The following is a 142,760-nucleotide window of genomic DNA, read 5'->3' as shown; positions in this document are numbered from 1 at the left end:
TGCAGCTTTTCAAAAGAACAGAAGGAATTAAAGACTGGAATTTGAACGAGTGCTGTATTATAGGCAGTAAAGCCCAGCAGCATGCAAGCCACATGCTTTTGTACCTGGTGGTTTTGGGCCTGCCCAAAATGCACAGAAATGCAGCAAAGCTCAGTGAGCAGAGCTGGTGCTGCCAGGGCAAAACACCTGTGTGAAAGGATGGGCTGCAGGACAAGACCCACAGTGCTCAGGAACCACCTCAGGGCTCAGACCCCAATTCAACATAACTTCTAAAGAGATGTTTTGCTCTCTAAGCGTGCATTCACATCTCAGTACTTTTCCAAAAGTGGGTGGACATTTGTGCCAGGTCCTAATGCAGATGGAATAAATGCTGTATTTACATATTTCTTCAGTCTGATTAGGCAAATAATGTTTGGATGATTTAACCCAGGAAAGATTGTTGTTGATGTAATATATTTCTTAGGCCTTTTAAAATAAGCCAATCAATAGTCCTTCCATTTCTTCTCTGTCCCACTGGACTGCAGTAGCAAGATGTTTTTTCCCTAACATTCATCCTCATTTTCCATTAGCTTAACATTCACCCTTAGACTAATACTTGAAATAATCTACTCTCCTCTTCAGTGCTAGGATCCTCTAAAATGATTATATGATAAAACACACTCTATATATTGTTTGTGTATTTGTTTCAAAGATAAACCCAAGCTAAAGCCACTGCAGAGGGAAGGGTTAGATGGACAGAGCTCAAAAAACCCCTAATTCTTATCCCTCTTTCTGGTCTCAGATGAGCTTCCAATTAATGTATCAGGACCCTCCACTGGCCCAAAATAGAGCAGAACTGGGACAGCTGTTCTTTGAAATGCTATAAAGGGGTGGAGGTGCTAACACAAAGCAGTGCTTGTAAAAGCTACATTCACTTCACTGATTACAGAGAGGGAAGGATTTTGTGAAATGATAAATGTCCAGATAACAATCTTCCATCCAACCATAAAATGCAGCTTATGCCCAGATGCAGCACGATCAATAAAGATAAAGAACATCAGCAAAGGCCTGAGAGGACAGCATCGTGAATGCTGCTAAGAAAATGCTTTGGGCATTTTCAGATAAAACATCTGCAGCAGGTGTATAAATGGAAAACACAATTGAAGCTTGAATGGCTATTCCAGAACAAAGGTTTGCTCTTCCAAACTCTTTCTGGGAGAAGTTTCTGTGTGCATACAATACATATGCTAATACATAACCCAAGAAGTTGTGCAAAAATAAATATTGCCCTCCCTGGCTGACAAGTTTATTCAAGCACAGTCCTTGTCACAAATCCTACAAGTCATCACATTCAGTGTTCTCTTCTAGACATCCCAGACAGCTTCAGACACCAGTTCTGAGTAGTCAATATTTCATTAAAAAAAGAAAAAATGTTGAATGTAAAGTTTAAAATTGCAAATCATGTCTCGGCTGAATATTGTACTGAGAACGTCAGCTGGAATGGTCAAACCCAATCCCAAATCATCATGAACAAGTGCCAAAAATCACAAATGTGTCCCATTCAGCTGCCAACAGCTTCAGCTGGCACTGCACATCTTGGTCACAATACAAAAATCTGTGGTATGGCAAGTGCTGACAGTGCAGCACAGCCAAAATAATAACATCTATCAGTATCACAGGTCCAGCAATCTGCAGAGTAAGTGCTGTGTCTGTTCAAAACCTTGTGCCAACCTCAGATCCCAGTCATTAGAACCCAGGCTGGAAGAAGATTAGGAAAAATATTTCTCACTACAGAAATGCCTCCAGCTGATTTGGAGCTGGGAGGAGCATCATGGATGTGTCATAATTTCCTGTAAAGCACCCTGCACTCAGAAACACTGAGCCCAGGTTAGACTGGGCTATCCAGCTGCTGTATCCTTGTGTTCTGCTCAGGTTTAAGGTCCCAGTCCTGCAGGATTGACTCCCATGTTTTTCCTTATCTCTGCTCAGTCCAGACAAGTTCAAAGGACCTGTTGGCATCTGAACACCAGAACACACAGGAATCTCTGCAGGACCAAGAATGCACTGTTATTGCTAGCCCATGTGGTTTTTTAAACTGATCCTGGCCCAAAGATAGAGAAAAGTGGAAGAAGTTTGAATAATGTTTTCAGTGTCTCACATCTGTCACTGCTCAGTGCATAACAAAAAGTCATGCTGGGAATGCATGGAGATTGAGACACATACAGTTTGGCAGCACCACCATCAATTCCTGTTACCACATTAAGCTAATTGACTCTGAAAAAGGAAAAATAACTAGGAGACAGAGAATTCTCACAGTAGAAGAACACATAGCATTAATGAGCATTGCTATTCATTGCTCATATTCCTGCCTGTCTATTTTTGATACAGAAAAGCTCTATTGCACACTAGCTGGAACTGCTACATAAAAATATAAGAATGAAAAGCCATTTTCTTTAACTTCTACCAGGTTATTCAGAATAGAAGTAGATAAGGTGACAGCTACACAGATCTGACAAAGAAGGTGACAGCAAGACAGATCAGAAACAAAGAGGAAATTGCAGGATACGATGAGGAGCAAAATAGGAACAAAGAAGACCGAGGTTCTGGCAGCTGCCTCTGGATGTTTCAGAGGTTGTGCAAAAGCCAGAAGAGAAAGCTGGACTCGGGACCAAGCCTGCATGTGAGAAAGAAGTGCAATGTCTCTGCCTGTCTGCTGACAGGGCAGGTAGAGAAAGTAGCAGATAAGCACCTTTGGTGGTGCTTGGTCATGTTGTCCTGTTCTCAGAACCCTGGAGCAAACAGGACAACCCTACTGAGCCACTTTGGTGCCACTGAGGCCTCTCCCCTCAGGTGACTGTGGTCAGGAACAGCTTCAGTGAAGTTAATGGAAACTCTGCAGCATGGCAGAGTGGTGAGCTCAGAGCAGTGAGATCAGAGCAGTGAGATCAGAGCAGTGAGCTCAGAGCAGTGAGCTCAGAGCAGGGAGATCAGAGCAGTGAGCTCGGAGCAGTGAGATCAGAGCAGTGAGATCAGAGCAGAGAGATCAGAGCAGTGAGATCAGAGCAGTGAGCTCAGAGCAGTGAGTTCAGAGCAGTGAGTTCAGAGCAGTGAGATCAGAGCAGGGAGATCTGAGCAGTGAGCTCAGAGCAGTGAGATCAGAGCAGTGAGCTCAGAGCAGTGAGATCAGAGCAGTGAGCTCTGAGCAGTGAGTTCAGAGCAGTGAACTCAGAGCAGTGAGCTCAGAGCAGTGAGATCAGAGCAGTGAGCTCAGAGCAGTGAGATCAGAGCAGTGAGTTCAGAGCAGTGAGATCAGAGCAGCGAGATCAGAGCAGTGAGCTCAGAGCAGTGAGCTCAGAGCAGTGAGTTCAGAGCAGTGAGCTCAGAGCAGTGAGATCAGAGCAGTGAGCTCAGAGCAGGGAGATCAGAGCAGTGAGCTCAGAGCAGCGAGATCAGAGCAGTGAGCTCAGAGCTGTGAGCTCAGAGCAGTGAGTTCAGAGCAGTGAGCTCTGAGCAGTGAGCTCAGAGCAGTGAGCTCAGAGCAGTGAGATCAGAGCAGTGAGCTCAGAGCTGTGAGTTCAGAGCAGTGAGCTCAGAGCAGTGAGTTCAGAGCAGTGAGCTCAGAGCAGTGAGTTCAGAGCAGTGAGCTCAGAGCAGTGAGATCAGAGCAGTGAGCTCAGAGCAGTGAGATCAGAGCAGTGAGATCAGAGCAGTGAGCTCAGAGCTGTGAGTTCAGAGCAGTGAGCTCAGAGCAGTGAGTTCAGAGCAGTGAGCTCAGAGCAGTGAGCTCAGAGCAGTGAGATCAGAGCAGTGAGCTCAGAGCAGCGAGATCAGAGCAGTGAGCTCAGAGCAGTGAGATCAGAGCAGTGAGTTCAGAGCAGTGAGCTCAGAGCAGTGAGATCAGAGCAGTGAGCTCAGAGCAGTGAGATCAGAGCAGTGAGTTCAGAGCAGTGAGCTCAGAGCAGTGAGCTCAGAGCAGTGAGCTCAGAGCAGTGAGCTCGGAGCAGTGAGATCAGAGCAGTGAGCTCAGAGCAGGGAGATCAGAGCAGTGAGCTCAGAGCAGGGAGATCAGAGCAGTGAGATCAGAGCAGGGAGATCAGAGCAGTGAGATCAGAGCAGGGAGATCAGAGCAGGGAGATCAGAGCAGTGAGATCAGAGCAGTGAGATCAGAGCAGTGAGCTCAGAGCTGTGAGATCAGAGCTGTGAGATCAGAGCAGTGAGATTGGAGCAGTGAGCTCAGAGCAGTGAGCTCAGAGCAGTGAGATCAGAGCAGTGAGATCAGAGCAGTGAGCTCAGAGCTGTGAGATCAGAGCAGCGAGATCAGAGCAGTGAGCTTGGAGCAGTGAGCTCAGAGCAGTGAGTTCAGAGCAGTGAGCTCAGAGCAGTGAGATCAGAGCAGTGAGCTCAGAGCAGTGAGATCAGAGCAGTGAGATCAGAGCAGTGAGCTCAGAGCTGTGAGTTCAGAGCAGTGAGCTCAGAGCAGTGAGTTCAGAGCAGTGAGCTCAGAGCAGTGAGCTCAGAGCAGTGAGATCAGAGCAGTGAGCTCAGAGCAGCGAGATCAGAGCAGTGAGCTCAGAGCAGTGAGATCAGAGCAGTGAGTTCAGAGCAGTGAGCTCAGAGCAGTGAGATCAGAGCAGTGAGCTCAGAGCAGTGAGATCAGAGCAGTGAGTTCAGAGCAGTGAGCTCAGAGCAGTGAGCTCAGAGCAGTGAGCTCAGAGCAGTGAGCTCGGAGCAGTGAGATCAGAGCAGTGAGCTCGGAGCAGTGAGATCAGAGCAGTGAGCTCAGAGCAGGGAGATCAGAGCAGTGAGATCAGAGCAGGGAGATCAGAGCAGTGAGATCAGAGCAGGGAGATCAGAGCAGGGAGATCAGAGCAGTGAGATCAGAGCAGTGAGATCAGAGCAGTGAGCTCAGAGCTGTGAGATCAGAGCTGTGAGATCAGAGCAGTGAGATTGGAGCAGTGAGCTCAGAGCAGTGAGCTCAGAGCAGTGAGATCAGAGCAGTGAGATCAGAGCAGTGAGCTCAGAGCTGTGAGATCAGAGCAGCGAGATCAGAGCAGTGAGCTTGGAGCAGTGAGCTCAGAGCAGTGAGATCAGAGCAGTGAGCTCAGAGCAGCGAGATCAGAGCAGTGAGCTCAGAGCAGTGAGTTCAGAGCAGTGAGATCAGAGCAGTGAGCTCAGAGCAGTGAGCTCAGAGCAGTGAGATCAGAGCAGTGAGATCAGAGCAGTGAGCTCAGAGCAGCGAGATCAGAGCAGTGAGCTCAGAGCAGTGAGTTCAGAGCAGTGAGTTCAGAGCAGTGAGCTCAGAGCAGTGAGCTCTGAGCAGTGAGTTCAGATCAATGAGTTCAGAGCAGTGAGCTCAGAGCAGCATGGCAGAGTGGTGAGATCAGAGCACACCAAACGTATGGTCAGGAATGGACAATTTGAGGGAAGCATCACAGAAGGCTGGTCCAAACCAAAGAGAAACTTCATCCTTCACTTCATGCACCACAGGGCCCTCAGCTCCTGCCTGGGACACGTGCACAGGCAGTCAGAGGAGCTGGGAACAAGGATTGCTCCCCTAAGGAGGCAGAGGCCTTTCCCTGCAAAGCAGAGCTGGCAGTGTCCCCTTCCCCCACTGCCAGCACTGCCCCAGGGCTCCACACCTCAGCTGAGTTCACACAGCCAAGGTGTCCCAGCAAACTCCTCTCCCCCACACAGGACTCTCTGCTCTTGCACAAAGGGATCCTAAAAAACTTGACCATATTCTCGGCCCACCAGAGGACAGTTCAAGTGCTTTGAAGTCTCCCATTCTGAAGTGAAAAAGGGAGGGAAAGACAGACAAGGAGGAAAGAGTTGTAGGAGTCACTGGGGCCATGGAGAAGCTTCTCAGGACATATTCATCTGATGTGGCCACAGATCACCCATCCAGAATGCTGCTAGTGCTATTTTCCCTGATGCTTATGGCCAAGGGGGGATCTTGACACAACAGAACAAAACTCTTTCTTCTTTGTGGAGAAGACCATCACTACCCTGTGACCACAGACCATTCCTACCCTGTGTGCACAGAGAGGCCAACTGCAGCATTTTTCTTGACTTTGGCAGAAGTGAGATCATCAGTCACATTACAATTCAGATAAAGAAAAGAGGGGGATAGGGTGGGAGGGAGAACATGAACACATAAATAATTTCCACTCAAGCACAAGACTTGTCCATGCCTCTTTTTCTACCCCTTATAGAGTTTGTGCAGTGAAATAGGACAGACCAGATTAGATGAAACTGATAGGCTAATAAAAGATGTAATAATTACTAGAATTAACAAAAGCACTTTCCTATCTAGGCAGGCAAAATGGAATTTGGGATTTTCTTTGTGTAATTGAATGCAATTTTTAAGTTAAGTCTCACTCCAGGCATGCAAACCCAAACATTTTCTGCTTACATTATATCTGCAGCAAAAATAGCAAACCAGAAATTTATTTTTGCAATACAAAAGCTCCGTAAAGGGAGGCACTGCTAATCTGAGCTACTGTGGGAACACAAGGCAGATTCAGAAGCACTGGAGATGGAAATGATGACAGTTAAGGGAATGGCCTCCATGAAGTGATAGACTCTTCCCTTCCTGCCCCAGTGACACAAGAACAGCAGAAACTATTTCCCAGGAGTCAGGGATCCAGCTGCTTGCCCCTCTGAAGTTTTTGAGAGGCAGAATCCCCTGGGATGATTTCATTTTTGAATGACAAAAGTGCAGCGGGGTGCCAGGTCACTGCAGCTGCTCCCCAAGGCCTGCTGGGCTAAAGGAGCTGCAGGCAGTGCCCAGGGCTTGCTCAGAGACAGACTTGGGCACAGTTCACTGAGCCTAGAGGCAGGAGCTGCATGGTGTGAGACAAGAGCAGGAGTGCCACCAGGGAGTGCTCCTGCAGCAGATGTGCTGCACCCAGGATCTGGCAGGACCAGGAGCCCCACTGTAGCCAAGGCAGCCACTGTGCCTTGAGCTTCACAATGCTGCCAGAAAAAGTAGAGAGTGGGTGCAGGGTAAATCCATGAGGCCTCATTTTCAGCTCACCCGCTCTCCTTCCATTTGAGTGAAGTTCTGGACTCAAATTAGGGGCAGAAAGAGCAAAACCTGCCTGAGAACAACTATTTCCATTGGATGAGCCAAGGGGAAGCATTCCAGTCACTTCTGGCCCATCTGGGACCTTCAGTGCTTTTTGGTCTCCAACAGTTTCTTTTCTAAATGTGCTAGGAAAGCTTCCTAGGACCTGTCTACTGAGCTGAAACCTTCCAGCATTCCCTGAGGCTCAGTTAAACTGGGTACTGAAGTGGACACAGATTTTTAGATGGCTCATAAACTCTTTAGATCTTTAGTACTATTATTCCTAGTGGATGGTTTTATTACATGATTCAGGACCTCATGAGGAATTGCTCAAAACCATACAAGATATTATTAGCATGTGTCATGACTGGAAAATTCCTTTTACTGTGCTATTTTCTAAATGTGAAATTCTTCACTGATGCTCTATTTTCAGGAGAGCAGAGTTTTTCAGGGCTCTTAGAAAATCTCATATTTGACAAGAAGCAGATTTGTCCATATTATTTTTTTGACCAAAGAAGTAAAGCACAAAAATTCCCTTCTTACATAACTCTTCTTTCACTTCAGAAAAATGTCAAGATTCTTATAAAAATCCCCACACAGGTATACGGACAGATAGCAACTCAAAGCACAGGTCATCACCATAAATCAGATACCAAGAAATCACTTTGTCAGCTTTAAAAGCAAATAAATTTTTCTTGGTAGAAGTAACCTTCATTGCCAAGGTGAATTGTTTTTCTACAAGTCTTTGGAGATATTTAATAAGCAGTATGCACCCTTCAAAGTTCTCTTACACTATTAACATATATTTCATAAGGCCAAGGAAGCAAAAAGAAAGTAATGAAATGTCATTTGGGTATTTCCAGGAGCTCTGCAGATACAAAATTTGCAAGACTTGCATGTCCAGACATAATGCAACCATCAGCAGCAAAGTTAGAACACTGTACTCAGATCACTGCTTCCCCCTCCACAAGGAAATGGAAGGCAAACACAGTTATCACTTCCTTCCTTTGTTGACTGAAAAAAATGTAAACTCCATTGGTTTCTGGATTCTAAGAGTCCAAGGAAGTCAAAATCCACAACACCAAATAAAACCCCATCCATTTTCCAGGGACAGAAATGGTTCAGAAATCGAAATGCGATGCATTTCAAGACTGGTGCAGTGGTTAGACACACTGGTTAAATACCTACTTTTCTGTTAGGGGCTTCCTTATGTGTCTCTGAAAGAAGGTTCCTCAGACAGACTCCCTTGGCAGTGAAATTAGTCCTTAAGGACAGCATAAATTAAATTCAAAAGAAACCTGGAGCAGTGGAAGGAAACACTGTCCAACTGTCAGTTGGGTTTGCAGTGCTCAGGGAGAATCCACAGAGCAGCTCCAGCCCTGCCTGCAGCTCAGCACGTGGGTGAGGGGCTGTGCCACCCCTGGCATCACCAGCTCTGCTGTGTGCCAGCTGCTGTGACATCTCTGCTGCACTGCAGGCACAGCTGGGGCTGATGGGCACCTGCACCCCCCTCAGGTCTGGTCCACAGAAGAAATGTCAGTGTCAGACTATCTCTGAACCTCTCATGCTTGGCTTGGACAAGCAGCTATGGCTTTGAGTGGATACCTTGCTTCAGTGTAGAAGGATTGCTCATTTTTTTCCTTCCAAAGTTAGGTTTGCCTACATGAATTTTCCTCCCCTTCAAATGCAGTTGTGAAAAATCAGTGTATAAAGGGAATGCATCACCCCCCTCAGCCTGCACAGCTGTGGTAGGCCTTCTTCCTTTGAGCTGTGCCTCTGAGACCTGTTCAGCTCGATGCACATGTCTGCAGACAGCAAACACACACTATGTGCCCCCCTGGAGAATTAGCTTTTCTTCCCTCTTTATTGTTAACCAGGCTAAAAGCTCACTCTTTTGCTCTGTAAAAGGAAACCATATAAACCTCATTTTGCCCTGAAACGATATAAACTTCTACATGCAGCCCCTTTAGCCTAACAAAAAACATTAATTAGCTCAGTTTCAGCATCTGTTTTTGATTCTCTGCCTTACAGCTGATCCATTTTTTCTAAACCCATCCTTTTCTGCCTCTCCATAAATGAAAAGAACAGGGTTCCTGTGAGTGCTGTGCATGGTAAAAGATGACATTTGCTGACTTATTACTACTCCAGCAGATGAGGTTGTTTGTTTGTATGAACCTCAGTGCATTTAGATAACAAATGCAAGAGGAAAAGAAGAGCTCTGGGGATCTACACAAGAACTGCCTGACTGGCTGCACTGCCACTAAAACAAGGAGGACTTTCAAAATGGAGTGTGAGCCTTTTCCTCACACAGAATCTTTGGCACTTTAGCTATCTTGTTTATGTACAGGCAACTGTCCCCAGAGTGTATGCACAGGATTAAATCAGAAAAGCTTATTCCTGCATGGGAAACCAATCTGATAAAAGGCAATCTGATTCTAATTTGACTAATTATGAACTTCACAACTATCAATTTGTCATACATATGTATTTGTAAAAATAGAAACCAACATATTTTTGCCTACAGACTTTGTTCCCAGTATGAAAACCCATAGAGAGTCTGAAAGTGCTGTTCTGAGAGGAATGATCTACTCAGTTCTAAAACTATCCCCTACCACTATCTATCACTCTTAGAAGTTCTGCTTATCTACATATTCAAACTGCACCTGTCATCCTCATGATCACTTTCCTTCTTACATGTGAGGATACACAATTTCAGAAGCTTGCACTCCCTCTGGGATTGGCATGTGGAGTTACACAAATAGATGGACCTGGAAACAGCTCTGCTCCTGTGGGAAATCTCACACATGCTGCTGTCTGGGAATTGCACATGTTTCAGCATAGGGATCACACATAACTGTTTTCATAAAATCAGAAGGAAAGAATTAGAGCAGCCTTGCTGATATAAAAGCTGATGGCAACATGTCCTGCAGGTGCAGAAAGGAAAGGAAAGCTAACTTGAGAGAACACTTGCCTTGACAGTAAAGGCTGAGAAAGAAATAATCCATCTTCTCTCCCCCCCATCAAAAATCCAGCTGCCGAGTGGTTTTGTGAGGAAAAGAAGGCAGTGGTTATTCTTCCTTGGTTTATTCCCAACAGAAGACAAGAAGATGCTGCTTTCCTTGCCCAAATCTCTCCCTTTGAACCACCCAGCAGAGCCACATCCCCCGTGGGCTGTGAGCAATTTTGTCTTTCAGCTTTACTCATTGGCCTCAGTGCCAGGGTTACCAAAAGGACACGAACACCCAAGAGTTTGCCACAGGGAGGTTTGATGTGGACGGTGTACCACATCCCAATTACTGTCAGCAATACTGAGCCCTGCAATCACTTCAAAGAAGTTTATAACCCAAGCAAAGAAAACCAAACCAACACCAATTCAGCAGCTGAAGACCAGATTCTGAAGAAATTCTTGCCTTGCAAGAGAACTACAGTACAGAGAGTTAGAAAAAGAAAACAGAAATATTTGAATAGTCTGAGTACTTAAAATATTAGGAAGAACCTTATGGAAGACAAATATAACAGGAGGCACTATCACTCTGTTCAAACCTGCAGGAGCAGTTATTTTGTGGTTTCTTCAATTTACAACCACTTCATAGATACCCTCCTTGGAGACCACCTCCCCACTTCTTACCTTCTTCAGGCTCCCAACAGATGAACCAGGTAGAGAGCTCCAGTAACCATATAGTACCCAAGCCTGTTTTTACAGGTAGGGAAAAAAAGAAATGGGACACTGAGAGAAGGAGGAGCTGAAGGGAAGTTCAATAATTAGGCTTCTTTTCAAACCCAGGTAGAAGACATGTGAGCCTTCTCTGCTTCTCAGTTTTCCTCAGTATCCAGTAAAAAAACTGATGCAAACTACAATTGTCAATCAGAAGAGAAAAGCAATGGGAAACATACCTGCCCTTTACACAGCTTTTAAATTTGTTAATCTAAAGGCAAAAGAACACAGCATGAAGAGTGCTCTAGACTGCTGTGTAGTCTAAAACGTGGCCTATGTCCCAGTAAATCCTTATCTTTCATTGTGCTTCCAAGTAAGCCAGCAAATGGGCTGTCTCACAGGAGCAGCCATGCTCAGTTTGCCTCCCAGTGCTGTCTGCATGGTGCAGGACCCCCGAGATGCTGTGCAGAGCAGGCTGAGCACTCAGGTGGGCACTGCCAGCTCTCCCTGCAGGCGGGCGCTCAGCCCAGGGTGCCACTGCTGCCAGGGCACAGCTCGGGCACAGCTCGGGCCCACACTGGCTCTGCAGTTTGGATGTGCCCTGCTGACAGCCCTGAGCCACCACTGTCATTGCAGCTTCATTTAATTTATAGCACCTTCACCAGGCTCTGCTGTAGAGCTGTCAATCAAAATGACAGCCGGTCCATTAAGGCTGCCACCAGTCAAATGCAATTTTGGATAACTCAGAGGAGGTGAACTCACCCACTGTATGAATCCTGACAAATTGGCTATCACCTCTCTCCTTCCTTTTGCACTTTTTTTAAAGTCACCATGTGAGCTGTTTCTTGCATTTCTAGCAATCCTTTTAACTTCCAAAGGGATGCAGCATGGGAGCCCAGTCAATCAGGCAGGCAGTGAGAATTAATGGCCAGTGGAAAGGCTGCCTGTGATAGATTGAGCTTTCATGAAAGAAAATTGGAAATGCAAGTGAAAGAGTCAATGGAGTAAGCTGCAGTAGCCTGGGGCCCTGCCAACAACAGAGTGAAAAATAGCTACAAAACACACTGTACAGCTCTCTGCAAGAGCCTGATCCTCAGACCACGGACCAGGCAGATTGCTCAGGCCACAGAAGAATAAGGTCTGATGTCAACACATTGTTACCAACCTCAGGTAGAGCTGCTAACTCATTAGTGGAAGTAGGCTGAGGGAAGAAGAAGATGAGGCCCTGTGTTTTGGAGAGCGTCCAAACCATCTCCAAGCCTTTTATGTAGGGGTGGGGAGGCTTATGACAGGTCACAGAACACAGAGTCCTTCAGGACAACCCGCTTTGTGCCTGCTCACTTCTGTGTCAGTTAATGGAAACTGATGGCAGCTTTTCTAGCAGAACACACCAGAGATAAATGCAACGTTTCCCTTCGTTTGGCAGCAAACCACTGTTTCATCATCCAGGATCTGAGATGGAACTTCAAGGCCTTGGTCAAACTGAAGGGCTAAGGTGGTTTGATTGCAACTCTCTAGTCCTCTGCATATGAAGCAAAAATCTAGTTTTGGCTGTTTGAATGCATTCTGCATTCTGCACTGATACATTCAAATAGAAAAGCACAAATCTCCAAGTCTGACAGGAGGTTCTGGAAGATAATCCTCCTTCCAACAGAGCAATGGGAGCAAACCTAACCAGTGCAGATGTACAAGCCCACAGAGGAATGCTTGAAAGCCAGGATTTGATTGTCTGCAACAGCAGAGGATAAGGTGTGTTGGTTTCCTAGGGTCACTTGTAGGCAGACCACAGTGATACAAGAGCTTTTATTGTCACACAAAAGCAACCAGAAACACACCTGACCTCATTCTGAGCCTTCAACACGGCTCCTTTATAATTTGTGATGCTTGATGCTGTGCATTAAAGCAGTGCACATAGTACCAAGAATAAAAGGACCAACTTTATCACTCTCACAAATAAGATTTTCTTGGCCCTGTAATGAAGAGAAGCAGATAAAGATGGCTTGTGATGCTTTTTAGTCTTATGTACCACCTGCATGATCCAAATGTCACAAAACTGCTCACTTGTATCAAAACACATCCGGGGGGAAATTTGCCACTGACATAGTCCAATATGCTTGGATTCTGTAAACCAAGTGTGCAGGGTGTCTGCTCACTCAGTTACTTCTGAGGAGATACACTTGTATCCAAGGAAAGGTTTTCAACCCAAAACAAGCCACCCAACAATACACATGTTCGGTTGGGGGCTTTTTCTGCACTTTCCGAGCAAGAAATTTCAAGCAAGAGATGTAAATATTCCACTTCTGGAGTCTAATTTCTGTAGGAGTGAATCAAATTACCTTTTGGAAGAAGTGACTTCTGGCTAGCACTCTACTTAATTCATTCTGTCAGCGTGTACTTTAGTGCTTTGTGTGGGAGACTGACTTTGTCCAAGACTGATGCTCTCTTCTCTGTAAATTGAATCCACTGATGCATAATTGAGCCCTTGACTATATCAAGCATTTGCTTCACCAGACCCTTTTCTTGCTTACTTTTGCTATATTTGCTCTGTGAAAAATATGCTGTTTTCATTCTAGGGAATGAAAAATTGAGAGCTGTGCTGAGCATGCTTGGAGCCCTGCAGAAGTAGGTAATATTTGATACATGTCAAGTAACATCTTTGATTTCTATTTTGCTACTCCTTTTGTTTTTTACAAAATGTTTTTAAGCAAATCTTATTGGAAGCAAAAAAACCAGTTAGTGTTTATGTTGAAACAGTAATTTTTAATTATTCTTGTTTTGGAAAGAAAAGAACCAGGCTGACTCCATAGCATCCTGTGAACCTGTGAACCTTACAAAGCTCACAGGGCTGCTCTTGGGGAAATAACCCACAGTCTGGGGCCTTTTGGGGAAATAATCCACAGCCTGGGGCCTTTTGGGGAAATAACCCACAGTCTGGGGCCTTTTGGGGAAATAATCCACAGCCTGGGGCCTTTTGGGGAAATAACCCACAGTCTGGGGCCTTTTGGGGAAATAACCCACAGTCTGGGGCCTTTTGGGGAAATAACCCACAGCCTGGGGCCTTTTGGGGAAATAACCCACACCCTGGGGCCTTTTGGGGAAATAACCCACACCCTGGGGCCTTTTGGGGAAATAACCCACACCCTGGGGCATTTTGGGGAAATAACCCACAGTCTGGGGCCTTTTGGGGAAATAACCCACACCCTGGGGCATTTTGGGGAAATAACCCACAGTCTGGGGCCTTTTGGGGAAATAACCCACACCCTGGGGCCTTTTGGGGAAATAACCCACAGTCTGGGGCCTTTTGGGGAAATAACCCACACCCTGGGGCCTTTTGGGGAAATAACCCACACCCTGGGGCCTTTTGAGGAAATAACCCACACTCTGGGGCCTTTTGAGGAAATAACCCACACCCTGGGGCCTTTTGGGGAAATAACCCACAGCCTGGGGCCTTTTGGGGAAATAACCCACAGCCTGGGGCCTTTTGGGGAAATAACCCACACCCTGGGGCCTTTTGGCATTCTGTGGTGCCCACTGTTGTACAGCACCCACGGCACACACCCTGCCACACACCTCAGCTCCTTCATCTACTAAATGAGGGAATGTTTTCACTTGATAAGTGTCCCACAGGGACACTTTCCTTGTCCCTCTGTCAGTGCTAATTAACAGCATATCATGACTGGGTTTTACTCATTCAGAGAGAAGCACAGAGCAGCAGGGTTGCCATTCAAAGTGCCATTCATGTCTCTGCTGCTGAACTTGCAGGCTTTGTTCCAAAGAGATTTGAAAGATGTTCGGAAGCAGCTGCTCAGAGCTCGTGTCTGACAGACACAAGTGTCTGAGCACAGCAGGCTGAGCCAGGTGTGGGCAGCCCCAGCTCAGAGCCCTCCCCAGGGGCTTTGCTGTGCCATGGCTGCCCTGCCAGCCCTGCCTGCCCTTGGCTGTAACCCCAGCTTCTGCTGCAGCTGAACTGGCAGAAAGATCGCCTGCTTTTCTGTCTACGGTGAAATGTGGAAAGGCACCCAGGTGCCACTAGCACCGTGCAAAATGGATCAAATAACAAGAAAGGAGGAAGCAAAAATCAAGTTTTAGCCAACACATCTCTTTGGAGAAGCATATTTGTGTCTAAACATCATCAGGCCTTAGAAGGGGGAGCTGAGAGGACAGAACAGCTTCAAGCAATAGTACAGGAAAGTCAGACCATGACTGCAGGCATTGCTTGTCACACTCCTTAAACTCTTTTTGCTGTAACCAGGAGCTATGGGACTGTGTTAGCCTGGAACAGAGAAGATTACTCCACAAGCATAACATAATTACACTTCACTTGGATATGGTGGAAATTCTGCTAAAACATTTGAGGATCTCGTTCATCTTTCCTGGCTTAATTTACACCGACTTTGTAATTCTGGAGAATTTCCAGACCTAGTGTTTGAAAGAGAGGACAATGCTGAGGTTACCAACTCCAATGCAGATCACCAGCTCGATTTAAAACTGCTTTTGGCCCAGACTTCCTGCATGATCTGGCCAAGCTGCTCTCTGCCCATCTTGCAGAGAGAGAAGAACACTTTTCCCTCACCAGCTGGTGTCTGCATGTGGGAAACTACAAATGGATGCTCCTTGGAGTGGGGATGATGTTCCAGAGTATACACTCAGTGCAACGGGGCTCTGATTTTAAACCATGTAAAACCCAACAGTGTGGCACGGTGTATGTGACAACAATCACTCCTGGACGGGGGATTTTCTGTTTGACAAATCTCCATTATCAGCAGCACTCATCCCCAGCAAAAGACATTATCCAGAACCTTTGCACAGGAAATAAAAGAAGTCATAACAAAGAAAATTGAGCAATAAGTAGAAATAATTTCAAGTAAAACCACGCATAGCTAAACCTCTGGAAATAACTGTGCTTGGAATTCTATGTTGAACATACAGAAGTTTGCCACCATTGTACATTTTTAGGTTTCCTTTGTTGGGTTTTGACAAGAATGTATCTGTGGTATTTTTACAACACTGATGTCACTGGCACATGTAAGCTATCTCATGACTGTCATTCTTAACAAAATGGGGACAGGTTGTTACAAGTTTAACTTTTTCTGGGAGCCCTTGGGTTTCTCTGCACCAGTTAGGCAGATTGGTTTTGACATGTGGGTTGCACTTGCAGATGCCAGTCACAGAGCAGCAGAGAGTTCAGAGCAGCCTCTGTCATCCCTCCAGCTCTAGAGGTCACTGCACAACCAGGATTGCACTCTACACTGGATCCAGAGCCTCTGGCTCACCCACGGCTGAACAGACCCTGAGGTCTCATAGGGCAAGGCCACATTTTCAGATTCTCCCTACATATATACTTAATATCATATTCTGCACCTTGCTTTATAGTACTCCTCAAATAAAGCATATTCAGAAGGCATTCAAATGAAGGCTGCTGTGAAAAATAGTAAGAGTACTACCTGATAGTACTAAGTTCTACATTTACTAAATGGTTTGAAAGTATTAGGGTGGTTTTTTTTGGTTAGTTGGGTTTTGATTTTTTGTTTGTTTGTTTTTTTGTTTTGGTTTGGTTTGGTTTTAGTGGTGGTGTTGTTGTGTGATTTTTTTTTTAAATGAAGTTAATACAGAGAAGCTTTCTGCAGGTATAAACTGTCCAGCCTGGAATAACTGTACATTAATGTGTACTGGAGCAAGACCCTAGGATGTGGTTTCCAAGTCCTGGAGCAAAAAGGAGTAAATTACTTGCAAGCACATTGTGCAAAATTTAGTTGAATTACACTGCAGAAAATCTGTTCCCAAGCTCTTAAAAGCCCAGTAAAGGTCATTACTACTGATTCAATGCCATCCTTTGCTTACTCTGTTTTCATCTCACAGGACCCAAAACAGCAGCAGTTGGTGGGTGAAATCAGATGGGACCCTTCCCAGGTGAAACATAATCAGCTCCATTCCCCACCTTAATGTCTATGTACATATAGGAGAAGAAACATTCATACAAGTCTCAGAAGTGTTTGGAAAGATCTAGAGAAGAAGTAGCAAGTTTCCAGTTTCCTCAAGCATCTTTCCACTCTGTCTGCTGTGATGAAGATGGACAGTCCTGATGCATGATTTGCAGCGCTGTTGGGAATGCCCCAAAACCAAAGGAAGCATTTTGTAGGCAAGAGAACTGCTGCTGCTGCTGCTGCAGAGCTTGTGCTGTGGAGCCAAGAGCAGAGCAGGAGCAGGGCAGCCACAGCTTCACATGGCACCCCAGCAGGGCAGGCACAGCTGAGGCTTTTGGGGGGTAACAGAATTATTCTTTCTGGAAGGAATCCAATACTCATGAAGCAAGATATTACTCAAAGGCACAAAGAAGAATAAAGGCTCAGCTCCCTCCTTTAACAATTCTAACTTGCCATTATTTCCTTTATTTCATGGGCCTGCCTATTGGTCATATATTAATTATGACCCTCCTTCTTCTGCAAAACAAGCCTCTTCTCTGACCAGAGTTTCCTCTCCAGCTTTCTTCAAAGCTGTCCTTTTGTCATTCACTTCCTTTCATGCTCCATGCACCAGCTCTCACCTCTACTCAAATCCAGCATTAGTCTCTCTTCTTCCAAGTCGACCCTGTCAAATACATCACAGAAAAATGCTTTCAGATCAGCCCCAAGTTAAAAAAGCACACTAATATCATGTGCATAAGTTGTCTTTTTCTCAGTGTTGCAATGTAGTAGTATCCAGTTGCTTGGGAAGGATCAGGGGCTGCAATGGTTTTTGCTGTTGCTGCTGCTGCAGAGAACATCTGAAAGCATCAACAAAGGCTGCACTGCTGACAGAGGTGGCACTCAGATTTTAAACTCAAGACAACAGTAAACACCAACCTCTCTCTGCACAGCATCAAGAAATCTGCTGGCACTCGACAAACAAATGCAATAACAGCAGCAGCAGCAACTTCATCAATAGGGACCTGCCTGGGCTTTTATGCCTCTTTCTGCCTTCCCTGTGCCTGAGAACCTGGTGGGAGGTAAGCCCTGAGGCAGCATCACAAACTGTGAGCACAAGGCTGAAGATTCTAAGGAAAAAGCTGAGGGAAGAACACTTTGCACATGTGTGAGTTCAAGCACAGCACAGACGTGCCCAGTTCTCAGCCAGGGCACCCAAGAGCTGCTGCACCAAGCAGCCGTGCAGAGAACTCTCCTTTGAGTGCTCAAATGTTTTCAGCCTTGGGCTTTTGAGAGAAGATTCTTTTCTCCTTCTGTATTTCCCTGCTAAATTTCTTATTTTCAGGTGGCTGTTTTGAGACATGGTGCCTTGGTAAATATAACGGCATAAAATATTTCAGTCGGACATTGAAATGAATGAATGACAGAACAATAACTCAGGGCTAGTACATAGTTTCCTCTCAACCATGTCCCCAGAAGGAAACTTGGAACAAATCACAGCACTATAATTCATGCTCTCAAATTACTATGGACCGACTGCACGCTGGAAGTTGTAAATTACAGACTAGTATTTTAATGCCAGTAGCCAATCCAGATTTATTTACAACTCAATTATTTGTGGTCCTTTCTGTACAGGTCTGTGAGAAGTTAATGTAGAGCTGCAGGATATTTTGAAACTAGAAATTTTATCACACCTATATATTGAGGTTCCGAGGTTTTTAAACTGGTATTTTGACAATAAAGAAATACTTGAATGTGTAAGTGGGATTTTTTTAAATGAAGATATTCTCTCTCTTTAAGTGACCAAATATGATCAAAAGGGCTGGCAGGTAAGATTCAAAGCCTCCCAAGTGTAATCAAAACCTCACTTTTATTTTTAACCTTTTTTCACTTTTTTTTTTTTAACCAACTGTTTAAAAAACCCTCAAACAAACAAATACACAGGACGACAAACACATTAGATGCTAGCTCTATTGCTACTGGCTTAAAAGCATGAAGATCCCAGCCTTACTGACATTTCACTTCTCAAGATCACTCCAAGGGTTTACCCTCAAGTGAACTGCATGAACAAACCTAGCACAGGATGAAAAGTCTGCATCCCAGGAGCAGGTGCAGCTCCAGCTCTGAAGGGGCCATGCAGGGCTGGATGGGCACATCAAAGCCTGCAGCTCTAGTAAAAGGAAGCTTTAATGTTGCAGTTTGCTCTTAGCAAGGCACTCTGGTGAAGATGCCCAAAGGTTTTTAAATGCAAGGGCATTTCTGCATGTTGATTAGCAGCCAGGAGCTATAAGCATGGAAATGCCATTTGAAACAGTCATAGCAGAATTTGCACATATTTGTTGCAAAACCTAATCAGGATTGCAGTGCTTGAGACAGTAAATCAAAGACATGTCATAAACTTCTCCAATGAGTTCATGCCCAGTGTTTTGCAGGAGCTGGGCAAACATTAGTGCTAAAATAAGAGTGCAGTCCAATGTAGGTTCTCACATCCACAGAACTAACACAAGTCCATTTATATTCAGAGAAGTTATATTGCATTCTGGAGTTACCTGTTATGTGGCATATGGAAATGCTGCCTAATGAGTACTGACCTAATTTTAAGAATGGAGAGAGCACCCTCTGTTTGCTTCTCCTTCCACTGCTCATTAGCAGGTGCCTTCCCCTCCCACAGCCCCTGACCAAACCAGCAAAACACATGGCTGACAATGGCATTTTTTTCACCATCCCTTTGGGATCTCCTTGTTAACAGTAACTCCAAACTGCTCAGGGGAAAACAAACAGCACCACCAGCCTCCCCTGCATCTGAAGCTCAGGGGCTTCTTGGTGCTCATCCTCAGAGCAGGGCCAGAGGAGTGTTCAGAGCCCCTGGCTGGGGAACCTCAGTCATCTGTAGTTACTTCAGCAGCATTAATACACCATAAGGAGGAGACAACACTGCAAAGCAAATTAAAATATTTCTCTGATTGCATTGAAAATTCAGCTCCAATTAAAAAATCATTGACACTGGGGGAAAAAAAAAAAAAGATCTGCTTGTCTCAAATGGCTCCTAAATTAGAAGTCTGAGAGAGCCCTGTCACCCAGGCAGATTTAATGAAATATTATTTCAGAAGTAGAGACCATGACTGCACAGCAAAGGCACTTCATCAAAGGGAATCTGACTCATAATGCATCTACATCCTAAACAGAGCAGATAGAGCCAAGGTGGAAGGGAAATGAAAGCTGCTGGGGTGCAGGCAGTGTACCCAAAACCACGCTGCAGACCCGAGCCAGTTCTACAGCTGGGGTCCTGACTCTGCTCAAGCAGTCTTGAAGGGCTACTGCTCACTGCACAATCTTCCTTCAGCTGGTCATGTGTGGATTAAATTAAACAACTTACGTGCAATTTCTGAATTTAAATCCTTTTTTTTTTCATATAACCAATGTTTTCCATATATACCTGGAAAACTTACCTGGAAATACACCTGGAAAACTTGCATTTGCTGCTGTAAAAATTCACCCCTGGAAATGTATCACACATCTTTCTACACTCAATAAGCTTTAAGTTTTTACATGTCTATTTATTTTCTCTACTATTTCTATGGATTTTTTTTTCATAACACTGATACAGTATAAAGAAAAAATAATAGAAGCTAAAATCTTTTAATCATGAAGTTATTAAAGTTATCAGGATTAGGGAGCTGCTGAATTCTCTGAAATCACTTAAGTTCTCTCTTCTGCATGTCTGAAGTAACCCTTTTTATGGTACACACAAAGAAACTGTAACTGAATCAGACCAATAAATGAGCAGTTGCATGAAAAGCTATTGGATAAACAGCCAATATTCAGACCAGTAATGCAAAAAGAAACACGAGTGCATTTCTCACTGCCTCTTATACACAAGTGAAAAACAGGGGTGGTCTGCTCTTTTCACATCTGGCAAAAAGGAAAATTAACAGAGTTGTAGTGTGAATCCAGTAATTAAGACAGCTCTTTCATATTTATGGGCAAAATTAAAACCAGTAAAACATTCATTTTAATCCTGTGGGCATCAGCTCCATAAAGCACAGCTCTAGATACCAGGGTGAGTACTCATATAACTAGCTTTGTAAAAGATTATGTGACTTAAATGTTCTTATGTTCAGCCAGCTGAAAATGCTCAACTCTTTTCCACAGAAAGGAAGAAACACGTTTTCATTTTTAACAAAGATACACAGTGGAAGTCCATGTGCAAAGAACCTCTGATTTTCCTGCTGACACTCCCTGGCCTGCCTCCTAAAATGCCATGCAAGTGGCAGTGGATCAAACTGCCCTTCTTGAGATGTTTTCTTTTCCTGCTGCCTGCCCTGCCCATGTGGACTGCCCTTCCCCACGGGACCAGTACACAAACCCATTCCCAAACCTCTGCCCCCCTCCATCCCGCACTTCCAGGCAGGTCCCGTTCAGTTTTGCCTCCCACTGCCATTTCAGGCATTTCCAGGCAGGTGCTGTTCATTTTTTTCCTCCCAGTGCCATTTCAGGCCAAGCCTTGCTGCCTGCCTGCTGTTGCTTTGTGCCCCTGGGCTCCTGGCCAGGGAGAGGCAGTGCACAGGGGCACAGCTGGTTTGTCCCTTGCAGCTCAATGCAAAGGCAGCCAGTGCTGAGAGGGAGCTGACATGAAGCTCAGCCCTGGAAATGAGCTGTGGCCAGGGCCACAGTGATGTCCCAGTGATAATTTAATCCTGTTCTTATTTACTGACTACTAAAGCATGGCTTTCTGCAGCCAAGCGAGCTCAGCTGCTCACAGCCCTGCCCGTGCAGGAGCAGCTCAGGTGAGGTCCTGTGCATAAACAGTGATGAGCTTCCCTTGCTTCACTGCCACTCTGCCATCACTGCTAAAAGCAGCACCTGCAAACCCTGTCTCCTGTGGGTCACAAGGCCTCTGGATAGGCAGGGCCTGTGGTTTGCATGCACCGGGCCTGAGGGGAGAAATGAGGTCCCACTTCTTAAGGTAAAGCATTTGGTGTTAAAAAAACCCCAAACCATAAGAGGAGCTGGCTAGTATCTTCCTCTCTTCTCTCCTTGTTTTATGCTCTTAGCTGGGCTAACCTAAAAGGGAAGCAGGCCAGCATCATGAAGCAGATAATGAAGTCATCCTGCATTATTTCAGGTATGATATTGACCATCCACAAATGTAATTGGCAGCTAATGGTGAATTAGTGCTGACAAGTCATCTTCTCGATATTTTTCTCAAATTATTTTCCCCAGGGATGTGCCAGAAAGGAGACATTCCAAACCCCTTTAATAGGAGTTTATTTAATATAGCCACTGACTTTCAAATGCAGTAATCGAAAAGGACAAAGCAGAGACAGTGACTCAGGGAATTAACTTCATAGCCTAGAAAATGGATTTGTTCTCACATCAAGTGAAAAAGAACTTGATGATGATCTCAAGAAATCCTTCCTGGGTTTGTTCAGGTCACAACCTCACTTACAATGCAAAAAGAAAGCCCAGAGCTATTATATATGCAAATTTCAGCTTCAGACAACTCAGCCGGGGCACAAGCTCCTGTCGTGTAGGGAGGACCCAGCCCTGCCCCGCAGCTCCAGGCAGCCCCAGAGGGGCACAGCCCTTCAAGCACAGCCCCCAGGGAAGAACAAAGCAGGTTTTCACCAACAGGAGCTGCTCAGCATTCAGAGGCTTCACTCGTGGCAAAGCCAAGTTCTTTGTATCAGACCAACCCAGGAGAGTTTGGGGTACAAGGTTCCATGTCTGGAGCACATTCCTTCAGGTGAAACAAATGACTGCATGGATGGCTGCTCCCAGGATTCATAGCTGAGCATCCCACAGCAGCCACAGGTGGCTACAAACCACGAGGGGCATCCTTTCATCCAGTTTTCTTGATTTTATATCAGTTGTTTCCTTCTGTAAGAGCCTTTAGTTCTCTTTAAAGACATTCATCCTCCAAAGAGTTTGCCTTTTTCACCCAACACCTGTACTTGGTGAAAGCATTTCAAGGTCATAGTCCATGAGGAAATAGGAATTATTAATGCTTTATTACTCACATTTTATTGCATCTTTATGGAGAGGAGACTTCCCTTTCCTCATGATTTAAACAAGCCTTTTCTTTTCTTTACAATTCATAAAGAATTAAAAATTCCAAGTTTACCCTGTGAGGTTCCTTTGTGATTACTCTCCCAGTCTGGTTTGATTTTTTGGATAAATTTTACCAGTACAAATACTTACAGAGCAACTGTAAGTATTTTGTGTTTTGGTATCAACTGTTACCAAAACCCCTCCTACTGCCACAATCAGCAGGATTGACAATACTTAGATTACTCAAACATATTGAATTATAGTAACCAAAAGCTATGGCTGTAAAAAGCAATACTGCAACTTAATTTCTGTCCTTAAATATCTACAATAAGTAGGTTTTCAGTATTGTTTCCTAATTTCCAGAGGAAATATGCACTCATCTCTAAATGCAAGAACTGCATTAACTAACAAGAACAGAAACTGAGAGTTTGAGTAGCTTGTGTGGTCTTTGTGCACACCTGGGAAGTTTGATGATGGACACAGGAGGTTACTCTCCTCATTATCCACAGGCATAGTCGTAGTTTCAAAGGCCTGGACTTAAGTCTTTGTCATTTTATTTAGACTTTTAAATCTGGGAACAAAAATTAGCAATGCTATGCCATCATTAGCAGAATAACAACAGCATGAAAATCTGTATTTGTATTCAAGACATACACACATCCAAAGTGTCTGTCTCAAAGATAAATTGCCTTGCAGTCACACAATTAAGAGACTTGAATAAGAAACTTGCTTGATCGGTTTGGTAAAGATAGAAAGTTATTTCAGGCAATTAAATCTAAATGTGACTGCAAGGAGTTACAGAAAGAATGCTGAAGATGCATTTAAATTCAATATTCTTAAAACACTGTAATACACACAAGGGTAAAAATGTGCTAACTACATATACTTCTTAATAGAATACTCATCATCCCTAAGTAAAGCAATATGAGACTCATCATGAATGGGTTTGTGAAAGTGTTTGAAACTCACAGGCAGTAAAAAGCCAGATACGTCTGGAATTCTTAAAAGAAAATGTACATAAACAGAAAACACGAGGGTTTTTTAGCAGAAGTCTCTGAGTTTTGATCATTCATCTGTTTCTTTTATTCTTCTCTAAGCATTCTGTGTATTACCAAAACATCAGCAGAGATCAGGAGTTTGGATGCCAGGACCTTTGTTGGCTCAAGCACGATTGTTCTTATCCATGTTTTGATTACCAGTCACCTTTCCCTAGTCACATTTTTGGTGGGATTATGTTTAAAAAGATAAAACTATTTATTTATTTATTTATTTATTTATTTATTTATTTATTTATTTATTTATTTATTTATTTTCAACCCTCTGCACAGAGTTGAGCTGTGATGGCAGAAATTGCTGAGCAGTTATCACTGCTCCTCCCAGCAGGCAGGAGCCAGCACTGCCCTGCCCCTGAGTGTCCCCAGCTGGGGAATGCCCACGGGACCTGCCCTGCCCCTCCTGCCCCTCGGGCTGTGCCCTGCCCTGCCCTGCCCTGCCCCTCCTGCCCCTCGGGCTGTGCCCTGCCCTGCCCCTCCTGCCCCTCGGGCTGTTCCCTGCCCTGCCCTGCCCTGCCCCTCCTGCCCACGGTTCTCAGCACTTCAGGGCCCCTGCCTGCCACACGTGGCTGCTGACAAAGATGTGCTGAACTGGGATGAAGGCTGCTCCTGAGAAAACACCTTCCAGACTAGCCTAACAGAAAGGTGGCAGAAGAACTAATAAATAATGAAACCTGACTTGGCTTTTCAGTCTCTGCAAGTCTGGCGTTTGAGAAGCTGTCTGTAAACCCAAAGTTTAAAAAGCTTGATGACTCAAGGAGAATAATCAGTTATTGTGTAATAAAGAGCAACTAATCCAATTCAGGATGAAGCAAATTGGTTTCCTTGCATGGGTACAGCAGCAGAGTAAGCACTGTTTGCTGAGCATCCCTCCCAGCTGCTGCATCCTTGCAACACAGTCACAGGGTGGCTGAAGGGATGTGACAGAACAGAGCTGGCATGAGGAGGCAGCAAAACAGTCACACCATTCCCCTGGGAACCCATACCTGGGCAAGGAAAGCCCGAGGCAGTGCCTCAGCCCACCAGGAGGTAACACTGCACAGGTTCCTGACACAGAGGGCCAACAGGGACAATTGTCCAGGTGCAATTATCCAGGAATGCAGCCCCTCCATTTATTGGTACTGCTGAGAAATCTCTGTTCCTGCATAAGAGGAAACAACTGAAGGCAAGTACAATCTTTATGGTGATTTCTGTGGTCTTTAGATCAGGTTTTAAATGTGGTGGCTTCAACCACTGCCCCTGGAGACACTACAAGGCTTCCACACATGGAAGCCTCCTGTGCAGAGTGCCTCCTCTTCTGCTGGGTGTGCCCTGCTCTGCCTTGGGAACTGACAGACAAAACCTTCCAGTTCCTCAACCTCCTGTCTGCTTCTTCATCTGATACCACACAGAACTAATGTGCTTCCTCCTAACAGCCAGTTCTTGTCCTTCATAAATGAAGTCCCTGTTGGTTTTGGTGCATTTCAGAGAGTTTGGAGTGAGTCTCACTTGAGTTTCTTCAGCAGTTTCTGTATTTATGAAGGAGGTAAGATCTGTAGTGTACAGACAGTCCTCCCCATTATGACAGCACTGCTACAGACCAAGCAAAAAAGTGCATGTCACTAATGAAGGACTTTCTGGGAGCTATTTTATAGGTCTGGTTATAAACGGGCTCATTGACTTACCTACAGCCTGGTGCCAACAGCCTGCAGGGCCAGACACCTTCATTCTAGCAACACTTTCCATTGTCTTCAAGTAGGACAGTGTTTGGATAGCTAAATGCATTGTCAGAGTGAGAAAATTTCTCTAGTCCCATTACTCACTGACTTTTCATTCAATATCCTGCAAGTCCCAAACACCCTGAAATCAGCAGTGTCTTCTTAAACAAACCTATTATTGGAGCAAGGCAGGAGCCCAAATCCATGAGGATGTACCTCCAAAACCCTTTTGCTCTGACTCTGCATTTGCTAACATTATCTGGCATCAATTCCTTTTCTGGGTGTCAGTTCTTCTATCCCAGAATTTTTGCAAGGACAGCATTGCAGTTCTACCAGCAATGCTGGGATAAGAAAGACTGAAAGAAACTGAATTGAAAAACAATGAAACAAAGCAAAAAAAAAAAAACCAAACCCAAAACCAAACAAACAACCCCCCCATAAAATTGTACATCAACGTGACACTCAGTGTGTCAATTTTCTTACTGGTCTCTGGGATAGCATGATCTATAACAGCACACCTTCAGCAAAAGTGGAACAGAAAAGACATATCTATTTAAATATTCATAGCTTTTACTGCTCTAAAGCAGAAACAGCTCTGCTCACTACACACTAGAGAGCTGATCCCAGGACTAGAGGTATAACCCATCATTATCTTCCTAATGTGGGCAACATATTGATTTTTTTTCCTTTTATTCATGCACCAAGGCTCCCAGTGAGTGCACGTGCACATCTGAGTCCATTTGAGTGTGTGGAGTAAAGACCAATTCTTTGGAGATTTCAACCCATGTCTCTGCACACAATGGCTTTTGCCCTAACATTTTATGTTTCTCTGCTCCTTCCTGTAGGAGCTGTTGTTTCTACGCTCACCCTGCAGCTGTGAAATGAGAGCCTGAGCTGTGCCTCAGCTAGGAGCAAGCAGTGAAGCATGATACAAACCCCACTTTCCATCCTCTCTGCAGGCAAACACGTTGCTTTTACACTGCTTCCAGCCTCAGCTGAACTGAACTGGGAAGGACAGAGTCACTCCTGATGCTGCAGCTGGTGCAGGATGCTGCACAGTGCCCACATCAGATCTCAGCTGAAGGCCCTGCCAGAACCATGTCAGAACTGTCTAGAAAAGCAGGAGAAATAGAGAGGAGAGCTAAATAAATAAGCTAAATAAACTCTCAGCAAAGTAAACTCACAAGCCTGTGTCTTATTACTCACTGGCAGTATTTCTTTCTGTTTAGAAAGAATTAGAAATGTGTAGCAATTGTTGTAGCTCTCCTGGGATTCTACTGATAGGGAAAAAGGTAATAGAAGAGACTTTGCCGGACACTCTGTGCTGGTACTCCTTCCTCCCTGTCAGCCAGGGACCAATCCTACATTGCAGAATAAACTCTTTTTTGCAAAGGTAAAACTGGCCTCAAGCCCAGGGCACATCTGGCCCTATGATGTGTCCTTAGTTCTTGCAAAAGACCAAGATTTTTCCTAAGGGGAAAGGCAGAGAGCTCGGAATGAGCATTAGAGAAGGCTGGATTTGGGGATGCCTGCTCAGTTGTGTCAAAGACATTGCTGCAATTACAGGACAAACAACATGTGAGTGAGAGCACCAGGGCTGGTGTGAGGTCTGCCTGCAGACTCCAGCCTGCTGTATTTCTTCTCCAGCCAGGACTCAGGAAGGATATAAATAGCACTTATAGCTGGCAATCAGAGCTGTGCCAAAGTGCTGGGCTGGCTCCTCAGTGTCATCCTGAAGGAATCAGCACTTTTTTTGGATGCTACTTCAAATCTTAATAATTGGAATAGATTGAAAAGATCAAGTGTGTCAAATACAGCAATTCCAGTTCAGAGCAATATTGTAAATACAGGAAAGTTCCCTCTAGAAATAGTCTCTTTTTCTCTCACTTCTCAAATCCAGAAGGATTTAGCCTAGTACTCAATGTGCACACGGGTTAGAGAAAACAATCTATCCAGCATTAAATGACTTCCATGGCACCTGCTGCACAAACCCAGTGTCCCAGAATGCTCCCACCTTACCCACTCTGGTTTGGAGTGAGCTCACGGACAAAGGCAGGAGGAAGAAATGAATACAGGCAGATGGGACAGAAAATCCATTTCCAGAAATTCAGTCTCATATTTTCACTGACCTCAGGGAGACTAGAGCAGAGATAATTCTGCTCCAAGAGCAGCATGGTGATGGCTTTAAAAGGCTGTGCCAGTTGGCAGGAGAAATAGAGAAGAGTCTGACAAGGAGGGGTGCTTGGAGCATGTACAGGCCCAGAAAGGCTTCCCTGGCTTTGTCCTGTTAGAACATGGGAAGTACTGAAGAAAAACCAAACCACCCCTTCCCTGGAAGCGTGGCTGGATCATTTTGAGCTATAATTCTTGTTTTCCTAGCCCTTGCCAAGAACTGCCTAAGGAAAACCAAGGGGACTTCCCCAGCCACCTCACTCTCCTGGGTACACAACAGGGCCATGTGTTTCTCTGTGCTCCCCAAGAAGGACCTCACTGGCTGATAAAAAGCCAGAGTATGTCTTTTACTGCACACCTCTCTCAGAGCCTAAAATAAAGACACTGTGTGATGACAAACCCAACAAGGGAGGCCTCAAAACATATTTCCTGTGACCAGAAAAACAAAATTATGGTCTTGTCCAGACGTCCTAGGCAGCTCCACCTCCAAAGGAGACAGCCTGGGACTTCAGGTGCTGAATGCTCCTGCTCAGACTGAGGAGGTCTCAGCAGGAGCTTGCCCTGCTGTACCCACCTACACAAGCCTTTCAAGTATAGAAGAAAGGAAAGTGGAATCTAAAATGTCCTCTTTTCCTAAGCTGGAAATCCATAACTCTTTGCCAAAATGTTTGCATCTAGGTATTACTCAGAGGTCATGATGCTCAGTGTGAGCTCTGCTGCCTTGTTGTGCTGGTAATGAGCTCATAAATGTCTGAAGGGACATGCAGTGAATGTCACTTCCAATTTCTGTAGAGGCCAGTTGATTACTGTGGCCAAACAGAGGAAGGTGCTAATTGACCTACTAAGGGGCTGACTGGATGAAGATTCAGGCTCAGGAACGTCTATGCACAGATGCACTTTTCATGCTCCGTGTACTGTAACTTACTGGGTATTTGCACCTTACTAGAATTAATTATCTCTCTTTTCTGTCAGTTTAGCTCAATCACATAGAGCAAAATAATTGGCCTTTACCAAAGCAGGCATCCAAAAATATAATTGGAAAGTATACTGTCCAGAATTCAGACTTCTTTTTCCATTCCTTTCTTTGCCTGTATTTGGGAATTTTTCTGTTAGAAAACAATCCCACCCTGACAGAATAGATTCAGGATGGCAAAACCTTCTGTCAATAAACCCAGTGGGACTGGGATTTGGAACTCTACTCTCCTCAAACACAAAACTTCTTGGTTTTTACCCCATTGGTTTGTTATTCAAGCTGCTGCAGATAGCTCTTTTTGGTCTTAAGAAAGTGTTGTTTGCATAAATCTGGCCTAAGGCAGACCACACTAGAGCAATTTTTAGAAACAATTCTAAAGCAACTGAATATCCTGGGTGAAGTGAAGCTCAGCTGGCACATGAATCAAGCTGAGTGGGTAAAATTCACATTAAGACATTATATAGAGCATGTATATGACCCCTGTTAACATAGGATTCAGCAGCCTCCAGCTTGTCACTTATCCTCTCAACATTCCAGGGAGGAAGAAGAGGGAAGCTGAGGGACTTGTTCAAGCACACAGACATTGTGGAGAATGAGGAATGGATTGAACCTAGACAAAGCAGGCACAGAGCTCTGTGTGCCACAGAGCCAATCCCCCTGCTGAACTCTCCATGCAGAAAGAAAAGTCATGAGGGGAGCCATGGGAAACATCACACACAAACCTACATCTTGGGCAAAACAAAGATTTTCTTTCCATGGCTCTCCTCCCTGACTGCTGGTTCCTGCTCCAGTGATTTCAGCAAGGCTCAGGCTCACTCCAAATGCTCATAATGAAAGACCAAGGAATGATCTGAACCAACTCTATTCTCTGTTGCATTCAGTTATAAAGAACTTTTATGCTTTTAGGCCAAAACTCCTGGATATAGAAAAAAATCATTAAGAACTGTTTCACATTTTGGTTGCTACCATCTTCCTGCTAATTAGATGACTTATTAAATAAATGATTAAAAATAAAACCTAGCCAGTTAATCATCCTTTAATATGGTAGATGACTTTGATTTTTTATTTGCTGCAAGATTATATAAAAACAATCCCCAAAATAATGTGCACACTCATGAGCCAAACAGGAGCAATTCATTATATGTCTCCCCCAGAAGCACATAACCCAAGGAGTCAGCTCAATTCCGTGTCCCCTGGCTGCTGTACAGGAACTGCAATCTCTCTGGAAGAACACACAGCTGGCCTGGGCTCAGCAGCTCTGGAGCTGGGATATTTGGTGTTTGCCTTGCCTGACAAAAGTGATCAACTATTGCTATGCTGCAGTGGCCTGAAAATTCCCCCTGCCAGAACCTAGTGATGGAGCCAAATGGTTCTCTAAGTGGTGAGAGAAGTAAAAATGAAACACATGACTTCTCTTTTTTCAATTATTTAAACTAATATAAATACTGAGCATTGAAATACTGAGTGATAAATACTGAGTCAGTAACCAGGGATTCTAATATTGCCAGACTCATTTTTCATCCCACCTGACTGAAGTGATGCTGATTGTACACAGGTTAGGAAATGGCATAACTGATCTCAGAGGGGGAGGAAATCACTGATAGTAAAGCAAAGTAAAATTCAGCCTTCCTCATGTGGAAAGCTGCCAGCTGCTGCACCTGCTGCTTCCTGGAGCCAGCCTCCTTCCTCCTTTACAAGAGCACTTGTAAACCTGCAGGTGGGCAATAAAAGGGAAAAGCTCCCACAGAACATTTCCCTGTGTGCTGGGACAGCAGAACACGACAGGTACCACCCTTGGTGCCCAGTGTGCAGCAAGCAGCTCGAGTGCTGCTCTCAGACCTTAACAGAAAGGAGCCAGCTGAGGCACAGAAAGCAGGGGGAGGTTTGGATCTCACAGTAAGGGGAAGTTCAATGAAATCAGGCTGTATCTGGCTTACCAGCACTTAGTTCTCCAGCTGGTACTGGCAAACACAGCAACAACCATCAGTGAAGTGGTTGCATGCATTTGCCAACTTGCCAGACCCCCAGTGCTGTGATAAAATGGGAAGAAGAACCAGCTGATGTGTTAGGCCAAAGAGGAAGAAGTGGGCAGAGGCAAGGAAGGAGTAAGAGGGTGCAAAGAGTCAAGTTAGAGAAGGAAAAAATGTCTCTAGAAACTCAGCAGTAAAAGAGGTCTTGTGAATAGTTAATTCACAAAAACATTGGGATTAACAAATTGTGAGAGATTTCAAGGAGCAAAATCCGAGGGGTTGGGAATGTAAGATTCAATGTCACTACCATCCTAATATGAAAAGACACCCTATGAGTAAAAATCAAATGAAACAAGGAAAAGCCCATCTCCTTAACTCCTCAGGGCAGTGACTTCATGTTTTATATTCAAAGCCTTGTTTCCTGGTAAAACAAGAGCTCTTATTCATGTCACATTTCTTGCCCAGCTGGCCCCAGTTGCTTTGGAACTTCACAGCTGATTAAAGCTGTGCTCACCAGAAGGGCAAGGCTATGAACCCTTCAGCACCTCTGAGACAACCACCAGCAGAGAGAAATCCCAATATGCTCATCTCAGTTAATCAGGGCACCTGTACTGGAAGCAGCCTTGCAAACCAGACTCCATTTTCAGCCAGTTCTGAAATTCCTGGGTCAGACCTACTCATGACTGCAAACAATTTTTGAATGACCCAAGCAACTGAAGAGAATAAGGCTGGGTACCAGAGTTTCTGGGGTTTCTTGGTGGTTTTAGGCAGTAGAAGCTGCTTAAATTATGGCACAACGTAACATTGTACGTAGTTGGGTGCTAACTCCAAATAAAACACTTATCTTACTCTATATAAAACCCCCACCACCTCCTGGGGGGCAGAGAGCCTTGACTCTTTGCAAGACCTTAGGCAAAGCAGTGTGTAAGTTTTCAGATACTCTGAAGAGTTGACAGGCAGCAGCCAAAGGATTTTCCCGTGGGTACACACAGACATCCAGGCATTCTGGTATTCAGTCAGAGCTTCCAGCTCTCACCTGCACAAGTGTCCTCCTGGTCTTGACAAGCTGGCTGCCTGCAGTTTGGTGGAACCTGTCTCCCCAGACACCTGTCTGACTCGTGGCACTGCAGGGCTCTAAGCACAAGCTCTGAATCCTCTCTGCTTCTGATTTAGATCCCTGGGTCTCTGAGGGCTCCTGACGGCAGTGCAGCCACAAGCAGCTGGTACAGCAGCCCTTCAAGTGGATTTAAGAGCACAGCATCCTTTCCAGCACTTACCACACATTCACACAGATTCACTCCAGAGTATCTCTAGTTCTGGTGTGTGGTTCCTCGTTAGTTCAAAGCTGTCTTTTGTGAAGACTGCAATGTAAAGTGAAGTACCAGCAATAGCCTTTCCAGCTGGGAGTTGTTTATCCTCTGGAATCTCTCTTCTATGAGAGATTATTGCAGCTGCCTGAAAACAGCATGTACAAATCATATTAATAAAATTCTAATCTGCTTTAATTGAAGTATTTTCCAAGTGTACACAATAAGTTAATATGAAACACCCTGAAGATAATTTTTTTAAAAAGCACTGAAGCCAACATAAACCTCAATAATTACTCGGCAAAGCGGAAGGCAGAAAAAGACCCGTGGGATCTGCAGTTTCCTCCAGGCTCACATTCATGCTCCCCTCTTCTCAAACACCACATAAGAGGCAGGACAAATGGGCTGCACTGACATTTCCAGTAGAGCTGTGCTTTGGAGAGCACAACTGGAATATAAACAGGTGGCTCTTGGTTTAAAGCAAGCAGCACTCCACACCAGTGGGGCTTGTGCTCAGGTCAACTCTACTGCTGCAGCTTTGGAGGTGTCCCTGACAAGGGAACCCACTGAGGCATGGGATGGGTGGTGGGAAATAAGACATCAGGCAGGAGAGTCCTTTGAACATAAGCTGGCAGAAGCAGAACTTGGGAAAGCTGGGGGATGTGATGTTTCCTCCTACCCACCACACAGCAGCTGACTTTACTCAGACAGAGAGGAATTTAAGGAGAGGGGAAAAAAGACCTAATACGTGGCATGCAAATATTCTGTGCTCCCTCATGATCACCCTTCTCTGAAACTGTTTTACCAAGGCACCCAGCTGGTGACAGAAAGTCTGGAACAATTTCTCTGAGTCCTCTGTAAGCACCAAGCAGTTCCATACCACCTGAGTCTCCCAAAGGCATCTCTTGAAAGCCTTGTGCACTAATGAACAGCTCCTTCCTCTCTCTCCCCTCAGCTCCAGCTAACAAACCCCTAGAGATCTGCTTTGAGAGCAGTGGGGAAATCCTGTTCACTTGAAAATCCCATTTCATTCCTAGCACAGATATTTGTATCTTCATAATCCACACATTTCTGCTCTCCTGTGCCAATCACTCCCTTCCTGCAGCCTCCCTGATCCCAGTGTTGGTAGCCCAACCCTGAAAGAGCCACTAGGCTCAGAGAAACACAAGACAGTTTGATTAGAAGTGGATCATAAATTTTGCATGTTAAAAAGGAGCTTTTTCTTGAGAGGATTAGGCAAAACTCAAGGGGTCCATCTGAAAGAGAAGTTTTTGGATCTTGGGATGATACATTTTATCAAAGCTATCTTCCCTTGTTAGCCATTCCCATACACTGAGGGATGATGATAATTCAAATTTCTTTGTCCCAACACACTTAGCCTTTATGAAGAAATCAAGCATTATAAGCTGTCTGAGCAGTTTGTCCCCCTTCCTCAGCCAGTGTCACTGAACCCTGAAGAAGCTGTCTTCCAACATCTTGACTTCCAGCTGCTTTCATGTCACATCGTAAGACTTCTTTACCTCTGTGTTTCAATGCCAGCAGCCTCAGGGACATAATCCTCTCAAAATGCAGGGATAAAGAGACTCAGGTCACCAGGAGGAGTGTTCTCCTTTGGACAAACCTCTCAGCTCCAATGACAAAGGATTCAGCTTTCTCTCAGGTGCTCACATTCAGCAGCTGTCTTCAGGTGAAAATTCTTCACTGGCAGCTGTTACAAAAATTACTCGCTCTTAGAAGTGACTGAAACCTTCACAAAATGGTATTTAGGCAGAAAAGAGTCACGTAAAGCATAAGAAGTCAGGACACATTTGTCAGATACGAGGCAGAGGCAGGCAGAAATACCCAGCCTAGCTCAGAATTTCAAATGAGTGCACGTGCTTCAAACCAAGCATCTTCCTGTTCCCAGTGGAAAGTGGCCATTTAAGTGAAAAGAATTTTAAAAAGAGGAATGACAGTATTTTTAAAACTCCAGGAACATGGCAATCACAGAAAGAAGTATTTCTCAGGGTATCTCCAGTTCAGTGCCTGCAACACTTACAACTTATTCAAAATCAGAACATTTTGATCTGAATGATGGCAACACAAAATATTTTTTAAAACATTTTCAGCAAGAGAAATCCTCACAAAATTAGTTTAGTGTTGGTCTGACCTTATCTGTCTGGTCTTGTGCCAGTCCCACTAAATCAATTACTCCTACTGCCTCAGATGGGACTGCAGCAAGACTATCACAGACACAGTTCCAGCCTAGTCAGAACAGGATGGCTTCTGTCCCCTCGCATACTGGCATGCTTCAGACTGCCATAAATAAGGAGCAGATGGAATACAGACTGCACTGGGTAGAACTCAAAATAGGTTTTTGGCTGTGGAAGACACAGTCGCCTCTGAAGCCTCTCAATAACACAGAAGAAATTGCAAGGTTCCAGTTGAATTCTAAAAATACACCACCTTTACTCCAAGCAAATGCATCCCATGATTATATTTAGCTCATGGACACATTCAGAGTGACTGCTGTTGAGTTGTATGTGACAACAGGGCCACTCTTGGTTTTGAGCACACACTGGGATAGACATGTCCCAAACCCAATTTGACAGAGATTTTATGGACTTCTAGAGAGTAATCACACAGACATACATTAGCTAATTATACAGGATTAAAAAGAAATAAAACCAGAACATTAGTAAGCCAGATGCTTTGTTAATCACTTTATATGACTACTTAGGAAACAAATAAATGACCCAGTGAGTCAGATCTATTACCTGCTGAATCAAATGTTTTACTACTCAATCAGATACCTCATCTCTTCAAACAGAAACATGGTTTCTTCAACTTGTATGTCATATACCATGCTTTCCATCCACAGAGAAAAATCCCAGAAGCCACAGAAGAGGTGCCCATGGAAGGAGAGGACAAGGTCACAATGCTGCAGGGGGAGCTGCCCGGGTGAGCTCTGTGTGGCTCAGGACAGCACACAGAGAGGAGTGTGCCCCCCCAGGCACTGCAGCTACCTGCTGGGCACCCTGGCTTGCTGGGCAGGGCCCTCAGCAGGGCCCTGGCAGGGTAAGAACTACAAATAACCAACAAATGTCCATCCATCCATCTGGGCTGCCGCAGGAGTTTGTGGCTGGGGAGGAGGAGCCAGCTTTTCATTCAGCACCAGCATCTCAGTGCCACCACCCCCCTCAAACATCAACAGCTCGTGTGGGTTTCCTTGTTTGGAAAAAGAAACCTCTCCTGAGCTCTCATAAGCATATCTGCCACAAAGGATAACAAAGCCCAGAAGTGGTTACAAAACAGAGGCCCTTGTAATGATTTCCTTTCAGTCATAACTGAGTAAATCCATACAACAGCATCCCAAGACGTTGCTAATGACAGGAGAATCTGTCAGTATGTGAGATGCTATGAGACTTTGTGAATTAAACCCCATTACTGCCCTAAATTATGGATAAATTTTTCCTTTTCCTTGGTGATATGCAACATATTTTTTTCTTCAGGGCAGTTAGATGATGTCAGCACAAATTACTGCTTTCCACATAGTGCAGGTGATAGAACCAGAGGCATTAAAGAAACTCACAAAAGCCAAATGTGAAGAGACAGAAGGAATTGCTTCCTTTGACTTGGCAATAACAAATAACAAATTCTGCTGTGGTATGATAGGTAAGGCAAGAGAAAAAAAACTTTGGGACACTGATGGAGCTTCAAAAGCTTTACATACTTAAAAATTTAGTTTGGATTCTTGCTCTAAATTACAAAAAACCCCCATCAATTAGAAGTGCCTGTGTTTAGAAACTCATGTCTCTCCATGAAATGTATATTGATGTGTAATACTCAGAGATTGGGGTATTATCTAGCAAACTGAGGAGCTCTATTTTCGGCTTTGAAAAATAATGAATATGCAATTAGAGTGTTTGGCTTCCTATTCTTTCGATTTTTTTAGTATACCAAAGTTGAAGGAAGGGCAGAGGAAATGCTAGTGGTTACAGGACAGGCTCACAAGTTCTATACATTGCAAAGTTTGCAGGCAGTCATAGGATCTTTTACTAGATCAAGTGATACAGCCACAAAAAAATATCCAACATGTTGTTAGACATACGTCTTTACAAATTTTTTTGTTACTTGAGATAGAAATACTGAATTTGCAAATCCAGGACCTGGGAATTGCTTCATTATCCTGCATAATATCCCTTTATTATGCTTCCACTGCTGCCCTGGATGCACCTGCAGCCAAGCTCTTGCTTGCCATCTGCTGTTCTGCTCCTGCTCGTCTCCACTTCTGCCAGCAGGGCTGGGCCAGGCAGGGAGCCTGCAAGGGCTGGCAGGAGCAGGCACAGCTGCTGCCCAGCCAGCCCGGCCCCAGCTGCCGGCAGGGACAGCACCAGGGCCGCCCCAAACCCCCGGGCAGAGCTCGAGTGGCCGGTCCAGGTCGGCAGCAGCAGAGCCACCGGGCTGGCTGAGGGTCCTCTGTTGAGCAGGGCATTGGATAAAAGCCTTCCTGGCCAGGGCTGCCTCCCTGGTGGGCAGCTCTGTGCTCACCATCGCCGTGGCTGGCAGCACTCCCTGCTCCTGCCCTGGGCCTGCCTGTGCACAGAGGTAAAAAGGATCCTGCTTGCACTTCCACCCCATCTGCACCACTACCCTCTGCATCCAACACAGAGCTCCAGCTCCCAGCTACCTGCTCTGGGTTCCAATTCTCCCAGTGCCTTCTGCTTCCCAAACTGAGAGGTTACAAAAGCCCTACGTTTAAATAATTAATTTTGGACCTTCTCTCTAGGCAGAAATTAAGGCTGTAGCTGCCTCTCCAGCTGTGACACCTTTTCCAGCAGTGTTTTCAGTTCCATCCTTCTCTGCAGTGCAGCAGGAACAATCGGACTTGTACCCAAACACTTTCAAGTGACCTTGAGGAAAGTCTCTCATATTGAAAATTTTATGTACAATGGCCTCCCACAGAACCACATGCCCTGCTAATCGGTCCCAGCAACATTTCTTTACATTTAACATGTTTAATTAATCAGTTTAGAGACACCAAATTCACTTCATGACAGACAAGCCCAGTGTCCATTTCATTTGCTTGTTAAGGAAAGCAAAAGCCTCTTTAGTAGTAGGAGTGTGAAAGCCAAATTACTACAGAGCTTCCCTGTGTTTTCATGATTCTTTTTCATTCCTTGCCATCCAAGCCCTTTACAAACATTAGTTAATTCTTTGGAAATCCTTATCTTTGCTCTACACCTGGGGACAATGAAGCACTGAGCAAGGATGGTACTTATCTAAACACAGCCCCAGAGACTCGTGATGGAGCTGAGAGCAAAGCCCATATCCTTTGGCTCTCAGTCTTGCATCCTACAGCCCTCCTTTTTCAGTGCACCTTCTCTGTTTTCTCATTTTGAAATGTAGCAATTCTAAATAAAAAGGTCAAGCTCAAACAGTACAGCTGTCCTTCACTCTTCTCCTCCTTCTCCATCTGAAGGGATGTGCAGATACAGAAGTTATGATTCCCTCCACCATGGGTGCAAGACAGAAACCTTTGCACTGTGCCACAAACAGTGGAGAGTTTATTTTTTTTTCTGAAACACAAGTGATCTCAGTAACAGGAGATTAATCCACAAATGCCCATGTCTCATCCTAAGAGGCCAGTGTACAGAAGAGCCATTACTAGCCTGGCATGGGCCCAGCATGAAAGCAAGGAAGGAGGTAGCAGTGGGCAGGTCTGTCTCGCTGAAGAGCAGAGGTTTGAATTCAAGGAAAACTCTTCATGATTTTGCAGTGAATGTGTTCTGCACCACAGCACTGCTGGCTTTTCCAGATGACCAGGTATGTACTCACCTATTGCTATTAACATCCTGCAGCACAGAGAGGCTTCTTGAGGAGGAAAATAATTTTACAGCCAAAAAAGTTACCCTTCTAATACAAGTCTGGCCAGTACAAAATTTGCCAACCTCATGGATAAAACTCACATCACTCTACAGTCCAAGCAGATGTGCAGGTCTGGCCCTGCAACAGTAAATTCACAACAGCTTGAAAATATCATGTTTGATTTATTCATAGCATCTACTTTTGGTAGACAGTAGAGCTTTTCTCAATAGCTTACCAATTACTGCAGAAAACACAGTAGTAAATTGCAATCTGCATAGTTGACTGTGCATTTGCCTTAGCACATGCTGCTTACTCTTTACTTTTGGAATAATGATGTTCTATTTCACAGCAATGTCATATGCATTACAATTTTTGACACCCATGGTAGATAGTTTTTTGCTGTAGGTTTTTGCTATAGGGCTTTCCACATATTTCAGTAGAAAGGTGTAAATACTGAAAAAGCTGGAAATAAATCCCTAGTAACTGATTCTTAGGCTTTGATAATAAAGAAAGCGATGAGGATTAAAAGGGGCAATTCTACTGAATCTAGAAAACACTGTGAATACTAAAAACTTAAAAATGGACCTTACCAAGAGATGTGATACACTCTGTGGTCACACCAAAGCTGAAAACTGCACAGCAACTACACTGATTTGGCAGGTAAACAAGTTTCTTATTTAGAATAATGTAGCAAGATAGATAAACTTAAGAAATTGTTCCCTACTCCTGGAATCTACATTTAGAGTTTTTACTTCAGAAAGTAAGAACACACAAAAATGCTCATGCTGTATACTGGACACACTGCTGAACACACTGATATTGCCAAGGATGTGCAAAGACTTAGCCCCTTTTAATTAACTTGATACAAAATGCAGGCATTGCAAGAAAGGCTACAGCTTAATTTCCAATGTTTTCAAAGAATGCATGACTGTTGGCCAGTCATATATTGGGCACTCAGCAGGTTTTCCTGCAGTAAATTTCAAAGCAAGCAAGAGGAAGCAAAAGAAGACTACTAAAAATAAGGATATCAGCTCCAAAAAAACATAGCATAACCACCTCCAGCTGATGCTTCTGCACTGCTTTGGAGAGCTCTCTGGACTTGTGACACTTGTGGACTTTGAGGGTTAAAATGGTGAAGGTAATGGTGAAGTGAGTGACAGAGCTTTACTATTATTGCCCAAGTACTCTGCCAACACAGCACACCTGTAGCTCACAGAGCTCATGGTAACGATTTCCAAAATTAACCAGAAAAGGAAAGCACTCTTTTTCAGGAGTGACTTGTCTGCTATTAGGCATATTCCAGAGCAGAAAAGTGGCTTTTCATTTATCCATCATAATTTGTATTTTAACCAGGAAAGCTGGAATTGCATCCCTTGCTATCGAGCCATTCCTGTTAGTGAGATCATCCCAGTGCTATGAGTGGCAATTCTCTGGAACATTTTGGGGTTTGGAGCAGATTCTGATGGGATAACACATAGTATCATCATTTGAAACCCTAAAGGAGTGGTATTTACCTGATAGTTTGGTATCATCCACAGCTGTTTTGCACTGCCCTTTGCAAAACCTTGATGGTGTTTTGCCTTGCCTGAAGGCAGCTTTTTACAAACATCTGTACAAAATGGTCAGAGCCCATCTGGGAAGGCAAATGCATCTACAGAAATGCTGTGGCAAACAGACTTTATGACACGATTCCCCACACAGACACAGTCCATCACTGCAGAGTAAGCCTCTGGATGAAAACTAGTTCTCCAGTATAAAGCATCTACTAATCCAAAAAAAGCTTACTAAATTCCAAAGCTTTAGATTACAGAAGACTAAATGTTCCACATTCCCTTGCCCTTCCCACTAATTTCTTCTAACAGTTGTGAGGACCTAGCTAAGCTCATCCAGCTGACAGTTACTGGAACTACAGTGCCACAGTTTTGTTTTGCCTTGCAGACTTTAAATTGGGCTACACTACAGCACTGTGAAATGAAGCTGCAGCAGTTCAATTTAACCCAAAAACATTAGCACCAGAATGACTGAGGCATGCCACTTTTCTAATAGGACTGTAAGTGCACTTGCAATGAAAAAAATTCCAGAAATGCAAAATGTTAGCTGCAGTACAGCTGTTCTAATGAACTCATCTAGGTAGTGGTGTGTAGGGAAAACCAGGATTTTACCTGCAGAGCCCCCTGGGTATTTGCAGAAGTTACCTGTACGAAGTTCCATTTTTCAACAGAACAGAAAGCAACATAAGCCTTGCTGCTGATGACATGAGCCAGGACTTTGGCAGATATCATTTCCTTCACACCTAAGAGGGGCTGGGGGGAAAAATTGCCATTAGTTGACATTTTCTGTAGTAATTTTCAACCAGAAAGTGACAGCTGTTCTGTTAGTGCAACATTAAGTCAGTTCTATGTTTTCTGAAGCTTCATTTCAGCATCACAACTACTTGAAAATAACTGTGCCCCTCCACCCAGAAGCATTGATTTCTGCAGCAAACTCCCTGTACCTGCACTTGGGTCATTAAGGAAGCCAGCTCTACCCTAGGTTGCTTCCACTTTGAAAGCTCCAGATTTCTGACTGGTTCTTTCCTAATGCAAACAGCAGCTGGAAATCACCACGATATATCGCCAGAAGGGGACTGCCAGTTTCCTGGGACACTGGAACACCCTGCATTCCTCAGGCACCTGAGAGCTCCAGTACCTGCGGTGTGCAAAGCATCTCCAGCAGCACCCCGGGCCGCTCGGGGCTGGCTCCTGGCACAGAGCATTAACATGCAAATCCACAACAGCACGTGTGCTAATGCCTGCTAAAAAGGCATTTCATCTCGGGACCTCTCCTTATAAACAAATGGAATCCTGCAGAAAACAACAGCAGGGTGGGGAAGGAAGACCTTGAGTGCTCCATCAGAATGAATGACTGAGAGTGGATGGCAAAGGAAGGCGTGGGAAAACCAGCTGTGGTAATTCCTCCCTTCCACCTTCAGCAGGAGAGCCCGAGCAATCAGTGCATGGTCTGTGACCCTTTGGCTCTGCGAGGCTCCACTGCTTTGGAGAAGCAATCCCAGGCTGTTTGGCTGTACCCTGAACTGCTACTCAGCTCTCAAGCACCAAGAGGCTTTCCATAGTGTTGGTTTGGAGCATCGTGGAGTCTCCTCTGGAGACATTTGAAAGCTGTCTGGGTACGAAATCCAGAGTAGGGTGCTCTAGGAAACCTGCTTCAGCAGGGAGCTTGGAGCAGGTGACCCACTATGGTCCTTTCCAACCTTACCCATTCTGTGACATAATCCTGGGCTTCTGGGGATCACTCCACACATCCCACCGTGAGCTCCTCCTTGTCCCTACTTTGTGTTCCCAAGTTTTTGGTTTCAAATGACTGACTTAATTGGCTTTCGAGTGGCCAGATACTTTTGTGTAATGACATCTTCCCAGGGATTAATCTGGTTATTTCCTCCTCAGTTTAAGGAGGGAATGTCTGGGGCTATGTCTGGGACTAGTCTTGTGCTGGTTTGTGCAGTTCCCATCTCTCCCTGTCCAAGCACACTGACTTCTTGGGCCACACATCTGTTCTTTCTCCAGCCACTGCAAACCACAGAGACTGCGTTGGCAGATGGAAGATTTGCCTCTGGGGAGAAATAGGTCAGATACCAGAATGTAACAACAGAGAAACAGATGCAGTCTTTCTTCCCCGTCACACTGGTGCTTTGCTCAAACACACCTTTATTCAGTGAAGGTTCAGCTCTGTGAAAGCAATTCCCTGTACATTAGGGGAGACAACCTTGCCCAGCAGGCTCAGGAGTGTAGCCAGGTCTCTGATGTACAAGCCTCTGACAAGGTACATGACAAGCACACTGTCGTGAGAAGCACAAAGTGGAAGGCTCAGGATAAAGACTTTCCTTGGGACACACCTCCTGGCTTTTTTGACTGTTGCAACAGAAGAATTATCTAGAGTCTCTTTTTACATGCTGCTGATTAAACATGAGAAAAACAGAGAAATAGTGTTATATTTTTATGCAGTTAGTCTATTTACAGGTACTCACTGGGACTGCACTGTTTTTTTTAGTCAAGTAGATTTCCTCACCATGACTGTTCTGTTTGTCTTACTGAAACCATTCACAATCCCTCTTGGGTCCCACACTATTTAGAAACATTGAATAATTTCAGTTGGAAGGGATCTTTAAAGGTCATCTAGTCCAACTCCACCCTGCAATGAGCAGGGACATCTTCAACTAGACCAAATTGCTCAGAGCCTCCTCCAGTCTGACTCAGTTTCCTTGGATGGGGCCTCTACCATCTACCAGTTCTGTGGGCAACCAGTTCTAGTGTTTCACCATCCTCATTGTAAAAAATTAGTTCCTTATATCTAGACTGAATCCACTTCTTTTAGTTTAAAAACATCGTCCCTTGTGCTATTGAAACATCTGTCCTCATCTTTCTTACAAGCCCCTGTAAGTACTCGAAGGCCACATTAAGGTCTCCCAGAGCCTTCTCTTCTCCAAGCTAAACAGTCCCAATTTAAACCAAGTCTAGCTAATGGATAGTGAATAAGAGAGAAAAGGGAGAGATGAAAGCAGAAAAAAAGACTGAAAATAAAGGCTGGAACTTGCACCTGGTATCAGGTTACCCCTGATACGAGGCTTAACTTCATTAGGATCTGCAGCAAACCCAGCACATTGATGTTGGTATGTTTAACAATAAGGCAACAGTGTGCTGAGAAATTTTTTTGAGTACACAGAAGTCACCAACCATCAATTCCACTATATAGTCCACAGAACTTTTATCATCTGAGATATTTGCATAGCATAAATACAATAAATGCACCTCTAAACAAAATTGATTACATGTACATATAGAAAAGTTTAGAAGTTACAGGGGATCAAAGTTGGTTTGGTTTTTTTTCTATCCCATGGGGTTTCAGCCTGTCCTACCGTGCTTACAAAGGGCACATAAGATCTTCTTGCCCCCTCCTTCTACACAAATCTTCCCATAGCAAGTCCCAAAGCACATGACACTCTACAGTCTGCTAAACCCTTTAGGTCTAAAAGATGAATTCCACAGAACTTCTCTAAAGCTCCTCTGGAGTTTCTTTATCCCTGCTGCTACTTCACCACAGATTGCTTTAGCTTTCTTTTAAAAATCCTATCACATGTCAATGACAACAAATTTTCTGCTCCTCTCTCGGTGCTCCCGAAAAGTTGTTGAAGCTCTAGTTTAAAGAGATCACACGTGTGGGCCTTGGAGGCAAAAAGGGTTGGCAATAGGTGCTAAACTTTCTCTCTTGACTCAGAAAATAACCCTCTGCTGGGGCTATAATTTATTGACACTAAGAGGTTTTATGGCACAAAGTTTAACCAGTTCTTCCCACGCAGCTATTCTCACCCGCTGCACTCATTAATCAGAAAGCCTTTAAATGTTATCTAGCAGCAAGAATTAAGCAGTTGTGCTTTGCACATCATGTCCCTTAGCTTGCTCTTTCATTTCCTCTTTTTCAACATTATCACATTATGTTCACTCTTCTTGTTTGCTTTTCCTCTTCACAAAGCTCTTTAAACAGCTGCAAAGGGGGAGGGACCACTATGCTCACGAAAATTGCACTTTGCAGAACGCTTCTGTCAGGTCCTACTGTCTGTCTCTTTCCAGGCATTTCATGCCTCCAAGATTCAGGTTTGCTTCTACATCTCTTGCCTGTGCATCTCTGCCAACAGAGCCTATTGCCAGCTGGGCTGAAGAACAGTAATCCACTTCTTACTGCCATGAGGAAAATGTACAGCCTCGTTCTCTTTGTGGTGGGCTCCTTTTGTCTGAACGGTGAGTGACCTTTTCCTTCTCCTACAGTTTCAGAACCGTGACAGCTTTGGGGGGTAAGAGGCAGGGCAGGGACATGAGCTCACAGACAATTCGTACCCATCACCTCGGGCGCTTGCTGACTTTAGGAAGATGTATAAAATTGATTATTTTAGTGCTGTTTGGGGCTTGTTTGGTATCAGCACATGCACTACAACGAATATGGACAGACAAGTTGGATATAAAATTACATAACTGTAGGACAGGACAATGATAATGACTAAATAAAATCCCTTTAGATGCTCCCAGGATCATCTGTGATAGGAAATGCAGCATATAGTGCTGAAGGTGAAAAAATGAACCATGACATGATCCATAAATAGGACAGATCTCATCCTTCTACCACTATTTTCTCAAGTTCCTATATTTTGCAAAGTTCATACTTCCTATTTTTTTAAATTAGAATGGAAACAGTTTAAATTAAGTTGTCTTATGTAAATATATGCTACATAACCCACATTTTTTTGCCTTTTTTACGAGAACGTTTCCCTCAGTCTGTCAGGATTTCTTGGATATGTTTTAGCCCACACAACAGCCTGGCAGCAGCATGAAATAGTGCATTTAGCATGGGAGCTTCTTCCCATGGAGAGGCTCCTCTGAAGTGCTCTGAGAGAAACTGGCTGAAACTAAATCAAGACCCTCAGATCACACACTTCCCATTTTTGTCTATTCACTCCACACTCGTTTTGTTTCTTCCATCTCTGAAAGGCAACTTCAGAAAACATCTGCTCTGTAACAAAAGGAGAGTGAGGGCCCACTTTAGATTTTTAAATTATACACTTCTAAACCCGAGTATTTATTTTTTTATTTGCATTAATTGCAGTGTAAAAATTAAAAAACTTTAAAATACAATAAATTCACAGCTACTTTCATTGGAACAAAAAATGTTTCAAACCAGCATGTGTTCTTCTAAGAGGTTATGAAAATCTTTTTGCTTGAGAGTATGTTGAGAAGTAACAACATCATGAAGTAATTTCAGAGAAGATGATGGGACTGCTTCATTGCTGCTTCTTACTTGTTCTTTACTAATTACAGATGGGAACTTGGTATGCCACTTATGTGTGAGAGAGTAAAGGAATAAAATGGTAACACATGCTACAGTGCTACTTCTAAACAAATATTATTTCAACATTTATTGTAAGAACTGAGTTCAGAGAAACACTAGAAATGTGTCTTATGTTACATTTTGAAATGTAGACAGTAATAGCAGTGAACTTGCCTGTATCTCTCAGCATTGCTCCTTATTCTTTTCTGTGGAAATCACTCCAAGGAATTTGTTATTACACTGCCATCAAACAGCATAACACAGGATTTAGTTATTTCCTTTTATATATTTAAATTAGACTGTGTAAAAAGGAAAGTCTCCACAGCAGGGTGAATGAAGTCTGTGGTTCAGTTTCCTTTGCTGTGAAATTGGAAGCATCTTGGTGCAATTTTTTTTTAATGCTCATAGTCCCCCAGAGAAAACGAACTCACTGAGGAATGTGAACTGCAAGGTGTGTGGTGACTGCTCTCCTTGTCACAGAGCAGATGTGTAGCGTGTTCAGTGAAGCTAAAGTCATTTCCCCAGCTCAGGATTTACCCCAATGGGCTTTATTTATTACTGCTTTCAGTACACAAAGACACTCCACTCCCAAATTAGGACTGCTTGATCATTGTTGTTAAAATAATTTGTCTAAAAGCATCAGTCTACCGTCTGCAACATCTCTGGTGATCACTGCTATCTGGAACAAAACCAGTTTGTAGGGGAAACTGCCCGTCCAGTTCTTCCAACCCTCAGAGGAAACAGACATTTCAAAGGCCTGGCTACTGACACACAGTGCACATAAAGAAAACTGGATGCCTGGCAATTTTGTTCTCATTAATCGCCATCTGGTTTATATGTAGATTGTTAATGGAAGGTAGACTGTAAAAATGAGACAAGAAACACTCATTTTTCGCCAGCATTTACAGAGAGAGTGGTTTTAACAAGTTTTAAGGCAGTGCAGGGCTGACATCTAGTGGTGTGGGATACAGGTGACAGAGCTGCCCCTTTATTTCTGATTACTAAGTTACACAGGCTGGAATTTTATCAAGGATTATCCCTAATGAAGGAATGCCTTCACTAAGAACAGGTAATAATTTCTCAAAGGGATTCATTGTTGAATAAATATTTTTAAAACTAAAGTAACGGTCTGTCATTAATCCACACAAAGTTTATTAACAGTCAGTACCTGGAAATCTTAGCTGTTCTCATCAGATATGCAGACCCAACACTAAGTTTGGATTTGCAGACCAGACGACTGTGATTGCTAAAAGCAGGTTTCAGAGTAAAAACCAACTACAAATCCAGAATTTGCTTTCTGCAAATAGTTTACAGTTCCTACTCCTTACTCTCTGTTTAGCAAATACTCTCTGTGCTGGAATATCCACAGACAAAGGCAGCAATGCAGTGAAAACACAGTTAACAATTCAAACAAGAACTCACATCTTTGCTAACAGTATTCAACGACCACTGAATGAAACAAACCAACTGATGATTTATTTATATTTGAATTATAGCCACATTTACGTCACTTACATGTGCAACAGTAGGAATGTCTAGTAAAAAAAATCTGCTATAAACAAACCCAACATAAAACTCCACCAAAGAACACAATAAAAAAACTTTAACAAGGATTCTCTCTTGAACTACCACAGGGCTCCTAACCTATCCTTATAACCACAAGAAGATTCATTCCTAGAACATGGCCCTCTTTTCTTCACAGTATCAAATTTAGCATTTCCTTGATTGCTACACACAAGAAAACCACCCCAGAATCTGAAGCTTAGCAAGACTCAGCACAGCTCTAGCTTGATAAGCTTTTGATGAGCACCTTGCATTGAGAACAAACGTCACATTAAAATATCACCTGGTATAGGGCTTTTATAATGACTTGCAGGGAGGTACAAAGCAAGTGTGAATCAAAAAACAAACTGACCCAACAAACACAGATACATTCATCCAAATGTGTTTTCCCAAATGCCTTGGAAAGTGTTTGAAAAGCCTATTCTGAAGAACAATGTTATAGTTCAGTAGAGGTGAAGAATTTGGGCTACCAGCCCACAGCCCATGCTGGTCTTACAAGAATTAAATCAAGCCAGTGTTTTACCTCAACCTTTCCACAGAGCTTGAGTAAAAGTTGTTCTTAGATGTGACATCTCTGTTTGATAATCTTTCCTTTCACCTCACTCCACTTTCTCACTGGATCAGAAACAAGAAGGTCTTAGGGTATGTTTTTAACCCAAGCTGGATTCAGAAGAATTTCAAGTTTAAAGAGAGACTGGTTCAGCCTATCAACCTGCAGCCCAGTACAGGAAGAAAGTGGCACCTTCTGGAGATGCACACAAACTTTGATCCTGACCTTTTGGTGTCTGCCTTTCCCCAGATTTCTTGGGTATGCTACAACATAAAAAAACCCAAAACAAATTAATGTACCACCACTTTGAAATACTTGCATAGCCAGTGTTTTTTACTGTGTGAAATTGCTCTGGGAAATACTGAAGCATGTATGCTGTAAGGACACTGCCCTCATTTCTGCAATGTCTAGAGGTGAAGTAGGTGAGCTGAATTAGGTGGCCTTTTCCATGGAAGAGGTATTCTATCCATTGTGTTGGAACCTGTTTTCACTAACACAGGAATTTCATCAGCCTCACAGCACAGACCTGCCCAACACAGAGCACAGTGGCTCTGGCTCAGTTCTGTCAGCAGGATGTTACCAGGACCTTGCTCATCAGTATGGTCAGGGGGTCAACAGTGGTTTGAAAGTCCACTGGGGTGACTTTAAAATGCACACATGAGAACAGAATAAATGGCCCTGGGGTTGTGCCAGAAGCTGCTCTGCTCCACTGGGAATGTTCAGGCTTGTTTGATAGTAACCTGTAGATACTGCATTTTGTAGTCACTGGACTCCAGCTTTGGCAAAGATTTACAGTATTTGTGCTGGGCCACAAATCAGGTTTTACTTCCACATAAAGTAAGTCTAACATACTGCCTAAGGTTTTCAAATTTTGAAACAGAAACATCACTAGCTACTAGAGAGTCCCCAGTCATTAAAAAATCCTTTATGACTCCTAAAGCTTATCCCCTGGTTTTCTCTACATAAAGCAGAGTCTTTAAATCTGTATGTGCAACTGCAACTGTGTCTCCTACAACACTAAAGAGAGAAGTCACAGCTGGACCCCTCCCTTTGGATCATAGAATAATTCTTCCCCTGCTATCAAGAGGGTGGTTTGCTCCCAGTTTCTATTTCTGAGTGTAATCCCAAAAGTATCTACCAATTTGAGCTTCACATTTTATTGCAAAAAACCCTGAAAGGGATCTGCTTTGATCTGTGCTCTGTGAAAGACAGTCAACTTCAGCAGAACAGATATCAGTGCAAGCACCGTTTCCTCCTGTTCACACAAGTCTTTAGAAAATCAAAAGCTGTCATTATTTCCCAAAGATGATCTGATGCACAGATATTCTGTGAGCCCTACATCATGTCACTTTAGTCTCCCTTCCATAACCCTGTTTTGTGATGCCTTACAGGAAGCATGGCAGCAGATGCTGAAGAAAAACTAATGAACCACCTACTGAGTCCTGACAGGTACAATAAGTTAATTCGACCAGCTGTCAACTCCTCCCAGTTGGTATCCATAGAACTGCAGGTTTCCCTGGCACAGCTCATCAGTGTGGTAAGTTCAAATTAGGAGATGCCTTTACATTCAATACTATCTGCACAGCACTCTAATTAATACTGGCATTGCTACATCTCTGCTTTTTTCTCATTTGTGTAACACTATTAATAGGCAGAGCCCATACAGGCAATTTACTGGTTTTAGGCCTCGCAGTGGAGCTACAATGGGGAAAGCAGTCTATGCCTAACTTTGAAGGACTGGGGCCAGATCTTCATCCAGTAGAATTCCATCTAGCTAAAATTCAAAATCATTCCACTGATTTCAGTACAGCTACTGTAAGTTACCCCAGGTAAGGACCTATCCTGGGCAGTGCACACCAGCAATGAGCACACCACCCACCATCAGGGGAATGCTAATCCATCTTCTACTGAAGTGCTTCAATGGCCTGAAAACAAGCTACAAAGCCACATCCAAATCATATGACATATCAGGCATGTTAATAAAGAACACTGGAATGTTATAAAGAAAAACACACATTAGTTCTGGCTGGAATAGCTTAACATGATTAAAATAATCCTCAGGAAAGCAACTCCTCATATTCAATAACAATTACTTCCGTGGGTCTAAAAGACACTTTCACCCACAAAGTTAGTATGTGTTTGACAGTTATTCCAAGGTATAAACACACATTTACTAAGAGAGGTTAACATTAACTGCAGTGGGAATGAGAGCCAGTATATAAGTGGGAATAATTTCCTGAACTGGGGCTTTCAACTCTGCTGCTCTCCCTGGATGACAGAGAAGATACAGATGACTGCCTCCTGTCAGAATTTGTGTAAGGGCTAGTGACTGGACTGCTGCAAACTTTTAGAGACATAAAGAATGTATATTCTGAAATTCAAGAGGAAATGAGAAAGACTCTGTTGGAACGTAAGGGAAATTGTACAAATAGCTGAGGTTTCATACACCCATGCAGACTGGATATAATATATAGAGATAGTCATAGATGTATATACACATACTCTCAGGATTCAATGCCATGTATACCAGATGATTCTAGTCAAGTGCTCTCTCTCCTGGAGAACTCCATCTGGACACAGACATGCCTCCTTACATGCTGTACTACCACCACGAGCACAGTGTCCCCTCAGACTGCAGATTCTGGGTGTAAAAAGGGAGGTGTCTTGTTCCAGAGGCCCTGGTGATCAACAGTCCAAGCAAGGTGGATGAATGGGTGAAGATCAAGGCCAGCACAACTCAGTCCCTATCCCTCTATAGCCTCACTCTTCAAGCAGAACAAAATTAGGCATTTTATAGGCTCCAACAATCTCGAGCATCTTCAGGATCAGAGAATTAACTCATTTTCCTGCAGAATCCTCCTGACAGACTTCTACAGAGAGGTTTCTCTTCTGGACTGCTGTCTAGAGACAGCAGTTCATGAAGCAGAGCCTGCCAGCTGAGATTACATGGCAAACCTTACAGCAACCTCACACAACCTCATGTAGGCCTCCCCGACGGTCAACTGTCCCTCCTGTTTCAAATCAAGGGTGGAGAAGTGGGGTGGGGAGGGGGAGGAAGCCAGTTTAGCAAGGTGGTGGTTGTTGTTTCCAAATGACTGCACTGACTCCTGCCATAACTGTTCTTGTTAAAAGGCTTCTGGAACTCTACATCTACAGGGTCACTACTTATCATCTCAGTGTGTACAAGACTGGCCATCGCACCTCAGAGAAATGTCTGTCTTGAAATGCACTAGACAAAATCATGCTTTAAAACCCACTGAATAAATCTTATTACTGCAATGAAGTGAAACATTTTAGAGGCCACTTTTTGTCTCTGTTTGTTCCCTGCAGAATGAACGGGAGCAGATCATGACTACAAACGTCTGGCTGAACCAGGTAACAAACCCCCAGAGAATTGGCTCTTGCAAACCACAAATACAACTGCTTTCACTCCATCACATGATTGTTGTGTTAGTGCTGGCCTGGGCACTCCCATCACTACTGTCCAATTCTTCTTTAGGAGTGGATTGATTATCGGCTGGCTTGGAAGCCCTCTGACTATGAAGGAATAAATAAGCTGAGAATACCTGCAAAACACATCTGGTTGCCAGACATTGTGCTTTACAATAAGTAAGTAAAACTGGTGCAGTTTACACAGACAATGAACAAATTTTTAAGCAAGGAACAAACATCAGAAATGATGAAGCAGGTCTGGTAAAATTTTAAAACTGAATTTCAGATAGTAGCAAGTGTATCTGACTGGGCTACTGGGCTCAAAGATAATTTTCACCATCAGCACTCTGGTTAAAGAAATTCCAGCAGAGCTGGGAGATGTCTGCAGCGTGAGCAGTTACAGCACAGGATCCATGCCACGGCTCACAACTGAGACAGATTTATATGAAAATAGACTGTATGGAAAAAATAAATTGTAGGTATAAGTGCAGTTGCAAGAAGACATCTGGAATCCTATCAGACATCTTAGGGGCTGAGATACAGTTTTGTTTTCTTCTTCCCCCACTCCTTCTTCTACCACAGGCCCCAGGACACAAATCTGTTACAAAGTTCACACATACCAGAACTCCAGGAGTTCATATTCATGTAGAAAACCAAATTATATTCCATTTTCATAAAGCATTGAAAAAACCCATTCTATGAGTTCATAATAAATCTGTCAACATTTGACCCCGTTGCTTTATAGTACTGAGAAAAATATCATACATCAGTTCTTCTTTCAAACAAACAGCTGACAATTTTGTTTTGCTTCGGTTTAAGTCTCTAGCAAAACCTTGAAGTGGATGATAAACTTTTTTTTTTTAAATAATCAAAATTTATACTTTTATAATACTTTGAAAACCAATGAATTCATGAACACACAATGATTTATGAACCTATACAGATGGGAAACCCTGGAAGTTTATATATATCTGAGTTAAGTCCTTGGAATCCTACTACTGGAAACCAGATTTGATGAATGCTTAAATCTAATGCATGAGTCACAAAATAATTCAGCCAGTGGATTAGGATGTACTCTGCCTGCTCAAAGCTTGTTCTGGCAAATTGTGCCTCTGCCCTCTGCTTCTTTTTGCTCCTGGCCGAGTGATACCATTTAATAGTTTATAAAAATAGAAAGAAACAGTTTCAAAAGGTTTCTTAAATGCACAGGAACAAGCCTCACTGTATTGGATTTCTACATTAGTACAAAGCTTCAATTAAATTTTAGCTAAAGGACAGCTCCATGAAACTTCCTGCTGCTGGAGCAGAGTTTCACAGGCATCAGTCAGTTTGAGGTGCACAGGAAAACACAAAGCATGTCCCCATGCCCACAGCTCAGTCTGGGGCCTCTGCAGGGGGCTCTGGGAGTGCAGCCCAGCCTCTTCCCACCACTGAGACAGGACAGTCAGCACCAGAACCCACATACTCCCAGCCCAGGATTCTGCCCAGCACATGGCATGGCATGACAGCAAAGCTAACTCAGTACAGATGTGTCAGAACTAAGATACAATTCATTTCTCAAAAACCAGCTATCTCATTGGCAATGAACTAATGACCCCTATTAGTGGCTGTAGCCACTCACTTCCACATCTGGTTGTTTCACTGTCTGCCTGAATTAGCTGCAAAGGTCTCAGCTCGGTGCCAGGCTCTCACTGCCTCACCCAGGTGAGCCTTTTCCAGAGTCAAACCTAACTGATTCAGACACATGTGCCAAGCTTTAGATATTTGTAGCATTTCCCTGCTTAGGAAAAAAAAAATCACCCTTAGCACTGAAATAGCTATTTTGCATGATGCCTTGTCAACAAACACTACCTCGGGATACTGAATGGCTTTAACAGCCCTACCTTGTTGGCCCACACTGTTGGGCAGGAGAAGATACTACTGACTGAGAATGATCTTCTCCCTAAGTTAAAGAGCCCATCAGCACATAGAAGACTCCCCTGGTGGAAATTCAGCAGTTGGAAGAGATACAAAGCCAAGATTATTTGTGGGCACTAAGAAGGCTGTGGCTTGTCTGTTCTGGTTTTGTAATAAGTAAACATTAACGGAGTGATGCAATAAATTATAAGCCATATAATTACATTTCCTCTGCCTACACTCTCCCTGCATTTCTAACTAATGCAGCTCATCCTTATTTCCTTGTCCAAGTCATTTAGGAGTGTTGCTCTGTGTTCTTGGCAGTGGCTACACTCCAAATCCAAGGTACCTCTGCTTTCACATGGGATGATCTCATTTTTGCTTAGCCTTCAGAGATGTAGGAAGCTTTAATTATTTGAGCAAACATTTACAAAACACATTGATTTCTTTGGATGAAACAGAGGTGTCTATTTGGCATTGAATAATAATTTTATAACTTTTTTTCTGTAAGTATTGGACCAAAAATCAACTCTCTGATTGGGAGGAATGCATACATTCATCTCCCTATCAAGTTATAGCTCCCTACAGCATAGATTTCAGGATAATAGTATTACTAAACTTTGATTCTCTGAAAAGAATTCTTCTCTGAAGAATGTCAGAGTTTTTCTGTTTTGAACTATGCTTTTCCTCCTAATATTTTACCACTTCTTCCCCTTTCTCTTTTCTCCTCTCAGCGCAGACGGCACGTACGAGGTCTCGCTGTACACAAATGCCATCGTAATGAACAATGGAAGCATTCGCTGGCTGCCACCGGCCATTTACAAGAGTGCCTGCAAGATTGAGGTGAAGCATTTCCCATTTGACCAACAAAACTGCACCCTCAAGTTCCGCTCCTGGACGTACGACCACACAGAAATCGATATGGTGCTTAAGACTTCCACGGCGAGCATGGACGACTTCACACCGAGCGGAGAATGGGACATTGTAGCACTCCCAGGAAGAAGGACTGTAAACCCTCTGGACCCCAATTATGTTGATGTGACATATGACTTCATTATTAAAAGGAAACCACTTTTTTATACCATCAATCTTATCATTCCTTGTGTGCTAATTACATCCTTAGCCATCTTAGTATTCTACTTGCCTTCAGACTGTGGTGAAAAAATGACTTTATGCATATCTGTGTTGCTTGCCTTGACTGTGTTCTTGCTGCTGATCTCCAAAATTGTCCCTCCAACATCTCTAGATGTTCCACTGATTGGCAAGTATCTCATGTTTACAATGGTGCTGGTGACCTTCTCAATAGTTACCAGTGTCTGTGTGCTCAACGTGCACCACAGATCTCCAAGTACTCACACCATGCCCCCTTGGGTAAAGCTGGTTTTCCTTGAAAGGCTCCCAGCCTATCTGTTCATGAAGCGCCCAGAAAATAATTCTCCACGGCAAAAGCCGTGCCACTGCAAAAAGACAAAAGCAGAGAATCCTTGTATGGAGCCATCTGACTTCTACAAGAACTCTACCTATTTTTTGAATACAGCTTCTGCCAAAAGATATGATATGAAAGTCTCTGAGACACCTGACAATGTCAGCAGTCATCGAGATTTTAGGTTAAGAACAGGTGCGAAATTTTCTCCTGAAGTGCAAGAAGCAATTGATGGAGTCAGCTTTATAGCAGAGCACATGAAAAGCGATGACAACGACCAGAGTGTAAGTAAAAATGAGAAATCCCTGCCCTTCCAAACTTCATCCTCTGTCCTCCTCTGTAACATGCTATTCCTCAGAAAGCATATTTGAACTCTCTAGCTATTGTCAAGATTTTAGAGAGATTCTAGATATAGCTCATAAGAGAAAATAATTTATGCCATTAATGAAAAGCAAATTTGATAACTGCAAATACTCTCCTGATAGATAACATGGCTATTTCTACACAAAGAGTTTGCTGATTGCCCAGTAAGTCATGAAGCACTCTTAAAAAAGCTTTGTTGTCACATTCAAGTGGTGACTGGCAAGGGAAGAAAACAATATTCAGTTCCAGGTTAGAAATAGACCATTTTTCACCATTGTAAATCAGTAAGACTGTGATTTGATCCATGGCCAGGCCAAGTTAACCAGAAACAATGTTCCTGCAGCTCATGCATTCATTTACCTAGTGAATGCACAGCAGGAGCATTCAGCAAAATTGGTAGAAGCCCTTTGCAAGCACCCTCTCTAGAGTAAGACACCTGCCTGTATAGGGCAAACACCATGGGTAGGATTAAAAACCTCAACAGAGCTGACACTTCGTTCATTATTTATATATATAGCAGACTCCTTACTGGTTGGAGAAATACTTTATTTAAGCTGTGCTGCTGCTCTATTCCCCTGCCCAACTCACAGGCCTTTAGCTAACACAATAGAGTTGAGAGAAACACTGTGAATAATACTTGGAAAAATCAGATGGGTCACAGGTTTTATTTAGACAAGTGCCCAGAGTTGGGAAAAATCCTCCTCATACTTACCATTGTCCCCTCTCTAACCCAGACCACAGTGAGACTCCAGGTTCTCTATTCCTGTTGTGCTTCCCCTCCCTCAGCCAAACAGATTAAATAAAGTCTGGTTTCTGATCTTGCAGCAGTCCCTAGAGGAGCATGCTGCTGAGTAGGTCATGGTTTCTATTAACTGAAATTACTGTCAATATAAATAAAGAAATTCAGCTATTAACATTAGACATGAGCTTGTAAACATTGAAACTGACTGAACAGAAGGCGACTTTACAGTGCAGGAAAAGGTTTTCTAATGGCTCTGAAATTCTTGCAAGGATGTATTGCACACTAAAGGATCTACAAAGCTTTCACTTGGTAGTTAGAACAATTTTCAAGAGCATTTTATATACTGAAAATCCACTTACTGCTTTTCACATAGGGTCCTCTGATATTACATACAATTTTTCTAGACTCATAACTCTATTCTCTGCTTCCTTGCCTTGTCACAATGGTCTGATAACAACTGTTCATATACATTTATATGGTCTGACTGCAGAAGCATTCAATTCCCATTAGCAGCAGTGGGAATTAAAATTGTCCACCGAAGGAAAAATATGTTATGGTCTAATATCAGACATGATTCAACCAACAAGGATGATAAAGTCACTGATGTGAAGACACCCACTGTGTAACCAGAATCAATGAGAGAGGAAAAATTATTCCTGAGATGCAAATGAAGATTGATATATTCCCCCTTTACAATAATAGCCCAGTTGGTCACTTCAGTCTGAGACAGAATCTAAGGCCATGACTTTCACAGACAACACATGCAGAGCAAAAAGGCATTTTAATAAAAGCAACAGTATTAATATGCATTAAACCACATGATAAGATGACTGTTGATAAGAACTCTGAAGCTAACTTGTTTAACAGCAGTAAACACCATCTATTTTTGCCCACTCAGATTAATAGCATTTACAAACCCAAATTGAAGAAAAAAAATTCCTTAATTGGATTATAGTGTGGCTCCTTCAGGGCTGGCACCACACCAGGCAGCCACACTCAGTATCTGATGTATCCAAGAAAGCTAAGAAATATTTACTGTATTTTTCTCCACTGCTCAGATGTGTTGTAGCAGAAAAATCCCTTACCAAGCCTAAGGCCAGTTTATTCAGATCAGATTCCTTTTATTTTGATAAACAAAAACTCAGCATTAGCGAGAGGAAGACCAAAAGAATATGACAAATTACTAATATCTTTAATTGGCTTTTTCTTCCAGGTCATTGAAGATTGGAAGTATGTTGCCATGGTAGTGGACAGGCTGTTTCTCTGGATATTTGTCCTTGTTTGTGTCCTGGGGACTGTTGGATTATTTCTGCAACCACTTTTTCAAAACCACACTGCTGCCATAAACCCTTAGCTATTATTTTAAATGTCAATATTTACACAGACATTTGGTCTCATTCTGCTCTCAGTTCCCCTTTGTTAACTCCACAAAGGGGCCAAGTGAGTTGCACTTACATCCCTTAGAGTAGGGAAAAGGAACGTAGAACTTGACTTACTGGGATAGGAAAAAAGCAAAACAAATAAAAACCTATTTTTTTTTCAGTGAGTCCAGTACTTCTGGTGATATCTTGCCCTTTTTTAAATTATTTGAAGTCTGAACATTACAGTGAAAGATTTTTGCTCTACAAGATGTCATCCTGACATCATCATCATAATCCTATTATTAGTATGTATTTTAAATACATTGCTTTAGGAAGGATATTTTCTTTCCTTAGAATACTGCAATTTTCCTATTGCAAAGAAGGTACTGCTGTGAAATTTACTTTCTTCAAATGCATCAAAGTTATTTGTGTCTGATTTATAAAGAGCTTGGCAAGTGGGTTTGATACTTACATCTGAACTGAGAAACAGAAACACTTCTGAGATAGCTCCTGAAAGGTTTCTCAGCTTGCCATCTCTGGTACCCGATGGATCAACAAAGGCCAAATTAATGTATGATAAACAAACATGTATACAATACTCTGTTTGATGATGAAATAGAAATAAAACATAACATTTTCCTTTATATAGATTTAGTCCTCAAATTCCCTGCAAGTTTAACAGCTCATGTATCTGGGGCACAAACACACTTTAATGAGTCTAAGGCTACGAGCACAGGAAAGCAATGGGAGAAGACAATGCTGAAAGGCAGCAAGAATGAGAGGACATGTGAGCACACACAGACCTGTGTGTTTTTCTGGAGCAATTTTAATGTGGGTTTAAGTATAACCCTCAACAAATCAGCTAGGGAAGCACGTAGAGTCCTAAAGTCTTTGCCAAAGGACAGATCTAGGCCCTAGACCCCCATCACAGGACAATCCCACCACAGCTTGTTCCAGGTAACCTGAAAAAAGAGAAGTGGGCTCCTGGCACTTTTCCAGTTAAACCAATCTCAGCTTTTCCTTGGGGTGCTGTGAGGACACACAACAATTGTGTCAGCACTGGTAAGTACAACCAATGCCTGGTGAACAAACTTGAAATCCACTATCACTTGTAAGGGGATTTGAGGCTCACCTGTCCCAGGGGTATTAGTTGACACCTAAACCTGTGCTCTTCAACAAGCCACAGATGAAGACAGTTCCAGCCCTACTTGCCTTCATCAAGACCAAGCTACATTTCCATCTAGATTGCCATTGCCAGGCAGCCTCAGATAAGTACAAAGATTCAGCTCTGCATCCACACCTTTGCAATTTCTCTGAGCAGCTGCAGGGCTGCATTCACTCCCTCACAGCCCGTGGCTGAACCCCCCTGCACCAGTGGCACCCCCCATCCCTGAGGCCTGGGAGGGTCTCCCACTTCAGCAGGGCTGGGTGCCCAGCAGTCTGAGAAGGTGTCTTGGTTTGGAAAGACAGGTGTCTGCTAAGGAAGGCAGGAGCCTCCCCTGAAATGGAAAATGCAAAAACCCTCCCTCCAAATTGCTATAAAATTTAAATTGAGGGGCTCACAGGCAAAATATAGGGGAGCAGGAATAACAGTTCTTTACTCAGGAAGAAAATAAAAAGATAAAATAAACGTAAACTAAACCAACACTGACAGAGTCAGAACACAGCCTGACACCCTGTGGGTCAGGGTGCTGGCAGCAGTCCCATTGGAATTGTGGCTCAGCCCTCCTGCAGTGCCAGGGGTGGTTCTGCTGGAGCAGGGATCCTGTAGAAAGGTGCAGTCTGCCTCTGGAGATCCAGGGGAAGAGGCAGCTGCTGCTCCTCTGGGAAATCCAGTGGAGAAAGCTGTGCAGTTATTCCAGAATCTCAGGATTCTATCCGGGTAGGCATGCTTGGCTCCTCCCTCTGGGCTCACATCTCCCAGTGGGATGCTGCAGTTCTTATCAGCCATGCAGGGACATCCAATGGCCTCTTATCAGCAGGTGACTGCTCAGAGGGAGGAGTGGGTGTGGAAGAGATAAGGAAAACTGCCCACTGAACAGAAAACAGCTGCCATACAGGTGGCAAATAGAATACAGACAGTTTGCTTGGCAGTCCAGGACAGATGGGGAAAAGTGGGGCAGGTGAGGCTGTCTTCAGCCCCACGTTAGAAGGAGGAAGGGCTCACACTGTCTCCCTCCCTTCCATCCCCCTTCCTCGAAGCCCTGTGTCACTCACACAGACAGGGCAGGAAGGTGAGGGATAATTGTAGGACTGCCTGCCCTAGTGATGCAGGTACACCCTGGGATCACCATATCCTCCTGGCACAGGGGGGGCAGCCCCTGGCCATCTCCCCAAACATTAACTATTCTGGACACTCCCACGGTGACCAGTGGGTGGTGTAAAGTTTAAATGGGTCAAAGGGGCTTTCCCCACCTCAAATGTTTCCTTCTCCTTTTCAGACCTGGAGAGTAGAGCTGCTCCTCTGCAGGCAGCTGTAACAACTGTGAGGTGAGATGGGGCACGGACAGCCCCAGGAGCAGAGGGCTGCCTTCCCCAAGCAAGGACATGCTGCTGTAGGTTCGGTTACATCCCAACCACAGGTGCACACATGCCCCAGCTGCTGAACAGCTTTTTCTGCTTACAGAGAAGGCACCTGGAAAGCCAGAGAAGCTGCCAGCACTGTGCAGGCAGTGTAAAGGTAAAGGCCCTTTAAATATCAAACTAACGCTGAGCAGGGAATCTGAAAGAGGCAGTGCAGACCTAAATGCTGCAAGAGCTGCTGCACACTGCCTCAGGGCAGGAGGGAGAGGGACTCACCCAGCCAAGCAGCCATGGATGCAGCAAAGCAGCCGCAGCCCCCCTGACTGACACAGGCCTGTGCAGAGCACAGACCCCTTTCTGTTGTTTTCACCCAGCAGCAACAACACTTTGGGCTCAGTCCCACTCTTACCCCCATTACTCTCCTAGCCAGCTCCCTCCTCTCCTCCCCCTCACTGCCTGAATGCATCTGAAATGAAGCCCCAGGTGCTCCCATCTCAGAACTAGCCTTATCTCTATGAGCAGTAAAGACTGATAATGCTTGGCTCTGTAACTGCAGCCTTCAGCTAAATTATCCTCAGCATGGACAAAAGTTTTAGAAAGGATTTGGCAGCTCAGTTAGCAGCTATCACAGAGTCCAGGCAGATGAAGTCCTCAGACCTGACAAACCCAGGAAAAGCTCTCAAGAGGCACATCACCGGCCCCAGGGAGATCCCTGCAGAGCCAGAGCTCCTCGTCCAGGAAATGGACTCTGGTGCTTTTCATACACTGTGGCCACCTTACTCCCTTTTAATCATGAGTGAAACAATATACTCTTTCCTAGTTATGTTCTTGGGAGCCACCTCTGTATGTTTCGCATTTCCAGATCTAATTGAATCCATAGCAAACTTCAGAATGAGCAATTTCACCCAAACTCCTAAAATTCTGAAAAATGTGACCTCCTAAAACTGTATTTTCCAATTGACAAATCCTATTTTTGCCTAACTCTCGGCAGCACCACCTACATAAAAGATAGAACTGCTCCCAGTTTAACTTGTCAAAGAATTACAGGGTTTTCTGCTTTTATTTTTTGGCAAGACTTTAAAACTAAAGGACTGGAGAAAAGGAAATATCAAAAAAGTCTTCTTGCAGGCAAATATGAATATTATAATGTCCCAGTTCATTGAACAAAATAAACTTCAACATTTCTACTTTTTAGGGGTTTTACCATAATGCTTTCCATTAAAACAACAACCAAGTGGACATTCAAAGAGTATTTTGCACTAAAATTGTTTTTCAATGGTATTGTGCAACCATTGCTTACCTAGTAGTGAGGAAAAATCTCTGTTTGGTTTCTCTCCATTCCCTGCCATTACAAAACTCTTTAATCCTGAACCAATCTTGCCTTCCATGGGAACATGTAGAAATTCCAACCCCACCACTCACCACCTGCACTCAGGTGAGTTTACTGGGGACTCTTTCTGCACCCCTGCAGCCACAGCAAACTGGGAACAGCAGCAAGCAAACTGGAAACAACTGGGACCATCAATACCCCAGACCAAAGGTGGGAAAATGTTCTTTTTTTCCTCACCTGGATTAAGATTTGATCTTAACAAATCTTAACAAAGCAAAACCCCTCTAACAGCAGCGTGTTTGTTAAAGAACCAAGGCTGCATAGCTTGTTACTGCAGATCTTCCTGGGTAGATCAGCTTCCCCCTACCCATACAAATTCTTCCTCTGTACAGTTCTGCAATGCAGTCATGGTGACATGTTCTCATCACATCACCCTCCCCAGCCCTAAAAGAAATTCTACCACAGTTCTGAGCTGATTTCACCAGGAGATACAGCATGGGATGTTAGAAACAAAATATCCGTGCCATAAAAACAGCACTGAAAATTTTAGTAACTAGGCAAATTAAGCTAAAATATCTATATCTCTTGATGCTATGGCTCTTTGCTTCCTCTGCAGATCAGTGTTTCCAAATTACCCAGGTTAAACATTGACTTGGAGAACACCAATTATGGTCTGATCTTTGAAGCTTTAACTCATTTCTAGTTGGGATTAAAAAGAGCAAACAAAATTCTCAGTTACAATGCTGCTTATAGCAAAGAGACAGAAAGGGAAAACATTTAGCCTCAATGCCCTGGAAAAGCACAACCAAAAGTATCCACAAAGGGTTAAGCTAAAAGACCAAGCAGCTGAGTTCTCTGGAAAAAAAAAAAAAAATGAAATCAAATGGACAGTAAAGCATATTTCCTCTGCACTAACAGAATTACAGAAATTATCATAAGAGCATGTGTCTGGGGACAAAGTAAATGATGCTCTGAGAGACAGGCTAACAGGATAAACAAGCTCAGTGCCAAGAACTGAATCCAGTCTGGTGCTCTTTCTCCCACTGCTGCCTCTTACCACAGCACCAAACAGGGTCATTGCTTGTCCTTCCCTAAGGGCAGGCAGTGAAGCACCTATAGCTGCAGCTCCTGTCCCACAGGGCTTCCTTCCCAGCAGTTCTAAAAATGGGGGTAGAATCCCATATTGTTGTCTCCCCCCTTCTTCCTTTGCCACAGATGGTGCAACAGCCACTGCATGAGCCCTGCATCACTGGGCCACTTCAGCTGGGAAGGGCAGTGCAAAAGGTGACCTGTAAGTTAACAAGGAAGCTGATGGGCACCTGGGAAATGCCTCACTTTGCAAAGAATGATTTTATGGCTGAACCTCAGACAGCTCCTCCTTCTTTCTAGTGTCCTTTCCCATGAGCAATAAGGTCTTGTGGGATCAAGTTGGGATCCTGTGCTCGTATTCCTCTTCTCAAATTTCACCTTTTCAATCTACAAAATAGGAATGGCCCAAAGTTATTCTCAAGGGTTTGGTCAAGTTTGATTTCCGTTCAAAGCCCCCAGATTCTTGCCAGATCCCAGCTGCTGTTTACCACTCTGGGCTCAGATCCTACCAATTGTACAGGCCTTTAATTACTCCTTGGGAATAGCACATCCTTTTTACATGGTCAAGCACCCAGTACATGCTCTTGCGAGATGAGACACAAGCTGGAAAAAACGTCACCAGCCTAATTGGAAATCAGGTCCCATGATCTCAGTTCACTGCTAAATCAGGCATCCCTAACGTCGATATTCATTTCAGAACAATTCAATTACAAGATTTATATTAATTAAACTTCCCCTAGCAGACTGGCATGATCTTCTGATAGATAAGGATCCTGTATAGCAGCTGGCTGGAAAACTCCTCCGTGCTGTCAGATTACCAAGCTCATTTATGCACCATTTTAAGGACTCTCGCTCACTATCTGTGCCAGAAGACTGCTCTTTGCCTACAATAACATCTGTTTTTCCTGCACTTGATTTGCCATTCCCAATGCTCTGACAACCTGGGTAGCTTGAAAGGGGGCAGCACAGCAAAGCTAATGGGAGCTCAGTGCACAGAGCTGTGCTCAGGGTCCTGCCGGCTGCTGCTCGCAGGCATTTCATGCATCGGGGGAGCCGAGCCCTCCCTGCTGCCTGTGCTCCTGGAGTCCTGGCAGTGAAGCTCATCCTCAACCTCTGTCCACAGGCAGGAATTCACAACACCATGGAGGGCCTGAACACTCTCCTTCTAACTGCTGCTGTTTGCTTTCTCTGTCAAGGTGAGTGATCCTTAATCTGTTATTCTTTGATGGTGAAGGGAGGGTGGAAAAGGGGAGCAGGAGATGGTTTTGGTGCAAATTATTTTTAAGAAGTGCAGAAGTGCTCTCCAGCCTAAGGGGCAAATGTACAGAATTGTGGTACAGCTCTTTCTGTTACATAGCTTGTTGTTCAGTGGTGGGGGGGTTGGGGGGGGGGGGGGGCTGGAGGTGTTTAAGTTTATCCTTGCAAAGTAGTTAAGTAGCCCTGATTAAAAATGCCAAACAGGACACATAAAGCCATTTTAACATGAAGGAAAAGCATCTCACACATAAAGGTGTGGTTTCACATATTGCAGAGAAGACAAGAAAGTGACAACATTAAAGAGCTTTAAGTATGTGCTGCAAACAGCACATGTCTCTGCAGACATGGAAAGCACAAAATAGTTAAACAAAAAAACCCCACATGAATGCACTTCTCTAGAAAGAGGGGATGCTAGATTTAATTAGAGTGCTAGTACCATGTAAAAAGGCTGTCAGTTTGGGATTGACTATAATAGTTGTTAAGATCTAGATTTAAAATTATTTACCTAAAAGATTGGGGGGTATTTATTCCAGGAAATCTCAGTCTAAGAGATAGAAGATATCAAGAAGTAATTTGGGCAATACTGGCAGTTAAAAAGTGTTCATTTTTTAGATAGCAAGTTGGCTTGAATGATTTCACTAATCTGAAAACAAAATTGTACTCCAAGTGAGCAAGGGAAGGCACAAGGGGTTAAAATCAACCAAGCAAAACCAAAAGCAAACAAAAGACCTTTTAGCTGAATAGTTTCACATGAGGGGAACCCTTGTCTTAGGGAGAGGTGAGGTCTCACAGATTCAAAAGTAACACCTGCTTTGTGTAGTCTGTCACCTGCAGATAATTCTGCCTCCCCTCTTTCTCTACTAAAAAAACAATGGGCAGAAAATAAGCATGTCCTTGCAAATATTCATATTTCATATATATATATATATATCCATATTTCTGTTTCAAAGGGACTGTAGAATATGTTCAACAGACTTCAGTTTGTGCCTTTGCCAAATTTGCATAGTGACATTAATGACAAAACAATTTTTCTGGTGTTTCAGTTGGAATTCATGACTGTGTTGTTGAGAAGAGAGTTTAGGAGATAGCCCTCTAAAAATAAAAGGCCATTGCCTTCTAATAGTGTCAGGATGGTTATTGCCTAGCTTGATAGTAAAATCGCAGTGTAAAATACAGGTTCTCACACCTCATCCTGAAACAGGTCAAGTACCTTGTTGTTTAAGAATTTCAGTTTGAGGCTTTTTTGTTGGCCACAGGGTAGGATGAACTGCATTTATGAGTGGCAAAAGGACAACAGGAATCTATTATAAATAAAAACTACTTAGAATAATAAAGGGGTAATTAGCATATTTCTTTGAGTGTGCTGAAAGGTCTTTGAATGTAACAGTTAATCAAATTTTAATCCATTTTAAAATATATTTTAAGAAGCAGGCTGTTATCCTCACTGTAATCACACGCTCATGACTCAGACTAGAAACCAAACTTCTTATTTCTTACTGCAAGGCTTCTTACCCCTTACCAGAGGCCTGGTCTGTTGGGCTACACTTTCCCTTTCCTCTGCTCCACAGCCCGTGGCTTTGCCAGGTCTGGGGGACTGGGCTGCGAGGGCAAAGGGTATTTGCATCCCCAATTCCTCAGTGATTCCCCCAAAGCGCTTAACACATTTGCAGACGTGTTAGAAAACCTTTGTGGTAGCATTACCTTTCACCGCTCTCCTTCTCGCAGCCCAAGCGAATGCCCCCGTGGCACAGAGCTGCCCGCCCGGGAGGGCTGGGGCTGTGCCCAGCGCCCAGGGGCGCTGAGCGCTCAGGGCAGGACCGGGACAGCCCTGTCCCGCACGGGGCTGGCCCCGAGCTCACCCCGTGCCCCCCGCAGGCTGCGCCGGCTCCGAGGCCGAGCACCGGCTCTACGCGGCCCTCTTCGAGAGCTACAACCAGTTCGTGCGCCCCGTCAGGAACGTCTCAGACCCCGTCATCATCCAGTTCGAGGTGTCCATGTCGCAGCTGGTGAAGGTGGTGAGTATCGCCCCGCCGGGCAACGCGGCAGGGCCGGCGCTTCTCCCGACACACCTCTCTTTTCCAGGACGAAGTCAACCAGATAATGGAAACCAACTTGTGGCTGAAGCACGTAAGTAGCGCTCAGTGACAGCCCAGAGGACACCAGCTCACTGCCCCTCCGACGCGGGAGTGCTCCCAGCTCCGCCGGGCCGAACCGGGGCCACGAGAGCCGCCGGCCCAGCGAGGCGTCTGCGGGCTCCGGCAGCACCGGGCTCGCGGGCTCGGCGCCAGGCTCGGGTCCCTTGGGGCACAGACGCATCCCGGGACAGCAGCCCTGCTCAGGATGCCGGGAGAGCATCCTTAGGCAGGATCTCTGCAGGGCAGCCCTGCTCAGGATGCCGGGAGAGCATCTTTAGGCAGGATCTCTGGACAGCAGCCCTGGTCAGGATGCCGGGAGAGCATCCTTAGGCAGGATCTCTGGACAGCAGCCCTGCTCAGGATGCCGGGAGAGCATCCTTAGGCAGGATCTCTGCAGGGCAGCCCTGCTCGGGATGCCGGGAGAGCAGACCCGGCTGCCCCGCTCCGCGCCGGCGGCGCCGCCCGAGCCCTTCCCGGGGTGCTGCTGCCGCCCAGTGGCCGCGGCACCGCCCGGCAGGCGGGGACAGAACGGGACGGGACGGCAGGAGAGCAAGGCTGCTCCACTTGCTGCGGTCGCTAAATACAGGATTTTTGCTCGGGAGATTCCAAGCCGCTGCCTTGGCGGACATCAACGCAAAGGAAGCACCTCGGCTCAGAGGTCGCGCAGAGCGCCACTTGGTGCTGGTTAGCTCCCTTACACTGACAACAAACGAAAAATGTGTACTTCATGTTAAAAAGGCTTTTTAAAAATGCAGTTACTCACTGTTGCAGTCAGCTTAGTAACCAACTTAGTTCCCACCTTCAGCTTGATACTCAAGTTCGTTATAATGGGGTTTAACAAGCGCTAGTGACAAAGGCTGTTACCTGAGCCATAACATGCTGGAGCTCTCTCTGACCCAAGGTCCCTCAACTGATGCTCACAACTTGTGCCACCAGCCTCCAGGAACTTGTTTTCACCGTCCCATAGATACCTGGTTTTTTGAGATCAACGTTATTATTGCAATCCTACACTTTCTGAAGAGAGACTGTCTTCCTTCTTTCAGCTTGTTCCAGCTACTGAGTAGGCATTCCTGGGACAGCCACATATATTTAAGTCATATATGTATGTAACATCTAGATATCTAGGCCCCCCTAGAATCTGCGTATGAACAAACACCACACATAAGTGTTTGTTAAAGAAACATCTAAACACTGTAGCATCCAAAATAAATCAACCCAGGAAGTGATATGACAGCATTTGGTTCAGATCTAGTCCACTGAATTTCAGTTTCTTCACAAACCTAACATGGACTCATTTCTACCATAATTAGATCTGGAATGATTACAAGCTTCGGTGGAATCCAGCAGACTATGGAGGTGCTGAATTCATCCGAGTTCCATCTGGCCAGATCTGGAAGCCAGATATTGTTTTATATAACAAGTAAGGCTCTTGCATATTTAACTTTGTAATTCAGGGAGAGAGGGGTGATGTTACCAACTCTAAAAGAAATCAGCAGCAAGTTCAAAGAATGCACTGAAAAGCTGCTTTTCAACACACCTGTGTCCTGCATCCCCCCCAGTGCTGTTCTCACCTTCATGCCAGGTATGTTGGCATCCCTGGGCAGGAGCCAGCTCTAACCTGGAGCTGCAAGTGAGCAGGCCAAAGTGCATTTGGCTTTTTGCCTTCACAAGCCCCTGCAAGTCACAACTTTAACTGAAAGGAATGCAAATTCTAGCTTTTTAGCAGTCAAATTCACAATTTGGCACCTTTGACAAATAAAAGCCACAGATAAAGTTTACTTTAGATGTCAATTTCTGAGACTGTAAAGAGCCAAACCATAACTAAATGGATCTGTAAGAATGCAATTCTCATAGAAACAGACTCAGCTACACAGATCCAAAACTCAGGTCTGTGGATCAACAGCGATGCCACTCCTTTCCTAACTGGGGCCTTAAAACTTCAAATTACCCTTTAATTTTACTTTTTCATATACTCACCTGGATCATGTAAGTTAGCAAAGTGGGACTTAAAATAACCTCTTACCAAATACACTCCTTATGCACACCCTAATCCCTCCTTCCATAGTTACTACCTGCACTGTCCATGGAAGAGGTGGAAATACCAGTAATATTCTTATCACCCCTTGAGTTCTGATGTGCTTGATCAATCTAGAATAGAATAGAATGAAAAAATTCAGTTGGAAGGGCCCTACAAGACTCATCTAGTCAGACTGTCATTTGCAATCTGTTATTTGCCATTTTGAATATTGATTGCACCAAGCCATGCTATTAATAAGGGAGAATATTTGCTTTCAACTCCTCCCTGGTGAGTTTATAAAGCTGTTTGTTTCAGTTTAACCACGCGAATTTATGGTGGTCACTGAGCAGTCTTGCATGAGCAATTCAGCTCCAAGTAAACAAGTAATGGCTGACTTCCCCAAAAGAGATTAAAGAGTTCATGTATCTGATCTGAATGTATGAAACTATCTGGAGTAGATAATTCTAATTTTTGCTATTTTTACTTGCTTTACAGTGCAGTTGGGGATTTCCAGGTTGATGACAAGACAAAGGCCCTTTTAAAATACACGGGTGATGTGACCTGGATACCTCCAGCTATATTTAAAAGTTCATGTAAAATAGATGTAACCTACTTCCCATTTGATTATCAGAACTGCACCATGAAGTTTGGTTCCTGGTCTTATGACAAAGCCAAAATTGACTTAGTTCTAATTGGCTCGACAATGAACCTGAAAGATTACTGGGAGAGTGGAGAATGGGCTATAATTAAAGCTCCTGGGTATAAACATGACATCAAATACAACTGCTGCGAAGAGATATATCCAGACATCACGTATTCTCTTTACATCAGGCGTTTACCTTTGTTTTACACTATCAATATGATTATTCCCTGTCTGCTGATTTCATTTCTGACTGTATTAGTTTTCTACTTGCCCTCAGACTGTGGTGAGAAGGTGACACTCTGCATATCAGTGCTTCTCTCTTTAACAGTGTTCCTTCTTGTTATCACAGAAACCATACCTTCTACTTCCCTGGTAATTCCCCTTATTGGGGAGTACCTCCTTTTCACCATGATATTTGTAACTCTATCGATTGTCATCACAGTATTTGTACTAAATGTGCACTACAGAACACCCAAGACGCACACAATGCCCGTGTGGGTGAGAACCATTTTCTTGAACTTACTTCCCCGGATCATGTTCATGACAAGGCCTGCCAGTGATGAAGAGAATAATCAGAAGCCAAAACCATTATTCACTTCTGAGTTTTCAAACTTAAATTGCATCAACGGCTCTGAAACCAAATGCTGCAAAGATGGCTTTGCTTGTCAAGATATGGCATGCAGATGCTGTCAGTATCAGCGCACCAAGTTCTCGGATTTCAGTGGCAATCTCACTCGAAGTTCAAGCTCTGAGTCTGTAGATCCTATGCTTTCATTTTCAGTTCTGTCACCAGAAATGAGAGATGCTATTGAAAGTGTGAAATACATTGCAGAAAATATGAAAATGCAGAACGAAGCAAAAGAGGTAAGAACATATTTTACTGTTACTCAAACTGCAGATACCTTTTGCCATTAGTGTTTGGTAAGAAAAAGATCTCAAACAAACAGACAAAAAATATAAAAGAAACCATTATTTTTTTACAATAAATTACACAAGCTCTATTACAAATATGTGCAATTTTGAACTTACATAATTGAGAACAGCTCTGCTGCACAGTGATCTCTTTATTGACAATATATATACTGAGTGAGCACATTAAAGGGAACATACCAAAGCACCCATCCCATGAGAGTTGAAGGTAGGATTTTCCAAGTTATAATCTTAATAGTGGAATTTACTGACCCGATGGCCTTTAGAAAGTTACATTTTCCCTCCCACAGCTTACCATCAACAACAGAAATGTTAGAGTGAATGTCCCTCACAGGGATGATGGAGCTCATTCTGGTGCTGCTGCAGAGTAAAGTGCTGTAGCTAAATGAGGCAACTACTGCAAGCCAGGGACTGGCATCTTTCATAAAGCTGCATCTTAATACAATAAAGGAGAAAAAATATGAAAAGGTTTTTTTCTACCATATTCCTCAAACATACTATAAGCAGTAGCCCCACCATCACAGTTTTTAAATCCCCAAACTACAGCACTTCATTCTAACTTCACTTTGTTTATACTTATATCAGAACTCTATTTAGGTTTAGATTTAGCTGGTACAGAAAATACAGGGTTGCTTTGGGGTTTTAAGTTTCCCTTAACAAACAAGTTCTAAGCCAAAAAGAACAAATTTCAAAACCAACAAACTCATTTCTTATCATTCTTGAAGAAAAACAAAAGAATTGAATTGTAATCTCAATAGTAACTAAAAATGATCATCGAGTTACTATTCATATATAACATACATAATAGTTGATTGTCACTCTTGCTATAAAATTCACTATAAGAAGAGAAAATTAGAAAAATCAGGTGTTTTTTGAAACTTGGTTCCCTCTTTACATGAAAGCTACAGAGATGCATTTCACATCATGCATGAAAATGGTCAAATTTCAGTTCTACATAACAAAGTACTAGATAATTATATGCCAATGAATCTTTGCTTTTTACATTCTACCTAAAGGCCAGTAGGAGCAGTCTGTTTCAGTAACGTTTTCTGGACAAACCTGTTCATCTAAGAATGTAAAGCTTAACACTTTCATTTTTGGAATAGAGAAGTTGTGTCTCCTCAAGTCCAGTGTCTTGGTGAACAACCTTTTGGATTTGAAGCAGCAGCTTTTGGCTTTGCTCCAAAGAGCATATTCAAATAAGGCTTCTTCAAGCTGAATTCATTTGTCAGTGAAAACAGATGTGTAAGCTGTGCATTCATAAGGATATCTACATACAGAAAAAACTGGGCTTCTTCTATGAAATAGTATTACTGCTAATGCAACTTATTCACCTAATAAACATGCCAACTTGCTATTCTTTTTTTTCTTTTCAGATTCAGGATGATTGGAAATATGTTGCCATGGTAATCGATCGTATTTTTCTATGGGTTTTCATCCTGGTATGTATTCTAGGAACAGCAGGATTGTTTTTACAACCTCTGATGGCTGGAGATGAAATGTAAAAATTAAATAAAACGTTGTGAAATCAAATAAAGCTGCCAATCAACTCTGCATCCCTCTCCCAGCACCTCATGTCTCTTCCATGTAGTAGAACAAGGATCTCTCTTGGCTTCAACTTCACTTGACCACGGCAGCCTTGTTCAAAATGCAGAAAAAGGAATTATTTGGTACCTTTATGACAGCTAATCTCAAAGTAATACAAGCTAGGCTTTACAGCTACTTCCTGCAATAACTGGAGAAGATGGAGGCAGTATGTTAAACTTTATAGGAGTGATTTAAGAAGGGGTTCATAAAGAAATGGAAAATTACATGAGTATTGGGAAAGTCGTGATGAGTTGAATGCTTTGGGCTATTAGGTTTGTTTTGTAGTCCAGTCCCAAGCTTCCTCAGAGCACGCCAGGATCTTCTGGAAGGAGTTCACAGGGAGTTCCATGAGTACCCTCACAAGGACAGAAGGGTGGGAAGCACAAGTACCAAACAGCTGGAGTGCAGACATTGCCACCTGCTGTACAAACCGACCCACACAGGGGCAAGAAAGGACTGAGGAAGGGTTTAGAACAAAAGGAGAACAAATAGGTAAATCATAGATGATGGTAATAAAGCAGCCATAAAGTAAACTCTGTGTATCCCCAGACCAGACTGCAATGTATGTGAAGGCTGTCAGGAAAAAAACCTGCTCAAACCTAATGATGTTTAGAATTGTGTACAAGTAAAACACACAATAAAACAGTCTGCAAGGGATGTAAAGGATCAAAATACTCAAGATCGTTCGGACACAGAGGCATCCTGCTGTAGTGAAGTGTTTTATGCCAAGACAAAAATAGTCCTGTAAAGTGTGCTAAAATTGTTGCTTAGGCATATATATCTTCTCTTTTTTTTTTTTTTTTTTAATCAGTAACTGCAGATTATTTAAGAGCATGAATAAAGAATGCAACAAAACACTGTCATCAGATCATATTTTGTAAAAATACTAACTGTTCTCTCTGTACCAAACCAAAAACTTTGTGGAAATACAGTGTCTCAAGTGATGTAACATTTATGAAAATAAAGAGAATCAAACTGTTGAAAATTGTGCCTTTTTTTTCATTTATTTTGAGCGAGTGACAGAAAGCTATATAAAGTAGTATTACCTACAGTTAAATACATTCAGCAGTAAGTTACAGAAGTAAAAGTCCATGCTTCTGAGTATATTAACATTCTTTTGTTTCAGACACACACCTGATAAGCAGAAGACCCCAAGGATTTCAGTGCCAGCTGTGTAATCTGAATCTATCATGATCAGACTAGAAGTCACTAAAAGAAATTCATGCATTTGCAAAAACTGTGAGCTACTATAATAGAGAGTGACTCCACTGGACAATGTGCTGCCCGTCATGATGTAACTGGGCAGCCTGGAGACATCATTTACCAAGGGGAAAGAGATGAAATGGAGAGTTAAAAAAATAAGATCTATATCTAATCTACAGTTGTACTCACATTGCTTTCTCGACAGGTAAGAGTAAATTTCAGTAATTCAAACCTACGGAAGACTTTAAAAAGAAATATTGTATTTGAAGAGAAAACAAGCTATCTGAAGTATTTCTGCAACTTGCACACAGAGAAAGTCATTGATGCATTGTTTAACCTCAGTAATTCTGGGAAGTTAAAGCTCTTATATTAATGAATTAAAACAGATAATCTTTGCAAATTCACCTTGAAAGTTATGATGGGAATAAAGGAAAAATGGATATCCAATGTCAGATGTAATTGTCTAACTGAGGAAGAGTAAATCCCTAATTGCTATTATTAAAAAAAAAAAAAAAAAGAAAGAAAAAAAAGGTCAGCCTGATATAATTTCCCTACCTGTGAGCCTTTAAAAGCTACACAAAACCAAGAATGTCCTGCAGATGAAAACATTTTGAAATAAATATTCAATTATTTATAAATTATTACATAAGTAATCACTATTATAATTAGTGCAGGGCTTTTCTAAAGCAGATCTGGGAGGGAGCATGGGAGAAATTTGTACCTGTTGTTCAAATTTATAATCACTATAAAAACTTAAAATTGTTGAAGATACCACAGTTTACATTAAAACTTCTCACCTAAACATGTTATTATTCATGTAGTAATTCAAGCAAACAAAAGCTTCCTAAGCTTTGCTCTAGCCTGCTCTACTCCTGTATTAGGCCTACAGGATGCAATTATATTATGAACAACAAAAACTTTAGTGTAGGAAAACACCCAACTATTTTAGAGTCTTTTCCAGAAATAAAACTATTAAGAAAGGAAGGAAGGTGGCATTGGAATCAGTGTAAAGGATGCATTTTAACGGAATAATTGAAAAATTGCAAGTTCATTTTCAATGATCTTAGGAAAATGGAAATTCAGAAAACTCTAAGTTCTTGCTGCTTAGAGTTACATATGGTTTTTAAATGGAAAGAACTAATCCAAGGTAGCGCTCAAATTTAATTAAACAAATGTGAAAATCATTAATCATCTCCATTTGGCTCCACAGCACAGTAATTTATAACCCATTTCCTTCAGAAAGATGCTCCACAAATTCCTTCTGCCTGTGCTTAAAATCTTAGTTCTGAGAAACATCCAGATACAGGAAATAATGAACATATCTGCAAACTCACACACTGTATCAAATTCCTCATCAAGAGTAGAGAAATCCAAATGTTCCAGCCCCTTAGAATACTTTGCACCTTGGGAACTCAGTTAACTGCCTTTGGCTTCCTTTCCAAAGCTGATGGATACATCAATATACACACGTGCTTTAGGCATTTTAAGGCTTATTAAATGCTCATGTTGGTATCACAGAATTAACAAGCTTTAAAATTTAGCAGCAAATTCCACTGAAAATTTATAAAGGCAAACACGGCCAAATTGCTGTTCTGAGTTGTATATTATATATACAGGAAGTTTAACTTATATTTTTATTATTCTAAATTATTCTGGCGAAATTTCAGACTTCAACCCACTGAAGAGAACTGATGAAAATTCACCTTTGTAAACTAAATTGAAATAAGCAACTCTACTGTGTAACTGCAAATATTTAATATTCAGTATAACGATTTATATAGTAATTTAATAATTGGACTACAGCGATCATCATTAAAAAACTGAAATCCTTCTATATCACAGTAGGTGTCAGTGTCTGCTTTTCTGATAAATCATACATGCTGTGGCTAGAAAAGGTTTTTTTAATTCTGACCTGGCTTGGCAGTAACTCAGTAGACTAGCAATAAGCAGACTGACTTCTGTGTGTCCTGGGAATGCCATGCTTTAAGAGAAACCTAATTTTCTAGTTCTGGATTTTTATTTTTTTTTCACTCTACCAGAAACATGCCTAGAAAGAGCATGCATGGAAACAGAGTTACTGCAAAACTTAGAGCCAGATCAGTAGGACACAGCTCCAAAACTATTTTATGCATTTGTACTGCCTATATGGGTAGGGACTATTATACTTGCCCATTTATGAATAACAGGAATAAATAACACAAGTGATCCAATTATTGAAACCAGAAGAAAAGCCCATAAGAACATTCGATCAAGCACCTGAGCAATGTATTTCCAGTCTTCAACAACCTAAAACACAGAGAGCACATGAGCTGGTCAGTGTGGTGTGCAAGAACAGGTAAAAGCACAGTACCAAACCCTGCAATTCTCAGTTATTTCAAGAGACCTTTTTCCAACCACGTCCCGGCATAACCCTCTGGAACAATATTTTGTCATTATACTGGGAATTAGAACCAAAGCAAGCTTCCCTCTGTGAAGACTGATTAAACTATGTAGATTTTGATGCAGAAATTGACTCTGAGAAGCACCAAACATCCTCATCTATAGAGATGAGACTGGCCTGCCATTTTCTAACATACTGCAGGATACATGGCACGTGACATCATAACATGAAATTCCCAAGCAGGAGTTGAAAGCAAAAGCTGTAAAAAAACTCCAAACAACCAAAAACACCAACCCAAAACAAAAAACTAACCAGAAAACCAAAACCAAACCTCCCAAGCAGTAAATAAAAAAATTTTAAAAATTGTTAGTACAGAGCAGCTGTTGTGCTACAAACAATTGTTGAAAGCTGCAAAGAATTATACGCTGGGGAGAACACTCACAGTAGTTTCAAGACTACTTTTCTTTTTGATAAAATTATTCATATCTATACACAGTTTTGCAAGTATTGCAGATATAATTGTGCAAGCAAATTAAAACCCCGCCAAACAATTGTCTTGGATTTGAACTGCAGCTATCCATGTTTCCCAAGCCTAATGCTTCCTAAGATGTAAGGCTACAATAGCACTAGCTGTCTAGTGTTTATTAAGAACTTTTACAATTAATGCTTGCATTCTCTAGAGCCCAGTAACAATAAAACAACTGAATCCCCAGTCAGCTGTATATTAATTTCTAAGGTTTATAGTAACAAAATTACACTTGGAGAACAACATACTTACTACTTGTCTCTCACAGTGAACCCTTAATTTACAGGAAATGATGTATTTAATAGCAAATGAGTCTATTTCTGTTGTTCATACAATGCAGATGCTGCTCCAACAGTACAGCAGATACATTTATTAAAAATCTAGGCCACATCCCTTGTGACAATGTCAGAATCAAGTCCTGAGAAGGCACATCAGAGGAGGCACATCACTCCTAGTCTCGTATGGGAGAACACACTCTCAGCAACCAGAGCCTTCTGAAGACAGCAATTCCCATATGGACTAAAAGAACCTCAGCCTTTGCCATCAGGAACAGACAGCACACCACAAACTTCTATATTCCTACAAACTTCTGCATTAGACTGGAAATAGCATTTAAATCTCTGATGTACCAATGGTGCTAGCTTCAAGAGCATGTAAAGAAAATAGATTTCCAATGCTCTTACACAAATGTTGTAAACATTCATGAAGGATAATTCAGAGCACAATTGCACTCTGACACTGAAAAAAAAGCCTCTGATATCTGTGGATAAAACTTAGGGACAAACAATAGTAAGGCTAGAAGAGAACACTTAGGATGTCATTGAGTTCATGTTTCATCTGAGCACAAAATGGCCAACATATGGCTATAGCCTGTATTTAAATTAAATTAGAGCACTCAAACTATTTTTATTTGAAATTAAAAGCTGCAAGATAAGTCTTGGCAGTATTTATTTGGAAAATATAAGGCAAACGCCTATTTTTCAAGATAGCCTTTGGGTACAACATTAAAGTGAAAAAGAGCTCCTTGTCCTGTCATCTCAGCAGTGCTGTAGGGAACAGTTCCAGTACGTGCTCCTGTCACAGACAAGTGTCTCACAATGTGTAACTAATGACAAGAACTAATAGAAAACAGCAAAATACTTTTGAAGACCCCAAATACTGCACTGTATCAGCCAAACAGTCTCAGTATTGTACCATGTTTGCACTTTTTTCCAGGGGAAACAACTACACAACTTTCAGCAAAGTACAAAAGCTGGAAATCTGTAGCACATCTTGAATATGGAGCTGCCCAGTAAAGCCCTTGGCTTTCTAATCTGCACTTGTACAAAGTCAGTGCAGCAGGACTGACACACCCACCTCGCGGACCTCATTCTCCTTCATCACGTGTCTGGTAATGTAGCGGATGGATTCCAGAGCTGCTGCCAAGGTGCTCCTGGATGATTCTGAGCCATTCACATTGGCTGTTTCCTCCTTTTGAGCAAAGTACCTATCCACATGGCTCCTCATGCAAAGCAGCTTGGGCAGCTTGTGCAGAAATACCTTGCGCACCCAGGGGGCCATGGCGTTGTGTGTGGACGAGGAGCGGTGGTGGATGTTGATGGCAAAGACAGTGATCACGATGGACAAGGTCACAAATATCATAGTGAACACCAGGTACTCCCCTATGAGCGGGATAACTTTAGAAGATGACGGAATAATTTCTTCAATAACAAGAAGAAAAACAGTCAAAGATACCAGTACTGAAGTGCAGAGTGAAATTTTTTCACCTTCATTTGAAGGAAGATAGAAGACAAGGACAGTTAAAAATGAAAGCCCAATACAAGGAATAATGAGAAATAAAGTGTAAAAAAGGGGCAAACGTCTAATTATAAATGAATATGTAACAAAAGGATACCAGCAGCATCCATCAGTCCTGTTTCCTTTGCTCCCTGTTGCAGTCACTATTTCCCATTCTCCATTATCAAAAAAATCTCTTTTGTCAACATCATAATCTTCAAGAATTAGATCAACCTGTGAGCCATCGTAAGTCCAGGAACCAAATTTCATTGAGCAATTTTGAAGGTCAAAGGGGAAGAATGTTACATCAATAGTACAAGAACTTTTGTAGTTTGCTGGTGGAGTCCAAGCAATGGTGCCATCATATTTTACCACAGTTTTTGTAGATGTTCCCTCAAAACGTCCATCTGCACTGAAAGAAGAGATAAATTACAGGCAATTGCAATGGGGTGTGGGGATGTATTTAAAGAAGATATTATGCTCTGTTATTGTCATTTCAGCTGTCTATCCCTTGATAGCCAAAATTTTATATTGTCTTCATAGTCAACTTTTTCCCCTCAAATCTGAACCTAACCTAGGTAAACAGCTTTGGAAGACTGAAGAAGGACTGAAGACCTGAAAAGATCTGTGCAACTTTCCATGGTCCCAATGATTTATGAAAAGATTGCGAAATCCTGATCTTTAACAGCATGATGTTTCTATTAGTAAGACAGAATAAGTATTTTTAAATTCAGCCAAATCATAATTATTGAAGAAAAAGAGTCACTGAATGGGTAAAATAATACTTGTGCCCAAACTTGAATTTACAATCACAGCAACAGCCTTTTATCCTGACTCAACAAGTCAGGAAATGTAAAAGCACTGTATGCACACCTGGGTTGTGCACAAAGGTTAATTCAAAAGTTCTGGTTTCTGAGATCTGCTAATTTTCAAAAGAAAAAAGTCAAAACCAATCCAACCCCCCCTTATAGTTAAATGTGCCTAACTTTAATTCCATGCTGAATATGACCTAAAACAGCAGAAATTAGTTACTTCCCTCCCATCACTATACTATTTATGCCCAGCACTGTGCAAGATATTTTTCTTCAATAAAGAAAAAAGTTCACACAACAAAATGGAAATAACCTTTTCAAAGGGACTAGAAATTCCATTCAGAAGTAAAGCAAAACATTTGAGCACTTAACATGACAACAAAGTCTATTTGCATTCAGAGGCAAGTTCTTCCATGGGTTTTTGAGCCCACTATATGTACACATTATGTCTATCCAATGAGCCTCCTAGAGCAGTTTGGTCAGAGAAGTTATAAAGTAAATTCATTTTGTGTGAAAAGATTCAAACCTTACTTGTCATACAGCACAATATCTGGAATCCAAATAGAATCTGATGGGACACGGATAGATGTTATTCCTGCATAGTCTTCAGGATTCCACCTCAATTTGACATCTATCCATTCCTGTGGATATGTGAGATGTAAAAATCATTATTACTGGGAAGTGGATTTCAGCAGGGTGATACCAGATGAAAATAGATAACAGGGCAATTAACAACAATCAAATTAACTAAAATTTGCATAAAACAATGAAGTTGCTGAACAGGCATGTAGTTACCTCATTCACTATTTGTTTTCGGTTATAAGAGCTGTTTGACAATGTTTCTGTACAGAACTTAAGATATGATGTTCCTTTTTCAGAGCATGCATTTATAAGTAAGAGCTATTATAATGTAATTTAATTGTATAAATTAAATTTGAAAAAAAAACTTGTTCTGGATGAATACCAATGACTGGAAGCTAATCAGAAGCAATTTAAACATTTTCATTATACAAAAAACCCCATCATGTTCCAACTCTTAAAACTGGTTCAACTTCAAGAAGATCTGCAGAAATTATTAAAGAGGACACAAAGAATCATTAGCCCACATGGCCATCTCATATTTGCTGACTAATCTCAGAGTTTTCCTAAAAATAAAAACTTGGCCTAAAATTACAGTTACTGAAAAGAAGGAAATGGGAAGCAAAAGGAAAAAAATCAAATAAACAAACAGAAAGGAATTAGCCCAAACAAAAATAATTCCATAAGCTAATAAGTATACCCAGCATCTGCAAAGATTCTTCTCAGTTAAATCAAGAATGATCTGTGAGCAGCATTACCCAATTAAATAGTGGCAGTTAAGTTTAGCACTGGACTCTGACAATTACAAAGCTTGAGGCTTTTTCCTGCCCAGACCCAGTCTTAAGAGAAAAAAGTATTTCCTTCGAGCAAGCATATTCAACTTTGAAACTGGAATTCTACAGTAATGTATATCCAATAATTTCAAATATCCCACAGGAAAAAGACCTCAAAAATATTACACAGAAGAATACACCAACCATGCTTTTCTTAATAAAGCTTTTGAATAAAAACTTTCATACTGAAGCAGCAATTTATGGTTGGATCTATACACCTTGGTACACTAAATGGTCATGCAATGCCATATCATATTACTTTTAATTTGGTGAATTCTTATTTACCTTGTTATGGTTTTCTTAAGCCGTTTGTCACAATTAATCCTTTAAAGCATTTCCAGGGACATTCTATAAAGATACTATGCGAAATAAAATTGCATGCAAGAGCTAAGTTTTTTGAATATACAATTAACTAGAAAAGTTTCTCCTAAATTTTGATTTGCAGTTATGAAGCTTCAGAAATTTTCATCAATATTTACACATACCTGTTTCAACCATACATTTGTTGTCATCAACTGATTTTTTTCATCCTGTAATATAAAGCATATATCACAAAAAATAATCTATCCATAGGAAATAGCTGCTTTAGTTCCCAGAGGTCTGTAACTTAAAATACAAAACACACTGCTGAAAGCATTCTAATCACTAAGTATGTTTATATGAGAACATTGTATATTGATCTACAGGGCATTTTTATTGCACAGAGAATAATTTAAGATGCTTAATCTATTGTGTTTAACAGGCACAATTATTTTACATGAAATTATGCTCCTTTTAAAGTTAGTGGAAAAAAAATACAACTCATGTACTATACATACCACATCTACGAGCTGAGAGATCGCAAGGCCAAACTTGATTTTTATTGTGTCATTCAAGCGTTCCACTGGACGAACCCATCTCTGATAGTCTTCAAATAAATGCTTAAACAAACGATCTTCACTTTTAGCAATAAAAGAAGGTTCAGATACAGCTACATTTAAAAAAAAAAAATTATTGACATTGATTCAGATGAGCAGCATACATCTGCATTCTTGTGTCCAAACAGTTACAGCTTTTTTTATGCAGAGTTCAATTCTTCATCTCCTCCCCTTCTCTCCAGAAGCATGCCCAAGGTCATGGAAGTAGAATTTTATGAAGTTACCTGGTTTTATTAGCACCCTCATACCATTATCATGCTTCTAAAATTGATGACTCAAGAACACTAAGATAATCTCAGCAGGCAAAAAGCTCTTACATCATTTACCCAATGCCAGGCAATTATGGAACTCCTCTAAAACAGAAAGCTGATCTGGGAGGGACTGAAGTTCTGTCAACCTACATCCACATTACACATCTGTAGTATACTGCATAACTTGCAATCCAGTTTGAAACTTCAACCTCTTTGTTTAATGTATTTCTTCTAATGTTTGGGCATATTTACCATGTATAAATTTTGCTGCACTTGTAGAGCACTTTCCCTCACACTGTTTTGTATCTTAGATGCATGTGCCAAACCATTTACTAGCTGACTCTCTACCCATTCTAATGTTACACTGACTGGGATGCACCTTCTAGCTCTTTCTCAGCTCTCAAGGGGTCATTTTGGGGAAGATGGAGGAAGAGAGGAGGAAAAAAGGGAAGATCAGAGTCTAGCTAAATAACTGCAGTAAGGACAGCTTTCAAAGGTGTTGTGAAAGACCTGAAGATGGCTGCTGCCTCGAGAAGCACAAACTACACACAGAACCTTGCATGGAAGGGTCTCCAATCCCCAGACATAAGTTATAATGACCACCAGAAAACACTGACATGTTCCAGATAAAGATTTTTACTACTTACCAATGAAATTTAAAAGGGAACTATGGCCAAAAAAAGACCTAGCAACTACTATCATCAGTTTAAGGGACAGCATAAACAAAAGAAAGGAGCTCACCACCATCTCTTTTAAATGCAGACTTAAAATATTATGCTATTACATAAATCTATGGCACAACCTCTCTAGAAATCACACGCTCACTAGCAGCATCCATCTAAAAAAAGATGTATCAGAAGCAGAAAATCACCAGAGAATAAACAGATTTAAACCAGAGACAGTCATCCATACAAGGAGAGATTTAAAAGATTAACATTACTTTCTTTGGAGAGGAGGTGAATTTAGTCAACATAACAGAAGTAGATCAACTAGGAATGATACAGGCAGAAAAAACATTAGTGGTATCTAATCTCTCATAAAATAAGCTAAAGGAAACAAAGTATGAATTAAAGGCAGCATAAATAATGCCTGCTTGAAGTTCATTACCATCAACATTCAGTAAATCAGCAATTCACAGATACTGAAGAGGACTGGGGTTTTAGAATTGCCTGGGATTTCTGCACTGTAGGTCAGGTAGTGTCACACCTGCATAGGGCAGCAGTTCTCATTCCCAAAAAACTTGCTAAAGCTACCTCAGAGTTTGACCAACACTTCCACAATTTGGCATTTGTGGCAGAGGCCTGGCTGACACCTCTTAAGCCATTAATTTGAACTGACCTAACCCAGTCCCATGTGACTGCAGCCACTGCAGCCTAGACAAACCAAGATGGGCAGCCCAAGTTTTAAGTACCCTTGCATTCACTGAAGTGTGACTGCTGTGCTGCAAAAGGCTCCCTGTACAGGCCCTTTGGTGAACACAGCCAAAGCACTGCAGAGCTCAGCAAGGCAGGTCCCTGCCTTTGGCAATGCAAGTGTGGGGCAGTCGAGGAGAAATATTATTATTTTACACATTAACCAGACTTCTCTGACATGTCATAGTAGCAGCAAAAGCAGAATGTAACCTAACAAATAGGATCAGCAGGATCCCTTTTTCCTACAAGTCTTACCCTACACTAATGTGCTGCTGAATGGTTCTTGCTGTGTGCCAAACCAACATTTGGATTTTAAGACAAGTCACTCTTCTGTTTCAAAACACAAATCTTTCTGGCTTGTAGGATGTGCAAGAACTGATGGGCAACCTACACTATACCACTGAGATAGCTCAGGTGGATACAGAAAAACTCACAGAATATAAGAATACCTGCCAAAAAGGATCCAGCAACAGAAAGTTGCACACGTACAAGTTATCTTGTAAATGTACAAGTGCCAAAAATATATTTAACTGGTTCAGTATATCCTCATTAGCCACGGATTTTTTCTTATTTGTAACTACAGACAGATTTGCCAAGCCCTACATTTTACAGACATCCAAAAGAATGCTTCCTGAAGACACAACTTAATTTCTCTATTTCTATATCTCTATTTCCTGAATTATGAATGGTTTTGTGTATATTCCAGCCTAATATTTCATAAATACTTGATTTTTATATTAGCATTAATTACATTTCCCTCCTCCAGTTACAACTCTCAACTGAATTTAAGACTGACTATGCAGCTGGATAGTATCTCTCAATTAATTGACCTTGAAGCAATTCAGAGGCAAAGTTGCACTTTCACCATTTCTGTGTTCCTGTAAGACAACCTCCTGTGCAGCAAAACAGCATCCTCAGGGTACACGTTGTTTCCAGATGAAGCTTCTCTTAAAACACAGCATCTCCTCTGCTATGCTAAAAGGGGACATGTTCCTTTACTGCTTTTATATACTTAGATTATTTTTCAAGCATTTTATACTCAGACCTATAGTATACTCACTAATCTATTACAATGACCATTACTTACCAACAATATAGTTCAATTATTTCTTTCTTTTTCTGATCACAGATGTCTCCACATTTTTCAATATTTCTAGTTTATTCTCTTTATTAAAACATTGGGGCAAAATGTTTTATTAAGACTTTTTGCAAAGTCTTAATAAACTCTTACCATTCCCAGCCTCCTCATGGAGCTCTCCTTTGTTCAGGAAGTCTTTTCTAGACTTCCTGAACAAAGGAGAGCTCCATGAGGAGGCTGGGAATGGTAAGAGTTTATTAAGACTTTGCAAAAACAAAATAAGTAATCACCCCTACCTTGTAATTTTATTTAATGTGGCCATTCAAATAATTTGTAACACAGAATGCATATGTTTTATATTTCTTTCCCATGTATCTATGATTTTAAGATTACAACAAGGGGCTGTGATTCTTAGTTACTCCTTGTATTAACATCAATATAAAAATTGTGAACACTCGGTGACAAGTGGAAAAAAATGTAAAGATAGGAAAACAGCTAAAACGGTTTTAGTGGCTTAAGGCAGCAGAGTAGCTATGCTGGCTGGAGAAAAACAGAAAGAGGTTAAAGCCTATGACTAGCAAGATTAGCAAACAAACAACTCAGAGTACAATCTCATACTAAATCAGATGGCAAGAGATTATGGCCACACAGCCCTGCCACCAGCTCAGAGTACAAAAATACTTGAACGATCTGTAGCCTTTGAAGGGCAGTTCTAAGCTGGCCTGTATTGGTGTGGCTTCATTTCTATTGAGGCCAGGGAACTTCTGCAGCTTAAATCAAAGGTAGCTCTCTGCACTGTTCAGTGGGAACTCCCAATGACAACGTTCTCTTGATTATTTGCACCTTAAATTCTTCTCACTGCCCCTCAGTGTAAGTCCATATTTAGCAACTAAAAAACCCAAAAACACCACACCTAAATCACATACAAGGTTGGATGGCTGAAATTTTAATTCTGCAGAAAGGAGACAAATGCTTATGCACAAAGCAGACTAATGATTCAATTTTTTCCAACTCTGAAGTACCTGGAGAAAGCTTTTGACAAAGGCTAAGTAAAAATGCTAATGAAACACTTGACCTTGAAAAATTCTATTTAAAAATTCGGTTCTACCACTTCCTCCATAGATATTTAACAAACTTTTTTATTAAAGTACTTTGGAAGAACTATTTAGAAAATAGAGTGAAACATTACATGGGCCTCACATGCATGAATAGCATAATGAAACATGTACATGTCTATTTATCTTGATAACATTCTCAAGCCATAATTTCACATGGGCTGCTAATGGCTGACTTTTTAAATGTTGTAGAGAAGAAAAAAAAGATGGGTTTACAAAAGAATAACACTTTTGTAATTTTCTGTACCATTATGGGATTAAATTTCCTAGCATCTTATTATGATTTAGCAACATTATTCCTTTTATAAGAATTACTAGTGAAATACTTGGTGTTACAGGCTTGATCCCAGAGGTATTTTCATAAATCTTTCTTTTTAAATAGGGGACCACCAGAGACCATGCTTCTCCAAAGAACAAGCTTTCTTTGAACTCTGTATTCTTCTGCACTTGCTTAGGTAAAGAGTCCAAGAGCCAGATTGGCAGTGCAGATGTAACACTGGTCCTTATACATTAAACAGCACAGTTCAAAGCATTTTCTCATTTAAACAGTGTAACTCAAAGCATTTTGCAAATCAATTTGCAATTGACAGAATTGAGTGTTAATGATTTCAGGTTTTCTTTGCATCACTACTGGGTACAAAAGGAGGCCCATGGGGAAAGGGCCACTTTCTAGAAGTATAATGTTAACATGCATATTCAGAAGTAATATACATTACTAATGCATGTTTATAATCATATACCATTACAGAAAAAAAACCACTGTTAAGGACAATAAACATTGCAAAATATCCATACTTTGCAGTTGACATTATATTCTTTAACTCTGGGGTAATATAACACAAACTTATCCACAAATCTAACTGCTAGATACTACAACTAATAATTTCCTTAGAAATCTGGAAGGTGAAGGAATATATACAGTATCCCTGCCTTCAGTACTCTAGTATATTCATTGAGATGATCTCCCATCATTATTTATTTAGGTAGAAAAGACAGGTAATGTATTAAATTGAAGTTTTATTTTATACTGATTCCTCTGACCCTTTGAAAAGGATCATGAGTCATACTTCCTGCATGCTCTTTAATTTTTTGGCCTACTTTTTCTTCTATGCATTAGCAATTGCCCAGAATCCAATCACAGTCAAGCATTTAATTAACAGCAAGCATTTACAAAGATCACAATCATCTTAACTAGGATGTCTGTAAGTCAAAGCAGCAATACTAACTTTATTCTATTTACTGCATAGAAGTCAGAAAAGCCAACGATTACATTCTGAGCTTCCCAGAACTATCTTTTCCTCCCCTGTTTAAAAAATAAAGGCAAATCCTATCACTACACCTACAAGCGTGGAAAAGGTGGCTTAAAAGTTACTGGGACGATTTGTGCCTTCCCTCTTACCCAGCACATCAACCTCCAGCCAACCAGGAGCAAAGTAAAACTACATATACTGGACATGAAACTGTGAGGAATTTTGAACTGCAATACTGCTTAGTACTTACCAATATGCACAGAAGTACAAGAGTTGCTCACAGGAAGTAGAGATGGTGTTTCTCACATTCAATTAAAATTTAAAATGGTAAAGGTACAACTTGATGGTTGTAAAGGAGAATGAAACTACCCCCTAGGAGCTTAGCAATGAGGTATAATCATGGCACATATTTCTGCATACATGTACAAGTTTGGTTAATAACCATAACAGACTGCCATGTAGTGTGTAAACTAACCAAGAAATAGATGTGAACTGACAGTCTTTAGATTAAGAGCTAACTCGACCACCAACCATTTGCTTCTGAGGACCTGTGCTGTGGATGCTAGGGTAAGCCCACACCACGGGCCCAACAGCTGACCTCCCTAGTGACACAGCTGGCAGCAGCAGTGACAGCCACCTGCAGCTGTAACTGCAGCCTGTGCCTGCCACAGCACTGCCTGCCCAGCTCACTGACACCAGCGTGCTCCACTCAGCTCCCACAGCCACAACTGGGATCCCCCACCCTGCCCCACAGGAAAAGGTGCTGCACGCCAGCCTGCCCTGGGGAAAATCCTGTCACACTGAAGGCAGGAGGATGTTCCTGTAATGGATCCAGGATTTTGTCATCTCTCTTCATACCACTTCGAATCATTCCATCATTTTCACTGATTGCTGACACTGAAGATGGACTGTGAAGTCAGCATTGAGGAACGCTGAAAGCAAGCAGCAAAAAGGGACTATAGAAGTGCAGACAGCATGAGGAAGAACAAGTGTGGTAAGTTCTACCTGATAAGTAGAACCATTTATAAATTTAGAGGCTGCGTGTCATGGAATTAAACACAAATCCAAAATGTAAGTAAAAAAGACCTTATGGAAATAAGAAACAGGCCAGGGCTTCTCACAAGCTGCCAGTGCAGCCCTGGGTGCTGCAGACGTTGGGCAGCAGCCTTACCTTCTGCCTCAGGAGTGTTTTGCCCACTCAGCTCCATTCCAGTCTTGGATACACTGGAACACGGAATCCTACAGCTCACAGAAATCAGCTACATTGCACAAAACCAGATGAGGAGATTTCAAAACCTATAATATCACACAAACCCTGGGGCTTACCATTCTAAAAAGTGGGAAACTATGCCAGTATTTCCTTCCACAGTTCCTTCTACAAATCAACACAGTCATTTCTCCACGAATCAGTGCTCACATTTATCCCCTTAAGAACCTCTAAGGAAAGGACAAAATATTTTAAGAGAAAAATCACAAGAAACCCATACAGGCAGGAAGGTTTTCAGCTTTCTGGTGGGCAGGGAGAAGGATTTGATCTGTTTAAGTGAGTGGAAAACACTTGGGTGCATGAAGTGCCAGGGAAACACCACCACAGGTCTGCAGCACAGCACACCAGGGCTAGGCTAGAGGCTCTTGGTAACCTCAGCTCCATTTGGGCATTTGAGTCTCACCTGTTAGTTGAAAATTCAGAGCAAGAACAAAACATACTTTGACTGTATTTTAAATCAGCAAGTATTTTCTCCTGACAATTTGGAGTTAGCCAGGATAAAATACTGGTTCACTATTAACTGAAGGAAACACCAAATTAATTTACAAGCACTTTTATACCAAATTTCATTTCATTTTAGAAAAAAAACAAGTTATGAAAAGAAACTTTAGCCTCACGGTATAAAATCAGTTCTCAATGAAGTCAAAACTGCTGGCTTGTGCCAAAAGGCAAAACCTGGCTCACCCTGACTGCAGGTAATTCCATGCAGTCATATAAATCATATAATGTAACATAATGACTTTGCATCTTCTGTCATGAAGAACAGGAAAAACACTACTTTTCCAAATGTTGGGACAAAGAATAGTCTTTTAAATTACATTCAGCAGTAACAGACTGAGTATTTGTGGGCTGAATTAAAACCTAGATGTTGATACAATCAGCTTTCCATAAACGATATTTACAACCTCTTTTTCAATTTTCAGTTAATACAAAAAAAGTTCAAATTTATCTTTCGTTATTTTTTTGTCTGCCTTTAATTGTAGTTGTGGTTTCAAGACATTCAGCAAGACTCTTGGGAATGCAGTGACAAATTATATAAGTGCAACATTTTGAAACAACTGTTTCTAAATAAATCTGTGGAAGAGAGGTGATTTTGCTCTTTTAATCTTTGTATAATTCTATAAACAGTCCAGCTTCACATGCTATTTCACATCCTTCAACTCGGAAAGTAAAATCCTGATTGAATTATGAGACTGCCTCTTTTGAAGTCAAAGAAATGATGCACGACTAAACTAACGAGAGTTGTGTTATAAATTCTTAAGAGGGTTGTTTTCATGTGCGGTCACATTCATACGCGAAATTACAATTATTAAAATATATTCTGCAAGTTTACCTCTGTGCCAGATGCAGAGCATGCACCACAAACCTCTAACTGCACCTCCTCTCAAAAGGTGAGCAGATAAAAACCTGAAAGCTACGGCAGCTGAGATCTTTAAAGCATTATATATACATGCACATTTAGGAAGTGTATGTAATGTAATGAAATGGGAGGCATTCCAGACTGATAATGCACCTGAAAACCCACAGTTTAGAAAAGACATTTTCCCCCTCTCCTGCGAGGGGGCAGCCCTGGTGAGCGCGTTTGACAGCGCTCCCCGCAGGTCCCGCTGGTTCTCCTAAAGCTAGCGCAGCCCTGAGACCCTCCCTCAGCAGCCACACCGCACCCGGCACCAGCCTTACCTTAACCTCGTCCGGGAAAAAGTTGACGGCGCGGAAAACGAAGCTGGCGCGCAGAGACCCCATCTCCGACAGCTGCCCCCGCCGCCGCACAATCCCGCCGGCCTCCCCTCACGGAGCGCTCCCGCTGCCCCCGCTCCCAGCCGGGCAGGGCAGCGGCGCCCGCAGACCCCCGGGCCACGCTGCCTCCCGCTCCGGCCCCGGCGGCCCCGCACAGCGCTGCTGGGCTCGGAACCCCCGGCCGGCCGAGCCCTCACCTCCGACACCCTCCTGGCTCCTCACCGGAGCGCTTTTAACCCTTCACTCTTCTTCCCAGTGGCCCCGCCGACCCTCACCCCCTGGGGCCGCCCCGAGCCGCCTTACCCGCGTGTGAGGCTCCGCGCTGGCCGAGCAGGGGCGCGCAGAGCCAGGTGAGGAGGAGCACGGACGGAGGGCAGCCGCGGTACGGCCGCTCTCCGCGCCCGGCCATGGCTAGGGCACGGCCCCGCTCGCTCCGAGCCCCGCGGCGGGAGCCGGGAGCCGCCGGGGCCGGGCGGCGCTGGCCCCGCCCCGCGGGGGCCGTGAGGGGCGCGGGGGGCGGGCGTCTCGGACAGCGCGGGCCCGGCGCCGCCGCCGGCCTCGGGAGCGGCCCTCGGCCCCGCGCGGGAGCCGGGGCGGTCGGAGGAGCTCCCGGCAGGACCGCGGGGAGGAGGCGGCAGCGCTGCGCCCTCAGGCTCGGTCCCCGTGCCCGTTCCGCCGCCCGGGAGCGGCTCCTGGCGGGGCCGAGTAGGTGCGTGGTTGCTGCAGCAGCCGCGCTCGGTAACCCCGGCACAGCCGCCCGGGCAACGCCTGCTGCATCTGCTCTATGCTTTTGGGAGGGTGCGAGTGTAAGTGACTTCTGGCGAAAAAGAATCTTTTAATTTCCATTGCATTTGAAACACCCGGTAGGGGTTTTTTTGTAAGTTTCTTAATCAGTACGATTTTTAAAAGTTTCTAATTTAGAATATTTTGGAACTTTTAATCTAAAATAGATAAACTAATGCAAGCTAAAAAGACATAAGATATTTCCATATCTTTAGGTATATTACAGATGTACAACATATATAATAAATACTCTGTACAGAACACCACTTTTTTCTGTATCAGATACATAAAATCTGTTACGAAAGACAACTTCCAACACACACGCTGTGAAATTTAATCAGTGATTTTTCCTAAATCATCCTAATGGAAACGTGTAGTGTACACATTGCCAAAAAAATAGAAGCAGCTGGCAATAACATATTTTTTACATCTAAGACAGTGTTTAGTATTTCATAGAGAGAAAAGACATGGAAAGAAGGGCTAAATGACTTTACCATGTTAATCAGCTTGTACATGAAAAGTGCTAGATACAGCATTCCTCAGGAAAATAGTCCTTATTTAACTCAAATAATTTTAGCAAATTTATACCTTTCTAAAATGAGCACTACCCAAACAGCAATTTCATTAATCATGTTGTTGATTTTCAAAATTCTTTTATACCAGTTGTTTATTTTACAGAAAAACTGCATCTCTCTGTGTAAACAGTGAATCTTTTCAATGACCAAAACAGAATACTGGAGCATTTCAATCCCTTTCTTAATTTTTTGACTCATGTTTTTCTGTATTATCTTTTCCTGCAGCCATATTTGGGTTGTGCATGTCTGTGCAAGACATAATGCAGGCGGTACGAGCACATAAAAAAGGCTGCTTACACAGGAGTTTCTTCCAGCACACTTCTAGTGACAGGCTGTATTGATTTGAAGGCTCTGCAGTAAATATGGTCATTTTATATAGTAAGAATCCATTTGTATATAGCATATCTTCTACAATCAAAATATTTGTGTAAAGGATGCAGTATGCTCTTATTTTGAAATGCTTAATGTATGTACAGTTGTCAACTCAAGATTTTGTAGTAAATGAAAAATATATTTTAGCCCAAAACAGGGCACAAACGCCCCCTTTTTTTTTTTTTTTTTTTTTTTTTTTTTTTTGGGTGACACTCTAGTTCTGCTATTTTCTGAGTGCTTCAAGAATTACTGGGCAATATTTGTACTGAAATTGCAGCTCGGTAGTTTTGATGGAAGCTGGTTCACTACTGCACTGCACCTGGTGTTCCTAACATGAGATTACCAGGTAAAATCTGTATTTCTGTGCAGTGCAGCAGATGCATTTTAGAGCCATAATGTGTGGCTACCAGTGTTGAACCTAGCTGCCACTAGGACATGCAGGATGTAGGAAACTGCTTTTATTACATAACTGTGGATTTGTGTGCAGCTGGGTCCTAACTAGGCAAAACAGATGCTGTGGGATATAAAAGGATTAAACCGTCTGGGTTACATGCCTAACATTTTGCTGAATATTTTATGGAGCATCATCTGGCACATGTTAATTATGTTGTATTATTACTGTTTTAGAAAACACTATTTATAAATAAGTAGATGTTTTTTCCTGCTGCTTTGAACTTGGAGCAGAATGTTAAGAGTATCAACAGCATGTCAAGTTTACTATTTACCACTAAATGAAAGCCTAAACAATTACATGAGTAATGCTGTCTTTCAAAGGACCCTTGTCAGCAGGAGGTGACATCTGAAGGTCCCTGCTGAAGTACACTCTGAGAATCTGCAATAAATTGGCTGATGGCAGCTTTTACTGTGCACTGAAGAGCAGTTTAACTGGAAAGCCAAATGCCAAATTAAACCCGGGTAAAAATAGCCAGCTGCTCAGTTCTATTTGTAAAATGAGAAATGTTCTAAAAACTTTGTGAAGCTGAGTTTTCTCCAGATTAAAGCCAGTGAACGGTACTCTTAGATCCAGGGTGGGTTTTCATATTGTAGTAGAAATAACTGCAATTAAAACTTGGAAATTAGGATCATTTTTACTGCAGAAGAACATAGCAGAAAACACTCTTTGAAGAAAATGAAAGACATTTAAATAAGTCTTAGGATCTCCATCAGTCTAAAACGAAACAGTTTCTCTCATGTGTGAAGTATTTGAGTGTGCCAGCTTCTTGGACTTACATGCCTTGTATACTGAGCTGTGTTATCCATGTATCACAGTCCTGAGGCCTCTGAAACCACTGAACCTTTCAATAATTATATTCATTTTCACAACACACTGGAGAAGTATTTCTTCCTAATTTTAAGGTTGTGAAGAGAAAGAATAAATAATTACCTTGAAAATACATACGAAACCAGAAGCAGCTGTCAAATTTAATATCAGGAGTTTTTTGTTATCTCTTAATTCAGGTGCTTTTGTAACTGACAAGTCAAACATTTGGATGAAGAGGGAAGCATACCTAAAGGAGGTCATATAAGAAGCAGTCTTGGAAGTTAATTTGACTTTATTTGAACAGAATACAGTCACCTAGAAAACAAGCTAACTATTTTTAAACACTGACAGATGCAAGAGACAGCACAGGTAATTATTGGAGAAGCAGTAGTTTCATTATCTCTTAAACTACTTAGAATAACAAACCACATTACAATTTCTTAGGACAATCTATTTGTGAATATTTGCATATTTGCCCTAACAAGTTCTATCATGCACTCAAGTGAGATATAAGCTAACTAGTTTAAGTTTACAAACATCATATTTTGCAAACAATATTAAGTAAATGCTTTTACCTAATCGGAAAAATCTGTCACCTTTCACAGCACCACATGAAGATCTTGTTTTAAAATAGCATTAAATCCACAGCAATAGCTAAATATTTTAAATACTTATGTATTACACTGTAAACTATGTAAACACTACGTACACCAAAAAAAAAAAAAAAAAAAAAAAAACCATACAAAGAACAGGAAGATCATTTTGATTAGCAAAGATACCTCAAATGTATCGCCAGAATCATTTTTCTGTTCTTACGACTTATCCCCAAACCACTCCCAGAAAAGGCACAGTTGGTGGTGATTTTTTTGTTTTTTTTTTTTTTTAAACACACAAAGCCAGAATCAATACAACAGGCCAATGCAGTTGAACACTGCTCTTATTTCTAGGAAGAATAGGAAAGGAACTTGCATTAGTGTCCAGATGGCTCAGGAAGATTCTAATAATGAAAGATCTCCAGCATCTGCTTACTGCCCTAGGCTCAAATGCAGAAACGAATCCCAAATTAAATTTTGGTTAGGAGAACTTGGCTGTACATCTTGGACATGACTGCCAGCTAGAGTCACTTGCCTATTCCAAGGCAGTACTGAGGCTCAGTTCACAATCAGCTATTAATGGCACTCAGGAGAGATGATGGTTTTCTAAATTAAATTGGTAATTACTTCAAAGATTATACTCAAGAAGTATCAGACAATACTTCTTCCACATTGTGCAAACAAAACCTTTAAATAAATAGATCTTTTAAAACCTATTATAATGCTTCAATACATTTATTAAAGTCATTCTAACTTTTTCTTATTACAGTATCTAAAAAGTTCTCCTTTACCAGGAAATGATGCCATGTTTGGCAAGAAAATGGTATTGGTAATTCTTTAAACCAAAATATGCATATATGAGTTATCCCCATTTTTTTAGAAAAAAATGCTTCTAAGAAAAATATTTTACTAAGTCTATATTCTAAGATATCTGATATTACTTACACTATTACACTACACAAACTGCCTTTTATGAACTATATACATCGATGAACACAATCTCAGATGCACTAACAGTTTCCCAGAAGACAGGAAGCATTGCTGGAATCTATCACGTATTGTTGCAAGTTATCTTTGAGAAGTGAGAAAAAACTCCATTTTGGCATTGCTGCTTTTAGAGCATATTCCAAGTACTTGTATAACCATCAGCAGCAACCCGGAAATCTGCAAAAGATGCTGATATATTGCATTCATGGTATCAAAAAATAGAAAGATTGAGCACTGAATTTTTACATAAAACGGAGCTTGAGGTATTTATACAATCCTTTATAATGGAGATTAAATATTACCCATTGCATGTTGTCTGCAACTATTCAGGACTTGTTACGTGAAATACCATTCCTATGCTGTTATTTGGAAGACCTACTGTTGCACAAGGTGTAAATAAGTCAGTAGAACTCTCATTAGCTATAAAATTTGCGTATTAACAAAGTGCTGTCTGTCTAAGTTCAGTGCTAAAGACTAAAGCAATTGGGCTGCACCAAGGCTGAGAATGATCAAGCAGGTCCTGCAGAGAACCCACTGCCTCCCCCCTCTCTAAGAGAGGCTGCCAGAGTGAGTGCAGGACAACTACACAAGCTGCAGCACAGACATCTTGAGTCAGATTCCTTCCCTCTGTTCTCCACAGTGACTCTTTCAGCAGTGAACTCAAAAACGGGTTTAGTTGGGAGGAAGGGTCATTTCTGGCCATGTTGACAAAGTACACTTTAGTCAAAAATGTCTGAGATGGATCAAACCAACAAAACACTGTATGGATTCACTCAGTTTCTTTAAATGGTCATATTAAATCCTGTATACATCAGTTATCCTTTGGGGTCAGAAAACCAAACCAACCTACACAACCAGTACAATGCATGGTGGGCACAAATGGGCTGGATCACTGCTGTTACGAAATTCAGCAAGGCCTCACTTCTAAGCACTCAGGCTTTCACTTGGCTTTTGATATCTGAATGGGTGCACAGCAATTTTCAGTAACTTTTTATTTCTTTTGTTCACTCCAGATCACCTTTTTTTTCAGAAGTAGAAGTGTTTTTTTGCTAATCTGACAATTGTAGTTTTTTGCATTCAGTAGAGGGGCATGCTGGACAAAAATTACTATGATTCCTAATTAATGCACAATTAATTGGTGGTTAACTGGTTAATTTTTTTGACTGGTGTGTCAGAGAAAGGAATCAAACTCACTGGGGAAGTATCAGCAACACTCAACTAAACATAAAACATCCTAATTTCCTTTCAGGATAAAATGTGAAGTAGTCAACATGGCCTAAAAATCATGCACTATTTTACTTACCTATTTGTACTTTGACAAGATAAAGCATTTTCACATGGCCTTTGTAAAATGTCGTTCTAGTTTGTGTGAATATAACTAATGTTGTATGATTAATTCCTTAGAAAACACATGCACTTGTGAAGGCTATGATAAACTGAACACATTTGCTACAGGGCATTTTTAAAACACTACTGCTTGCAAGACCATCAGATTGACAGAGCCTGCTATAGAACAAAATAGGCCAAAACTAAAACTTGGCATGCCAACACACTTTAATTCTGTATTTGTGAAATGACTTTTCAAACTTAGGAGCTCTTTTCACTACCTTTAAAGGAAAACCCACACATACACACAAAATTCTAACAATTCTAACACCATATTTGTTCTTTACCAACTAGCATATACCTTGTTTTAATGGTTTAGAGCAATTAGATTCCTCAAGATTGTGCATATCCAGGCATTACTGAGGAAATAAAGACACCCATCACTATTCTTCTTAAATTTTATTCCATAATAAAAAATAGAAGATGAAAGAAAGAGTGTTCAAGAATTAAAGCAATTATTGGTCAATGTAAGGAGCAGTAAACTAATTATCTAAATGATGACTAAGGACCTGGTTCATCAAAAGTACTTCTGGGTCCTCCATGGCATAGCTGTAGGCTTCTACAGCACAAAAATCCAGATTATCTTTTGCTGAAGCAGGTCCTTTATTATCTAGAGAACACTTGATTTCATATTCTATTTATCCTTCTCTTTTTGTTCTTTCTCCTTCTTTTCACGTTCAGCTTTTGCTTCCTCCTCCTCATGTTGTTTTATCAATTGTTCCACCTCCTTTTGCTTCAGTACCCTTATTACTGTCTTTCCGTTCTCTCTTGTCAGTGTTGCAATTTCAACTGAAACACATGGAACAGACAGCAGCGTTTAGGCAGAGCAATCATCAGCAGGGCAAGGCTTGAGATCACAAGTGACAGTGAGGCAGAAGGCTCCAAAGCTCCCTGTGCCATGCAGCCTGGCTGGAGGTAGCCACCCAGAGCTCCCTGCTGCAGCAGAGCACAGGAGCAGGGGAGCTCCTCTCAGGGCTCTGCTCCCAGACACGCCGGCATTCCAATCCCCAAGCTGCAGCCTCACCTCTGGAGCCGGCCAACAGGGCCCATCGGCCTGGACTAAGCTATCTGAATGCCTCTTAGGCTAAGGCTGAGAACTGCTGCATCTTCTGAGAACACTTTTTAGTGACAACTAACACTCCAGTGAGCCACATCTGGAATAGGTGCACTCACTGCTCCCTTTGTGTAAGCAGAAGGTGCCGTCCCATGCTGAGAACGCTCACCTTTCTCAGCAGAGAGCTTGCTGACATCCATGGTCTTGTTTAGAACCTTAATGGCCAATGCCAGGGCAGTCTTTAAGGTCATTTCTCCTTCTTTGTAGTCTTGCTTCAGCATTGACACAGCTGCCTGTAAATTTCACAGAAATTAAAACAGTGTCTTTGGGCAAGCAACCACAGAGCCGGGGTGTGGGGTTTTACCAGATAATACCAACACAAGTTGATAGCAGCATTCCTACAAATACCTGTAAATCTCTCCTGCATTAATAATCAACAACTCAGCTTAATTAATACAGTACAATTTACACTTTTTAACTTGTCTTTTTGAGAAGAAAAAAACCAGAACTTACAGCACTATTATTCCCAATGCATGTGGCTTTCCACCCTCCGTAATTTCCACTAGGATCACTTTGGTACAGCTGAAATCCATAATGCTTATCCCAGCCAATATAGAGCAATGAAACACCAAAAGGACGTTTTCCTGTTGAAAAGAAGGCTATTAGCAACCTAAATTTAGTAACAAGATTGGTCACGAGTTACAATTATTTTCTTTGATTGTGTTTTTCAATCTCTTCCTGTGAACTAGGATTTAACACGGTTCTGCACTTCTGTTGCTTGAGATAAGCACGCCAGCATTTCCTTCTAAGTCATGGGGTGGAAGGCACAGAGGTTTATTCCATTTAACCTTAAGAGCAGCTCATTTGTGTCTCCACAAATTGTAAATTACTATCTCAAAACTTTAAATCAAAATTTAGTATTTCAAGTATGTAGCTTAGCTGTTAAAGCATTTAACTTAGCAATGTCAAAAGCCAGGTAGTTTAAAAGGTAATTCTCTCTCACTACATATATGTAAAACAACAGAATCATCAGTTCACACACTAAGGAACACTATTTACAATATCATTTTCTAACATGTTGCTTGAGCCACGGATACCCCTACATACAGCCTTGGTTTTGATTCAGTGTGCCATTATGCTGGATGGGCCCCAAATGTTGAAAGGTTGCCTAAACAATTCTCGGCTGGTCTTTTGATGGCATTCATTTAATGCAAGAGCACTCAAGGCATTCTGTGCAATGAGCCTCCATCTCACCCTTTAATTTCCCAAGCCATTAAAAGTAGGAGCCTCAGAAGCAAAAAACAGTAACCATGACTACCCATTCCCCTCTTAAATTAGGCTATTTTTTCCTAAGTTTAACTTTTTAAGAGAATTCAGTAGAACTGTCCACAGACTTAGATCCTTCACATTATGTAAGAGAATTGTTCTTGAGACATTTAGTAACACAATGATTCATCACACTTCATTACCTCCAAACTGTGTATAAGCCTGCTTGATATCACACAGTGCTGTTACTAGTTGTTCACAAGGAATGGGCTCTTGATACTGTAACAAATACCTAACATCAAAGAGGAAAAAAAACAGTTTTCAAAACTTGTTTTGCTGACCATATCGTGCACAACATTTAAGAGGAAACAAGTTCCCAAGTTAAGAGTATCTGTGATCTATCTGTTCTATTTCAACCTACTTCTGTGATCTACTAAATGCATGTTCATTCTGATCTAATGCATGAAGAGAGCTGAATGTGGCAGCACAGGTGAATAAAATCATGTTAGCTGTCAGCAGACCTACCTCTGTGCAATCAGTCTCAGCTCATTTGTTAGAACATTGGCATCTGAAGTTATTCCTGCAACGCTGCATGCCATATCCCTGCAAGAGATGCATACAAATTAACTGAATTCCTGTCAATCTCCAATCAACCAACTCACTCACATCTTCATACAGAGGTTCAAGCAGAGCACCTGCTGTTGGGCTTTTCTCATCAAAGCTACACAGCTGCCATATAAAAATGGGATCATCAGCTCCTGCCTTCAGGGTGCACCAAAAATATCAGTAACCATTTGCTAAGAGCAGAGGTGGACAGCCAAAGTCAGCAAGTCAGTCTGTTAGTTACACATACAGTTCTGAGAAGAGGGTCATGCCAAGGATGATTAAGTTCTGAGTGGTTTTACAAGAGCCATTAGGCACATCCATACAGGTGCCTCTCAGGAGGCCAGCTGACACAGCACATCTCAACACTGAAGGAGGCACACAGATGTGACAGGCCTTCAGTGGGAGCTGCTGGCTGACATGTGGCATCTGTGTAACTGAAACTTGGTGGTCTTGGTAAGGCCCTAAGAAAAATAAGCACTTCAATGCTTGATTGTTTTGTTGGATTTTAATTTAGTATCTCTTCAGCTCAATCTGATATGCTACAAACCTTTTGCTACACAAAAAAGATTTGTGAAATTCGGAATTTTCCAAAAGATGGAAGGGCTGTTCTAGGTAACTACTCCAGTGTGCTGTTACATTGCCTCCTTGAAAATCCAGTACTTCCTACCATTTCAGGTGCTTTCAAGATCAACATGGAATAGGAGGCAGACAGGATGGAAAACTATGTGTTCCTTTGCAGCTTTTGTCAAGGATGAAGCTCTATCTCCCTTGAAACAAAAAAAGCATAATCCATAAAACTCTTTGCTCTGACATCACAAATTCAACTTCCTAGAGCTAGAATGAAAATGATAATAGAAAGACGTTTCATCTCTGCTACAACTGTGGCAAAGAAGCCTAAGGCACATTTTACTCAGTTACATCAGACTTTTCGAGCCACCAAAGAAAAACAGATATGTGGAAAGGGAGCTGAAAATAGAATGGTAATTTTTGTGCGCACTCTTTATTCTGCCCTGCAATGGTATTTTGTAAAGCTGAGATTTCCCAGTTTTCTTAACTGCTACAATACCACTACCTTGTATGGCATAGTACCAGCAAGCAGGCTATTCCACCTAGAAAATTCTCCTGGAGATAAAAAAAAACAAACCAGCAACATTTCTACTTTCGAAGGGGAACTACTAAAGTGAACAACGACAAAATAGTCACGCTTGTCTAAATCACCAAACAAAAAGATTATTAGTACGTCTAATAAAATAAGACCAGGTTATGTGCTAATCAGCACTTTGCAGTTAATAACATCACAGGACATTTAATCACCATTTCAACTTACTCATTAAGTTTGTATATTTTCTCTGAGAAAAACACTTCATCGAGAAGCTTGTGAATGTTGCGCCGCTCTGCTGCCAGCAGAACTCCATCGTTTGCTAGAATTCCCAGGCAAGTGCCTGCATGGCCGATGGCCTCCATGGCATACTCAACCTGGTACAGGCGACCTGAGAAAGGAGTGGAACTCCTGTCATCAAAAAATTACAGTGAACAAGATCCACTGCACAAGGTGACTGAAAGTTACGAGAATCTGACAAGTGCTCATTGTCCCATCTACTTCTTCAGTCTCTTACCAGTCAATTGTAAATCAACTGGCTGAAAAGGAGGAAGGAGTCAGGGAAGGAAAATAAGGTAATACTGGACATGGACACTAGGGGAAAAAAAAAAACCTTTCTATAAAAAAAAAATTAAAGAACTCTGTGGTGCAGCAGAATAACCCAAAACAAATTTTCAATAAACAAAGAAAATATTTTATACTGGATTTCTTGGGTTCGTCCCATCTAAGAAGTAAGAAAACGTGGTTTGTACGTACTTGTTTCAACATGTGCAAGAATAACAAGGAGAGGCGTGACTGCACCCACAGGTTATTATCCATTCTCAGGGGACAGTGACAAAATCTAACCATGCTCAAACAATAGATAAATGGTTATTTCAAAAGCATGGCAAGTGATAGTACTCACTAATGGGATTCAGTCTCATTATTGCTTCATTTAGAATGAATTTGAAAGTGTCCACTTTGGACCCTTGCTGTCCCTACAGAACTGGGTGTGGGCAAATACGGTATCTGTAATTCATATTCGGAGAGAAACATGCTACTAACAACCACCCTTTGTACAAGTGTTTTGATAGTTTTGAGAAGACAGAACAGTCAGAGTTGACTTGAAAGCGTCGGGTTAAAAAAATACCTTCCGGAGAAAATATGGTAGTTCTGGAGTCATATCTTCGAGACTGTAAAAGGAATAGCTCAGTAAGTATCAACAGTCTCTTGTCACCAACGCCATAAAGCCCCTATATAACAGACCCAGCCATTCGGTGACCTCGGGCTGGTCACTGGTGCCCGCCGCCCGCCACCCCCGCCCGGGCCGTGACTCGGCAGCATCCCCGGCTCAGCAAGGCTCCGGGGAAGGCGGGTCACTCACCATGGTGCCGGGGACGCGCCACGGGCAGAGGGCAGCGCGCCGGCAGGAGAGCACAGGGCACGGGAACCGGCACCGGGCCTGCAAGAGAGCACAGGGCACGTGAACCGGGAACCGGCACCGAGGGCACCCGGCACGGCCCCAGGGGGCGCTGCCGCCCGCGCCCGCACTGCACAGTCATCCTCAGAGCGGCAGAATGCGAGGGCCGCGCCGCCTACCGCGCCGCGCAGAGACCCGTCCCGCGCCCCACCGCCCACCCGCCGCCCGTCCTCACTCACGGTGGGCCGGAAGCAACCGCTAGGCCGCGCGGGGGGCGGCGAGGCCCAGCTGGCGGGCAAGAACAGGGCGCGGCGGCCGCGCCCGAACCTTCACCGCCGCGTCGGAAATGGCCGCCGCGCCTGCGCGGTGCCGCGTGCCGGCCTGGGGCGGGGCCTGCGCCCTTTCCTGCCGCCGGGGGCGGTGCTGGCGCGCGCGGCCCGCAACGGCACGTGCGCGTGCCCGGGCTCCGCCGAAAGGGGCGGGAAACGGCTCCACCCGCCGTGAGGGCAGGTAACGGGCACAGCGCACCCTGGCGTGAGGGCAGGTAACGGGCACAGCGCACCCCGCCGTGAGGGCAGGTAACGGTCACAGCGCGGGCACAGCGCACCCCGGCGTGAGGGTAGGTAACGGGCACAGCGCACCCCGGCACGAGGGCAGGTAACGGGCACAGCGCACCCTGGCGTGAGGGCAGGTAACGGGCACAGCGCACCCCGCCGTGAGGGCAGGTAACGGGCACAGCGCACCCTGGCGTGAGGGCAGGTAACGGTCACAGCGCGGGCACAGCGCACCCCGGCGTGAGGACAGGTAACGGGCACAGCGCACCCCGGCGCGAGGGCAGGTAACGGGCACAGCGCACCCCCGGCGTGAGGGCAGGTAACAGTCACAGCACACCCCGGCACGAGGGCAGGTAACGGGCACAGCGCACCCCGGCACGAGGGCAGGTAGCGGGCACAGCGCACCCCGCCGTGAGGGCAGGTAACGGGCACAGAGCGGGCACAGCGCACCCCGGTGTGAGGGCAGGTAACGGGCACAGAGCGGGCACAGCACACCCTGCCGTGAGGGCAGGTAACGGGCACAGCACACCCTGCCGTGAGGGCGGGAAAGAGTCCGGCTCCTGCTATGAGGGTACAAAATAGTCACATACCCTCCGTCTGCTGTGAGGGCGGTCATGGCCACACCGCTGTGCCCGCCGTGGGGGCGGTAATGGTTTTCTCTCCCGGGGAGATGAGCCGTGTCCCGCCCTGGCCGCGGACGCGCCCCATCCAGCTCGCACAGCACTGCCTTTATTGCTTTATTCCGTGCGCTGTCACCCCCAGTAGCTCAGCAGCCGCGGATCTACGGGGCAGGTGCGTGGTGCGTGTACGCCTGGGCAGTCTCAAACCACTTCTTCTCCACAGCTTCCTGGCCCACCTCGAACATTGTCATTAAGTGTTTCCAGCCAGTTTTTGCCGTGATTGTGAGGTACTCCTTGTTCTCTGGGTACAGAAGAGCTGTGTGGGCAGCGATGACGAGGGACTGTGCAAACCTCCCACTCACCAGGAGAAAGAGGGCACCTCTCTCCTCAGTGGTGAGCGGCAGGATGCTCTCAAACCCTGCGAGAACATGTCCCCCAACACTCAGAGGGTCCGGGCTCTCAATCATCATGTACATGATGGCTATTGCAACCTCAAACACGTAATATCCATAACTCATGTCGCTGAAGTCCAGGATGCCAGACACTCTGTAATGGGGATTCTCCAGGGAAGCAGAACTGGAGTCTACTAGAATGTTGTGGTCATTAAGGTCTCCATGATTGATACCTAAACACAGAAGAAATAGAAACAGTATTTAATAATTATTAAACAGCTGAAACAGCTTTGGGAAGATGCATGTCAAACTAACACTCAGCTACAAAACCAGCCTAGTCCCCTGCAGCATCAAGTGCTGCCTGTCACACCTTTACTGCTTCCCGTGAAGCTCTGCTGCACTGCCAGATGACCGGCGGCAGAGAAGAGGGAGCGTTACGGGATGGCGCTCCAGGCTGCTGGGATCTGCAATGCACTGTGTGTTCACAAACACACAACAGTAGTTTCTACAGAACTGTCACATCATCATCAATGTCATTTGAATTCCAAAATTTGGATTATGTACTTATTTGGACCTTTATGAAAGGTAGCACTGTACTCCATATATATTTAGTAAGCTGATATAACATCATGAAAATCATAAACTTAACTGGGAGGAAACTCATCAGAAAAATAAAGAACTGACCCTGACTGGACAGAACATTCCTCTTGGCTTACTCTGTGCTGTGTCCATGTGTAGGCTAGGGAAAAGAGATTTACTTTTTTTGCTGTTTTTGTTTTCCTTCTCTACAGAGCCAAACTCCTGTATGAAATTTCTGTGTCTCAGTTCAACATAATTACAATGAAAATAAAATACTCACAGGCTCGGAAACTGCTCAGCTTGGGTATTACTTTGCCTTTGAACTGCTCAATAACTTGCTCCACCACTGCACAGTATTTGTTCTGGCCTAAGGCACAAATGTACTGATCTAGAAGAGGAACATTTGCCAGATTCCAAATGAACTGTCCTCGATGCAGACTTTTTACTGATGGATGCTGGAATTTCTTTGGAAAAAGCACACAATAATAAAGGCATAAGAAAAATTGCAGACTTCATGATTAAAGGGCTTGATTCAAAACCCCTATTAATTTTAACGGTTTCTAATAAGACTCACTGAAAAGCACCATGAGTTGGACTGTTGTTTTATATCAAGTAAAAGAATAACCTGAACAATGATTAAAGTGAGCATCTTAATATCTACATACAGGCTGAATGGTTTTTCCCTATGTTTTTAATTACCTTCAGTAATTTGTCACTTCAATAATGTAAAAATGCTGTTAACTGTCCATAGGGTGACGTAAGAGTAGCAACTTTGAGTCTCTGCCAAGGCCAGAGTCCCGCTCTGGCAGAGCTCAGCCCACACAGCTGGTGGTGCAGAAAGCTGTGGGAGCACCAGAGACACAAAACCTGCCAGCAGTGCAGGGAGCAGGCACTCTGTGTTTTAAAAGTGGGACCTTTGGGGGACAAGCCTTAGGAACAGCTGGTGCGTGGAAATCCTGAGCACAGGAGTTTATGCGACACTGACATGGCTTTATGCGTATGAAAATTTGCCTTTGTGAATCCAGGCCTCACTACTTTAAACATACAAGGTACTTAACCCCTCTTCACTAGCAAATGGAAGGGATGGTTTGGAAAGTGATATTCAAAGAGGAAAAGCATCTCTCTCACTACACACCCCATGCTCATCTTGGACTCCTCAAATGCTTATTAAGGTGACCTCTGGGCCAGACTAGGTCAGTGCCTAGGGCAAATTAAAAAAAAAAAATTCCCACAAGAGTAGCTGGCTTCCTTTTAAGAAAAAAAACTACAAAAACTATGTTTGAAAGTAAAGCACTTAAAGATCACTAAATGACAGTCAAAAGTTGACGGTGTATAAACAAGTAAAGAACAAGATCAAGCCTAAACCACCTTGGTGGAAGACAATCCATGTGTTAAGAGAATAAAGAGCCTTTTCTATCAGAATTTCTTCTTGTTAACTACTTCCTCCTTAGCAGCATCAGTCACAGCATATTTTGAGACTAGCTTATTTTAGCCACATTTTAAGAGTGTGACCAGTGTGTCAGAAGGCAACAGTAAGTTATCTTTCACAATTGGAAATGCTCTTGTAATTTAAGAATGTGCTTAGTAAAACTGGCAATTCACATTTCATAACTGTCTGAAGCTGGCAGCCAGAACATGAGAAGGAAAGGTTAATGAAAGGTTAATAAATAATGTGAGGCCTTTCATGCATCAAACTCAGTACTGGCTGATTGATCAGCTTTATTATCCTGTGTAACTACAGAGTAAAGAACTTAGTTTGCATTAAGACTGAGTGGAAGTGGTGCAAATGAGAAGTGTCACAGATCTCTGCTGGCACTGTCGGGAGGGTACCAATGTGAAATGGTCATAGTGCTAATGAAGAGAAGAAAGTCAGAAAGTCAAAAGGAATTCAAAATAATAGATCAGCCAGCTGAGCACTACACAAAAATCCTTTAAAACAAGTTTGGTGTTCTGTTCTAATTTGAGAACCCTAGGGTTCATTCTCCTTTATTTGCCAGGTTTGAAACACTAACAGGTGAGCTTTGCATATATAAAAAGAACTCCTTATCTTCCTGTTCGTGGTACAAAAATGCATTGCAGAACGATCAGCAGCACCATGTCACTTGTCATGTACCTGGGGAAAGGCTTTAGCCAGCTTGGAGGCTGGCACCTGAGCATGAGTCACTGACATCTGCAGTCACCAACCTGCATTTTGCAGGTCTGAAAGCAGCAAGCATGTGAGCAAATGCTGAAGAGACACAGATTAAGAGAGAAGTGTGAGGCTAAAGCATGAGAGCTCACCTCTGAGAGCACTTTATCCACGCTGGCAGCGAGCCTCCCAATCTCATACAGAATCTGAGCATTGGTAGTGATTTTTGCTACTGGTGTACCTGGCAGGTAAGTCAGCAGTCTGACCATGTACTTCTTGCTTCCAAGTCCAGTACCTGACAAGGAGAGATGCAGTCGGTCACTCTGCTGTGTGCTGAGTAACAGTTAATACAAGAGGCAAAAAAGGTGTATCCCAGTGTAGAAGTTGTCAGATGTAGCTCATAAAAATGCAAAGATTTGATTTACCAGAATGTTGTGTAATAATGTATAAACCTTAAGAAAATCTATGCTGAGAAAAAACCTCAGCACCAAGCAGGGTTCCTCCAGTGCCCGCACACACCCACATAAAGTTTTGCAGCAGAACAGGTCTCAGGAATCCCAAATGTTGTTCAGAAGTTACAGTGACAATAAAAGCTAAATGGCAACACAATTCTTCTTCCAAGCACTATTAAAGCAATTTATTCTGGCTTCAGATGATGGGCTAGAACTATATTTTACACCACTCTGAAGGCAAATGATTTTAAGCAGCATGTAGTCAATGAGGCATTTTTAACTCTTCCTGTGCATGGACACACGTCAGATAAATGTTTTCTCCAATTCCTTAAGCTGAAGTGTTTTCCTAGTTAATTATTACTCTCTCTGAGTTGCTTTGCTTCTGGTATTTTAACTTTGGACTATTATGGCTGGAATACAGGTCACCTGATGCATATCCCTGGTATTCAAACACAAGCCTAGAGTTCCCTTTAGCATACACATGGTATGCCATATGGCAAGCTACGGCGAGCTAAGGGTGAGAGTGGGGCAGTAAAGGTGCCCACAGTGGCTCACCTCCCGGTTCCAGAGACATTATGTTACCATCTTTTGTCAGATAAGGAGTAGCTGAAGGGAAGCCTTCAGCACTGAGAAACATCATGGCCTGGGTCTGCACTTCAATGAGGTCAGGCTCCTGGCTGTCTTCTGAATTGGTGATTTTGAGGACATACTCATCAGCACCTTCAGCTGAGACACGTACGTGGAAGTTCTGATCGTCATAGCTGGGGAGTGACCTGATCCAAGATACCTTCAATCCAAACACCCTGTCAACCAATTCAGCTGCCTCTCTTTCATCAAATGTGGGTTTTGTCAAGGTCTGGGGTTGACAGTCATTTCCAGAAGACATTGTGTCTCTAGGAGAAAAAGAAAAGCTGGATGATCTGATCTGTATTCTGACACCAGAAGCAGTAATTACTGCAACAAAATGCATTCAGCTACTGGAGAAGAGTTTCCTACATTTATTAAACAAGGAAAGAAAACCAACCCCCTGTGCCAGCTCAGGTTTCTTACATCACAGCTTATCAAATACTCAGGCTGCAACCTCTCCAAAGAAAGACTGCTAGAGAGATGCACTCAATCTGTTCAGAAGAGCAGACATGAAGAGCTTATTAACCAAGCTTTTATTAGCTCATTTCTAGCAGCAGCCTAACCTGGTATTGTTGATAGGTAGGAATGACTCCGTCAGGAGCAGAGTTGCCGAATCCCTGATCAGGGGGTCTTCAATTCGTGCCTGCAAAAGGCAAGAGTTATTTTAGTAAATCATAACGTTAAAGCAGATTAAATCTTTCTGCTTGGTCACGGCCTTCCAAGTTCCCGTGCTAAGAAAGACAGCACAAACCTGCTGACGCGCTCTCGTCTCTCGCCCGCCCAGCTGCAGGAATCTCGAGCCTCCCCAGACGAGCGCAACCCTTGGACTCGTTGGGAGCCGCGCCAACCTTTGCCCGGCCCGGGGAGGCCGAGGAGGTGCAGAAGCAGCAGCCGGGAGCCCGGCCCCGCCTGCTGTGCTGGCGGCCGGGGCGGCCCGTGCTCCACGGAACGCGGGGCTGCGCCCGCTGCGGGCGGCCCGGGCGGGCTCGGGGCTCCCGCGCTGCCCCCGGGGCCGGCCGCGGGCAGCGGCGCCGCAGCCTCCGCGCGGCGCGGGAGCGCTGCCCCAGGCCGGGGGCTTTGTTTTCCAGCCGCACGAGAGGGGAGGAAGGCTGCGACTTCCTGTCACAAAGGCAAAACACTTAAAAAACCCTGCGCCCGCAGCGGGCAGGAGGAAAGACGTCCGGTTTATTATTTTCTTTAAATCCTTTTATCAGCACGCCACGTCAGAATCTCTGCCAAATGCTTAGGCTAAAGACCACATATAAATATATATAACAAATCTGAGGCATCTTGCTCAAGATGTCCTTTAGACTGTCCCCGAGAAAGTTTTTACTGGGACAATAGGTCCAGTCCTAGAAAATTTGACCTTTAATGAAAATAATGACAAACCTTAAGATTAATATAGAAATATATTCTGAAACGCCTAATGAAAAGAAGGTAATCTGCTGTAGTTGATGTCCTGCTATGACAGAATTAGGAACCTGAAGAAAAGGGAATTTAGGAAAGACGTGCTGAAGAACACCTAACAACCCCCCCCTCCCCCCCCAAAACCCAAACAACAACAACACCTAAAGCATCTTAGGTAAATCAGTTAAAAATCCTCTATCACAAAATTTCAGTATTGTTTGTAATATTAGGGACCCAAAATTGAAAACATTATCTTCATCAAATGCTTATTTTAATCAAATGGGGAATTTAGAAAACTGAAACTATTTCCCCAAGAAACAATTTTTTTTTCTCTCCAATTTCAGAACAGACGTTAATAAAAGTAATTGACCAACCCTTCTCACTAGAAATCACAAAATTAAGGGGTTTAAGAGCTCCATAAAATATTTAGGATTCCCTCTCCTGATTTCTGAGGCTCTGAAGCTTTAGCTCATTGGAGTAAAATCCATACAGTGGGAAAGCATTCTTGCTGTGTTTAACATAGCTGGTTACAGAAATGTACTCCTGAGCTCTGCAAACAAGATTACAATGCACTTTGCAGAGCTGCACTCCTTTCTCTTGCTTCAGTTGCCAGACTGGACTGCAAAAGCAAAGACCTAGAAACTTCTGTGCTTCTCCTGCCTGCCTGGTACTCTGCAGGGAGCTCACTGTGGTTGTGAGGCAAGGCAGAGTTTCAGGGTTGTACTTTGGCCTGTCTTATTATCTGAAGATAATAATTTAGCATCCCTAAGTTGAACTCCAATCTAATGCCTGTGCTGAAAGTGAGGGTTGAAGTAGGCTAGTGGTGGACAACCCCAAATCACTTCTGAGGATCTTGAAAGAGTTGTAAACGTGGCCAACAGCTTGCTTTAATACAGGATTTCATCTAGATTCTAAATGAGACATTTTTCAGAATGGAAAGAAAAAGTTATTAAAAAAGCATTTGATATAGCATCCAGAGTGGTGTCCAGCTAAGCCAGAGAACATCCTTCTACACCAGCTAAGCATGCTTTGTGCTTTGTGAGCCACAACTCACTCCTAATGAGTAAATGGAACATGCATCACGATATAATACACAATATTACTCCTTCTTTATTCACTCCACCCCTTCACACTCAGTACCCTTTTAAGTGCATTCCTTACTATCTATTCAAAATAGACAGTAACATACAAGAACTGTCATACAATTTTCTTTATTAAAAATAATTTACAACATTGGTAACATTGTATGCACAATTTTAATCAATTGAACTTAAGATATATCTATGCAATACTTACTGAACTTAAAATTAGACTGTTCTGTTGGCTTTAAACAGCAGACAATGATTTGCAGTTGCTTAAATAGGATTAGTATACATAGCGTCTTGTCCTTATACTTAGGTGTAAAATGTATAAACATCAACACTATCCCAAAACTGTGTAGTTTGGGATGGGGAGGAAGAGGGAAGCAAGAAGAGAAAACATTTACAAAAATTTCAACAAGATTCTCCCCCCAAATCCAAATGGAGAGAGGTCTAGGTTAAATACATCTAACACACTGAGTCACTTCTCGAACAGGTACACGTCCTCCTACGCTTCGGGATACTAAAGAGAGCTCTAAGTGAATGTTTGGTGTGTGAGCACAGCAATCCTGACTATCCCAGGCCCTGCCCCTGCCAGAGGGCTCCTGCCACTCCTGCCCACCTGTGGCTCTCAGGGTCCCAGCAGTGTGTCCAGAGTTAAACATCCTCCCTGGCTGCTGGCCCCCCGAGCTACACTCTGCACAGGGGAGTGAGCAGGGCTGTTCCCATGGCCCAGAGCAGGTGTTCCCCACCACTGAGCAGATGGCACACAGGCAGAGCTGTCCCACACAGCACTCCCACCCCACAGGGTACAGGTCCAAGGGTAGGAGCCAGCCTGCACAGACTCGGGCTTGGTGAGAGCTGGACCTGCTGCAGCAACAATAGGAGCCTCCAGCTGAGCAGCCCCTGTGCCCAAGCACAGCTCAGAACTTCTCTCTCATGGACTACAAGACACATTAGTGCAGCAGAATCAAAGCAGCTGCTAAGGTAATGAAGCCCCTTGTTTCTCTAAAAAGAGCTGACTTGCTTTACTGGTGACAACTTGCAGCTAAGTCACATGTCTTGAAATTGCACTTCACCTCATCAATATGCCTTGACATGGCTTGGATTCCTGTCTCCTGAGGCATGGAGAAAGGGCAGGGGGCTGTGTTTCCTTCGAGCATTAGTAAATAGGCATGGAGTTGCAGTTGTTTCATCTGCACGAGGCACCATTATGTACCAGCACTAAATTCCCATTTTCTCCCCAGTAACATTTCCTTGAACTAAATCAAGAATATACCTTTGAGCTGGGATAAAACAGTATTAGACACTGTTGTACAAGAAGTAGGATCTGCCCAGTCACTCTGGATAGAAATAATTGAAGTGTACCACAGAACAGGAACTTGTTCAGCATTCAGTTGAATATTCAAAACCGCATTGATTTATCCCCCCTTAGAAGTGGTAGGAGTCACCGGAATGGTTTTCATCTCACCTAAAAGAAAATCACATCAAACTACTGAAATATAAAAACAGATTATACAGAACTTCAAACCTTAGTGAACTTTTTCTGACAAAACAGAAAAGTAAGTATCAAATTTATGCCAATCAAATTAGCTTGGCTTTTGAACTGTCAAAAAATTAATACACTGCATTGATATAATTATGCAAGAGGTTTGGGGTATTTTGGGTTCGGGGTTTTTTTTAAAGGAATGTCAAACATACTATTCAAAGATTTGCACAGTTCATCTCTTAGTTCACAAGTCAACTATTTCACTATCTGGTTATAAATTCAAAGTACAAGTAAATAAAGCTAATACAGTCCTCTTGAATGTTTTGATATTTTAGACAACATTTATCAACAACAAAAATCCTTAAAGCAAAATCTTGACAATTTATAGGCAAGTATTGCAGTTTTGTTCTCCAGCAGGAATGAAACTCTACATAAACTGTAAGTGGAGTTATGAAGCTTTTCAAGACAGGAGCACAGGAAGAGCCTGCTGGAGCTGCACTCACTTGCACAGCTCAGACACCACCAAAGCTCTGTGAAGTGGGAACACAAGCCATGCTGCAGCTCCTGCCAATGAGCTGTGAACAGGGGCTGACAATTGCAGCAGTGCTGCAGTGCCATGAGAGACAGGTTTGTTCAGTGCTCCAGGCTCCTCCTCAGAAGGGGCTGCTCTGTAAGAGCTGGGAGCTGCCAGCACGGGAGAAAGCTCTCAAAGGCAGTGTGGCCATCTGGCTCTTGGACATCTGACACGTGTAATGTATTAGGCTGTATTTAAAGCAGAGGAATTTAAACAGCCCTAGCAAATGTTTTAAAAGGCTTTAAAGGTTAAAACATTACAAGGAGGTACTTTCTCTGAGCACAATAAAAACATGTCACAAATGACAAAAGTGCATCCCTTGAAGCAGATGCGACAAACTTCAGTTGAAGGGCAAGAAGAAACATGGCTTAACCTGCACGAATGAAACAACTGGGAGATCTGTTTTTAAACGCAGAAATGTTTCCCACATTTCTAAGCACACAGAATTTCACAGCTTGAGCAGTTTAAATCTGGATCCAGAGGAAATATAATCCCATAAAGGAAAGGAAGTCAACATCTGTGATACAGGATACCATGGGCCTCGTGTGGACTGCTTTTTGTTCAGCCCATAACCTAAAGAAATTGAAAACTCGGTATCTTTTTTAAGCTCTGGTTGAGGAAAATAAAAAATCTGTTTGGCCTTTAAGATTCCATGCCATCTGCTACTCTTAAACCAACAAACAGCAGTACACAGATTTACAGGTGCAAAAAATGAGTGGAAACAACTGCAGAAAATCTTCTTACATAATAATCTTCAGCACAATCAGTTTCAATTTCGCATAGTTTATTTACAAAATGGTCTGATAAAACATCCCCTCCATACTTACAGCTCTCTTGTCACAATACACATGTTGATTTTAGCAATGTTTAATAGCACCATTAGAATATTATTTAAAATCAGAAAGGATCTCGTTGCAGTTACAATGATTCACAATCTTTTACATCCATGGACGAAGTAACTTTGAGCACACTAGGACTGTTTGCAGTTCCACAGTACAGATTCCTGGGTTCACACAAGGCATTTGCTGAGTTACCAGTTATGCAGGGTACCCAGAGAGTCAGTAGCTACTACAAGAATCTTCGAGCCACAAAGTTTAGACTTCCACCATGCTTGTATAAAGTTATCTCCATATTGTTTTCAAACAAGGCAATCACGCTGAATACTTTTCCAGTGCTTGTCTTCAAAAGAAAAGCAAAAAAGAGAAACCAATAAAGCTTTGCTTTCACTTCCCCTTGCTTATTTCTCAGTCAACATTCTAACCCCAAGTTTTGTTGAACACAAGCAAATCCAGGCCCTGAGCCTGCTGAGATGGAAGGCAGGCTTGTTGTGCTGCAGCTGGGAGCGCGCCAGGGGCCTGTTGGCAACCAAAGAACATCCTGCTCCTCAGATGGCACAAACTGTGTTATGGGCTGTTTACCGAGCATGGAGAGCTGAAGCCTCTCTCAAATCATCACACTTATGAGAGACAAACTCAATTCTACCCTAAGACCAAGCCCATGAGGGGCAAAATACCATTCAGAATGATCAAGAATATCAGGCTGCATACGAAGACGTGTACAAAGAACACGTGTCTATGTACTTTGGGAAACTCCAACAGCCATGACAAACTTCAGGCAGGACTATAAGCTTACCTTCCAAGAGAATTAAGTTCTGTCTTTCCTTGCTTTGCTTTCTATCATCACAATTAGGGTTTTTTTCTCTGCATCAGAACATTCAACAGAGAAATTAAAAATATTGCAAAGATACCTTAATATCCAATGTCATTCTGGGCAACAGGTCTGGAGGGAACAATATAGAAAATTGCTCTCTGCCAGTGAGTCCCAAAGTACTTGGATTTTCCCCAGGACGAAACTGAAGTGGAGCGATACCAATTCCAATCAGCTGACTCCTGTGAACCTTCTCGTAGCTCTCAGCTAGGACAGCTTTAACACCCTGCAAAAACAGTTAAACACAACAGCAACCTTCAAACACAGATTATGTCCAACATCTCACAATTCAAGCTCAAGAGAGTGCATTGCAGAGTCCTTCATGTACCTTGGTAACATCATTTAGTAGCTTCCCAGCTAGATGGAAGCAAACAAGCCAGAGCAGGCCCATGCAGTGTGAAATGGAGTTTGTTACAGACAGTGACCATGCTGGGGTGAACAGGACATGAATCAATGGCTGACTTGGAATATATTCTCAGTATTAGTGGAAATTAGCCTCCAACAATGAGATACTGAACACGCCATGGAGACCAAACAGAGGTCAGCATAGATAAATGCCTGATTTGTCTCAAAGTCTGGTATCCAAGACAGTAAATTATATAATGAAGAAATTCAGATCTATCCTGACTAGTGATTCTCTCCCATGAAGATTCTGACAAAGAAATCATACCATGTGTTTTTAGATATTTCCAGAAAAAACAAAACCACCCCCAAACCCAAACAAACCAGCAGTACCAGTAGAAAAGGCCCTTTTGCAGCCCAGTCTCTTGAGCTACCCAGTCCATACTTCTTTCCTGCTAGAATAATGACAGGAATGCCTTCCTTCTGGTACAGCTCCGCTGCTTCAAACACATCTAGCTGTGGAATAACAAAATGACACATTTTGGGTGAGTTCTAAACCTGCACTCCCCATTCCAGAGTGGCTGTGCAAACAAATATATTCCTACCGTTTGTCCTGATGGGAAGTGAATTGTTTTAGGAGCTGGTTTTCCGATGAACTTATTCAGAAGCTTGATATTTGCAAAGGTACCTCTTGTCATCACAGCATCATTACCTCTTCGAGCCCCATAAGAGTTGAATTCACGAGGTGTGAGTCTAAAATAAAAAGAAAATTGAAAGAAATCAGTTAAAAATGATCTGATTTAAAAGGATATTATGATTTTTTCTTATAATTATTGCAGCATATTTAAGTCTTCAGTGGAAGATGTAAAGAACTGGACCTCCAACAAATGTAATTATCATAAATCATGAACAATGTGCAACTCACTGCGAGGTTATTCATGAGGAAAGCCACAATTTTAAATTAATTTTCTACAGTTTTTTATGAAGTGCTGCAAGCAGTGTGGTACTTACAGAAGAGTTATGGGGAGACTGCTCTAGGAAACAACCCACCTTACTAATCCTCTTACCATTACCAGCATATTTATTAACACTGATTAAGTATTTTGCTTTTCCACATGCAGTCTCCCCTTTCTGCAGACAGGCCTTTCTAGAGAAGGTAGCAATGCTGATCAGTTATTCAGCAGGGCTCACCCTTTGCTGGTCAGGTACTTGGCAGCAGCACTGCTCCTGGCAATGCTCCCAGCAGGGGAAATGTGATCCGTGGTGACAGAGTCGCCCAGGAACAGCAACACGTGCGCGTTCTCAACCGCCCGCGGGGGAGCTGCTTCTTTGGCCTGGCAGGGTGGGAGGGAACAACAACAGGAGGGAACAAAAGGAATATTAAACAGTTCCTTCCAGGAACTAGAGACATAAAACAGATCTGGAAGTATAGGAAGGCCCCTGGATGGATAGGCCCCACTCATTCCAGAGACACAAATATTTAAAAGACTGAGACATATGAGCGATAAATAAATTTGTTAGTTCAACATTGAAGCTTTGCTGTAGGAGCTATTCCTTTACTTCAATGCAATGCATATAATCTAGTAGATAGTGAACTCTACTTACAAGTTTATCAAAAAAGGAAGGACATCTAATATAAGTAGATTTTAAATCCCAGGGAAATAAAGTCGACTCTGGTGCTTCCAGTAAATTCCATCGTTTGTTTCCTTTCTACAAGAAAGAAAATAAATAAAAAAGAACAGAAGTTAGTTTACTGTATTTTTACACTCAAAAACTGAAGACATACTGGTGTTTTTATTAATCACTATTATTTAGTAAATAATTTTCTATTACATATTACAGGTTACATCACTGGGTATTACTTAGGAATTGCTTTTAAATACAAGTACCCATCTCAGTTAAGTACTCCATTACTATAACAGAAATAAATGGCAAACCAATCACATTCAACCGCAAGATATTAAAGATACAATGAAATGCAACATTTAAATTATGTACAAAGGACCACTCTTACCTCCATCTTTTCTTTCAATTCCTTAAACATGGATGATATCACACGCTCTTCCTCCACTGTGTGAAGTTCTTGTCTTGTGGGCCAAATATCTCGTAAGTAAATACTTTTGCCATTAAAGCCAGTGCCTGAGTAAGATTTTAAACACAACAGTAGTTTGGAAGAATAAACTATTAGACTTGAGATTTTTATTAGAATATACATGTGTATATATTCAGGCCTGCAGAGATAGTACCAGATAGGCAAAGAATTTGATCAGTTAAGTGAATGCCTTGCTTTAGCCACGAGCAAACCAAATATGGCTGTGCTTTCTCTTCAAACGTGTTGGCTCTGGTGCTGGAATCATGTGCAGAAATCTGTGCCCATGTGCAGCAGCAGCAGCAGCAGAAGCTGTAGGCAAACACTCACCCAAGGGCTCCGTGTCGAAGTCGATGTGCACGGTGCCCGCGATGGCGTAGGCCACCACCAGCGGAGGGGACGCCAGGTAGTTGGCACGGACACAGTCACACAGGCGGCCCTCAAAGTTCTTGGTGCCCGACAACACCCCACAGGCAATGAGATCTCCCTGGAAGGCAGAGCCACACGTACTGCTCCAGCAGTTTGGAGTACTTCAACAGCTTCTGCTATTTCTATTGACTGAGTCAGATGTGCATTTAGCATTGCCCTTCAAATATTTACTCTAACACAACAACTGAAAGGCATTTTGCTCTCTCTCACTATCCTTCTCATTTTCTTTTTTGACCCACTGAAGTGGTCTCCTGTCACTTCATTAAACTCCTCTCCTGCCATTTATTTATTTTTCTTCTGCTTCAAAAGAAAAAGCTGTAGCTGTTTAGACAGTGCTGGTTAAAATTATTCAAGCTAATAGCTCTTTAAAACCCTCCACTTATGATACAAAATCTACACATTGCATCCTCTGCAAGATTAGATCATATAAATTTATCTTGTAATTTATAACTGTATTTTACAAATATCATTTATTACATTTATTTTACACAGCAATGAACTGGCACGGTCACCCTCGAACAAGCAAATACGCCAACAATATTATGTTATGTCCAAACCAAAAATGAAGTGTACTTTGCATGGACTACTGTATTTCTTGATTGCTTAACTGGGTGAGAAATACATTTCTGTGTTCAACAAGCCAGCCAGAACTTTACCTGTTTTATTGCATTCCTGATGGCTTCTGGCAAAGGGGCCGTGTTCCCAACACAGGTGGAACACCCGTAACCAACAACCTCAAACCTGCATGGGAAAAACCAATCAAGTCACCCATGGTAATGAGCAATTTGTTAATAAAAGAAAAAGCAGTTATGTTAACAATCTCCAAGAATTTTTTGTCCCTTGATAGTTAAGACATTTTAGAAAATGAACAACAGGCACTACATGTCACTGATGCAAACCACAGCTGGGCACTGTTACAGAATATTAAGCCTATTCTGTTACTGCTACAGAGCAACCAAAACCATTAACTAAACAACCCTTGACAGCAGCCATGATAAGAGAAGACAAATACAGACTGTCCTGACAAATTTGCATCCAGTTTCCACCTTTAGAATACATCATCAAGTACATCCTATCCTGCAAGTCACTTAAAATGAAGTAATTTGTGACTGGAAAAACAGCTCTGATTTATTAGAGCTACATATCATAAATTTTGAAGTGGGAATACCATGAAGGAGAATAACTTTAAGTCAGCAAGGAAGCAAAACATCAATCTCTTAAGTTAGGAATTAGGCAGCCCCAAATGAACAGCAATCCTGTTTATCAGCCCATCCAAGCCCTGTATGCAGCACCTGCCCAGACTCACCCGAGCCAGGCCTTACCCAAGCTTGCTGAGGTATGGCAATACTCCACTGGAACTGAGGTAATGTGTAACCATGCCACTGCCAGGTGATAAACTTGTTCTGATGTAGGGCTTCACCACCAGGCCAGCCTCAACAGCTTTTTTGGCCAGCAGTCCTACCAAACAAAAAAGAAAAAAGGACACAGATTATGATTTGTATATCCCTTCATAGGACATCTGTATGGTTCTACCTCAGTTAAATCAAGCATAAAAACCCCCAGAGGATTCAGTTTATTAAACTATTCAAGCAGTCACTGGCCTGAATAAAGTTTCTTGATGCATAACAATACCATGCATGATTTTATTCCCATTCCTGGAAGGTAGACACTCATTTTACTTTCTCTAAGACAAATCTCTTTACCATGTTCTAGCTCACAGTGCCAATCCATTCAGCCTCCACAGACAGGCCACACAGCCCTAAGGGGAAGTTCACCTTGGCCACAGAGGATGTTAAAAACAGGAGAGCAAGGTCTGTCAGATGAGCTGTTCCAGCAAAACCATCTGCAGCTAGGATGGCATGGCAGATACCCCTGAGGCAACGACAGAGCAACTGCTCAGCAATACAGAGTTTCTGTGCTGGCTGTGGCATGACAGCTCATCCTCCAGGACAGGCTTGAAGCTAAAGCCCATCTCCTGCATCAGCTATGCCACTGTGCACTGACAGGAGCCCTAGAACTGCTTACTTGCTGTCATACTACCAAGTGTAAAGATTTTATAATTGCTGTCCTTAATACTGCTTTAGGGGACAAACTTGGATTGTATTAAGGAAAAGCAACTTTCCTACATACCCTAGCCAGAACCTACAAGCTAAGGCTACAAGTCTGCAGTTTCAAACCTGTGAAGAGAGCCTACAAAAGTGAAGGTGAGGGCTGTGAAGCATGGGAGCACCATTAAGATGCTGAACTCTCTGGTCCCAACATACCTGCAGCAAGCATGACAGATGGATTGCAATTGTTTGTACAGCTGATGACTGCAGCAATGACAACGCAGCCGTGGGATAGCTTGTATTCATTTCCTTCATACTGAACAGGCACAATGTCATTCTGCTTCTCAGCTGCAATCTGAAACCCTTTAACACCAGACTGGATGACAAAAATTCATGTTAGCAGTTGTTACAGTACAAAGGATGACATTACAGCAAGACCAAGTAAACACTGGTTTTGAAATAATACTCAGCTGTGCCACGAGGAACCCTGACATGATTTTAAAAGCAGCTCTCAGTTCATGTCCCTCTGTCTGTACATGGGTCTCAGCCTTCTTCCTTCACAACTGCTTTAACTTTGCAACAGTTGTGAACAAACGTCAGTCTGTGTGTGGCTGTTCCACAACTCACTTCCTCGTACACATGGAAGAACATCTCCTTGAGAATACTTGTCTAATCTACACAATACTTGTTCCTGAATTAGAAGCATGTCCAAGCTTTTAATTGCAAGAGGGTGGTAACTAAACCAGAGTAGGTCCATTAGCATTTTCCACACTCACCTGAGTGCTCTGCAGCACTCAAACATCCTCCAGAGGTCCCTTTCAACCTCACCCTTTGTCTTCTACCATCAGCTATGATCTCCCTCCAGCACAACTGAACCACAGTACCACAGGCCTCATTAGAAGCTGTTTCTAATACTGCTGTAAGTCTTGAACATTAATGAGAAATGAAATGAAAATGAAGGTACATTCCTATATTAGCTGCACTCTTCAGATACCCCTGGATATCCCTAACCAAAACCAGTACCTTCAGAGTAAAAACATTCACTCTGTGAAGACAAATTAAACTGCAAGAAAAAATCATTTGCTAATGTAAGAACTCAGAGCACTCAGCTGCAAATCTTGGCAGTCTTTCTGCATCTCCTTTAAGGTGTGATGAGTTTTCTTAGGGTAAATTCTGTTTCAGAAATGAAGTAATATAAAACTGTTTAAAAAAACCCTGAAAAAGTGAAAATGTTTGCTAAGCTCACACAATGGACTACCTAAAGTTTCTTCTCCCTAGCAATCTAAACTGTGAAATTAAGGACTTTGGGAAGTTCATGTTCCTGCCAAACACACCTATGATTTACTCTTGGGATGCCTGTCAAGCAAGACCAGAACACCCTGGAACAGCAGTTGTGTAGTAATAAGGAGGGCTCAGTAGGTATCCAAGGAATAGGTAATACAACATTTATTCATGTGAATGATAGGAAATACCTTTTGAAGCAAGTATCAGCAATACAAACCTTTTCATTTAAGCAGGCTTGGAAGTCACTTTTCATGTTATTAACAGCCACTCTATCTTGGGATCTCTTGGGGCCACTGACATATGGAATTATAGAACTTAGACTAACTTGCACGACCTAAGACACCAAGAAACAGAAAGTGCAGGCATTACCAACCCCAGCCCAGCAGTGCATGTAATACTTTCCCGAGACTCCCAGAACTCTTCTCCAAATTTGAATGCTCTCAGACATCTAGAACTCTGGGAGATTCCATTTTCAACACTGCTCACTCAAGAGGCTATTCCTCTTATTCCACATGTTTTAACATTATCCATACCTTTTCTACCATTCACAGTCCTTGGGATGACTGGAATTCAGTATCTGTACTGACATAATGGTACCGTGCTTCCCTTCTTATCCCCACCCCTCTATGTCTTACAAACTCTGCTTTCTCAAAACTCTGAGTTAATAAAAAAGACTTTGCTGAAAGCAATGAAAGTTACAGTGGGAGACAAGACTGAAATAATCAGTAGTTATTTATAAGAATCAAAAAACCAACTCCTTTCAAGCATACCTGGGAATACTCAGGCTCTCTGGAAGAACTCTCATCATTTCGAAATAACTTCACAGCTTTAAGATATGCTTCTGTGACTTCAAGCTTGGCCTTATCAAAACCTAAGGAAGGTCATGTCAAACATGAGAAAAGTCACATTAAAGACATAAATAAAATAAATCACACAACTTACAGACACTCAGATTGTTTTAAGTGTAATATTCAAAGTACTTTTTTTTTCCAACTACACCACTTCCATATCCCAACTTCTATTCAGGAATGACACACACAAATTAAAACATTTATAAATCATTACATTTTTTCCTAAATTATCTTAACTTGTCTTGATATGTCAAGGAATAAAATAAGCTATTCCAACTCTAGCAGGGGTAGCTTACTAAGTTGACAGTTGTGTCCCTGAAGTCCATAAGGCTTTTCTGTGTTAGGGCTTCCTTGTCTAACACAGACCCTGTGCTTAGCTGACAATAGGCAGTACTGCTGGCTACTCTTCCAAACCCATCCATCTGCTCTGCACTGATCAGACAAAAACGTTTGCTATTGAAAGCATTTAACTCTTATGTGAAACTGACACGTTTCAGTCTCAGAAAGTCTCACTCATGAATGAGCTTTTTTTGGCATCTGTCACCCTGTGGTTTCCTGCTTGCAGTAGCTTGATAAGGAACTGACATCCTCCTTGCTTAGCCTGAGATGCCAGTGAAATCATGCACTTCAAAGGGAAACATAAACCCCTGGGAAAAATCAGAGCAATGTTCAGGTTTGTTCTGCAGTTTCACTTATTTCTAGGTTTGATTTTGTAGGGAATCTCCAGGTGGTTATGGGATTTATTTAAAATCAAGAAGAGTTACATTCCATACATATTTAAAAATAAGTGAAAACATCTTTAATTTTTTTTATAGGCTTCCATGTGCTTCCAAAAACCAGGACTCTGGATGCTGAAAAGCAGTGTCGAGTTGGTAACTCAGGCATTAGACAAATGGACCAGACTGGACACAAACCTCAAGCACAAGTCTAATTCCATGTTAAATCCACATCAGAACTCTGCAGAAAAGCACCACGTAAGAATTAAGGAGTTTGAAGCAAAAACTCAATAGTTCTTGCAGTGGGTTTTTCTGCAGAGTAAAAAACATGTATTACCACAACTGAAAACCACAATTACAACGAATCCTTGCTTTAGTTTAATATTTACCTGCATGCTTTAAGTGCTTCAATGTCACATTATCAACAGGGAAAAAACTCAGAATAGCACCATATTCAGGACACATATTGGCTATTGTGGTTCGGTCTGCTACAGACAGCTGGGAAACACCACTCCCAAAAAACTCAACAAATTTTCCAGCCACATCAGCTTGTCTAAGATGCTGTTGGAAAGAACACACAATACCTGGTATATGAAGATATACAGTGCAAGCTGTGTTTGTCACAATTCACAAGTCATAAGCATTTAAAACAAAAAGTTGAAACCCTAATGCCTATGTTTGAAAAAAAAAAAAAAAAAAGAATTATTTTTAGTTAAAGAGGGTCTATAAGCAAACCACTATAGAGGGGAAAGAAAAAAACCCCACTACTTCAAAGGACTAGCAAATAAAAATGGTTAGAGATTATTTGTACCTTTCTGCACTGCCACAATTAAAGGTATACTAAAAACACTGCCCTCATTTAATTAATTTCTCAAGCAACACTGGCAGTACTTCCATTAATCTCTCTTTTGTTTGAAAAGGCATGGAACTCTTACCTTTGTAATGCTGAGGACGATGTCTATGGATGTGGCAAAGGGGCTGACTGCACCTGTCAGCTCACAGCCCACCACCTCAGGCAGGGTGAGGGTGAGCGGCATTCCCAGCATCACCGCCTCCGTCTCGATGCCCCCGACGCCTGCAGGGACAGTGGGACACGGCTTGTCACACCCTCACCAGCCTACACTCCATGTGCTCAGGTCCCAGAAATAATAAACTCCTTGACAGAAAGCCTAAAGACTCATGACAATAAACATATTGCTGCTTTTCTCTCACAAACGAAGGGCAGCACTCCATTTCCAACAAGGACACAGCAAGAAGTTTAGAAGTTCCATTAAATATTTGCACATCAAAAACAAAATCAAGAAAGACTATTGCCCAAGTTAGATATCACAGTCAACTAGAAAATATTTTAGATATAAAACTAATCTTCTGTGAGAAAAGAAACCTTCACACAACTTTCAGCTGTACAAACAGGACCTATTTGAATATCAGCAGGTTTTTGGTTGTTTTCTTTAAATTACAAGGGATTAATTACAATTCTCAATGGAAAGAAATGTTATTCAAGATTACTTGCAGACAAAAAAGATTCAGAACAATAATTAAAGACAGTCTGTTATGCTCGAGATACAAACACCCAGTGGGAAGAAATATTTTTCAGTGAAGCTTTAGCTGCGTTCCAAGAGCAATGAAGTTGTGAGCATACTTACCCCAGCCCAAGATACCCAAGCCATTTACCATGGTTGTGTGCGAGTCTGTGCCAACCACGCTATCAGGATGCAGGAAATCTTTCACATCAAAAACCACTCGGGACAAATATTCCAAGTTCACTTGATGCGCTGTTCCAGTCTCAGGTGGAATTATGGAAATATTCTCAAAAACTTTTGAACTCCACTGTAATTTTTCCAAAAGGAGAATAAAAGAGTTGCATTTTTTCAAAGCTATATTTAATTCTTAGAACATAACTAAAAAGACAAAATGAAGACACAATAGAAGAGTCCTTGCTGTTAATCCATGTGGCTTTTGTCCCTTTGTCAAACAGAGGCGTGTCATCTCCTTGGATACATTCTTAATCATCAACAAAAGCTTTCACTCAATTCCTCTGAAGGCTGAAATCAGTAATTCAGGCCCCTTTCAAAGGCAGGGCTGCAGAAATCTCTTCCAGTTCACATAACTGATTTCAAGCCCACCTAAGACTGGTATTCACACAACAGAACCTAAGCCCTTTTATCTATAGCAGAATTTATATTTATAGCACAACTGAGTTTAGGTTTGACACTCCAGGGTGAAACTGCTTGCAAACTCAGGATGGTACATTTAATAGAGTTGACATGGAATCTTCTAACAAGATTCAGCCTGGCCATTTCCTTCTTTAATAATGTAAAAGCTAATTTGCAACTTTCAGAAAGAAACCTCTAGTCCACATCCATGAAAAGAGTTTTAGATCATTGCAGTGAATTCCTAAACCACGTCAAAACAGAGGATAAGGATGAAATAGGAATGTTGCAGAGCCCTGCCCAGCAGCAGAGAAGCTGATGCTCACCACAGGACTTCTGCTGCCCAGTTTGAGAGCAGCCATGTCTGAACACTGATCTCCACTCAACACTTCCAACTTCAGGAACTTTTGTTAACACAGTTATGGATAAATGACCCTTTCAGCCAGAAACTCACTGTGACCTAAGGCACTGAGCTCAAGAAAGGCTTTAAAAACACCAGTGCTTCATAAATCCCCACTGACAAGAACCAAATCAGAGTAAACTTTTTCAAGTTAGAAAGCAAATTTTCTTTTCTTGTTTAAATTCAGATTTGAAAACCTGACATTTCCAAATGACTACATTTAATTTATCATCTAAACCTGAATACTGGTGGACAAATGACTTAAAAAAGCCCAAACCACAAAGCCTGCAGGCACACAGACATACCTTAAAAAACTGAAGCCTCTCTCTATTTCTGCCAAATTCCATCTCTTGATTTTTCAATACTGTCTCAGGCCTAGAAAGAAAACAAGTTTACAAGTACTGTTATAACTTATTTCAAATTACAGAAGTACAAGTTGTAGTTTTAGTTTGTTTGATGAAAGACTTATTTAAGCCTGGAGGACTCTTTGAAGAGGTTTATTAGAACAAAGACATTTGCTTCCCTGCAGCAAGCTTTCTGTAAACAATGAGATATAGCTGATTTCATAAGTGCTGTGTCTGAGAACCTGTTTATTCTAGGTATGGTTTGTCTAAAGGGTGTGCTCTCAAAAATACTTGGAGAGATCTATTCCAAGCATGTACTACAGTACACAGAAGCTTTTGCTCCCTAGCAGTTAACTCACAGGCTGCACATCTTAGAACTCCATACATTAAAGAACCAAGATGTTCACTAGTTCAGTTGTAACTATCCTCCATTTTTGTATTTCCCTCCAAGCCACAAGTTTTTCTTCACAAGCAGTCAGTCATCAGTATAGTCTCATAAAATGAACTATCTTTTCTTTCTATGTGTTATTTATTAAGATACTGATACTTGTTGTAACAGAGTAATCCATAACTTAAGAGGAATAACCTCTGCTTTTAACAGCTGAACAAAGAAGGGAACACACTTGGTTTATACCAGGAAGGAAGTCCTCAATTCTTAGAAGTGTATTTCACTTCGAAGTCATGACCCTTCCCTTTCTTCTCTGCAGCAGGTCAGCAGCTCTCCTGCTACACCAAGCCCCGAGGGACAGCCAGTGTTCACCCTGCAGCTCCATAAATCCCACTGCTGGTGTGCTGTCAGAACACCAATGCTGCTGAAAACATCACTCCTGCACCTGTACTGAGCAGGAACATTTCCACATCCATAACGCTACCACAGCATTCCACACAGTACCACTGTGGGATACAGATCTGATCAGCTCTTTAACTGTACTCCTGTCCAGCACAGGCAGATAGGGATCTCAACAGTCCATCACACAAAGAGGCAGCAGCTGAAGGAGGACAATTATCACTGATTGGCATAAATGGAACAGTGCACAACGACCTGTGAATAACGCAGAAATCTGGGAGAGGCACAGACATGAGGCTCCCCTGGGCTACTACACAGACAGGATATTTACTGAATTTCAAATCAGTGACAGATTGACTGCCAGATCCTGTACAGGCTGGGGGAGGATGTCTAGGCTAGTTCTTTAAGAGCAAGAGACTTCTGAAAAGTTATTACAAAAATCTATGAGTTACTTTTAGAGATTAATTAATGCTTCATTGAGTTACTCAATCAGGCTTGCTTTAGTTGTTGTAAAGAAATGAGAGAAGTAGTAAATATTTAATTTAAAAGTCACAGCCATGAGTCAATAGGTCACCATCTGCAGAGTGTACAGTAAAGCTCTTCTTGTAAAAAGCAAAATTTGTAGACTAATTTTTATCTGCTACATCTGACCTAGTTCTAGATACTAAAACAACTTATCTACGGCATGGGTGAAAACTACAGATGGAATACAAAAAAAAAATCCCATTTCCCTGAGCTGCCACAGGCAGCGCTCCACAACACAAAGGTACAAGTCAATTCAGCAAAGGAGCTTTCTTACTCAGGCACAGGCTGCAGGTGGAAGGGGCAGAGGATGGGGGTGTTCTCGATCTGCGCAGAGAAGGGGCCGGGGCTGCGGCCGGCCTCGCCCGCGCCGCACGAGCCCCGGCAGCCGCTGTGGCCCCGGCACGGGGGCGGCTTCCGCAGCGGCGGCTTCAGCGGGGACAGCCTGGCCAGCGGCTTCTGCTCGCCCCCGCCGGGGTTGGGAGCGTTCTGGATTGCACTGCAACATCAAACACAGCACCCGCTGAGACACTGCCAGTCTGCTTCTTCATGCACGCACCCTGCACCTCCCCCACTTGTGTTTTTTGCAATCCCTTCAGCAGATTATAAAATAGTATCTGAAAAAAGAGAATTATTTTATTACAACCCTGCTGCAAAGTAAACTGTCGCTGGATAAACTTAGTTAAGTAATGTAGTGTGGCGTGGTAAGTGAACAGAACCTGACTGTCTGAAAGATTAACACCAAATAACTCCTTCCATTTGTTCAGAACAGACCAGAAATCTTTCTAAACAGCATTGTAAAGGCTGAACTCTGAGTTTAGACTTGGAAGTTATGGGTAGAGTCTCATACAAATGGTAGACTGAACTTATTTCCTGTTTTTAAGACAGTGCTGTACATGTTCTATTAAAACCATAGAGGAATGATTGCAGGCAAAGCTTTCTCAAGGAATAAACATAACCTGATCATAATTAGGTTTTTTATACAAATTCTTGAAGTCACAGATAAATTGTATACACTATTCAAGCCAGTCAGAAGTAAGAGAGAAAAGCCAGGGTTTATTTTTAAAAATAAAGTCCATATAGCACACTATCTTCTATTTGTGCAACAATGGGTCTCTGCAGGAGAGCAAAGAAAGCTTATTGTGAAAAACTAATGACTTTCACCTTTCTCTGTAATTATTAAATCACAAAATTGCAATTAAAGCCACTGCCGCCTTCTGCCTCAGCAACACAGCCCGATCCTCAGTTATCCCAAGTGCAGGGTATTGCCTGGCCTCAGCAGATACCTTGTCTAAATCCCACTGCAGCCCACCAGGCTGTAACCCACAGATGGGAGCTCTCTACAAATGCAGCACAAACCACCCTGCAGCCAAGGGTTTCTTATCACAGGCTAGCAGCTGCTGAGCCCCCACAGCTTCCCAAAGGGACACTCCAGAGGCAGGATTTATCATTACAAAGCAGCATGCGGAGACCTCTTCCAACACTTGGTCTGCCTGATAATTTTAGGCTGGCCTAATTGCAAAGGAATCAGCTGTCCCTCTGGACACAGGAATGGACAGAGCACAGAACTGACACAACACATATGCAGGACAACAGATCATCTGCAGTTTCTTGCTCTTCTGACACTCAGCAAACTGAAACCCTGTGAGTATTTGGAAGGTTGACAGAAATGACTCACACATCCATATCCTTTGACCACAGGCTTTTTCTCCATGAACTTTTAAAACTTCCAAAGAGCCTGAACAGTTTATGCAATTCTGCATGGGTTTTGGAAGGCTCCACAATTGAGAGGCAGTGGAGAAGGGGAAGGGAGGCTGCATTATTTAGTATTTACTTCAGCAAACACTAAACAAAAGCTCCAAGTTTTTCCTCTTGTGCAGTATTTACGTTTCTAGCAAAGGCAGCCCCAGGCTGTATTCATCACATCACTGCCTGTCAGACAAAGAAAATCATGCTGGTAGCTTTCCAGTCCCCTTACTTTTCCAGACGTCTCCAAGTATACTTGTCTCTCTGAAAACATCAACAGCCTCATTTATCTGGTGTTAAAGCAAAGCCCATAAAAACCCAGACCAGCCACAAGCCATGGGCTGCAATGAGAGTCTTTCAAAATGCCCAGTAGAATTGCAGGCCCCTTCTCTGGAGCTGTGACAAGGCAACCGTGTTTGGAAACAAAGTTCTGTTTAACTTGAACAATAAAATCAGAGCAAAGCAAAACAACAAACGCCCTCTGCCTCATTCTCTTGATACACGCTATTTTCTGGAAACCATGCCAGATCCTGTTATTTCAGCAAAATCTTGCCCAGAACTTGGATTATCAGTCAGCTTCACCCATAAGGCCTCATAAACATTCTTTCTCTCCCTCAAGAGTGCTTATCCATTTTTATCCAGCCCATTTTCATATAGTATCACACCTTGTTTTAGGGATCTACATATGGCAAATGATTTGATGGGATAGTAACAACACCTGAACGAATCCACACTTCAGTGCCAGACAAAAATGGATGGCTTGTAAAAATAAAATTTAAAAAAGTACATTACCATTTGCTGAAATCAATCTGCAGAGAATGGTCAACAGTGAGATCAGTTGGGCAGGCAGGATTGACCTTTGCTGGATCTCCTCCAGCATTTCTCACAGCTTCCCTCATGGCAGCAAAATCCACCATTGCTGGAATTCCACTGACGAACAGAAAAACAAAATAGTAAAACATCACGAGACATTAACTCACTGAAGTGCACAAACTTCTTTTTCATTTTATCCAAGTCTAGAAGTAGCTATATCCTATTTCAGAAAATACACCTGTTATTCTCTAAAGTTTAAAGGACTTGAAGAATTTTTGAAGTCACCGGAGTTGGAACGAGCAACAGCATATCTGAAGGCAAGGTACCAAAGAAGAACATGGGACCATCTCAAAGATAACCACGCTTCTTTTGTGCCTTGCTTTGCTTCTCAGGTGTGATGGTACTTCAGTACAGAAGCGATCTTTAGATACTCCTTACAACAGAACCCTGCTATGCAAGTAAAGCTCATGCTATGCATTTAACACCTCAGCCTGTATCATTTGTCTAACAGAGCTATTTCTGAAGCTTGTAGCATTTCACAATAACCGTATTGCTGTACAAAACAGAGGCAATGTTTATAGAACACAGTACAACGTAAATCTTATTGGTTTTGCCTGCTAAGCAAATGTTACCTCATTTTTATTATCATCATAATTCCTTTTTAATTATCTCAATAAATATACAGAGTCAGCAAGACAGCTTAAATTAAATATTTGCAAATTGCTGAAGGACTGCCCTTTTAGCTATGCCATAGTCAAATCACTCAGAAAGTTAACATCGGAAGAGGCTGCTTTTTCTACATAAGTATTATTCATGGATTCGACTGGATTGCTCGTTATGGAGTAAGCAATATCTAATCTTTAGTTATCTCAAGGAAGAACTGTCAGTGACAGTGTGAACTGTCAACCATCTGGCTACAGCCAAAACATCAGCACTTCCCTTTGCATTCTGGCTCTTATCCTGTAAAGTGCAGGTCAGCAGTTCCAGCCTTGCCAACCTGTTCTGAAGTCAGAGTACCCCAGGGAACAACTCCTACCCTTGCATCATATAGAATTATCATGAGAAATCTACTGCACAGCAGAGGCAGTGCACAGGTTTCTCCCTGGGTATCAAGAGGGGACGTGTGATTTATTCTCGTGCCAAAAAATTCAACACAAACTCAGTAAGGTTGCACAGGTTCTTCTGGGGGTTTTGCACACACCCACATACTTACGTGAAGTCTTGAAGAACAACTCTGGCAGGACAGAAGGGCACTTCAACATGGTTCTGTTTTGTTTTCCAGTCCAAGATGTTCATCGCATCCGTTTCTTTCACTAAGAAGCCGTCGCAGTTCCGGACGCTGGACTCAAACAACACTCGGATGGAGTAAGGCAGAGTATCTGGGGTGAGGCAAGGGACAGACACCATGAGTGCAGCACTTGCAGCTTACAGTTCTTTACAACTGCAATCTCATATTTCTGAGGAATTCCACTTTTCTAGGGTTTGGAAGGATGAGAGGTTCGGGAGCCTGTTTTCCCGGTTGCCTTTGGGTTTGATCTTCCCTACACAATGTGGAACAGAGAGTTGCAAAATGTACCCATTGATGTGTTATGCTATGGGATTCCAATGGGACATGGCAGTGCCTTGTGCACACCATTCAGACAGTGACATTTAAAAAGGTACGCTAGGCTGGCAGGGGAGAGAGGCAAGGAATATAGACCTGGGATTACTGAGAGCAGGACAAAAGCCACAACTACTTGAATACTGAAAACCATTTTAACTGTAAATTTTGCCATTCCATAATTCAAGATACCAAGCCAAAGCAACCAATGTCAGAATATTATTTTCAATAAACAGTGATACAAAGAATAGAAACTATTAAAATTAAAATTAACACACACCCTAAAATATAAAGAACATTTCATTAAATACAGCTTGAGTTAGTTTGCTACTGATATGAATCAAGGTACAGACAAGCAGCAGTTTCCTTCACAGAAAAAAAAGGGGAAATGGAAATGAGAATTAAATAAGAGGGAAGAGAAAAATCCCCCCAACTGCAAACAAAACAAAATAACCACTAAAGAAAAAAAAAATCAAGATTGATTGACATTTCTCCCTCAAATTCCACTATTTTCAGCATAATTCAAGCAGGCAACTATCTTCATAAGAACAGTGAGAAATCCTATAAAAAGTTAGCTGGAGGAAGGTGAAACAATTAAGTTCAGGCTTTAATAAAAAAAAATTGGTGGTCTCAACCTAATTCAGTGGTTTGCTCACAAACTGCTAATATAGAACTTGCTGACTCTGTTCTCACTGTCTTTCTGAGATAACATCCACTGTTGTCTAATTAGACAAGTCACTATTTTAAGATTTGAATAAACTTGAGTATAAAGATGTCATCCAAAAGGTCTCATGAACCTTCACGCCACCACTCCCTCGATTTAAAAGCCAGATTCCTAGAGAAGTTTGCTTTCTTGTGGGTTACAAATCTCACTGCCCCAGGGGCTGCCTGGAGAAGCAGCTGCTTCTCTCCATGAGGCACCAGCAGCTCGCATCTGCAATGCCCTGTGCAGTGTGGGGCTTCCAAGGAACAGGACAGCTCCAGCAAGGAGACCACAGGGCCCCTGGGAGGCTCTGGGCCGGCCGTGCTGAGCCACAGGAGCTGCAGGCAGAGCTGGGCCGGCGCCTCCTGGGCACTGCAGCCCAGGGAGGCCGGGCTCAGCAGGAGCCCCTGGCTGCAGGAAGGGACACCGGGGCTGGGCACAAGGGAAAAGCAGCTCACAGGGCCATGGTTATGCACAGCATCGTGGGAGGCAGAGGAATCTCTGTCCTCCCACACTGCGACAGCTTTACCACTGAAGTTTCCCCACATGAGCTCCAGCCCCAGCAAGAGCCTGGTCTAAATCTCTACATGTCCTCTCTACCCTAAATCTTTCTGAACTCTTCCCATTTTCCCCAGAAGTCTTAAAACACTAGAAAACTGATAACTCAACCAATTAACATTTACATTTGTAGTTGGCAATTAATATCAAATTACAGCCAGACAGATAAAACTCAAACTGTTCTAGCAACAAATGCAGTGAGCAATTCCAGATGCTCAGTTTGCTACCAGTGCTGTCCCACACTGTGTCTAGATGTTATTTTGCTACCTGGAAGTTGACATGAGGCTTCCAGCTTCTGCACAGAAGTTTCTACTGGAAGACAAAGACCCTCTTAGTGCAGTCTGTTTAGACTCCAGAGAATACGTTTAGGAATCCCCACTGCTGCTACAAGCTTTATGGCACATTTTAGCAGGAGTTGTATAATGCTGTTTTATTTCCACTCCTGTCATGAGGCTTTTCACAAAACTGCTGCAGAACTGCCAGGTTCTGTTACTAGCACGGCACTGCTTCTCCCTGGACCAACCCAGCAGCAGAAGCACCGTTTCCTCCATGTGTGCTTATCTGAAAGATTGAATTAGTCACTACGAGCAGGGGAAATTTACATGAGCACACAGCTGTTGCACAGTTTCAGCAGACACTGTGCCCCACTCTCTTCTCTTTAAACAACATGGAGTTAATAACTGTGGTCAAATATGGGTTTAAAGTGAAATATCCACTGATTTTTTTTTTTTATTCAAGAAACATACTACAAATTCTGTGAATACAGAAGAATTCAGACCTTGCAAAACTGAAAGAAAGAGCCCAAATGCCTTTGCTAAGTAAGGCATAACTAAGTAAGGCTACTAAGTAGCCCATATAAGTATTTCAGTTTAACATGAAGACAAAGGGAGAGAACAATGCCAGCATGCTTTGATTACCTGCAAGGCTAAAGCCTGCTCCCGCTGGCACAGAGCAAAGCTCCCTCCCCTGCGTGCACTCCCCTCCCATCACACGTGCAGCATTGTGAAAGGCACTTGGACACAGAGACCCAAGGAAGGTCCCCTGGCACAGACAGCCACTGCATACTAATGACAAGCTGAGATTAAGCAACAGCGTGAGCACCACAAAACCTCACCCTGCAATAGGAGCCATGTTCTGGCAAACAGTCACCCACTACGGGAGGCTGCTGGGGAGGGGAAACTGGAACACTTGAAGCTGCACAGAACTATGGAAAAAGCTGTATTTATTTCTGAAGCATTAAACAAGAGTTCTTTGTCACTTCATTTTTTTTTTCCCAAAAGTGAGTCATTCTTCTTATTTGGAATACTGCTGAAAACTGCACCTGTACCTTCTCCCTCAGTAAAAAAAACCCTACAAGTATTACCCCTGCGAAGTCCATAAAGCACTAAGAAATTGGGATATAATCAGCCTCCAAACCCATCCATTAGAAATTCCCAACTGCACCTCTTGGCACCGCAGGGCACCAGCGGTGCAGTGGCTGCTGGCACCACCCCGATCAACCCGGGAGAGCATCGTACCATACTTGGCGCCTCCGAGCTTCGACACATTGTAAAACTTTTTCTCTGGGTAGCTTTTCAAAGCTTCAATGGCGGGCTGGTAAGGGCTTCCTGCGGGACGAAACAAACAAAGTTACAGCCACAAAACAGCGGGTCGTTTCAGCACTGACTGAGGACTCACAAAAAGAGATTTTACTTCTGATTCCACCAGAAAACGTTCCTCTAGACTGTAATTAAATGCAACATGGAAAGGTTTCTAAATGGATTGAGACACTTCGTGATGTAGATGTGTGACTAAGGTGAATTTTAAAAGCATCGCTAATAGTAAGTACATATAGGTCAGTGCAGGTCGCCAGCACAGCCTGAACACACCAGACCTTTGTTGTCTCAGTCTGCCATCTACACACAGGATAAGACATCTCACCAGCGCAGATAAGAGACACGGTTTTAATACGGCAGGAAGCACAAAGCATTGACTGCCGAGCCAACGTCAAGGGAACAAGACACAAAAATAAACCTCGTAGCAAGCATTAGGTGCTCGGAATAAATAACCCCGGCGAGGGAGCGGACAGCGGAGCGGGGACGGGGCCGCTCTCCCCCGGAGGGACTCACGCGGCCCGGGACAGCGCCGTTCGGCAGCGAAGAGGGTGAGGCGATATCCCGGGCCGCGGTGTCCCAGCGGGCGGGGGCCCCATCCCCGCAGTGACCGACCTGTCCTGGGAGGGTCCATCGCCGGCGACCATGTCAGCGTGAGGGAGCGGGCCGGGGAGCGCCGGCGGGCCGGCGGCTCTCGCGAGACTGCGCCCGCGCCCCGCCCCCGCGTAGCTCTCGCGAGACTGCACCGGCGCCCCGCCCCGCAGTCGCAGCACGCCCAGGCCTCGCGAGACTACGAGGACCCGGCCCGAGAGATCGCGCGAGGATTCGCGGAGAGGGCGGAAGTAGCCTGGAACGGCCAGCCCCTGCTCTCGCGATAGCAATCACGGGCGCGTGGGCGGAGCTGCCGGTCAGGACGCGCAGGGGCGGGACCATGATGGGGCGTGGCCACTCTGAGGGCGAGGCGCGCTGGGGGCAGGGCTATGGTAGGACGGAGCTGTTAGGGGCGGGGCCATACTGGGGCGGGGCCGCATGGGGGCGGGGCCGCAAGCCCGCGCTGTGGCGCCGCCTGGTGGCGCGGCGCGGTCCCGGGCGGTGCCCCGAGGCCGGGCCCGCCCCCTCCCCGGGCGCGGCCCCGTAGCTCAGGGGCTCCGCAGCCCAGCGCAGCGTGCGACGCTGAGGCGTGCAATGGGCCCTAAAGACCGTGCGCTCCCATTTTAAGCTCCATCCGACCTGACGTTGAACGCTTTCAGGGATGAGGCATACACAGCGTCCCTAGACAGCCTGTTCCAGTGCATCAGCACCCTCACAGTAAAGAATGTCTTCCTAATATCTCATCTAAATTTTCCCCTTTCAATTTGTGCCTATTCCCCCTTCTCCCATCACCATAGCTCCTGCGCACCTTCCCTATAGGGCCCTTTCACGTACTGGAACACGTTGCGAGCTCCCTCACAACCTTCCATTTCCCAGGCTCCACGGCCGAGGCTTTCCCAGCCCGGCTCCACAGGGGAGCTCCTCCAGCCTCCGGGGCCCCTCAGCAGCTGCTCCAGCGGCTCCGGCGCTGCCCGCAGTGGGCACTGAGGGCAGGGCAGCCGGGGCTGCGAGCGCCCGGAGCTGAGGGCAGGGCAGCCGGGGCTGCGAGCGCCCGGAGCTGAGGGCGGGGCAGCCGGTGGGCACCGGAGCTGAGGGCGGGGCAGCCGGGGCTGTGGGCACCGGAGCTGAGGGCGGGGCAGCCGGGGCTGCGAGCGCCCGGAGCTGAGGGCGGGGCAGCCGGGGCTGTGAGCAGCGGAGCTGAGGGCCGGGCAGCTGGGGCTGTGAGCGCCCGGAGCTGAGGGCGGGGCAGCCGGGGCTGCGAGCGCCCGGAGCTGAGGGCGGGGCAGCCGGTGGGCACCGGAGCTGAGGGCGGGGCAGCCGGGGCTGTGGGCACCGGAGCTGAGGGCAGGGCAGCCGGGGCTGTGGGCACCGGAGCTGAGGGCCGGGCAGCTGGGGCTGTGGGCACCGGAGCTGAGGGCGGGGCAGCCGGGGCTGTGGGCACCGGAGCTGAGGGCAGAGCAGCCGGGGCTGTGAGCAGCGCCCAGCGGAGCCCTGCGCTCCCGCCTCTTACTGCTCTGAAGGCAAAGGGTCGTCCTTAAGGAATTAAACACGTGCTAGCACACCTGTCCCACGGCACGCCATTAGAAGTCTCCATGAGCTGTGTCCTAGTGCAGGGCAGGACATCACCACAGCCCATGCTGAGGGCAGAAAGGCGTGTGCTCAGTCTTCTGCCCTACAGCTGGGCCTGACTTGGCTCTTGCTTTTAGTCTCTGATGCTAGATTCCTTCTCAAGGACTTTTCCTTTGTGTATGTTTCTTCTTTTCTTTCTCTTAAATAAGAGGCTTTTTTCTTTGCTGGGTGGTGGAATTTTATTTTTGTCTCCATCTTTAGTGCAGCAGTAGGCCACACTCACAGTGGTGAACAAGTCAAGCAATAGTCATTTCTCCAGGCTGTAAGACATAGATAATACCTGGGGTTTTAATACCTGGGGTTTAGACACTAATGCAGCCAGAACTCATCACCAGGCTCAGGCAGAAAAGAAGATTACCAAAAAGATGTCTCCATCTCAGCCTCTAATCAATCCATTCTCCCTTATGCCTGCTTTTTTATTGACCTAAACTGCCATGGCCTTCCTGAATAGTGATAGAGGGACTTGAGACACTGATTGCAATAGTTATGCTCAAAACTGCATGAGCAGCCCTAATTCTGGCCACCTTTTCTCTGTTCCAGATTGCAATGATGCCTGACCTATCTCTGACAGACTGCAGGCAGAAGGAATGGGATGGGTGGAAAGGTGGTGGAGAATGTGGCCAAGATGTGTCTAGAGGGGCTCCCCAAATTCTGGTATATAAAGCATGTTCAGGGTGCCCAAAGCTGTCTGGCTTTGAAGACATCACTCATGTGTGACATCTCAGGGGTAGCCTTTACCCTTGCTGGATCAGTGCAGTCCTTTCCTATGACAGAAGCCAGCCCAGACCCTCACCCCAGCACACGAGGCTGCCTCTCATGCTGGCCACATGTGAGCTCCATGGGAACCAGACAGGAGTGTCTGGGGCTGGTGCTGGCAGCTGCGGTGACAAGCAAATGAAGTGTAGGCAGACAAATGCTGGAGCTCTGTCTCTCGACAAATTCCAACAAGAAGCATCTCCAGGGATGTGCTGCACCATCACTTACCGGTTGTTTTCCTTTGCCAAAGACACCCCAGTCTCATAGGGCTCAGTCCTCAGGATGCCAAGGAATAAACAGCTGCTGGTTATCTCCCTTTGCTGGCTGAAGGCTGACTTCGGTGGGGCAGGTACATCCAGGGAAAGGAATTTTAGGGAGCATGGAGTATTTCTTGCTCACATGTGAAATCCTTTAACCCCAAATCTTTAGAGGTTTTTGCCCTTCATACATACCAGACAGATTCTTGGAAAGCAAATTGCATATATATTTGGTTTTAACACAACGTTTGGCTTTCAATTTATACTGAAATTTTTCTTTTTGCTTAATACCACCTGAGCTACTGCACTGTTCTGCTTACTATTTTTTACGTGATTCCTCTAGAATTGAGTCCCTTAAGGAAATGTGTAACTGTCTAGGAAGAAAGATGGTTTTGCAGTTTCCAGAATGTATTTTCCATTTCCCAGCTGGCATCCAACATCCTGAAATAAGTCAAATTCAAGGGAGAGCTTATCCAGAAGAGAGCGGGGATGGGTATTGCTGGTTTGTAATTAGAGCTGACAGAAGCAGGCTAAGCAGAGTCTTAGTGAAGAAGAGGATGTGAGTAGAGGGAATTACGTTGTGCTACTTGTGTGAAAGGCAGTCACTCCATAGAGAGAATTTCAATACTGCTGTTCACCATATTTCAGGCTTCAAACAGAGAAAACAGTTTTGCTGTGGAAAAAGCTGAGCTAAATATTGCTCTCAGGTCTGTGTTCCACAGCACTGTCACACAGAAGAGACCACAGCAAGCCAGAGAGAACCCAGTGCAGTGCAAGACACATTTCTAGTTGTGCCCTTCTTTTGTCTTCCTCCATTTTCCCTATAAAGACAGATGAAAGGCAATAGCAGTGACAACCAGACAGCATCCAGAGCATCCATTCCTCTGCAGGAGAAGCAGGTTGATTCAGGAATTTGAAGTACAGCCCTTTGAATAAAATAGCTTCTAATCCTGGCTTCCATATGACTGCTGCACTTGAAGCTCAGCTGCACTAAATCTTACACTGTTCTTGTGAGGCAGTGAGAGATCTTTAGAGGAAGGGAGTAAAACTGTTCATAACTACCTATCGATGGAAAAAATAACACAGCAGCCTGGTTTTGTTCCAACTGAATGAATACATGAGGTTTAGAAAGAATATTTGGGAAACTTCTTTAGAAGATTTACTTAAGAAATTTAGGTCAGTCCAGTCAATTGAGTCTAAAATCCATAGGTGAAATTACAGAGCAGGTAAGACACACAGTAATCTATACATAGTCAAAGTTGGGGCAGCTGATTAAAAAGATCACAAAGGTATTTTGACATTGCCACATTTCAGTAACAAACTGAAAAAAAGGGTTTGTAAAATTCAGATTGTACAATTTGTAAGAAGAAAATCAAGTGGTCACATTCCTCTTGTGTCTTGTGCCACAGCAGCAAAGCCACAGGAATTAGGTGAGCTGTAAACTGAGAACATGGCAGACTGGATACTTCAGTAAGAACATGACTGAATATTTAGTGTTGACACCACGTGGTCTAAGATACAATCTTTGTTTCTGTACATTAATTTTTTTGAATACAGTATCCTCAGTGCTACCATGTTATCTTCAAGAATATGAATGTAAGCTTTGCTTTTTTGTCCCTTACGTCAAAGTAAGTAGATTTATAACTGCCAAAGGAAAAAGTATTTCTTCTTGACACAAAGGTATGGCAACAAGTCTGTGCTGTCTGAGCCCATGTCATGAAAGACACTGAAAGTCAGGTTCCTTACTCATGCTAAGGTTCCACTAAGAAATAACACTTCCTAGATTTCTCATACCTGGAGTATTTGTTATCTCAGACTGGTGTTTACTAATTGATTCACTGCTGGCAGTTCAAGTTGCTGTCATAATTTTTCATCTAAAATGCTGACACAAATAAAAAAATCAGAGCTGCCATTTAAACAGAAGTACACAACTCTAGCACCCCTCTAAAAGTCCCTCCCTAGCATTCAGCAGACTCTTAGTAAATCAGATGATAATGCTGTCTCATGAACATCTAGAGATAGCACATGAACTGTTCTAAGGTTGAGTATATGAAGAGGTTCAAGTATCATGGAAGCTGCTTTTCAAAATGTATTACTTGAGCTCAGTGCATTTTTTTCTCCAGGTGGAGGAAAGGTGTTCAAGATGATTTTCACATGTGAGAGAAGTGCTTGTGTACAGGATCCTGCAGAAACTGTGTTTGGGAGAGCAGCCTTGCTGTGAAGAGTTCATTAGTACCAAAAGTGAAATTCAGTAAACACGCTTGCTTCCAGTTACATCATCTAAGAGAGGAACAGGATAGTGAACCTTTGCTAATCTGAAACCAGGCACCTGTTTTCAGGTTGCGGCACTGTTGGGCCTCCTGTATCATTAGGGAGCTTGAAAAATTGCCTTTTCTAGTTACTCAGCAGAGTCTAAGTGAGTGCAAAGTCTTTTCCCAGAGATGTCAGGAAGAAGAAGGACTCTTTTGTGCTGATGGCAGATCAATTGAACTCTGAGTTGTGAGCCTGAGGTCTTCATTTCAGGAAGTGCAATAAGCAACTGGGGAGCCTCAAGCGACACTGCCCAGCTCTTAGAGCAGTCTGTGCAGTATCAGGCTTAACAGCCCTAAAGATCACATCTGGTTTGGTTCAGGCTGTGGTTGTTACTGACATGCTTGTTTTAAATGGATGGCATCTGTTGCCTTCTTTCCTCAACACTGCTGGAAAGGGAGATGGGAGGCACAGTTCAGCTTTCTTACCTCAGGATTTTTTGCAAGCTCAGGCACTGCTGGCCTCTGGGAACAAATGTTTTCCTTCTCAGGAAGGTAGTGGTCGCCTGCCATGTGCTCATACATGCCCTGAGGAGCCAAATTGCTTTCTTTCCTCACTCACTGCAGGAGAAAGCTTCATTGGGCAAGTACCACTAGGGGCTTTTCTCACACCTGCAGGGAAGAAGGTGACGTGGAGCTGGGGGCACAGGCGTGCGAGGTTTGGAGTTTTGGTGTGGGAATGGAATGCTGGGCGCCACTGCTGGGTGCATCCCAGCTGCAGAGGGCAATGAGCTCCATCCCCTCAGAGAGGGATGGCACCAGGGAACACGCTGCATACATCCACAAGAAAGAAATTTGGGAGATTTAGTGACAGTTGGCAAGAACAATCATTAAGTGACACCCTTCAGCACCAGGCACTGCAATTCCCTAGTGCATAAGGGAAGTGTGGATGGTGCTAAAACTCCTTTTAACTGCTGATTGCTATTAACTGCTTCTAATATGATGACAGCTCATCCACACCTGACAGTCCTCAGTTATCCACGGAAATATCCACAGCAGGACAAGCCACTTCCTGTGTTTGATTTCTGGAGACCTGGGATGTGGCTTGCAGCAAGTTGTGCTTTGAGCTCAGTCATTGTGACCCAAAGGACAGAGAGGTGCTGGAGGTGTACTCAGGACTTCCTAATGTAGTGAAGTGTTTGAGGCTTTTAGCAAGATAATCTCCAACTCCTGAAGCTAATGACCACTCAAAACCACACCCCTCCTTCCTACGAACTGCCATGAGTGTGAGCTAGGAATTGTATCCTCTGTCTGAGAGAATGGTCCTCAAGTCAGCACTGGGTAAGAGTCCCACAGACCTATGAGGCATACTGGGAGAGAAATCTGTTGTGGGAGCAGACAACCCCAACCTTTTTGCCTAAATACTGTCAAAGACACTTTTACTGGAGATGGGAAGCCCTCAGCTGTATAAGAAGAGACCTTCAACTTACACCCTACCATAGGCAGGGTGCCTGAGCAAGCTAATCTCCCCCACCCCTGGACCCTGGCTGAGAGAGGTGGTTTTCATGCCACCCACCATGGCAGCTCTCTCCACAAAAAGGGGCTGTGCTTCCTTCCTGGGGTGCAGGCAGAGAGGCAGATGGAGTCTCTCTTCTGTCATCTCTGACTATTAGAATTAGATCTTCCCTTTGCAGCTATTGTAGTTTGCAGGAGGCTGGATCGTGTGGCTCCTGCAGATGGCATCTGCATCCTAGGGATGGAGTGAAATCTAGGCTAGAGCACGGCAGTGCATTAGAGAGATATCAAAGGAGCTTAGACAACTCTGAACCCTACTTCTGTCACTCTGTTGTTCAGCATCCCACTGGGATCACCCATCTGCAGCTCTTTAACAGAAGAGGAGCTGCTCTAGTTCTGCTGGTCTGCCTTCTTCTGCACTCTCTTCCAAGTGCACTTAGAGTCTTCCAGTCCCTCTTCATCTCTACTTTGCTACCAGAGATTTCTGCACCGCTTTATCCACAGCAGAGGCAGAAACAGCTGTTATTGCTGGTTTTACAGTCCTCACTATCTGAAAGTTTCACTTCCACATGGTGTGTCCAAGGAAATAGCTGTCCTGCCTCTCCTGAGCAGCTCCCTGGCACACAGGGGGTTTTTGGCTCCAGCAGAGTTCACCTGTTTACCAGTGCAGGAAGAGCCAGGGAAAGCAGCCACTCCTGGTGCCCAAGCCCAGTATAGAGGGGAGAGCAGAGCAGGAGTAACCTGGCGTCTGTCATACTCACAGCCCACTTGTTCTTGTGGGCAATTCCACGTCCTTATTGGTAACCCCCACCATCCCACTCATCAATGTTGTGCTGAAGGTTGTTGCTGAGAAGTGCAGGGCATACAGGGATGGAGACTGTTGGGTCTAAAGCAAACACACAGGGAAGGAGGAGGAAGAGGAAGGGGAGGAGGGAGTAGAAGAACAGGCATTTGAGCTAAGCTGAGCAGGATGATGCAGCTTCCAGAAGGAGGGACAGCAACAGTAGGAAGTGGCATTTACTGGAAGCATTTTTAAAGTCAGTTGGGGAACAGCTGTGCTGATTTTAATCCAACTAGACTGAAGTGACTCCAAAAGAGGCAAAAAGCCCTTTGATACCTACCGCCCAGGCAATAAAATGTTAATCATGGTTGAAAGTCTTTGTTCTGTTAGTAGCAGTATTTTTCTGTTTAGCAGAAATGTACCGCTGTCTCCAGTCCCAGAGCCCGCTGCAATATGGACTGTGCGCGTGGGACAGAAGCTGCTCCTGCAGCAATGGCCTCAGCATCTGAGAGCTGGCAGGGAGCTCAGAGCACCAGTGACCATCAGGAGCAGTGGCACAGCCCTTCTGCCCCCACAGCCCTGCCCTGTGTGCCAGAGACCGCTTGGCACAGGCTGGTTTTCTAAAGATGGGTGATACTGTGCCTCTGGGGGTTTTGCAAATGTGTGAAAGTCTAAGAGAGCTAACAGGGCAAATTTTAAAAGATGCAGGCTGAGGTTTGAAGGTCAGGTGTGAAACAGAGTCTCAAAAGTATTTTAAATGAATAGTCAGTAGAGGAGAGGCCTTGAAAGGCCTAATTCCTAACCCATCCTGGTGAAGTTAGCAGTCAGTCTCCCTCTGGGAGGTTACAGGCTCCTGTGATATATGTCACTTCTCCTTGGATAACAGATTAAACCTTATTAATACAAGCTGCCAGCTCTTCTTCCAGCACTGATCTCTAAGTACAGCTATTCCAATGGTGCGTGTCCCTTACACCTACAGCCTTGTTCTTACCAGGCCTTAGTGACAGCTTTGTATGTTTTGTACATAGAACAGGCCTGCCCTGCTGCTCAGGGCTCATCAGGGCCCAGGCAGTCCCTGCATTATCATCCAGGAATGCTGTGAGGAGTTTGACAGAAATGAACCAGGCTTCTTACTTCCCCAGATGGTTCACCCCATCCTTGAATTTTCTCAGTTCCCTTTTTGGCTCAAAGTATGCTTTTTTCTGTTCCGTTTGATTTAAATTATGTCCCACATTTTCTTAAAAATCAGAGGAAATAACACAAAAAGACACTCCAGCCTTGCTCTGTTATCAGACAGCATTATGTGTGAATTGATAAGGTGACCAGTATTCTGTTTTAGAAGGGCATATAGTTTAGATTTCTTTCTCTCAGACCTTCTCATCACTTTCAGGGATTAGGAGAATCTCCAGGCTGCCAAAAAGCTCTTACCAAAAGCAGGCATTTTCTCTATCATCTGACTGAAGCTCATGGCATCATCTAAACAGGAAGAGGAACTTGGAACAAACTTTTGTGTCTCTTGTAATACTGTTGAGTGCCAAAATTACTGGGATGTTTTCTGTAATTGGCTGTTTTTTCAGTAGAAATACCACCCTAAACCTACTGCGTTTTCATAGTTAATCTTCCATTACTGATAGGAGAAGTCTGGGGCCTGACTGATGTTTCTTGACAAAAAGAAGTATATTTCTGAAAACATTCTGACTGTTTTCCACTTAATGCTGTTTGCTGAAATATCTCATTTTGCAGAGGGCACTAGAGATGCTACTCCTTCTGCAAATAAAGGTAGGTCATAAAGTATTTCTGATATTCATAATGACTCTTCATGCTTTCATTATCTCAGTGCTGATTTCCTGCCTCGGACTCTTTTGTATACATCTCTTGGAGATTTTAAGTAACCCTTCATCCCTGCAGTTTTTGTCTATTACTTTCTCTTACTGTATTAATAGGCTCCTTTATACTCTTACCTTTGTTGCCACCAAAATCTAAAGCTGAGGTGAATTCTAGGCATAGCCTTTTTCCATTATTATCTTTATTTTGAAGGAATCATTTGTCTTCATTATCTGCAGCTGCATCCTGAAGGATTTTTAAAAGGTACATATGATATTTTCCACTTATGGGATCTTGGGCTTTATGCAGGGCTTTCCCCCCTCCTCCTGCCTGTGAAGAAAAGAAGTTTCCGCTCCACTGCTGGCGTGACAGTATAGAAAGTGTCTCACAGACAGACTGTCTCTCAAAGAAGCAAGAATCCTAAAACCCAGCAGATTCACGTCTAAACCTCATTCTTTCCCTGCTGCTTTATGAATCAGTGTACCCTGCTACAGTTTCTTTCCCTCTGCAGTTTTCAGCATACTCCACCTTTTTAATTTCCTTTGTAGCTCTACCTGCAGCTGGCAAACTAATCAGTTTGCTGAGCAGTGCACCTCAAAATATTTGTTTATGTGGAATGAGTCTAGCTGCATTTTCTGTTTCCCATCATCTGCTGGTCATCTTAATCTCTTTCAATGTTTGGTTCAGGTACTGAGCTCAAAGAACAATTATTTTATTCAGGGCAAGGAAGTGAGGCACTAGAAAAAAACATAATATGAGCTAGCTGTGAAAATGAGTGTTTGGCACACTTTTAGCATGAAGACAGGCAGAGACTTTTAGCAATAGCACAAGTAAGAGAGTTTCGAGGGCACTGTGTGGACTTATAGAAATGCACAATTCAATTTCTTCCCACTACAGGATCTACATTGCTACAAACCTCTGTTGCCACAGAATATTTAATGTTGCAGACATCTGGCTTAGACTTAGACAGCTGTTGAACATAGGCAATTTCAGCTTCACTCCTTTTGCCTTCAGTCAATCCCTCCCACAGCCTTTGTTGCTGTGACCTACATTTTGAGCAAATGCTTTCTGATGTCATTTCAAAAGAAACTAATCTTGCACTCGAACTGAATCACGGCTACATTGATCTGTGCTCCATATTCTGTGCATATGTAAGTTTCTTTCTGCCTTTATCCTAGAGCAGCAAATCCTTAATGATCTGTCCTTACACACAGGCTCACCTGCAAGGCACAACTGCCTGGAAGGAACACTTCCAGGGCTTTTCTTTCTCCAAAAGCTAAGCTGCTGCTGGCTACAAGGACTAAAGATTTATTAATGGTATCCAATATTTTTCAAAATTCTAAACGTGCAAAGGAAGATAAAAGCTGTAATTAATAACTTTAAAAACCTGCCATAAGACTAACGATGCTCCAGTAATTACCACATACCCAGGTCATACTGAGCTAACTAAATTCCCCATCCAATTGTACTGTCAATAAGACACCATGGGGAGAGCAGGATACCAGTGTCAGTGTTTTCCTTGAAGTGAAGCATCCTCGCAGCCTCCAGAGCTCTGGGATCAACAATGAAACAGAGTGAAAGAAAAGTGTAAGGAAGGCATCTACTCAGAGAGCTCTTTTAAGTTAAAGAATGTACTGTTAGATTTCTGCATGAAAATGGTGACATTGAAATGGCCCTTTGAGAATGATGGATCACTATTAGTCTCCCAAATGTGTCATGTACCTACACCCTATGAGGCAACTTTTTCTTTCTTTCTTTATTTCTCCAATGTACAGTGCCCATTTCCTTCCTGTCAAAGGTGCTGAAGCATCTACTCCTGCAGTCCATAAACTTGTCCTTATTGTTTTTACACAGACAGTGCAATTGTCCTGTTCAGGCATTATTAAAGCCTCGCTATTACAAGGGGATAGTCTGATTCAGACTTTGCTGGCACTGTCACATTTACACAAGCACTCATTCTGTAAGAGGGACTGCTGCAGAGAAAGTGCTGCGTTTATGGACTTGAACCATGCACTACCACATCCTCAGGTGTGGAAGGGTTTGAGTTTGCATCCCTCTGAAGCATCCTCTCATAGACTAAGAGCAACATAATAGAATAACACCAGTCTCTTTCCAGTCCTCTCCCAGGGCATCACTGGGATTATCCCTGCTCCCACAAGCTCCTTTACCCAAGTGAAATGCTTCACGCTGCCACCGAAGCTGCAACACGGATGCAAAGGGAAATGAAATCAGCTGTAGTAATTCCTGGCACTGAGGCCCAGGGCTGATGGGGTTCCTCCCAGGGACATCTGGTCATTAACCCTCACAGAATAAGACCTTTAGATCCTTTCAGTCAGGACAATGGGCTATATGCTTCAAACGCTAACTTCGTGCAGCAGAGATTTAATCACACCTTTTGGGACCTTAAAAGCTGGGAGCTATTGACTGAGGCAAGGGTGATGAAGCACGGTCACAGCTGCCTTCATCTTTCATATGGGGTCCGTGGAGACCACTCGTAGCAGCATGCAGAGTTCCCCATTGATTCAAGTGGCTTGGCAATTAAAAAAACCTGTTTTCATCCTTTCAGTCATTTACCTTTCACCAGATGAAGCCAAGAGGCCCAGCCAACCTCAGCCAATGGCTGCCCAACTAAGGTGGATGCACTCAGCTGTAACTGCAGATAAAGCTGAGCACAGCTTCATTTCATGCAAGTGAGAGTTGCCTGAGACACACACCCCCCCCAACAGATGGGGCAACATTTCCCAGACACAGACTGAGGCCAAAAACCTGGTGAAGTGAAAATGGTGTAGCTCTGGAGAAAGGCCTTGCTTTGGGGAGAGCTGAGAGGGGAGGCACTGAAGCAAGGCTGTGTGAATTATTTTTTTCTGTGCTGCTTAATTCCCCTCCTTTCCCTCCAGCTCACCACTGAAATTCAAGAGATGACAGCCTCCCTGCGGATCATTTGAATCCCATGGGGAAGAGGAGTGTGTCTTTCTGTCCCCAGGACTGTTGTCCCAGAGTGTTTATAAAGGGTGAAGCTTGGGAGGGCCTCAAACCCTCTTTGTTCAGCACATAGCACAGCAGAGTTGGGGGCAGTAGAGGGGCTCTGTCCTCCTGTGTACTGCAGTAATACCACTGGTAACACCTATGGCAAAGGCATGGCCTCAGCCCATTCCATTTGGGGGCTTAAAGCACATATGGACTTTCCATCAGGGAACTGGATGTGTCTTTTCATAAATCACTGTGCTGCCTAAATAAAATAAAAGGCCATTTCATTTTCTTAGCCACAGTTTCATAAAACAATAGACAAGAATGCCCAGTTTATCACGCACATGGAAGACAAGACAGCAGAATAATGCATTCAAGCTACAAAGATTGCCAGAAACAATAGAGGACTTTGCCATGTGCTGTGGAGAAAACATCTCTGGTGAAGGCTCATGCAGGCTGAATGCCTTCTGGCTATTCTTGCAACACTACACATGAGAAGACAGTAGTTATACCAATAGAAGACAAATGATGCCCTAAAAGTCACATATAAGAAGAAGCACTGTTGCTATTTATAGAGTTAGAAATGCAGCTGGCACTATCCAAATGGACTTTGAAAGAAATCCTTTATGCCTACACCCATAGTTTCCCTGAGCAGCCTTGCATCAAGATCTCCTAGTGCTGGAGTGTGTGAGTGCTTGGGCAGCTTTGAGCAAGGAACCATCTTCCTGTCAGGTGAGCAGCACTGAACACAGCTTGCAGGACTGAAACCTCAGCTAGGTGGAGTGAAAAAGCTGTGTAAGGCATCCTTAAATGGAAGGACACCCTTGCATCTATTTTGAAGGGATAAAAGTGTATTCCACACAAACATCTGTTCATGGCTGCAGTTCCTGACCATTCACTTCCTGTCATTTCCTCCATTCCTGAGCCTTATTCCTCGACTCAGCCAGAAAGGCATATCTTCACTCTGTTCAGGCCGGGGCAGAGGAGGAGCAAGAGCTGCTTCCTTGACCAAAAGCAAGTTTTGGGCTGCTGAATGGCACTGGCTCTGTGTATTGCACCCCTGTTGCTCTGTGAGCCCTTCTCACATTTTGTTGCCATGGATAACCCTCCAAAGCCAGCTAGCTCCTTCCATCTTCTGTTAAATTCTGGGCAGTGCAGAAACTCAATGGTCTCCACAGAGAACATCTCTCCAAACTACAGAGAGAAAACTTCATTTTAAAAAGCACCTTTACATACATGTGAGTAACTATGGTAATAAAATTCTTGCAGAGCAACAATGCGACTTCATAGGAATAAGTTTAAGATTGCTGCCCAGAGTGCAGTATAACAGGGTGATTATGTGCCTCCAGGACTGTTCAGTGAGGGGGAGATTCACCCTATTCCCAGCTGGTGAGCACCGTGGTGTTTGTAGGTTCTCATCTTTTCCTTGAGACTGCTCTCCTCTTTAGGACCAGCTATGTGAACGGTTCTCTTCACCAGCTGGGTGTTTTGGGGCTGCCATTAGAGGCTGGTGCTGTGCACAGGACAGAGAGTGGTGGCCCCCTGCAATCCCCAGAGGCTGCCTCTGCCTCCAGCCACCCAGCTGTGACGGCTGCTGCCTGCCAGAGGAGCACTGGCACTGTGGCTCTCTTGAATCAGCTCCAGAAACTTAACAGTTAACTCCTGTCTTGCTTAGAGAGAAATGTATTTTAAATTCTTGTCCC

The 142,760-nt window shown here is 43.2% G+C and overlaps 6 protein-coding genes across 9 annotated transcripts; 2 read left to right on the top strand and 4 right to left on the bottom strand.

Moving 5' to 3' along the window:
* The first annotated feature begins 43,207 nt into the window (after window positions 1-43,207).
* Window positions 43,208-56,519, top strand: CHRNB4 (cholinergic receptor nicotinic beta 4 subunit). The gene is made up of 6 exons (XM_059858052.1): window positions 43,208-43,464; window positions 48,050-48,195; window positions 49,989-50,033; window positions 50,158-50,267; window positions 52,721-53,693; window positions 55,728-56,519. The coding sequence occupies exons 1-6, from the start codon at window positions 43,233-43,235 to the stop codon at window positions 55,866-55,868; spliced, it is 1,647 nt and encodes a 548-aa protein (XP_059714035.1). The 5' UTR covers window positions 43,208-43,232; the 3' UTR covers window positions 55,869-56,519.
* A 4,865-nt stretch (window positions 56,520-61,384) lies between these two features.
* CHRNA3 (cholinergic receptor nicotinic alpha 3 subunit) lies at window positions 61,385-69,353 on the top strand. 2 transcript variants are annotated; one of them, XM_059857892.1, is made up of 6 exons: window positions 61,387-62,013; window positions 63,950-64,089; window positions 64,157-64,201; window positions 65,520-65,629; window positions 66,722-67,733; window positions 69,176-69,353. In XM_059857892.1, exons 1-6 carry the CDS (start codon window positions 61,857-61,859, stop codon window positions 69,302-69,304), a joined length of 1,593 nt encoding a protein of 530 aa, XP_059713875.1. In that variant the 5' UTR covers window positions 61,387-61,856; the 3' UTR covers window positions 69,305-69,353. The 2 variants fall into 2 exon arrangements, with proteins under 2 accessions (XP_059713876.1, XP_059713875.1); XM_059857893.1 differs by lacking the exon at window positions 64,157-64,201 and having other exon boundaries at window positions 61,385-62,013.
* A 1,018-nt stretch (window positions 69,354-70,371) lies between these two features.
* CHRNA5 (cholinergic receptor nicotinic alpha 5 subunit) lies at window positions 70,372-86,982 on the bottom strand. Of its 2 annotated transcripts, none has more exons than XM_059857894.1 (6): window positions 86,826-86,982; window positions 78,314-78,465; window positions 77,981-78,025; window positions 76,615-76,724; window positions 74,852-75,683; window positions 70,372-72,875 (listed from the first exon to the last, which is right to left on the bottom strand). In XM_059857894.1, exons 1-6 carry the CDS (start codon window positions 86,929-86,931, stop codon window positions 72,714-72,716), a joined length of 1,407 nt encoding a protein of 468 aa, XP_059713877.1. In that variant the 5' UTR covers window positions 86,932-86,982; the 3' UTR covers window positions 70,372-72,713. The 2 variants fall into 2 exon arrangements, with proteins under 2 accessions (XP_059713877.1, XP_059713878.1); XM_059857895.1 differs by lacking the exon at window positions 86,826-86,982 and adding an exon at window positions 84,690-86,481.
* A 5,881-nt stretch (window positions 86,983-92,863) lies between these two features.
* PSMA4 (proteasome 20S subunit alpha 4) lies at window positions 92,864-98,289 on the bottom strand. The gene is made up of 9 exons (XM_059857881.1): window positions 98,143-98,289; window positions 97,868-97,945; window positions 97,634-97,676; window positions 96,733-96,895; window positions 95,325-95,402; window positions 95,003-95,091; window positions 94,047-94,177; window positions 93,703-93,826; window positions 92,864-93,268 (listed from the first exon to the last, which is right to left on the bottom strand). Exons 2-9 carry the CDS (start codon window positions 97,868-97,870, stop codon window positions 93,114-93,116), a joined length of 786 nt encoding a protein of 261 aa, XP_059713864.1. The 5' UTR covers window positions 97,871-97,945; window positions 98,143-98,289; the 3' UTR covers window positions 92,864-93,113.
* Window positions 98,290-99,181: 892 nt separating this feature from the next.
* Window positions 99,182-104,224, bottom strand: HYKK (hydroxylysine kinase). The gene is made up of 6 exons (XM_059858131.1): window positions 104,007-104,224; window positions 103,819-103,898; window positions 103,184-103,521; window positions 102,329-102,471; window positions 100,329-100,512; window positions 99,182-99,702 (listed from the first exon to the last, which is right to left on the bottom strand). The coding sequence occupies exons 3-6, from the start codon at window positions 103,512-103,514 to the stop codon at window positions 99,239-99,241; spliced, it is 1,122 nt and encodes a 373-aa protein (XP_059714114.1). The 5' UTR covers window positions 103,515-103,521; window positions 103,819-103,898; window positions 104,007-104,224; the 3' UTR covers window positions 99,182-99,238.
* A 4,347-nt stretch (window positions 104,225-108,571) lies between these two features.
* On the bottom strand, window positions 108,572-129,204 carry IREB2 (iron responsive element binding protein 2). Of its 2 annotated transcripts, XM_059857879.1 has the most exons (22): window positions 129,104-129,204; window positions 128,414-128,503; window positions 125,249-125,414; window positions 124,015-124,152; window positions 121,754-121,975; window positions 120,129-120,198; window positions 118,917-119,100; window positions 118,206-118,345; window positions 117,660-117,831; window positions 116,474-116,574; window positions 115,921-116,037; window positions 114,636-114,795; window positions 113,694-113,829; window positions 113,028-113,112; window positions 112,273-112,429; window positions 111,868-111,992; window positions 111,459-111,563; window positions 111,045-111,187; window positions 110,459-110,606; window positions 110,247-110,369; window positions 109,552-109,737; window positions 108,572-108,983 (listed from the first exon to the last, which is right to left on the bottom strand). In XM_059857879.1, exons 1-22 carry the CDS (start codon window positions 129,120-129,122, stop codon window positions 108,873-108,875), a joined length of 2,898 nt encoding a protein of 965 aa, XP_059713862.1. In that variant the 5' UTR covers window positions 129,123-129,204; the 3' UTR covers window positions 108,572-108,872. The 2 variants fall into 2 exon arrangements, with proteins under 2 accessions (XP_059713862.1, XP_059713863.1); XM_059857880.1 differs by lacking the exon at window positions 121,754-121,975.
* Between the last annotated feature and the right edge of the window lie 13,556 nt (window positions 129,205-142,760).

Source organism: Haemorhous mexicanus, chromosome 13 (assembly GCF_027477595.1).
Source record: "Haemorhous mexicanus isolate bHaeMex1 chromosome 13, bHaeMex1.pri, whole genome shotgun sequence".
NCBI lineage: Eukaryota > Metazoa > Chordata > Aves > Passeriformes > Fringillidae > Haemorhous > Haemorhous mexicanus.
The sequence above is the reverse complement of the archived record's forward strand: the minus strand, read 5'-3'. Positions and strand labels throughout refer to the sequence as shown.

Excerpts from the sequence above, each read along its gene's own strand:
- PSMA4 (XM_059857881.1), bottom strand. Across the intron at positions 96,896-97,633 it reads TACCATATTTTCTCCGGAAG|GTCGCCTGTACCAGGTTGAG; the intron begins GTATTTTTTTAA and ends CTCCTTTCTCAG. Across the intron at positions 93,269-93,702 it reads CAAGCTCTCTGCTGAGAAAG|TTGAAATTGCAACACTGACA; the intron begins GTGAGCGTTCTC and ends CATGTGTTTCAG.
- IREB2 (XM_059857879.1), bottom strand. Across the intron at positions 114,796-115,920 it reads AAGCCTGCTTAAATGAAAAG|TCTGGTGTTAAAGGGTTTCA; the intron begins GTTTGTATTGCT and ends TTTGTCATCCAG. Across the intron at positions 111,993-112,272 it reads CTTCGACACGGAGCCCTTGG|GCACTGGCTTTAATGGCAAA; the intron begins GTGAGTGTTTGC and ends AATCTTACTCAG.
- CHRNB4 (XM_059858052.1), top strand. The coding sequence starts at position 43,233 with ATGCTCACGAAAATTGCACTTTGCAGAACGCTTCTGTCAGGTCCTACT. Across the intron at positions 50,268-52,720 it reads GACATTGTGCTTTACAATAA|CGCAGACGGCACGTACGAGG; the intron begins GTAAGTAAAACT and ends TTCTCCTCTCAG. Across the intron at positions 53,694-55,727 it reads GCGATGACAACGACCAGAGT|GTCATTGAAGATTGGAAGTA; the intron begins GTAAGTAAAAAT and ends TTTTTCTTCCAG.
- CHRNA3 (XM_059857892.1), top strand. The coding sequence starts at position 61,857 with ATGCATCGGGGGAGCCGAGCCCTCCCTGCTGCCTGTGCTCCTGGAGTC. Across the intron at positions 62,014-63,949 it reads TGTTTGCTTTCTCTGTCAAG|GCTGCGCCGGCTCCGAGGCC; the intron begins GTGAGTGATCCT and ends TGCCCCCCGCAG. Across the intron at positions 64,090-64,156 it reads TGTCGCAGCTGGTGAAGGTG|GACGAAGTCAACCAGATAAT; the intron begins GTGAGTATCGCC and ends TCTCTTTTCCAG.
- CHRNA5 (XM_059857894.1), bottom strand. The coding sequence starts at position 86,931 with ATGGCCGGGCGCGGAGAGCGGCCGTACCGCGGCTGCCCTCCGTCCGTG. Across the intron at positions 78,466-86,825 it reads GCGCGGAGCCTCACACGCGG|CTGTATCTGAACCTTCTTTT; the intron begins GTAAGGCGGCTC and ends TTTTAAATGTAG. Across the intron at positions 72,876-74,851 it reads AGGAGAATGAGGTCCGCGAG|GTTGTTGAAGACTGGAAATA; the intron begins GTGGGTGTGTCA and ends TCTGTGTTTTAG.
- HYKK (XM_059858131.1), bottom strand. The coding sequence starts at position 103,514 with ATGTCTTCTGGAAATGACTGTCAACCCCAGACCTTGACAAAACCCACA. Across the intron at positions 102,472-103,183 it reads AATGTCTCTGGAACCGGGAG|GTACTGGACTTGGAAGCAAG; the intron begins GTGAGCCACTGT and ends TCTCCTTGTCAG. Across the intron at positions 99,703-100,328 it reads GCTGAGCAGTTTCCGAGCCT|GTATCAATCATGGAGACCTT; the intron begins GTGAGTATTTTA and ends TTCTGTGTTTAG.